This window comes from Diospyros lotus, chromosome 10, assembly GCF_014633365.1.
Source record: "Diospyros lotus cultivar Yz01 chromosome 10, ASM1463336v1, whole genome shotgun sequence".
Taxonomy (NCBI): Eukaryota; Viridiplantae; Streptophyta; class Magnoliopsida; order Ericales; family Ebenaceae; genus Diospyros; species Diospyros lotus.
The window spans coordinates 28,463,276-28,596,859 of NC_068347.1; the positions used below are offsets into that span (position 1 = coordinate 28,463,276).

The window sequence follows — 133,584 nt, forward strand, 5'->3', positions numbered from 1 at the left end:
TACAATTATAACATTTCAATTTGGACAAGTCTTTCTTTTCACGTGCCCCTCTTTTGGCCTTCTTGCTCTTGCCAATATTAGGTGTAGGCCCTGATGCCTTCGATTCTTGTCTCTTGTGTTTGGGCACAAAGCCCTCACGTTTGTCGACCTTGGCTACAAAAGCTACCACACGGTTCGCTTCAACGCGCTCCGCCTCAAGCTCCAAGTGACGTGAAATATCATCAAAAGTTTTGATATTTTCGCTGTGTGTCATAAGGAGCTTCACCCCTAGGAGTTGCTGCTCATCAGTAAGCGCTACTCCCGCACTCTGAAGATCTCTATTAAGTGAACCCATTACTCTCAAATGCTTAGCCATGCGATCGGCCCGCATGCTAACAAGCATCGCAAGACGAGCATAACAGTCCCTCTCAAGCCATTTGTCATAGGCCTGTTGTGTCGCCAAGGAAACATTTTCCCCTTGCGGCATGGGATGTGAAGTCTCTAAAACGTCCCATACTTTCTCCATCTGAAGTAGATACTGAATCTACTTCTCCCATGTGGAGTAGTTGGACCCATCCAACTTATCTATTTTGGTCATGCTTCCAGTAATTGAACTAGTGGCCTTTGATCACTGAATCAGGGACAACAAAAGACATTCAATGCACATGTTTAAAGTAAACAATTAAATCAAATATTTAGCTATGCACTTCGGGATCAACAGATCGCCAGGCTTCAAAGTCATCACCCTTAATGCTCAACTAAAATATTATGACTTAATTGTTTATGTGGAACTAATCCACAATATCCAACAATATATTAGGAACCCACACAAGGCCCAAGATCGGTACTAAACCGAAGTTAATTATCAATAAGCAAATAAAACTAAATATTTGCAAGCAATGGATAATTAATTAAGTTAACAAAAAATGCCACATCACATCTATTTATAATTTTAGACTCAAAATTAAACTTATTAATTTATGGTCTAAAAGAATAAATCAAACAAATATCATGACAATATTAAAACACATAATAAAAGTCATGAAAACAATCTTACTAATTACAAAAATTAATAATCCAGAATTAAATATTTCTAAAAGAAATAATTCTGTTTTTTTTAATTCAAACTTGAATTTATTATTTAATTTAAAACTTTAGGCACAAAATTAAACTAATTAATTAATAGCCCAAAGCACAATCCAAATGATTAAATAAAAAACCCAATAGAATGGCCCAAAACAAAATTGAGGTCTAAAAGATTTTTAAAAAAACAAACTGATCCATTTGTTAATAAAATCATTGGCCCAAGCCCAAAGCCCAAGCCCAGTTGGAATTAAAACAAATTCAGAACTCATCTGGATCTTTAAATAAAGCAGGTCAATAGATCAGCTCTGACCCAATGGGTCAACCCAGCACTCAACTGGGTCTTATTCTTCTCCAAACCCATAGGGTTTTCTGGGCAACCATGCACCGCCGCTGCCTTCTTCCTCCACCGCTACTGATCGCCCCTTCATCTTCTCCGTCTGACGCTGCCGACTGTGAAGATCGACGATCGACCGGTGGCTAGCAACGGCCACCATCGGTCATCGGGCATTCCCAAAAATAGAAGAAACCGCGGCCACGGTGAACAGATCAAGCCATGGCCGCCGTCTTCCATTCATTAATAGCGGCTATGGAGGCAGCCGTTCGACAACCCACGTCGAACCCATGACAGAGAACAGAAGATAGAGACATCGGCCATGACAGAGCATTCATAGCGACGTGCCATGACCCATTAAAAGTTGGCCAGCAACCTGCTACTAGCAACGCCCATGGCGGTGGCCCACTACGGGTATAAACAACCAACCATTGGCCATGGCAGAAGGCAAAGGGTCTCGGCCATGGCTGATTTCCAGCCTCCAGCAACGGATCTCCCACTAACCGCGACATACGCAACCGCTGTAGATGGTCTCAGCCACCGGTCGTGACGAACACAATCGCCGTCGATAACGCCTCAGCCAATGCGAGGATGGCCGAGGAGCATCATGCCCAGCAGCCATGACAAACATGGTCGCTGGCAACTGCCTCAGTCCTGTCTATAATATAACGGACAGAAAATGATTTTCACACAAAAAATACCATGAGCTACAAATATCGAGACTGATCGTAGCAAACAGAGAGACCAAAATTATTTCACTTAGAAAGATACTAGGCGTTACTGATTTCACACGAAAAATAATCTTACACGTGAAATATCACAAGTTACATAAAAAAAAAACTCGCGAATACAATTGGTTAATCCTAACGGTGTAGACAAATCAACAAAAGCTTTGATACCATTGTAGAACTTTTAAATAAATAGCAAAACGGTATGTAAAATACCTAGATCGCAGCGGAATACTCGAATCTAATTTACCTAACAACCTCCGTGGAAGAAAACTATAAAAACTTTCTTATCCGTCCATCCCTTGTCTGCTCAAGGCTCGAGTGGTGATGCCAAAGACAGTATATGAGCAATCAAAAACTGATTATGATTGTCATTGTTTTTTCATTAGATTCTATATCTATTTATAGGTATCACAAAAATACAGATAGACATATTTTTATAGGAATTTGAATTTAATTCAAATTCCAATTACTTATCCCATTATATTGTTAAAATCCAAATGTTAATGAATTTGAAACAAATTCAAATTTATAACATTTATCTTATCATTAGAAACGTATTCCAATGTAACCGTAATTCTAACATTAACCTTAGTAGGCTTGGCGCTTGCCTATATGCTAGTTGTGGCCCCATTTCACCCTTTTTTAAGATGCAAAAACTAATTCATATAAATCCTTTACTATACGATAGTTTTATGTCTTTAATATTAAACCCAAATATATTCTTAGGTCATGTTCACTCTTTTTTTATCTGTCTAACTTATTTTTATTTAGAGACTTGTGGTTGCGTTTTCTTTTGTTGGTTTGGCGGCATTTCCTTCAGTCTTGCTAACTTTGATTGTTCTATACTTCCTATTTTTATAGTGGCTTTAATGTTACTTCTAACAAAAATATATCACACAATCTATTGGTATCTAAAATAACTCATATTGTTTATTAAATAGCATTTGTTAAAATAAACAAAATAAAATTATATCAAAATAAGGTTAGAATACATTTCAAAACAAGATATGGAATAATCAAAATAAAGTCAAGAAGCATTTCTTTTTTTTTTTTTTTATCAAATTGTTTATTAAATTTTTTTGAATGCATTGAAAGATATATAAGTTATTTTTTTTATCTGTAAGATTCAAGATAAATTTATTTAAAAGGGAAATATATAAATTTATCTGAATAATTTAAAATAACAAGTTACGAGACTTTTTTTTCAAGTGTTATCAAATAAATTTAATAAATATAATAAAACACACTTTTGTTTGCTTTTCATATCCAATATTTTTCAATTGATCATATTTTATTTAACAAACACTATTTAAAAGGATTGTCTATAATACGACATCCACATGATTAATATGGCTTTATGGGGACTTACCAGATATAACTTTACTTGTTTAAGTTAATCTTTTGTCATAGTAAATTAAACATAAACTTCAAGAGTAATTATATATAATCATCTTGTCAAAGATGCTTGAACTTGTCCAAGATTTGGTGTGGATACCCCACTACGAATACATTCGATATTCACTGTTATTAATTACTGCAATACACTACGGGGAATAGACTTCTAAAATAAAAAATTCACCATTCTTAACATTTTTTGGGGGGCATAACTGGGCCAAAAATATGACATATATAGCAAGACTTCTAGCCTCAACTACTAATTAATTTATTCCAAAATAACATTGCTTATACTATTCGTCCCAAAATTCTGTGTTTTTCTTTCTTGTGACGTTAATGCTTGTTTCATATAATCACACACCACACACACATCCCATTAAAACAGCTTCTAATTAATTTTCAATTAAGCAAACAAGGAAGAAAGTTTATGTGAATATTTCATCATCACATCTGGGTAGTGGATATTTTAAGTATCATCAAGTTTCAATGGTAAAGCTTAAATGATCTAAAAAAAAAAAAAAGTGTTCCTTTAATAAAGATAAAGATTTTGAGCTTTAGCAAACTCAAAGCCTAATTACATGATTTGGGACATGGTTCACCAGTAAAGGTGCCCCTATATGGTCCCATGCCAAAAAGGGCACTGCCTTCTGATCAAGCCCCTTTCATGATCATCTCTCTTGAGGCCTTTATTTATGATGGGGCCCCAATATCCGAACTCTCTGAAAGGCCCTTTCTGGGCTAAGTGGATAGATATAGATAGTCTTTGTAAATGCAATATAATGATCAGAGCAAACTATAAATCTTGGAGTTTGATGAGGGTGCGTACCAACTTTGAAAATAGGGCCACATACAGCATCTGCTTTTGGTTGTAACCCTATCTATATATATTTACGTTTGTATGTATATATTTATTTAATGTGTGAACAGCATTTATAGCTAGCAAGTAGGAACAGGCCTCCAGCAAATTGGTCATGTCATGTTCTTTTGTTGTTAATGTATCCAATTCTTCAGGCTTCTTTCATGCAACCCTAGTGGATGACACACTTTTTCTCCATGATATTTGATTGTTAACTAATTAAGAGTTGGGGTGCTAGCAAGATGAATTGGATATATATATATATATATATAATGGAAAGCTAGCTAGTGTAACGGTGATGATTCAGTTAGATTCCCCAGTGCTCATCCGGGTAGTGGTATGCCTGGGAGAAAATCACATTTATCCACAACTTCCGCACTTTCTTGCTCATAATTAAAGAATTTAGTTCTACAATTTGATCAGCAAACTGATGAGGAGAAGAAGAAAATGGTCATGTGTACTCACAGTTCTTTTTATTTCTTTGGCTAGATAAAAGGGTTGAGTCCAGATTCAAGAGGACAACAATATGCATGTGTGCACACGCGAAAGCGTAGAAAGAGTAACATAATTATTTGCCCCCACGTATTAGGTTAGGTTTAGCAGGGCCAAGTCTATGTTGATTTTTTCTCACCGCCTCTAGATTTCCTTTATGGAACTAATAATTCGCTCAGTTACATTTTAGTAATAACATTATTAGCTCATTTATCTATAAATCTAGGATAATCTCACGACAAACAAACAACTTAGTCTTGAGTGTAGATAGAGATTGCTCGCTATGAAAAAAAAATTTATATAGAAAATTTTCTCTTGAACATTAATAATAATAATCAATTAGTATTCATGAACTAAAAAGGAAAAACAATATCAAAATGGTTTGTAATTATAAAATTGTTAGCACTAGTGTCACATCATTCCATATATATAATAAATTGTGTATAAGTTATTCATAAATGTCACCATTTTCGTTATGGGATTAACATTAATGCGACGGCTACTGAATTTGAATGGCCACAACACGGCTGTGCTTTATCCTGAAGTCACGGTGGCGGTGAGCATTTTAGATCATCAACTGCACCTGAAGACTAAATATACAAGTCTTGTTTGATTGTGAAGTATAGATATGTGTTTATCAGTTAGCTTAAGTAGTGGAATTACTGTTGCAGAGGAAAAGATAGATTTTGGGTTCAAAGATGTAATCCTTTTTCTTTCCTTTAATTTGGATTTCTCTCTGTGTGACAGAAGAAGTATCTACTTTTGACTAAGCTGCACACAAAAGCTGTATATATCGCCACCACAATTACAACCTTTTTTTCTTTTCTCAAGGATTCTTATCCTTCACTTAGCAAAAAGCCTTAAAATACACCTTAAAAAGTTGGAAAATATATGGTTGTATGCTTCCAGGTATATGAGTAGTAGTGAACATAATAACTTCAGCTGTATTCCTTGAGAATATTTAAATACATACACGTATCAAATTTCTCTCCCCTTTCCAGCTAGCTTCAAGAATAAGAGAATACACACAAAGCCCACCCCACCCATTAATATTGTGGATTCTTCCAATAAATCTCCTTCCAGCTACAGTACTGACGAGATTTAACGATTCAATCCAAGAAAACTAGGGACTGAAATTTCTATCAAGCGGTCATTTAACGATTCAAACGAGCTAAATTTAATATGAAACGTGGATTTAGAGTACGCAAGGAATACAGACTTTTTTGTTCTTCTTTTCCTTGTTATTGTGTGAAGTGATGAAATGGCGCGATTGGAAGATAAACGGCAGAGAATACGAACTTTTGAGTTCTTGATGGCTGGAAAGCTTAAGATGCAAGAATTATTCTCTGAGGAGTTCCAGCAAATACAAGGGACTTTCTTCCCCCAGCTTTTTTCTTCTCATTTGTGCTTAAAGGACTGGACTCAATACTGCATCTAGTTCACGGTAGAATATGCATCTTTTCTGGGGAGAAACATGTGAGCTATATGTGCACAAAAAGTTGATTTTCTCTCTCCTCTCCTTTGTTAATTTCTTTCCTATTAATCAGTGTGTTCATACTAGCTAGCAAGCGAAAAAATAGTAGTAGATATTACTTAAAGCTCATACAAGCAGAAAAGTGGCATTTCACAATAGTATTATTTTGAAAATTTTCCAGTTGAATATATATGTACTCGTACTCCAGGCTGGTTTGTGAATATGCTTCATGTACCCGGAGCCATAATTGGGGACCCCAAATTTCAAACTAATATGTCGGAAAAATGCTTGATAAAAAGATATTAAATTTCTTCAGGATCTATCGAGTAACTCATCATCTGTTGGGGTTCACAAGGCGCACACACGCGCACAGATAAGCTGGTGTCTAATTATTATGTAGCTAGTACATAATCATGGCTGCTTTAGTGTGATTCTCCCAAGGATGGGATAAAGCTATAGAATTGTACAAGTTATGCGAAGGCTTTTCATCAAAAGCTCTTTTCTTCATAGTTTTGGGTAGAAATGATGGATGGCCATATGTAGCCTTGAGTTCTATTGAATTGAACATTCCTAGTAAAGACACTGTCATATAGACAAGGACCCTTCCAGCTCCAATATAGGCTATGAAAACTATGTATCCTCATGAGCTAATCTTAAAGCAACCATATCTCTCTTCCAAGATCTCAGCCATCCTGCAGCCAATCAACAACCTCTCTCCAATGGAGCCAAGTGACTCAAAGCTCAATGAGGAATAGCTTGCAGAGAAAGCAATATAAATTACAATGGCAATGCTCATTATCAATTATACCTTACCCTAAAAAATAAGTTAGGGCGAGTGGTATGGTATTTTATAGCATCATATTTTATAGGATGAGCACCTGATTGAAAATTTTGCAATAATAACGTTTTTTTTGCATGGATTTTTATTGTCAAAGTAATTTTTCTAAAAGGCTTATTGATAATACAAATCCAACCATATACAAAAGAATAGTTTTGTAAAATTTATGATAGGACGTCCTTCTTGACGAAACATTCTAGCGAAGAATGATGAAATAGAGTTGGAAAATCAATTTTGATATTATGAATAAAAATAATTAATATGGTAATATTTTATCATATATTTAATATTGTAAAACTGTACTCATATGATTTTCCTATGACCATGCATTTGACAGAAAAAGTCTGTTCCAAGTGTACAACTCTGAATAAAAAAATGCCATTGTCCTATCATCTTACATGAGCTTTCTGCATATAATTGGATTTTTAGGGTTTCTTTAGCTTCCCCGAATGAATAGAGTGTCAAATTCTCAAGCTCAATCTCGTCTTCATATCCTGTAAACACCTGAAAAACCGAAAAAGGGGCTGTCTCCAGCATTCTCAGGGGAGAAACGTTAACCCTAAATCTTCTGAGCATTATACTCACCGACAAATATGAATGCAGTTGCAGTCAACCAAAGGAGAGATCGCAAGAAGACGAAGAAGAAGAAAAAGAATATATCTACAAGAACAAGATCTAACACAAAGTGAAAAGCAGAAAAGGAAGGAAAAAGGGAAGTCACAAAATCCAAAACCCCCATAGTCATAAAGAGATCTCTAAGTACAATGAATAACAGAAGAAAGAAGGCAAGTAAATTAGGAAACTAGCTAGTCTTCCATATATAGCTAAAGGGCCTGCATTTTACAAGGATAATCAGAGAAGTGGGGTTCTCATCTAAAGATCATAACCCTCAACCTCAAGATCAGTCAGTAAAGAGATTCCCATCAATTCAATTACAAACCACCACGTACAGCTTCCTCCTACTCCTCTTTGGGCTCCTTTTGCGCCATTGAAGGCACTATGTCCTGAAGAAGCCCGTGATCTCTGAGCAAAGAAGACGGCGAGGGGCAAAATCTTCTCTCTTGAAGAAAGTTTGCGTATCGGGAGTTAGTAGTGGTGGTGGCGAAGCTCAAAGAAGGAGTCGGGTTGTGAAAATAGGGCTGTTGCTGTTGCTGGTAGTGAGGCTGTGGAATGGCGAAAGAGGAAGCGCCGCCACCGCCAAAACCGGCTGCTTCCGGCAAGATTCCGATGCTTCCCCTAGGCGTCACCGGGCATGGATGGATGTGAGTGCCTTCGTAGGTCGTGACGACGATCGATGGATCGTCGTTTGATCTCTCCACCCGCTTCTTCACCCCACAATCGGCAGTGGTGCAACGGTAGTAGCTTCTGTGGAAACAATGCATGACCCACAAATTATTAACAAAATTGAATTATAGTCACAATCATTGCACTGTTTCTATTAGGATACCAGTTGTTAGCTTCGTTCTGAGCCGTCTAACAAGGTTAACGATGTCAATTGAATCGGAAAGAGGGGAGAGGGATTGGGAATTTTGATGAATATACCTTGGAAAAGGGCTGTTCTTCACGGCTTTCTGGCCGTACTTCCTCCATCTATACCCATCATCCAAGTGATCAATCTCGCTCTTTGTCATGAACGCAAATCTCGGCTCTCTTTGCCTTTTCGGGTTCTTCTTTTTGGGCTTCAACCTAAACCCACAAACCAAAAAAATATAATCTTTACTTTTAGGGACAAGAAAAAGAAAACCTATCTATAGTACTATATATTATGGAAATCAAATCCACATGCTCAGATTCTGCAAACAGATAATCCACTAGCCAAATCTTCTTATCTCTTCTACGGGTTTCTGTTAATTACTACTTTCTTTCGTGTTTCATCTCAAACTCCCATTCTTAACGCAAATGACAAAGAAAGAAGGTCACATAAGCGCCACAGTTAACTAATCTGAGAGATGATGATGTAACCAAGTTACTGTGTGTGTGTGTGTGTGTGTTTAGAGAAAGAAAAGTAAGGCCTACTGTTTTTTAGTTTTATCTTGATCGTGCTCTTCTTCTTCCTGCACCGCAGTCGTTTTGGTCTGATCGTCGTTTACGGCTTCGGTCGAGGACGAAGAGATCGAGGAAGAATTCGGGGTCGCTGGAGTGTTCAAGACTTCGGACGTGGACTCGGGGACGGTGGAAGCCGGCGATGGAAGCGGCTGCGGAGGCATTATTACCGGCGTTGGCTGGAGCAGATCGAATAAAGAGGGACTGTAATCTTGGATTCCCAACATGTCAATGAAGCCTAAGGAACTCTTTTCTCCGTCACATGGCATGTCAAAGATGCTCCCCGACAGAGCGAAGCTCGTCGGAATCTGGTCTGAAAACCCCGAATTCGCCATCGAATTTTCCCTCTTCAGCTCCTCCTCCTTCTCCATAGATTGCTGCTCACGAGCTCATCAGATTGTTCATTTCAAGCTGCAGAGAGAGAGAGAGAGAGAGTGTTTTAGGTTTTTGGATTTTAAAGTGTGAAGAGAGGGAGGGGGGTATGGGCGTTTTTGGAGAACAGGTTGGCTGGGGCGGAGGGTGACCGGCAGCTGGCGGTTGGGGGGGTGTGGTAGGGAGCTGGGGGCCTGAATGGGAGTGGAAGTGGAAGCAATAAATGGAGGGGGGTTTGGGGGACACCGCGCGCGGAGCAGAGTGGTCCGGCAGAATAGTCGACGCTTTCTTACGCGGCTTGTTGACCGGTTACCGGTTGTGTGTGGACGGGGTTCCCGTTACACGGGGACGAAAAGAGTTTTTGGCTCGTGTCGTGCGTGTGCGTGTGCGTGTGTGCATGCCAATGTGAAAGCCCTTTTTCTTCTTTTTCTTTTTCTCTTTTTTTGCGTATTGTTTTGTTTTCTTACCCCCCACACAGTTAACTTTTTCATGGAAAATTCTTGCTTACATTACAAGGATACTCTCAATCTCGATCTCCCCTTTTCTTTCGGCTAATTCCTTTCTATTTCCCCCAGACCTGCAGACCCCTTTTTTCCATTTCTTTCTTCTTCTTCTTCTTCTGTTTTTTTCCTATCATGATCTTCTACTAAGCACACAATATGTATGTACGTAGTCTTCTCATCACTAATTAATTCCCTTTTTATCATCCATCTTCCCTCCCTTCTATATATATATATATATATATATATTAGTAGTTGCTCAAGTCCTACAACGTACGTACGTGACAATAATTAAGATGATGTAAAAGAAACCCGACATTTCAAATGAAGATTTATATATAATATGCATGGTTATTAGAGTAATATTTAAAAAGTTACAAATTAATTAAGAATCAAATGATCAGTTGATGTACGTAAGCCATCTAGAGGTAGATGCTATATATATATATATATATGGGTGGAGTAATGATGTGGCAATGAAATATAGATATAGATGTAGTAGTAGTAGTAGCAGCAGCAGCAGCAGCAGTAGTCGTCCAAATCCAATTTAGCCTTGTTTCATAAAGGCTGTGCCTGTTTCCCTTTACTTGTATATATGTATGTATGTATGTATGTATGTTGAGTGGGGGGTCTATATATTGGTCTGGTCCCTCACCTTTTAAATGGCAGTTGCCTGGTCCAAACCCCTTCCTTCACTTAATTATACCTACTTATTTAATTATATTATTATATTTATATGTATATTAAATATTTAAATGATTAATTAACATGACTTAAGATGTGTGATAGTAACATTAATTTTTAATGACAAGCTACCATATTATATTGATTAATTATGAGTTTATGTGTTTTAATAGGTGAATGAAATTAAAACACGTTATTATTGGTTTAAAGTTTTTTTTTTTTTTTTTTTATGTAGCCTAACTATACTTCCTTGTCATGTCGGTTAAGAGAATAGTAATTTATTATATTATATTATTTTATTAATATTAAACATCCCCCTCCAAATGAGGATGATGAAGACAAAACGCAGCTTCTTTTTACTTTTCCAATTCCAAACCCGAAAAAAAAAAGAAAAGAAAAGAAAAGAAATAAAGCAAATTATTAATACATACGGAAGCGTGTGAGGGGGTTGGCACGTGTGGTGCGGTGCGAGTTTTATTATGACGGAGTTGTGGACGCATGCTGACACAATTCACGCGTCACGGACTCAGCCCCATCCATCATCATCACCTCACCTCTGCCCCGACAAACCCCAACACCTTTCATTTCATTTCAATGCACAGACAAAGCAGCCTGCGTCAACCCTTCCCTTCACACGTATTTTTTATTTATATAATATTATTATTATGAAAAATAATATTCGATCCAAATTCTCTTACTCCCTCTCGTACATTCAGTTTCATAATTCAATTCGGATATATATTTATTATTAACGTCCCTGCAGTTATTATTAATTAATGGGATTATTATTAAAATTATATATTAAGCTCTCGAAACCCAAATAAAAACATTAATTAATTATATATATATCTATATCTAAGAGTTGATCTTCCTTTCAGTAAAAATCTAGGGCTACATTTGGAACTACCTAGGATTATTACCCATATATATATATTGTTCTATATATGCGTACATATAATAATAATATAATAAGAGTATCTATATTTCTTTTTATTTTCATTTAAAAATCATATTTACATGTATGCATGGTGGGCACTATATATGGCCATATCTATGGACGTGGGCTAAAGATAGATACATTCAAGTTCCTGAACTTTGTCCGTTCAATCAATTGTATCCCCGAACTTGAAAGGGGCTTATTGTGTCTCTTAATTTTAAATTTTATACATACACTTATGTTTTCTCTAAAAATTAATGGGATGTTGTCACTTAAAAGATGCTAATTGTGTAATGAAAATCAATGGGATATTGCTATATGTTAGTACAACTAAACCCATTTCTCTACTTTCTTTTTGCACTACCGTTGTCGTTGCCTCTATCGTTGTTCACCTCCAACACAATTGTCGTTGATGCCATCAAAGTCTCCATCACCATTTGTTGCCCTTGCAGTCGATGTCATCGTCACCATCAACACCTTATCATTCTCTCATCTGCCTTTCCTCTTCTTCTCCTTCTCTTATATCTTTCTTCTTTTTTCACCGTTTTCTCCTGTTCATACATCGCCGGTGGCTGATGTGATGGTCCAATCGATCACGACCTTTTGGGTTTCTGCTGTTGTCAATCGGTTGGTCTTCCTTGCCATGGCCATTCCGCTTGCCTCTTCATTGCCACGAGTGGTCAATTTGCTTCTTCTCGACCATGGCGATTGGCCTTTTTCTTCTTTCTTCCTTTTGATCGGCAACCTTAATGGCTATCATTAAGGAAAATGGTCATCGCCACTAGCACAAGGAAGGCTAAAGGTTGTCGATGACGAGAAAGGCGAGAGGTCGTCGGCACTAGTTGTGATGGTGCTGCCTTTACGCACCTTAAGGTGTGTAATTCAAGTGTAGTATTAATTGAATAAGGGAAATTCTATTGGCAGCCCAATAAATTGTTCTTCACAATCCGAAATCCTATCAAATCTTACAATATTTTTAAAATATCTATTTTACCCTCAGTTAACAGCCCACTCTTTCTTTCTCTCCCGCACACACTCTCTCTCTTTGTGCGATGCCCGCGAGGTGGGTCAGCAATGGCAGCAGAGCCACATTCTCTCTTTCCCCCGAATACACATACACACAAACACACACAAATATATATATATATATTTACACATACACACAATGCATGGTTGTGGCCATGGCAACCGACGCATGGTTGTGGCCATGGCAACCGCAACACACAACGCATGGTTGTGGCCATGGCAACCGACGCATGGTTGTGGCCATGGCAACCGCAACACACAACGCATGGTTGTGGCCATGGCAACCGCAACCTATATATATATATATATATTTACACACACCGCAGCCATGGCGTTCCCCGACTACCAACAGTCGGGGACTCTTGAGTTCCCCAAATGCCAACAATTGGGGAACTCTGGGTTCCCCTATTACTGGTAGTAGGGGAAAGTTTATTTATTTTTATTTTTTTAAATTTTAATTAAGTTTTTTTATTATAATAAATAAAAAATTAAAAAATAATATAAATGAATATATTTTTTAAATATATACATTTTAAGTAATTATAAATTAACTAATTTTAAATTTTAAATCGTGGTATCGAATTAGTTAATGCTTAAGAAAATTTAAAATTAGTATTAATTATATACACACAAACACACCTATATATATATAAAATTAGTTAATTTATATACACACCTAATTTTTTATTTTAAAAAATTAAAATATAAATTAAGTAATTTTATATAAGTGTGTTTTTTGTGTATATAATTAGGTGTGTATATAAATTAATTAATTTATATATATATGTGTGTGTGTATATAATTAATACTAATTTTAAATTTTTTAAGCATAACTAATTTAATACCATGATTTAAAATTTAAAATTTAAAATTAGTTAATTTATAATTACTTAAAATGTAGATATTTAAAAAATATATATATTTATTATAATAAATTTTTTTAATTAAAATTAAAAAAAATAAAATGTTCCCCGACTGCCAGTAGTAGGGGAAGCCAGCGCTCCCTGACTGTTGGTAGTTGGGGAATGCAGCGACTGCCAGCAGTCGGGGAATGCCCATGGCTGCGGCCATGCGGTGTGTGTGTAAATATATATACATATATATATATGTGTGTATATATATATATATAGGCTGCAGCTGCCATGGCTGCGGCCATGCATTGTGTGTGTGTAAATATGTGTGTGTGTGTGTTTGTGTATCTGTGTATTCAGGAGAGAGAGAGAGTGTGTGAGTCGGCTGCCATTGCCGACCCACCTCGCAGGCATCGCGCAAAGAGAGAGAATGTGCGGGAGAGAAAGAAAGAGTGAGTTGTTAGTTGAGAGGAAAAATAGATATTTTAATAATATGGTAAGATTTGATGGAATTTCGGGTTGTGAAGAGTAATTTATTGGGTTATCGATAAAATTTTCCATTGAATAATAAGATGCATCATAAGTCCAAAATTCACACTTGAGGTGTGTACTAAGTTTCAAAATTCAAGGACATAAATGATTAAAAGTCCCAAATGGAGGGGCACAAATGTGTCATGGGCCATGGATGTGCGTATATTTTGGTGAGCGCTCAAGCTCAGATGGCAGTCGCTGGCTGCAGCCTGGAGATGTGGTTGTAATTATTCAAGGAGCGATGAAAACCATGAGTGATGGATGATGGCATGGTATGATGATGAAATCACAACCGTCCAAGTGGTCAACATCCATCACCATCGCCTTCGCCATCATGTTATAATTGTACCCCCAAAACTTGTAGCGCTTGACTCTAACAAGGTACCGAAAAAAAAAAACCTTCAGCAGTACATGCGTTACGGATGCACGGTCGTCCAAGCCTTCTTTATATATATAATAATATTATTAAAAAATATATATATGAGGAACCCTGTAAATATGAGTCATCTAGTAATGTCTGTCTTTTAGTTGTTATTGAAGGGTAAATTCAAAAGGTGTGTTTGTATATTTGTTTATATAAAAATTTAATATCAATATCTAATCAATCGTCTATTATTCTTAAACAAATTAAATCTCTTATTACAACCTTGTTAACAATATTATAAGTCGCTACTTAATTATTAGAGCAATGGACATCATGTAGGAAGGGACAACCAAGCCATATATAAGTTTTCTTTTTCTTTTTTATTTTTTTATATTAAAAAAATTAAATTAGTATCAAGGTATATACTCTCATCTATTAACATTCAAGGTTAACTTCCACTAAATGAGCACTTGGGGGGGGTCCCAAATTGAGATGCCACCCTTCTTAATTTGCTCTTTCAATCAATAAAAAATATTTTAGCACATAAAAATTTAAAAAAAAAAAAATCAAATGTTGCCATACAACACAATATATATATATATGTGTGTGTGTGTGTGTGTGGTGTGAACGAAAAATATGAATGCATTTAATTGATTTTTTGATAGGATATGCCTTTAGTCAGCTACCCAAAGCCCATCAACTTAATATTAGTTTTAATTGTTTTTGTAATTAAGTTTCTAAGAGCTAAAATGTGAATTGAGTATATATCGATGGATCCTCTTCAACGTGTGATCCAGTTAGTATTAATTGGAATTATATATAATTTAATTCTAGACTATGCTGAAATATCTTAGTATTAATTATTTAACTTGGGGATATAAATCATATATAGTAGTCAAACTTACATTCTAGCTACCACCTAATTAATACAAGGCATGCATTTAGTTTTAATCTCTCTCTTTCTTTTGATTCATTCAAACACCATTAATTAAACAAATCCTCTACAACCCATAAAATAAAGAGTTGCCAAAATCAATGCGATTTTGTATATCTAAATTAATTATATATTGTTTTACTACCTAATGGTTGACTATGATTTACTTCCTTGTTAAGTTTGAGATCCATAAGAATAAGACCAAAATACTCACAATATTATTAGTCCAAACAAATTAAGACTGGTTATTCCCCAAGCATGTCCTCTCTCTCACTCACTTTCCGATGCAAATTTGACAAACAAAATTAAAAAAGAAAAGAAAAAGATAAACAGGGTTTGATTATATATATATATATAATATGTATATATTCATGATTTTGTGTGTATGTGTATTAAATTAATTTATTCTTGCATGTTGTTTTATATATTATATTCTCAGCTGAAGTCTCCACAATGCCTCACCTCACCTAGTTAAAATTTGTGTCTAATTAAATTGACCTCGATCGCATCCCCATTATATAAATGTAGAAACAAGAAACCCAATAGTCAAAAGTCAAAACTTTGAATATTATGTTGTTTGTTTAGCAAGAAAATGGAGAGAAAAATATATATATATATATATATGTGAGAAGAGAAGAAAATTTCATGTACGTACAAGTGTATACGTGGCAAATATATATGTAAACACGAAGATAAGGAAGGATGTGGGTGGTGTGTATAAAAAAATGTTGGTAACTGGTCAATTATTTATTGGGATAGGATGGTCCTTTATCTATATATATAATATTTTGTGTATGGTCTCATTTGGTTAAAATCTTGCACAAGATGGTACAACTGCACATGCAAGGAAACACCATTTGAAAGCGCCACTCGCTCTCACTTAGGCTCTTAATTAGCCACTACTAGCCAGCCAGCCAGCCAGCCAGCCATCCATATACTTTTTCAAAATAATTAATAATTCTTTCTCCCTGTATATATATATATATATGTTTTACAATGAACTCATCATTCGTCTATCAAAAAATTATATGTCTGTCTATTTTACAGAAGATAAAAACACAAAATCAAACAAAACACAGTACAGTACAGTAACACTATTTTTAACTTTCATTTTCAAAACAAATTAATAAACCCTGCTGGTGGCCTAACTTACATATATATATATAATCATCATCAGGTTCAAGCGTTGATGAATAGATCATAGATTAATTTCATTTTGTTCTTTTGTACTCTTTCATATCATATCATATGATTCCACACCTTTTCAATAATTAATCGCTAAACGTTCACTGATCTGAATATACGTGCGTGCTAGCTAGCTCTTCGTCTTCAGATTCTTTCTTTTCTTTTCTTTTCTTTTCCCATTATATTTTATATATGGGGTGCTTTGAAGCTGCAGCAGCGACCTCCAGACATATATATATAAAGAGAGAGAGAGAGAGAGAGAGAGAGAGAGAGGGAATAGATTAATTTAACGTCAAAATTACGTTAATTATTATCAACTGGATTTCGTACGAAGGAAGTCATAAGCCAAAGGCATTAAAACAAGTACTGTTTTTCCTCGTTAGCATCAAACTTAATAATAAGCAAGTGTTAGGTACGTAACTAGCCGTCATAATTTAATCTTAACTCATATACTAATTAATTAATTAATTAATCCTTCTTCTCGTTATTTATTTATTTATTTTATTTAACAAAAATCTCGTAACTGAACTGAACACTGCGTAATCTTCATTTCTTAAAAAAATAAAATAAAATTCATAAAACTGACACCAAGCAAGCACTAGAAGCAGGATGCACCTAATTAATTAAGATTCTCCGATCTTAATTTACAATGAAAGAGTCTTCAAAGATCAAACTAACGTATGTACGTAGCTTTCCTATAAATTAATTATGTACGTATCATGATCAGCACCGCTAATTTAATTATTCATTAATTTTAATTAATATAATCAAGCCTATAACTGCCACCCTTTAGGCTTTGCAACCACTTGCGCCCCAAATTAAGATGCCCTGAACCTGAAGCTGAAGCAGCAGCTATATATATATATATATATATATATTAATCTATTATACTGTTACTATATTATATTTACATATAACCCACCATAGCTTAGGCATTAGCCATAATAATAGTTTTTGTTTATTAATTCTGTTATGATCAATGAGGAATTCTAATTTTGAATTAATAAATTTTTTTATCCAGATTTATTTGATGGAGGGAATGGAATTAATTCCGAGTCTATATATATATATATAATTAAGAAAATTTTAAATTGTTTGTGGATGGACGTCGACCATGGTGGTAAGGTGCGTTGAACAATATTATTTATTTAGTTTTATATATATATATATGATTGTTAGATTCTAGAGGGACAGTAGACAACCACCATTTATTTGGTTACAATTAATTAATTATTAAATCAACCATTTAGGATCCTCCATCCATCGGTACTTCTATATATATATATATATAGCTAGGATTTCAAATCCACTAATTAAACTATATATATATATATATATGGATCATATGTATGTATGTATGTATTATATGGTCCGGTCAAGGAAGGTGATAATGCAGTCAACATGAACGTCTAGATAATTATATCTATTTAGATCAGACTTATAATTCAATCCCAATTGGTAATTCAATTAAAGGACTTGAAAATAAAATTACAAGGGTTAATTTATTTAGTGAAAAAAGAGCTCTGAATATAATAAAATAAATATTAATTTCAAGGCATATTTATTTAATATATTCTTAGCTAGATAAGAAAAACTCTTTCCTACTATATATATATATATAAATTAAATATATATCTACTACTAAGACATTCAAATCATGGTCAATAAAATATATATGCAATAAATAAATATGCCTTGAAATGAATAAATATTATATAAGAAGACACCAATTGCTATAAAAAAAAAAAAAACACTTGAATATATAATGAATGAAAATTAAGGTGCAGCCACATTGAAATGGGAAATTGAGAGAGAGAGAGAGAGAGAGAGAGAGAGAGAGAGGGCAATTTCAATTTGGGTGTGGAATTTGCAATGAATGAATGAAAGAAAGAAAGGGAGGGAGGGAGGGAGGGAGGGGGATGATGATGCATATGAAATCATTGAAATGAGAAGCCCCTACGAGTCGTTGACTCTGTCTTTCCTTTTCTAGAAGTTTGAAGCATATGAGAACACTAAGCGGCAATTGCGGCCATTATGTTTGAATCTAATTTAATATATTTATTATTATTATTATTATTATTTGTCTGAATCAGGGACGCTCGCACATCAGATCACATGAGATAGATTGATTACTCAGGTCAAAGTCAAAATCAGATGGATGTGCGTACATACGTGGATTATATCTCTTTATACACATATAAAAGACGTCAACACGGAAGCAGACAATAAAAGCTCTCTCTCTCTCTCAAAAAATTTAAAAGAAAAAAGAAAAAAAAGCAAAAGGCTGTGGGTGGATGGGTTGTTGTCCATGTATTATGTAATGACAAAAATCGCCCTCGTTTTGCGTGCACGTCTCCGCAAAAACTCTCTTGCGTGCGTCTCATGTGTACGGTCTGCCCCATTCTTTCAAGTTATCTCCCACGCCTCTTCCCCCTCCCCTCCCCTCCCTTTTGTTTTTTCAGAGAATTCTTTTATGTTTTTTTTTATTAAGTGTTTTCACTATTCAACCTTACGATATCAACAAATCTTACGATATCAACAAGAGATATAAATCAAAAGACTTAGAGCCCAATTCAATCTCTAACCACCCCTATGTTTCTTCATCGTTGTCACATGAATGATTATGATCAATAATACCAAATTCATAAGGATAATTTTTTGGACATTTTTAAAAGTTATATTTACAGGTATATATAAATATATGTAAAAAAATATGATATAATAATAAAATTACTTAACAACAAAATACCCCACTACTAATACCAATTATAAGAGTCTTTCACAAGATTTAAGAATTAGAATTCCATTAGATAACCACTGATAATAATTAAATAAAAACTTAAAATAATAATAATAATAATAACTATTTGTTCTCTATTTATATTTGAGACTGACCATGCAATAAAATTTGCCAGAGAGAGTACCTGTTGATTAATTATTATTCTGGTATTATTATTATTGAAGGGTTAGGATGATGAGTTGAACCCAAGATTTGGTCATTTCGAGATGTCACTTATTGCTGAATTAATGATTGGGACTAGTACTAATAATTAAGAGTTGATTTGAGTCGGGTCAAGCAAAACAGCCAGTCAATTAAAATTTGGTTTAATCCCCCAAATATAAACTCAAAAGGAAGGGAGTGTTCTCGATTGGAAGGGAATGCTTTTCGTACAAACAAGCATCCAATTTATTCACTCTCGGATAATAATAATTTCCGGTTTGGATGGGAGCGGGCAAGAAGGGAAGTGAAATTACCATCTCCTCTCTCCTTGTTTGGTATTGATCACAAGGTGGGGACACATTTCACCTCTCTCTCTCTCTCTCTCTCAAACAGTACTTATCTAACGCCTCAACTCGAAACACACGTATATCATTGTCCATAAAATTTTTAGTTTAATAATTGAAGGGTGGTTACTTTTTTTTTTTTTTTAAAGTAATTACCAAATATTTCAAATTAAATTTTGTTTTTTTTTTTTAAAAAAGAAAAGAAAAGAAAAGAAAAGGCTAGTGCCAAACCGAGCCAATGATGTTGACTAATACATAGGGATCGAGGGGTTGGTGGTGGTGGGGGGGGGGATGCTATATAGCAGTTAAAAGATCTAAGGCTATATAAATGTTGTTAATGTTGACCAGTTGTAGGGGTCAAACCTTTGGTTAGCTGGGGTTGGGACCATTGTTGTAGAATTGGGTTCCACCTGAAAGCTCAGTGTAAGATAAACAAACCCTCCATGTGTTTCAAGGCCAAACAAGCAAAGAGATGGTAATGCCATGCATTGGTGGCCACCCACACTGCACAACTTCTCGTTTTCGTACGAGTGTCATTTTAAATGTAATTTTTTTTTTTTTTTTAACTTTTACTTTTATAGCGCAGTTGTTTTTATAATTCGAACTCGACACCCCAACAGTAATGTAGGGAGGGCACTTTTTGAGGGGTCTAAAGTGATGGATTTATATATAATTGGGTTAGAACTTAGACTAGACATCATCTTCAAGCTGTTTTGACTTTGAGTGAGAAAGCACTTTCCATTTCCGAGGAAGCGGCGGTTTAAGCACTTCTCCCCAACATTTGTAACAGGCAAACGAGGCCTTAGTGCTCGAGAGGTTCACTAAAGGCGTGTTGGGCCATCCAACGCTGAGATGAGATGTGAACAGGGCCAGCTCCTGGACCTCTTTTTCTACGGTGGACAGGCAGTCTTGAAGCGACACAAGACAGATCCTAGTTGACAGAGACAAATCTAAAAGTCAAATTGCCAACAGTGGCTTTCTCCCCAACCCAAAAATACCCTTCTTTTTTTCAGGCAACAAAGTCGGCCATAAAATTTGTTGAATCAATCACATGAATTCTAAACAAGATGCCAATTATAATAATAATCTTAATAAAATAAAGTCAGATAAAAATAACTAAAATTTATATCAGAGTGCCTCATAAGACTTGATATGTTATTGTTATGACATTTGCCTTGAAACAAGTCGGGAAGTCAGTGCGAGATCCAAGCAGTTTATGAAACTGGAAGCAACATTATATGGAATTAGGAAATGAACTGTGTGAAACTAGATGGCACGGTGAAGGTACTTTTTGGCACTAGCCACTTGAACATGTTCATCAATGAGGAAGGAAGGAAGCAAGCAATTCTCATCTAAATTGAACAGAAAATTATCAACAGTAGAACCCAGCCAAAAGGAAAAGCTAACAACAGAGACTCTGGGAGAGCTAGGCAATCATCGAGTGTTTAAGCTTAAGTGGCATACGTGCTCAATGGCTAAAAAAAGACCAAACACATTCCAGAATCCAAATGAAATCAGAAAGATAATGTGAAAAATTGTAAATAAATGCGAAACTTCTTGTGCAAAACCCCAGCGCGGGAGGGGCCAAAAGGCGCCAAAACTATATTCAAATTGAGGTCAATTACCTGATCAGAGGACAAGAATACAAGTAGTGTCCCACCAATATGCGGAGTCAGACAAATCAAAGCAAAGAAAACCAAATTGATGTAACAGGCAAATTCAATTGTTAATTCTCAAGTAAATGGAGGATACCTTATTCAAATGCAACCAACGGGTCAAGAATGTTGCTCATAATTCAACTTGCAATATATTAATCTAAAAGAGCCAGCTTTTACAACTCTCTTTCAGGACTGATAGAGATGGCATGGCAATCACATCCATTGAACATGAAAAATCATGTGTTACCGCGTCCCTTAATTAGACAGCACTTTGGACAACTAGTTTTAGCTCTAAATGAAGCTTCTGTAGGCCCCATTATATCTTGCAGTGATTAAAGTTTTTAAATTTGAAATATGCTTGCCAGTTAACACCTAGCATCAGCTATCGGTGGAGGCAAGACACTAAATCCAAAATAGGCATCTTTCCAAGGGAAAAACAGGGGATGGAATAAAAGGAAAATATATCATGAACCCAGATTATAGTACTGAATTTTGAAAGTCATGTTCCAGCTGAGGTCTGAGAAGTCTCATCAGAAAACAAAGCTAGAGTGAATGATACAACACTAATCATACACAACTGCACTATCCCTAACGGTCAAAATTCAGAACAAGACACTCAAATAAGATAGAACATATCAAATAATATTAGGATGGCAAAAAAAGCAAGCAAGAAAGGGCATCCAATTGCTTAAAACAATGGATACGAGAAACCGGTAACCATACTCTTGACTAGCAAAGTTCAACCACCTCACATCTTGGTGTAGGGAATTCTTTATCAAGTCTCTTTGGCTGCAGCAGCTTGACGAATTCTGCGTTGATGTACATCCCAGTTGTATATGCGAGCAATTGTGACCTGAAGCATAGCAGTGTCATATTAAAATATCCTTCCAATTTATTTGGACTTCGCAAGTACAAGAGTAAAAGGCTATCAACATTATGGTGAGCTGAATAGCTATGCGTTGCCTCTACCGTCTCAAGGTACCATATGCATTAAACATCTTGGCCCTTGAGGCTTGGACGGTTTAACTGTTCCCAAAATGATCAACAGAAATAAAAATAGCAAACTTGTGAATTTGTTAAAAAAAAATTAGCCTATTCTAGCCACAACTCCTACAAGGAGTAAAACGCTAACTATACCTGTGTAATGGTCACTTGATCCCTCAAGAATTGTAGATCTGCAACAAGAACTTCTAAACTTGCTCTTGCATTTTCCAAGTTGCTCTGGAGAAGAGCAGTAGCCTGCACTTAAAACTTAAAGAACATCAAAGATCTTGCATCCTTTGTGTAAGAATCTAACATCTCTTAAGATTACAAATAGACTACCTCTTCACATGAGTATTCCAGCATGACGTTTGCTCCCAACCATAAACATACTGAATCAGAATCCTCAATGCATGCTCGAGAGTAGATTCCTTCTGACACTTCAAAATCAGCTATCAGTGCCTGCAACCACATAATGATAATTATATCATAACCTGCAACACAACATGAGCTGCAGACACAATCAGTTTGATAAAACTTATATATTTTTATTCAGTAGGTTTTATATGCAAACAAATTTGTAGATTTTTGAGTTATTTATTTCTGCAAAAAAGAAACGCATAAATTACCCAATTTGTAGCAAGCCAATTCAAAATTTGTCAATTCACAATTTTTAGAACAAGCAAATGGTTAACTCAAAACACATTTGGAGAAGAAAATAGGCACATCCATGCACACGAGCTTGTATGTGCAGCCTTGCCAGTACATAGGATTGTAACATGCACAAACCACTAAGGTCAAATTGAGAGGGAGGAGGGTAGGAAGAGAGAAGTGGGGGGGGAGAGAGGATTGATTTGACAGGAGGAACGATTTCCATAATTCTGTCTCAGTTTGGAAAAGAAAAAAGTAAAAAAAAGGATTATTTACTTTTAAAAGAACACAGGATAAATAGCAAAAAAATAAGAACATTGGATAAAGTGAAGGATTGGCTTAAGAGGAAAATTTCACGAGATGATAAAAGACCCACAAACTTCATACCATGCCTCTTGGCAAATAATATGAAATGCTTTGTAATAGGGGGGCACGAAGATAGATATATCAGCACTAGCACAAGACATCGTAAGGTTCAGATTTAACATATTTGTGGAAACTCAGTGGTTGAACAAGTGATGGAAGATGTGGAAAACCAACTTGTTCATTTTGCACAGAATGACATGGAGCACATAAAAGAGCAGCGCAAATTGCAGATTTTGCTATATCAAAAGAGCATAAAAAAGGGTGTCAGCAAGAAAAGATGCAGCAGAAATAAAAGCTTTAGGCAGAATATAAACCAGGAAAACAGAAGCCCAAACAGACAGCATATAAAAACAATTTAGTTTAAGCATAATTTCGATTTAACATATAAGATTGAGGGTGCCACTTCAATGGCATGATGTTACAAGAAAATGCCTAAATTAGAGACTCGGGAGTACAGCAAAAGCAACACACAATGAAAGAAACACATATTGTTCGGCAGCTTGCAATTGGCGGCATGTAAGGTCCAGTAGAAACTGTAAAGCAGAATGCCTAAGCTATATCCACTATTGTCGGAGATCATATAGCCAGATTGATTGAAGCAAATTTATGAGAGTTATCTTGGAAAGTTGTGAAGGGCTGTCAATCAAGCTGTTTTTGAATTATTTCCTAACGTAGAAATAGAAGATTAGGTGTACAGAATTGGTAGGTTCTGTAAATCACTTAGAGATTATCTCCATTAGAGGAATTCCTAATTAAGACTTTCCTATTGTAGATTGGCTAGTTTCCTGTATATATATAGATCTGGACAGAATGAATAAGATATGCATTCAGTTTTCTTCCCAATGCGTAACATGGTATCAGAGCCTTAGGAAACTTTCCATAGGCAACCTTTTTTCCAGCCTTCATTTCCATTACCCTCCTAGCCTCCAGCCTTCATTGCTGTTAGCTTTCCAGCTTCATTGTCTTTGCTGTTTGACCGGCTTTCATTGCCCTCGAAGCCATCAGGTTTCCTAAATATTTTAGCAGCCTGAAAGGATGTCAACTGTCTCTACCTCTGCCGAAGTTGTCTCCCACAGCACCGGAGAAGTACCAGCAAATCCAGTATCCGGTGAACTGCAGCAAATCAGTGCTGCATACTGGCTCAATGGGAAGAACTGTCTAAAATGGTCACAGCTGATTAAGACTATTTTAAAGGAAAAAGGCAAGCTCAACGACATCATCGGAACTGGACCTAAGGAAGGAGATCCTAGTTTTGCCTCATGGGATAAGCAGAATTCGATGATTATGGCTTAGCTCTAGAGTTCTAAGTCACCAAAGATCGTGGCATGTGCATGTTCCTAACAACTGCAAGGGAGGTCTGGGAGTCAATTCAACAAACTTATTCCAAAGTCAAGGATGCGGCCCAGATCTATGAGCTGCAGATCAAAACTATGTCGACAAAACAAAGAGATAAAACTGTCACAGATTATGTAAGCTTGTTGAAGGGTCGGTGGCAGAAAATGGATCAATATCAGGTAATAAAGATGGAGGAGAGTAAAGATGCTGCATTGCTGAAGGCATTCTTTGAGAAGGACCGTAAATACGATTTTCTAGCAGGACTGAATGCATAATTTGATCCTGTGAGAATCTAGATCTTAGGTAAGGATGATCTACCCACTCTTAATGAAGTAGTTTCAATTATTTTGGCAGAAGAAAGTAGAAGAGGAGTGATGTTGGAGACGAAATCACTGGAAGCCTCGGCCATGCTGACAAAAACTGCAAACCGTGGTCCAAAAGAAAATTGGAAGGCTGAATCCAAGACAACAAGTGGCAAAGATACAGACTCTCTATGGTGCACCTATTGTAACAAACCAAGGCACACTCAGGAGAAGTGCTGGAAATTGATTGGGAAACCATCCAGCAAGGAGTGGGGAACCAAAGGAGGACAGAATAAGCTGTGCAAAGGGCAGGCATACCAAGTGACTGCACAGCAAGGAGAGGAGAAAGGCCCAGAATCAACAAATCTCAATAAAGAGGAGATTGTGAAGCTGAGGAATTTTTTGGCTGCTCTTGAGATACCATCAGGTACCTGTACATTGGTACATTCAGGTAAGTTTCCAATCTCTCATGGTTTAACTGCCTCAGTAAAGTCGTGTAAAAATTCATGGATTTTTTATTTGGGAGACATAGATCATATGACCCATGGCTCTACTTTTAGCACTTATACTCCTTGCCATAGTAATAGAAAAATAGCCACTGCAGATAGTTCACCAACCACAGTAGCCAGAATAGGAGATATAAGAATCAATCCAAAATTCAACCTTGAAAATGTCCTTCATGTTCCTAAAATGTCCACAAATTTGGTATCTATCACCAAGATTTCTCAAGACCTAAATTGCAAAGTTATATTTTTCCCAACTCATTGTTTATTTCAGGACCAAGATTCAAGAATGATGATTGGACGTGCTGAGGAAAGAGACGAATTGTACTATCTTGATGTGCCTAAGACACCAGACATTAACAAGCAAAATCATTCCCTAACTCTCCTATCCGAACACCATCAATCCATTGTTGAAGACCTGATTTGGCTCCACCATTATAGACTGGGTCATCTCTCCTTTAAAACTCTTGCAGTTATCTTTCCTTTCTTGTTCAAAGGATTAGAAACTAAACCTTTTGCTTGTGAGGTATGTGAGTTAGCCAAACACAAACGTTCAGCCTTCCCTATTATCAATAAAAGGAGTTCAATTCCCTTTGAGTTGATTCATTGACAATTGTACTCGAGTTACTAGGATTTTTTTGCTGAAATCCATAAGTGAAGTCAGTAATATACTGCCAAACTTTCTATCCATGGTAAAAAACCAATTTGGCATCCAAGTTAAAAACAGTTCCGTTCAAACAATGCCAAGGATTACTTTAATCAAACTCTGTTGGCTTATTTCCAGGGAGAAGGGATCATTCATGAATCTTTTTGTGTCTATACTCCTCAACGAAATGGGGTAACTAAAAGGAAAAAATGGTCACCTCCTCTCCACAACCCGAGTGTTACCATTCCAAAGAAATGTGCCAAAACATTATTGGGGGGAAACAGTTCTCACAACCACTCACATTATTAATCAACTTCCTACTCCAATATTGAATCTCCAAAGCCCTATGGGAGTACTGTCACACTTTTACCTACATCTTACCATCACAAACCATCTTGCTCCTAGAATATTTGGGTTTGTCTCATATGTTCACATTCATGGTCAAAGTCGAGGGAAATTGGACCCAAGAGCTCTCAAAACTATCTTTGGAATATTCTTCAACCCAAAAGGGATATAAATGCTATCGTTCATCAACCAGAAAATTCTTCATGTCGGCTAATGTTACATTTGATGAGACTAGGGGTGAGCAATCGGTTATAACCAAACCGAACCGGACAAAAATTGTGAACCAAACCGAGCCGACCAAAAGCAATAACCGAACCGAACCGACCGACTAACCTCAACAAACCGAACTAACCGAAATCCAAACCGTGCTACCCGAACCGAACCGAATAACCGAACTGAAACACAAAATAACCAAGAAAACAACTTTGTTGTTGCTACCAGCCACCTAGCCGACCGGCGATTCTGATGATCAGAACCGATCATCGGATTCCCCCAACCACGGTGACCCACATACCCAAAAATTAAAAGCATCTAATGGTTGGATTTTAGTAGATCTAAGTTTCAAAGTTTCAATGTAAAAGAGAAGTAGCCGGAAAACTTACCGAAAAATCATTGGCGTCGTCTTCGTCTCCGGCCTTCATCTTCTTCTTCGCCATCGGTGACGGCGACGGATGGTGGAGGGAGAGAGAAGAGATGAAGACGAAGAGCCTTCGGCCAGTGCTGATCTACGAAGCAACGAAAAGTCTTCGTCTTCGTCTTCGCCATCGCAAGATTTGTGGGCGGACAGTGTTGATCTATGAAGCATCGAAGAGGCAAGAGCCTTCGTCTTTGCCATCGCCATCAAAGAGCCTTCCTCTTCGTCTTCGCCATCGCCAGATCTGTGAAAACTCGAACTCGAAGAGAGTCTTCGTCTTCGCCATCGCCAGAACTCGAAGAGAGTCTTACATCTTCACCAATCGCCATCGCCAGAACTCGACGAGAAGAGAAGACGCGAGAGAGAGACACACAGAGAGAGAAGAACGAAGAGAACACGAAATGGGGTGTCGTGCCCGCGTGCGTGAGGGGGGGGGGGGGCGGTTCGGTTCGCCTATTTGCTACATATATAGTTCGGTTCGGTTTTTGAGTATTTTTATCAAAATAACTGAACCGAACTGAATAACCGATTTTTAAAAGAAAATATAACCGAACCGAACCGTTTTTTATGAAAAACCAAACCGAACCGACCGAATTTTTCGATTCGGTTCGATTAGTTCAGTTTAACCGAACTTTTGCTCACCCCTAGATGAGACAACATCCTATTTTACTCAACCGTATCTTCAGAGGGAGACAACACTTGTCAAAGATAAGGATTTTTTCTACTAGACCTACCTAGAACTAGGAACACCTTCTCCCGAGTCAACTTCTGCTCCCAACCTCAAACCTCAACAACCCCAAGCTTTTTGAACCTTGTGATCCTTAATGATGCCCAACTTGAATCTGAACTAGAAAACGTATCGTTAGTTGGGGGAATGAGGATGCTTCTAATAACAGATTTCCTTAGGTTTACTCAAGAAAAAAGAACCTAGCTCCTGGATCGAGGCCAATTCAGGCATCAAAACCAAATCCTGAGAATAAGGTAATACCTTCTGATCCCTCTCAATCTACACCTGAATTGGACTTGTCTATTGCCATAAGGAAGGGAACTAGGGAATGTACAAAACAACCAAGGTACCCACTTATAGAATTTGTGTCATTTGCAAGATTTTCTCTGTCATAAATGCTTCCTCACAAATTTAAACACTATGTCAATTCCTAATACCTTTTTTGAGGCTTTAACCTGTGAGAATTGGAAAAACGCTATGAATGTTAAAATGTAGGCCTTAAGAAAAACAAAACATGTGAAGTTATAGAACTACTAAAAGGGAAGAAACCAGTAGGGTGCAAATGAGTATACACGGTGAAGTACAAAGCAGATGGGATATTAGGAATGTACAAAGTAAGGTTGGTAGCAAAAGGATACACACAGACATATGGAATAAACTACCAAGAAACATTTGCTCCAGTAGTAAAGATGAACACGGTGAGAATTCTATTGTCCTTAGCTACAAACTTTGATTGGCCACTCCAACAGTTTGATGTAAAAAATACCTTTTTACATGGAGACCTTGATGAAGAAATATATATGGAGATTCCACCTAGGTACACTAGAAACATAGCTCCTAATAACGTGTGCAAGCTTAAGAAAGCATTGTATGGTTTGAAACAGTCGCCTAGGGCTACAAACAAAGTCAAGAAGAACACACTTTGTTTATAAGACATTCGGGCTTACAAGGAGTCACAACACTCATTATATACGTGGATGACATAATAGTGTTATAAATTGGGAGCATTGGCAGCCTTAAAACCCTCCAAGAAACTAATCAAACACCCATCCAAACGCTCTTAACTCACCGCCCAACACACCACAACACAAATAGTCAATAAAGAACATAATTTAAGTAAGAACAAAACAAGAAAGAAAACATTCAAACCATATAAGAAGACAAACTTTTATCCTGGTTCATGCCAATTGAATTGGCACTACATCCAGCCTCTAAGATCCTCTCGAAAGCAGTCTTTATTTCCAGAAATCAATCAGTACAGTAGTGACCCTTCTCTCCCTTCTATTCCCGAGCGCCCCAATTGTTTTCCCTCAAGATTACAAAGCTAACAGCCCTAGCCTTTCTCTCAGAAACAATCAGCCCTTGTTACAAACAGAAAAATGAGAACTCTCTCACCATTTGCTACCCCTTGCCCTCTATTTATAATAGTGGGTGAATATCCTAATGAATATTATTAGATATTTACAGTTTATCCCCCAAAATATAACTAATTACAGTTTGGGTTACAACTTCTATCTAAAATCTTCAAAAGGAACTCTAGCGAACTGCCATCATGTTCTTCTTATACCATATACTCGAGACAACCTTTAACAAATAGTAATCAAGAATGATTAGCAAGAGAAGCTGAGTTTAGGACATCACTTAAAGAAGGAATTTGGAATCAAAGAGCTCGAAAATCTTAAGTACTTCCTAGGAATTGAGGTGGCATGTTCCAAGATGGGGATTTTTATTTCTCAGCAAAAGTACATTACTGATCTCTTAAGGGAAACAAGGAAGTTGGCATGTGTCACGACCCTAGGGACAATAGAGGGGTAATATTGTAATTAAGCTACATATATTGTTGCATTTCCATTAGGCGCACATGGTTGTGCACATGCCTGCTACCATTTTTGTTTGTGCTTTCAGTTACAATAACTAAAGAGCAACCACCTATGCCTATAAAAGGCCGATTGTAAGAGGATAGGGATTCATCGTGAATGAAAATTGACTCTTTTCCCTCTACTATTTTTTTCTCTCCTTCTCTCTCAAACCCTCTGTTCTTCCCCAATTCTTGTTGTCTCCCTTGTCAATCTGATTCTCCCTCCAAATTTCTCTTTGATTCTCAAGTTCTTCCCTAAACTAGTACTGTCAAATCTTAGTACTTAACAATTGGAATTAAGCTACATATATTGTTATATTCCTGTTAGGCGCACATGGTTGTGCACATGGTTGCTGCTATTTTTGTTTGTGCTTTTAGTTATAATAACTAAAGACCAGTCGCCTATGCTTATAAAAGGCCAATTGTAAGAGGACGGGGATTCATCATAAATGAGAATTGACTCTTTTCCCTCTATTATTTTGTTCTCTCCCTCTCTCTCTCCCTCTCTATTCCTCCCTAATTCTTGTTGTCTCCCTCGTCAATTTGATTCTCCCTCCAACTTTCTCTCTAATTCTCAAGTTCTTCCCTAAACCACTACTGTCATATCTTAGTACCTAACAATTGGTATCAGAGCTAATGGTCTTTAGACTATTGGACGGTGATTGGGTGAGAAGAAGGCGTCGACTGGGAAGCAATCGTTGAATTACAGCAATTGCAACTTGATTCCAGCAAAGTAAGGAAGGCGCAAAGTAAAAGTAGGTCAGGGGGCGATCACTGAATCACAACGATTGCAACAAAGACCGAGAGATTTTGAACTCGCAATGATCATGAGAAAATAATGATTGGTTGCAAGGGTTCCATCGGTCGAATTGTATTGAGGTGTGGGTCGCAACCATTGTCAGTCTTGATCGGCATTGAGTACAAATTGGAGGTGGCGAATTAGCTATAGAACAAAGTAGTTGATTGGGTTGTAGACTAGAGAAGGAATCCGTGTAGAACAAGTTGTCACGAAATGACTGGTCATTTCCGCATTTAATTCCTTTGCACTTTTTAAATTCCAGCACTACTGTTTGGTAGCAGCTGGTAGGGTGATACACTACCATTTTGGATGTTTAGGCATTAGCTAAATTAAGGTGGTGAACGGCTAGGTAGGAAGAAGACAAAAGGGAATATAGTTTGTTAGGAGTTGTACCAGGTGCAGGCCCACCTCTGACAGGAGAATATCCCCCAAACGGCCTATATATATCTGTACACCTCCATCGTGAGGAATCACCATTGAGAATTATCAAAATCTGTTTCCTTCCTATTTCTCTCTACTCTCTATTCTCCACTCTTACTTAGCCACTTTTCCTTCACGGAACTCTTACCGGAGAAGGACTAATTCCTTCCTCAAGAGTGGGGTTGTGACATTCTGGTATCAGAGCAAAGATTCTCGGCCAGAGCTCAGTGACTCAGAACAATGGCGGAAGGAACTCGCATGAAGGACATGGAGACGCGGCTCCAGCAGCTAGAAGCGGCAGTGACCGAAATCCAGAATAGAATGGATAGGACGGAGTTGGAAGCTAACAAAAACCATGAGGTAGTGATCGCCATGGACCGAAGGATGGAAGACTCCATGGAAGGGCTTGAAAGGAGATTAGAAGGGTCGATCGCACGGGTACGTGAAGAGCTGGGAGCTCAAATCCAGCAATTCATGGTGATGTTTACCCAGCAAAACCGGGTCAGGTTAGCTCCAGACTTTCCACCTAGAGGGGAGAATGAACCTCTCTTGCAAAGGGTTATGATTAACCCGGAAGAAAAAGGTCGGGAAGAGTTAGAAATAATAGGAGGAGAAGAGCAGAACCATCACCCTCTAGGATTTCCTATGCCTCGGATGGAAATCCCGGTATTCAAGGGGATACATCCTCGGTGGTGGCTAAGGAAGTGCAAGAGATTGTTCGAATGGTATAACGTACCCAGAATGCAGAGGGTGGGCCTAGCCGCTGCATACTTCAATGAGGTGGTAGACGCATGGTTCCAGGGGTGCTTGAGTCTAAGGAGAGAATACACCTGGGAGGAATTCTCTAAAAAGTTATGTGAACGCTTTGGAGAGAGAAGTGTGGCGGACACCATTGAAGAATTCAATAAGCTACGACAAACTGGGAGCGTGGGATCCTATCTCAAGAAGTTCGAGGAGCTTAGATCATATATGGTTAGTCATAACCATCACCTCTCAAAAGCTTATTTCATATCAAGCTTCATGAGTGGACTGAGCGAGGAACTCAGACCAATGGTTAAGATGATGAAGCCGTGGACAGTTGAACGAGCTTCAGAAAGTGCTTGTTTACAAGAAATGATGGTGGAGGCCTTGATCAAGAAGCAAAGGCAACTGCTCGGAGGAGCTAACACCGGGACAACTGGTATGGGGACAAAGGGGTACACCCGTGACGCTAACAGGGGAAAGCCAATTACAAGTACGAGTTCCACTCCCTATGGGGAGCAGCTACGTGAACAAAGAAGGATAGCTGGCTTGTGCTTTAGGTGCGGGGATAGATATCACCCGGGCCATCAGTGCAAGAGGCAGATCTTACTATTGGAAGGAGAGGAAGAAGGGGAGCAGGACGAAGCCAAAGAAGGAGTGGAAGGGGGTGATGAAGAGGATAATGAAGAGATCTCCCTACATGCCTTAAAGGGGGTGGCCGACAACAAGATCATCAAGGTGGGAGGTCAAGTTAAAGACTGCAATCTCATGATTTTAATTGATAGCGGAAGCACTCATAGCTAGGGGTGTTCATGGTGCGGTTTGGCCGGTCTAAACCATTTTCAGCAAGCCAAACCGCTAGTGCGGTTTTCTGATCAAACCAGACCACGGTCTGGTTTTGGTGCGGCCAAACCACACCAAACCAGACCGCATTTGCAGTCTGGTTTGGTGCGGTTTAGTGCGGTTTGAAAATAACTATTAACATATAATATAGTATAAAAATATTGAAAAGAATAATTATATATTATTATAAACTATTATAATCTGTTGAAAATTATAATAGTTATATATTATTATAAACTTGTTATATATTATTATAAAATTTTTATAATAATAGGGGTTGTTGGGGTGATTTTTATAATAATATATTTTTTATATTTTCTTGGGTGGTTTGGTTTTAAACCAAACCGCCAACCATACAAACCGCAGACCGTGCGGTTTGTATAACCACCAAACCGTTTTGGACCGCAAAAAAAAAATCAACCGATTCGGTTTGGTTTGGTTTGGTTTGGCCGGTTTCCGCGGTGCACCGATTTTTTTGAACACCCCTACTCATAGCTTCCTCGATGAAAGCATGGCTAAGAAGTTGAAATGCCCACACATGGGAACCATTCCACTGAGCGTGACAGTTGCCAACGGCCAAAGGGTGCTAAGTAATTTCACCTGCAAGGGCTTTTGCTGGGAGATGCAGGGGGAGAAGTTTGAGACAGACCTGAGGTTGCTTCAACTAGGAGGGTGTCATGTGGTTTTAGGAGTGGATTGGATGAAGGGGATGAGCCCCATCAACTTCGATTTCAATAGAATGGAGGTGTCATTTGAAAAAGATGGTAGAAGAATGACACTGACCGGGAAGAGCGAGGTGGGGGCCTATAAGATGATATCAGGAAGGAGGCTACAAAGAGTGTTGAAGAGTAAGTGGAGTCAGATAGCCCACCTCTTCTCAGTGGTAGTAGCCGAAGGGGATCACATAGAAGCCGCGACACAAAGGGAGATGGGGTTGATAATAAGCACACCCCAGGGAATGCAAAACCAGGTATGTCACTCGAATGCCCTTAATAAACTATTGGTGGATTACAAGGATCTCCTTAGGGAACCAAAAACTTTACCCCCTACCTGAATGTTTGACCATAACATTAATCTTAAACCTGGTGCCGAACCCATCAATATTAGAGCATACCGAGACCCTCCCAACCAAAAGAACGAAATTGAAAAAATGGTGAGAACCATGCTTGAACAATCCCTCATTAGACCAAGCCAAAGCCCATTTGCTTCTCCCGTCCTCCTAGTCAAAAAGAAGGATGAAACATGGAGATTTTGTGTTGATTATCGGCAACTAAATGCCATGACTATTAAAGATAAATTTCCCATACCCTTAGTGGAGGACCTATTAGACAAACTTAACCATGCCAAATTCTTTTCTAAGCTGGATCTAAGGGTCGGATACCATCAAATTAGGATGAAGATTGAAGATATCCCAAAAACAGCCTTCAAAACCCACCATGGCCACTTTGAGTTCCTAGTGATGCCCTTCGGGCTCACAAATGCCCCGGCGACCCTCCAATCCCTCATGAACAGAATTTTTGAACCCTACCTCCGCAAGTTTATATTGGTTTTCTTTGATGACATACTTGTTTACGGCCCTACATTCGACCAACACCTAGCCCACCTCGAAATCACCCTTGAAATCCTAAGAACCCACCATCTTTTTATTAAGGAATCCAAATGTGCTTTTGCCCAAAGACAGGTGGAATATCTCGGTCACCTCATATCAGATGGCGAGGTTAGTACCGATCCCAGGAAGGTGGAAGCAATGTTGTCTTGGCAAAGGCCCACATCCCTGAAGGCTTTGAGGGGATTCTTAGGGCTGACCGGGTATTATCAAAGGTTTGTGCAAAACTACGGAATTATCAGCAAGCCACTGACCAACTTACTGAAGAAGGGAGGATTCAATTGGGGGTAGGAGGCAGAGGAAGCATTCGAGAACCTGAAAGGGGCTATGAGCAGAGTACCGGTGTTGGGCCTCCCAAATTTTGACAAGCCTTTCACTCTAGAAACATATGCGAGTGGAACCGGGGTAGGGGCAATGCTGGCTCAAGAGGGAAGACCCCTAGCCTTCCTGAGCCAAGTGTTGAGTCCAAAACACTTAGGACTCAGCATCTATAAAAAGGAACTTCTGGCTGTGCTCATGACGGTAGACCGTTGGAGGCACTACTTGGAGGGCAACAAGTTCATCATAAAAACGGACCACGAGAGCTTAAAATTCCTACTGCAACAGAAGCTCCAAACGCAACTACAAAAGAAGGGAATGACCAAATTAATGGGTCTATATTACAGAATTCAATACCGGAAGGGAAAAGAAAACAAGGCAGTTGATGTACTGTCCAGACATCATGAGGAGGGAGACTTAGCAGCCATAACCACCCTGGTGCCTGAATGGTATCAAGAAGTGATTGACAGCTACGAAGGAGACAACAGAGTTAAGTCAATGGTGGAAAAGCTGGCATTGGGAGACCAGGAGGTAGAGGGCTACACCCTGAACCAAGGGTTACTGAGGTTTCGCGGAAGGATTGTGATTGGACAAAACCCGAGGATCAAGGAAAGGATCTTTCAAGCATTACACGAGTCTCCGCTGGGAGGGCATTCGGGAGAACAGAATACTTACCTCCGGGTTAAGCAGGCGTTCCAGTGGCCGAAAATGAAAACAGAGATTAAGGAGCTAGTCCAGAGATGCGATACATGTAGGAGGTGTAAGTCGGAGACAGTGGCCTACCCGGGGTTACTACAACCCCTACCCATCCCCGACTAGGCCTGGACTAGTGTCTCGATGGACTTTGTGGAAGGACTTCCTCGATCAGAAGGGAGGGACAGCATCCTGGTCGTAGTTGACCGGCTAACTAAATTTGCCCACTTCATCGGGCTGACCCATCCTTACACAACTCAAGATGTAGCTAGGGTCTTCTTGGATAGGGTGATCAAATTGCATGGGGCTCCTAAGACTGTAATCTCGGATAGGGACAAGATTTTCACCAGCTTGATGTGGCAGGAGTTAATGAAGTCCCTCGGAACAAAACTAAATTTGTCCACCGCGTATCACCCCCAATCCGACGGGCAGACCGAGAGAGTGAACCAGAGCCTTGAAACATACCTGAGGTGTGTCTGTTTGCTGCAACCCAAGGAGTGGCATAAGTGGTTGTCACTAGCGCAGTGGTGGTATAACACCAGCCACCACTCGTTAACCAAGATGTCCCCTTTCGAGGCCTTATTCGGGTACAAACCACCCCTTCTACCAGCAGTGGGAGGAAGCTCTAATGTGGCCTCAGTGGAGGAGTATTTGCAACAAAGGTGGGAGATGACACAACAGTTGAAGCAAGAGCTAGCCTTGGCCCAAAATCGCATGAAACAGAACGCGAACCGAAGGAGAAGCGAGAGGGAGTTCGAAATAGGGGATCAGGTGTATCTTCGACTAAGGTATAGCCACCTAAAGTCAATTTCTTGAGGGAAGGTCACTAAACTTAGCCCCAAATATTATAGACCGTTCCCTATTGAGGCTAGAATCGGGAAGGTAGCCTATCGATTGAAGCTTCCCCCAAGGTCACAAATTCATCCTGTTTTTCATGTTTCACTCTTAAAAAAGTCGGTGGGAGCTCAACCAACGAGTTCAATGCTACCAGCCCTTCCCAAGGAGGTCAGCGTAAGGACCGAACTAGAGGCTGTTGTCGATAGGCGGGTGATATACAAGGACGGGGCACCACTCATCTAGGTATTGGTCAAATGGCGAGGGCACACTTCAAAAGACAGTACGTGGGAATACCTTCCGGAATTCCTCAATCAGTTTCCACAAGCGGCCAGCCTCCTTAGCATTTCTCGAGGACTAGAAATGGCTAATGGAGGGGGAGTTGTCACGAAATGACTGGTCATTTCCGCATTTAATTCCTTTGCATTTTTTAAATTCCAACACTACTGTTCGGTAGCAGCTAGTAGGGTGATACACTGCCATTTGGAATGTTTAGGCGTTAGCTAAATTAAGGTGGTGAACGGCTGGGTAGGAAGAAGACAAAAGGGAATATAGTTTGTTAGGAGTTGTACCAGGTGCGGGCCCACCTCTGATAGGGGAATATCCCCCAAACGGCCTATATATATCTGTACACCTCTATCGTGAGGAATCACCATTGAGAATTATCAGAATTTGTTTCCTTCCTATTTCTCTCTACTCTCTATTCTCCACACTTACTCAGCCACTTTTCCTTCACGGAACTCTTATCGGAGAAGGATTAATTCCTTCCTCAAGAGTGGGGTTGTGACACAGGTGTGGCAAATTCGGTTGGAGAAATGGCCGAAGGGACTAGAATGAAGCAACTTGAAGTCAGACTTGATACGTTGGAAATGGGGTTGCACCAAACTCAGGAGGAGGTGGGTCTTGGTAGGGTTGAAAGCACTGCAGCTAGGGAGGCAGTGCAGGCATTGGATCAAGATATGAAGGTAGATCCCTCTTGACTTCACATGGAGATTACTAATGTCAACCAATGAATCAACGGAGTCCTAGAGATCATATCTAGGAGACCGTAGGCGAGTTTGCCAGCAAAGTTTCCCCCTAGAGCCACTGCATGAGCTGGGAACTTGTCGCATGCTCCTGATTTATCAATAACAAATGATCGGTCAAAATTTGACCAGGAGGTCCAGGTAAGGGGCAATTACATTCCTCAGCCTCATAACGTTATGCCTAGGTTAGAAATTCCAATCTTTGAAGGGATAAGCCACGATGGTGGATTCAACGGTGGCCGAGAATCAGGGGGAGAACTTGCAGCATCATATCTCAATGGTATAGTTGATGCCCGGTTTCAAGGGTGGAGTTGGATGAGGAATGTATATAGGTAGCAAGAATTTGCAAAGGAATTCTGTGAGCAGTTTGGATAAAGATCTATGGCAGATGTTATTGAAAAATTTAACAAGCTGAAATAGGAGGGTTCCGTAATGGAGTACCAAGTACAGTTTGAGGAATTGAAGTCACTCATGCATGCTAAATTCCCATCCAACACTAACTAAGGCTTATTTTGTATCAAGTTTCATTAGCAGGTTGAGTGAGGAATTACGTCCTATGGTGAAAATGATGAACCCTGTTACTATGAAGTAGGTTGCGCCCAAGCTACAAGAGCTGGCACTGAAGGCTATATTTAGGAAACACAAGCTGCAGCCGAAGGCATATCCTATGAGCGGCCAATCAATTGGAGGTGGTTTAAAAGCTGCCAGTTCTGTAGTTCAAAGAGGGACCTTAATTCGTAATGAGTTACCAAGCCCAGCCCAGGTTAAACATCTATGGAGCAGAAACGGCAGCTTGGGCTATGCTTTAGGTGTGGGGAAAAATACAGCCCTGGTCATCAATGTAAGAGGCAACTGTTGTAAATGGAGGGGTTAGAAGAAAAAGTGGAAGGAGAAGAAGAGAAGAAAAGGAGGTGGCGGGCAAAGTAGAAAATGAAAAGGATGGGGCAGCAGGGGAGGAAGATGGAGAAATCTCCCTGCATGCCTTGCAAGGCTGTCCATCTGGGAAGATAATTAAGGTAAAGGGAAATTACGGGAAGAGGAGATTGATGATTTTGATAGACAGTGGCAACACCCACAGCTTCTTGATGAAGCCACTGCCATGGAACTGCAATGTCCCACATTGGCCACATTTCCCTTATCAGTCACAGTGGCCAATGGAAGCAAGATGATTAGTAGATACAAGTGTCAAAACTTTCAATGGAAAATGCAAGGGCAGGAGTTCACAGCAGATCTCAGAATCCTGAAATTGGGAGGATGTGATAGTCCTTGGGGTGGATTGGATGAAAACTGTCAGCCCTCTAGTGCTCGATTTCAACAAACTAGAGGTAACATTAGAAATGGAGGGGAAGAAATTGACCTTGACAGGCAGCTTAGAGACAGGAGAATGTAAATCAATTACAGGTAAGAAGATGTAGAAAATGCTTCAGCAGAAGGGCACTTCAGGTGCTCAATTGTACTCTCTATATGCTGTTGAATTGGAGTGGAGCTTAGTGAACATCTTATACCTGCAGCTGGTTCTACCTTACACTCTCTTACAGAGGTACATTCTCAGGACCCTTTGCATTTACTTTTGATTGAATTTGAGGATATATTTGCTAAGCCCACTACCTTACCCCCTAACCGATATTTTGACCACTCACCTAAAGCCAAATTTCGAACCTGTCAACATTAGGTCTTATAGGTATCCACCAACTCAAAAAACTGAGATAGAAAGGTCGGCCAAAGAGATGTTAGCCAAATCAATCATCCAACCGAGCCAAAACCCCTTTGCTTCTCCTATCTTACTAGTTAAGAAAAAGGATGGAACTTGCGTTTTTGTGTGGATTACCATCAGTTGAATGCCATCACCATAAAGAACAAATTCTCAATTCCCATCACTGAGGACCTTCTTGATGAACTAACTTCAGCCATTGTGTTTTCAAAACTTAGACTTGAGGGCAGGGTATCACCAAATTAGGATGAACCTTGGTGATATTTCCAAAACCGCTTTTAGAATGCACCAAGGGCTTTATGAATTCACTGTCATGCCCTTGGGTTTGACCAACGCTCCTGCAACTTTCCAATCCCTAATGAACCATATATTCAGCCCCAACTTGAGGAAATTCATCCTTGTTTTTTTAAATGATATCCTCATTTACAGCCCTACAATTGAACAACACCTAGACCATTTGAGGACAGCATTTAAAATCCTTAGATCCAATCAATTGTATGTAAAGTTGTCCAAGTGTGCTTTTGATAAGAAACAGGTGGAATATCTGGGCCACATTATATCAGGGTAGGGAGTGCAAACTGATCCTAAAAAGATTGCTGCCATGGTTGATTGGCTAAGGCCAAGGACTTTTAAGGAGCTGTGGGGGTGGTTTCCGGGCCTTACAAGCTATTATAGAAGGTTAATCCAAAGTTTTGGAATAATTAGCAGGCCTCTAACCGAGTTGCTTAAAGGCAGCTTACAATGGAACTCGAGTGCTGAGAATGCATTCCAAGCATTGAAAGGATCCATGACTAGGACACCTGTACTGGCTTTACTTGATTTCTCAAAGCCATTACTCTAGAAATTGATGCATGTGACATGGGGATAGGGGTTGTGTTGATGCAGGATGGGAGGCCCCTGGCGTACATTAGTCAAGCTCTAGCCCTAAAGCATTTGGGACTAAGCATATACGATAAGGAGTTAATTGCAGTATTGTTTGCAATGGAGAAGTGGGGGCATTACTGTCATGTACCTAAGGGGGAACTACTGTAATAAACAGTAGATGGCTGTAGTAAGTGTAATTAGTGGAGAGTGGACATTTAAATTTGAAGGCAAGAAGTGGTAACCATTTTGCTGGGTCGCCTAGGAGCCGCCGCCGGCCAATTAATCGGGGTCAGTGCCTAGGGGGCCGACTAGGCCAAATTTGTGGCGGCCGCCTAGGCCGATTTTTAGAACACTGGGCGCACATGGCTACTGCTATTTTTGTTTGTGCTTTCAATTACAATAACTAAAGAGCAGTTGCCTATGCTTATAAAAGGCCAATTGTAAGAGGATGGAGATTCATCGTGAATGAGAATGGACTCTTTTCCCTCCACTATTCTGTTCTCTCCCTCTCTCTTGAACCCTCCGTTCTTCCCCAATTCTTGCTCTCTCCCTCATTAGTCTGATTCTCCCTCAAATTTCTCTCTAATTCTCAAGTTCTTCCCTAAACCACCACTATCAGATCTTAGGATCTAACAGAATGCAAACTAGCTAATTCACCTACATATCAGAACCACAAACTTGGGGAAGCTGAGGGTGACAAAACAACAGATAAGAGAGGCGTATTAGAGACTTGTTGGCCAACCGATATATCTATCTCACACACGCCTAGACATTGCCTATGCAGTGAGCATTGGGAGTTAGTTTATGAATAACCCAAAGGAAATACATCTGCAGGCAGTCTATAGATATTGCACTATTTAAAAGGGACTCCAGGGAAAAGAATATTGTTCAAGAAGCATGCCAAGATTGCACCTGAAGCTTATACTGATACTGACTATCCAAGTTCAGTGACAGATATAAGATCTATTTTTGGGTATTGCACCTTTGTTGGAGGGAATTTAGTCACATGGAGAAGCAAGAAGCAAAATGATGTGGCAACATTGAGTGTTGAATCTGAATTTCGAGCGCATAATCTCGTGCAACAAATTGACCATCAGTATAGTGATCGAACAAAACACATAGAAGTTGACAGACACTTAATAAAGGAAAAACTGGACAGCATGCTCATTTGTACTCTGTATGTGCCTTCATGGTCTCAACTAACAGATGTGTTTACAAAAGGAATCAACAATCCTCAACTTCAGACATTAATTTCCAAGCTAGGAATGGATAATATCTATTCACCAGCTTGAGAAAGAGTATCGAAGATCATATAACAAATTGATTGAAGATTGATTGAAGCAGATTTAGGGGGGTTATCTTGGAAAGTCGAAGGGCTGTCAATCAAGCTATTTTTGAAATATTTCCTAATATATAAATAGAAGATTAGGTGTACAGATTTGGTAGGTTATGTAAATCACTTAGGATTATCTCCATTAGAGGCAATTTCTAATTAAGAGTTTCCTATTGTAGATTGGCTAGTTTTCTATATATATATATAGATCTGGACAAGATGAATAAGATATACATTCAGTTTTCTTCCCAATGCGTGACAATAATGAATGATAAGCCTTTTTGAAAACTCAATTTTCCAGTAGATGAAACTTACACATTTTCAATTAACCATTTAAGGTTAGTTTTCTAATACTACTCATTCTAGTGCTAATCTCCACTCACATTAAACAAAAACTTTTCCACTTAAACACACGCATGTCATGAAGTGAGAATCAAAAGGCATTCAAGAACATAAAAGGTGGGCAATCTTTGTCAGACATGGAAAAAAAAAACAATTTTGATCTTGCAAATCTAAGTAGTTCAGAGGGAACTTTGACCACATGCTTAGAAAGACACCTTTTATTAGATGATCAGCTCAAGCTTTCAGTATACCACCGCCTAAGGCAGCTAGAAATGAAAAAAGAAAAAACACCTATCATAACATCAAGAAGAATCCATTGTTGGCTGAAAGTAGTTAACTTTTTTGTTCCAATTCATCTAATGGTTGCTCAATTGTCATCAAGTATGGGACCTCAATGCTAATAGCTGAAGTCATTTGCCCCTTTAGAGAGAGCCTGAGTCAGTTATCCCCTTCCAGTACATGAGGATATACATGCATAAATTTGTAAGAGGTAAGTCTTTAAAAGCCCAAAAAGACTACTAGATAAGGAAATCATAAAACAAGATGCAATATGCTTGCTCTCATACCAGTAAAACTTCATCCCAATTTCAAACATTGACAGCTCAGTCATACATAAATTTATCAACGTATAAAAACATTAAAGAAATCAGAACGCCATAAAACGAACCTCACCGGTACCCTTCTTAGCTTGTAAAGTAGCTATCACATCCAGGCACTTCTCAATGTCTGGGATCTTTGCCTGATAACCACATAAATCAAGAAGCAATGGTCAAAATTCTTCTAAACAGAAACAGAAAAGTAAACTTGTAGCAGAATACAAACTTATAGCATTTAAACATCCTCAAAAGTCATACTTCACAAGTAGTATTAAACAAAATTAATGATGCATACAAATTTACAAACATAAATCACAGTCACGAATGAAAAAGTTCATACATATGCTTAGGCTGCACTATTATAGTAATTTTTCAAACATCACGATTTTAGGAGGTTTACTCAGAAACCAGATTGGAAGGAGTACATCAAGTTAATCAGGTGTTATTACTGGTAACGCATTTTAAACTAAGTAGGTCACAAACTGAGTATGTAAAACATAAGTTCAGTAAAAACAGAAGTGCAGATGATGTTATTGTGAGACTTGGAAACTAAATTATACCCACAAAAAAAGGATTAATTCTGATATCTTTGATCAATTGATCAAAATGACAGGGAGATTATGGAAGATGTTACTCATAGAATCAAGAAATGATGATAAAAGTGAGCATATCCAACATTTTTTGTGGTCTCATACAAGAGAGTTATGATCCCCCAAAAAGCGCACAGTTCCTAGTGGCTACCATACCGGTGTCATCAGTGTGTCAAACACTTCTACACCCAAACATGCCCGCATGGAATGTCCCACACTTTCTTAAAAATTTTTAAAAGGATACGGGAACAGGACACAAGTAGGGCACACGCATCCACTATGGGAACACTTTGAAGACTAAAAAAATAACAGTTGTTTGGTTGTGGAAAACAACTCCAATTTTTTGGAAAATTACTTCACAGAAAACACAAAATTGAGATTGGTTTCCCAAAATTGAAAACTTGAACTAAACTTATTCAAATACCAAAATAAATAAATAATAGAGATTGGTTTCCCAAAATTGAACTAAACTTGGAAAAGACCACAAATGAATTTTCTAAGTTTTCCTTATTAATTTGGAGATTTGGAAAATACAATTATCCAAAAATTTTCCCCAAATCATCTCCATCTTCCTATAACACCAGTTACACAAAAAAAAAATCAAAACATCTCAATTTTTGAACATTTGTTCCAGTTTTCTAGATTGGAAATTAGTTTTCTATATTTCTTGCATTTGAATTTATTTTTCAAATTTTCTATGGAAACTGAAAACTAGAGATTTTATAGAAAATCGGAGATAGAAAACTGGTAATCATTTTCTACAACAGCCCCTAAGGTTATCTGTTTGACTTTAGTTTTCTGACTTGGCAATTGCATGAGCCTTTTGTTTTTCCATGTTCTGACTGCATGACTGTTCAGTTTTCAGACACTTCATGCTTCTATTCTCTCTTTAAACATCAACAGAATTGCAAGGGACGAAGACAACTGGGCTGTGAATTGATTTCTAATTAGATTAGAGCTATTCATTTGGAATTTTGGCTTGGGAATTTTAAATGCATGCATTTCCTAATTTGGAATATAGTTTGGAAACTTTATTATGCCATTAACAATATAAGAAATTATTTTATTAATTAACATATCTCAACCATGTCATGTAAAACTTTTTTGAAAAATCTTGTGTCCCCGTGCCTATGTCCATGCTTTCATTAGATGGTCCCTGGTTCTTGCGTGGCTCATAGTGCAGTCTGTTCCCCCCACCTCACCTAAGTGTAAGAGATCTCATAAAGTTGTGGACAGAAACAAACAACAACATATCAAGCCTTAATTCCAATATGTATGGAGAGGAGTAAAATAAGTAACAAAAAGAAAAAAACGTAAAAGGCATGGTTTTTGCTGTTGCATACTTTGGAATGGATTTTACACATTCAGGCAGCAGCAGCTCCTTTCCAGGCATTAAGCACACCCCCTGGTTAATCAGAGGTGTAGACTTCTTTCTTTTTTGTGGCATTTAATTGGGGTTGATCCATCCTTAGACCAAAATTTTCCAATTTTGACAAATTTTTTGAGCAATTCAGTATATAGAAGATAAGGGACCTTGTTTCAGTGTTCTACCCTTGCATGCTAATTACAATGCATTCTTATACCTTTTGCGTAATTTACACTTTCTTTATTAATAAGAGAATACCGAAAACTGTTTAATTCTAAAATCAATACGTAATGCACACAAGTTGCACACAAATAAAGACATTAACAATAAAGAAACCTGAAGATCCCTCTGTTGTGCAAGAAGCTTCATTTCAACCAGCCTATACTGCTGCAGCCTGTAAAACCCACATAAATAAATAAATAAGCAGGATTTACATCACTAAACTAATAGGTATACTATATTAAAAGGAAAGATTGTTTTTTGTGCAAATTAAAATGAGGATTCAAATTAAAATGCTTGAATTGTGTTGAATGCTTGTTAATAAGGAGCATACAATCATTCAGGTTGGCTATAGATTATCTTAAAACCATTGTGCCTTATCTAGGGCTACATGAGCATTGTAATAACCTAAATGAATAAGACAATTAGAATGTTTCTTGTCTTCTCAGTCATCAATTTCTTTAGTGACTAATGAATATCATCATCATCATCGTTGTCAGCACCTTTAGAATTATTCATTGTATTATGACATCAAATTACTTGCAGCTGTTGAGAGTAATCCAAATAGCAACAAAAATCACACAAGGATGATTGCGCCACATTCGTGTTACTTCTAATCTGGCAATATTTTACTCTCCTATATTAAAGCAACACAAAGCAGGCAAACTAATCAGAATCTCTCATTAATTCCATGCATATTCATAACCATGCTTGCTACTAATTGCCAAAACAAGATATTCTCATAATACTAGTGAGACTGGTATATGGACACTTTTGGCCATTGGGTGAAACAATTGAAAAATTTTAAAATCAAAGAGAGAAGAAAAGGCTACAGAAGTTGACATGACACTGTGAGCAGTGTTTTAGAAAAGCATTAAGTGCACTTAAGCACGAAAGTCATATGGAGCTTAACCACAAAGCACAAGTCAAAGTGAAGCACACATGAATGAAACAAAGAGTATAAATTTTTATAAGCATAAAAAATATAAACCATTAAAAAGCAATCAATAAAAAAAGCTAAGTAAGAATGAATGAGGGCTGCAAATTTAACAAAAGATGAGATACAATTTTTTATTTATATTTTATACCCGTTTACAAGTTCATACAATCATAGTAAAAAAGCATAGGGAGGAAAAAAAATCATCCCTAATTTACAACAATCTCCAATCAATCAACCCCTAATTTATAGCAATCCCCAATCAATCCCTGATTTACAACCAATCAACAATATCCCTAATTTATAGCAATCAGAAATCAACCATCAATTTCTAATTTACAGCAACCAAGAATAAATCTTCAATTCCTAATTTATAGCAATCAAGAATAAAGCAATCCTGCTTATTTAAGGATTCCATACAACCAGCCACACCATTGTAAAAATTTAAACAAATCCGACCATTCATATTATCTAATTAAAAAACAAAGCATATTTCTGAAGCGCAACTTTGAAGCTCAGGTAAAAGCACAACTTAAGTGCACTTTAATCACGCTCAACTAAAGTCGCTAAGGTTTACACACAAAAAGCCCTAAGCATGCTGCAGCCTTGCACTTTCTGCTTAAAGCATGTTTTTTTAAATACTGCTTATGAAACCTAAATATTCAAAGCAGTAATACCAGAAATCAAAGCTAAGGAAATGCTTAAATGTTTTTTTTTTTTTAATGAGTGCAAAAACTGACAGAGGAACCAAGCCCTTGCAGAAGGAAATTACAAGAGAATAATTCAGAGACTACTAGACTAGGTTGGAAGATTATTGACTGTGGACTAGAAAATGGAAAGGGTAATGACATTGGAATATCACATTGTGATAAAAATGTTACAAGTACAGCATGATTGAGATGGTTGCAGAAAGTGGTACAAACAGTGTAGTCAAAAGTGAACACCCAGTCCCAGCTCACCTAGGCACTCAGGTAAAGGAACCATGGAAGCGCCTCACTGACCTCCAGATGAGGTGGCTTTAATCAGGCGACGCCTAGTGAATGCCTCGGATGAGGGGCAGGGGGTTCAAGGTAAAATGAAAGGAAAAGAAGAATCAGCATTAAAAATCAAAAGATGCACACAAAAAGGCACTTACATGCTGAAAACAAAGAAGAACACATAAATAGCCTACTCAATTTCTTCCCCCTCTTTTCTTAATTGGTAGCTAGAAAAGGCCATCATGGCATAGATAACAGAAAGGTGAGACAGAGAAGAGTCACCACAGGTCAACCAAAAGTCTCAAACGCGGAGGGTTTCCAACAAGTGAGATCACTCACCAATGAACTCGTAGGGTGTGATGGCAAGTGGTTAACCTTTTCAATTATTGCTTTTTGCTGGTAGGCTCACCGGTGTTATGTGATCCCTCTTACAGCCATCCCTCTCTCTCATTCAATCATTCTCTCTGATCTCGTGTTTATGGATTAGTGATGTGGCTGCCCCAATCCCTATGTTCCTTCCCTTAAGAATTCGAGCATGCTGCTTTTTTTGGGCTTATAATTAGGCTATTGACGGTTATTCTTGTTGGGAGGCCGAGCTGACGAGCTGATGAGGCTGAGCTGATGAGCTAATGGAAGACCGATCTGGCGAGCTGATGGAAGGTCGATCTGCGAGCTGATGGAGGCCGAGCTAATGGCCGAGTTGCCGAGCTACTAAGCTCATTATCGGTTAATTTATCCTCTATGATTTATCTTGATTTATATTACTGTTATATCTTATCTTACTTTTATTATATTTGTTTGTATTTAAGGTTGTTGTAATCTAGTCCTATAAAGTAGGAATCTAATCTCTAAAGTTTAGTAGAATTTTTAGAAGAATTCTTAGGATCTATTATGTATACATTTGTGGCATTCTCAAGGGAATAATTGACGGAGTATTATTCTTCTCAAAAGGAAGATTTCTTCATGGTATCAGAGCCTGCTCTTCGATCCTAAAGCAGCCTCTATTCTATTTTTCCGTCCACACCTTGCTTCATCAATCTACACCCAGTTTCATCAATGGCTGATACTCAACCTAATCCCACTCTAACCGAGCCTTCTGCCACAAGTTCTCCGATCAATCTATCTCTTTCAAACAACTCAATTGATCGTTTTCCTATACAGATTACTCACCATAAGTTGAATGGGAATAACTTTAGGAAATGGTTTCAGTCAATTATGTTGGTTATCAAGGGAAAAGGCAAGGCTGATTACTTATCAGGCTCTACTCCTTATCCACCGAGCACAGCAACCACATATGGTACCTGGGAAGCCAAGAATTCCACCATAATGAACTAGCTGATCAATTCGATGGAGCCTAGAATAGGAAGAACTTCTCTATTCTATAAAACCGCAAAGGAGATATGAGAGTCAGTCCAAAATATGTACTCAAATTTGGAGAACTCATCTCAATGCTTTGAGATTAGATCTCCCATTAGGATCACACAACAAAGTAATCTAAATGTTACGAATTACTTTAATGTTTTGGTTGAACTTTGGCATGAGATGGATCTGTTTTACACCATTAATTGGGAATGTTCTACGGATTGTACAAAATATAGTAAAATGATCGAGAAGGATCGGGTGTTCGATTTTCTACATGGCCTTAACCATGATTTGGATGAAGTAAGAGGCAAAATCTTGGGTACAAAACCTCTGCGTTCACTTCGAGAAGTTTTTGCTGAGGTTCGAAGGGAGGAAAGCCAAAGAAAGGTAATGCTAAATCAGCAAGGTGAGTCCCCTTTAACTCACCAAAATTCTGCTTTAGCAAGTTTTAAACAAGAAGAGAGTCAACCAAAGAATCTAGGACGAGAAAAGCAATGGTGTGACCACTGTAAAAGGCCATATCATACCAAAGAAACACATTGGAAAATTCATGGGAAACCAGCTAACTGGAAGCCAAGAGGAAAAAAAGAGAGTGGAAGGACTACCTACATAGTTGATGCACCAAAGGAAGCAGGAAGTAGTACCAACCTTAACCTATCAGAGGAGCAGATCCAAACCTTGTATAAGCTGCTAAATCAAGGTATATTTTCTCCAAGTCCTCCCATGGCAGCTACTACTTTACAAGGTAATCCCCATTACTCTCCAAGTTCTAGCAAACTCTCTAAGAATACATGGATAGTAGATATGGGTGCTTCCGACCATATGGCATGTTCAGCCAATTCAATGACAGAATACACCCCGTGTGACAACTCTATAAACATTTTAATAGCTAATGGTACCACCTCTCCAGCCAAAGGACATGGAACAGTTTGTATTTTTGGTTTAAAACTTAAATCAGTTCTACATGTTCCTGGTTTAAGATGCAATTTATTGTCAATCCATAAGATTACTCAAGATATGAATTGTTGTGTGACCTTCTTTCCTTAATATTGCTTATTTCAGGACCAAGTATTAGAGAGGACGATTGGCAATGCTAAAGCTAAGGATGGGCTTTATTATTTGACAGAGGATAGGATTTTTTCTTTTATAAATAAGGTTGTTTTGACAGTCACAACCAATGCCAAGATTTTGTTGTGGCATAATCGTTTAGGTCACCCAAGTTTTCCTTATCTTAAATTCTTGTATCCACATTTTTTCATCAATAAAAATCAAACTTTCTCATGTGAACAGTGTACTATTGCCAAACAGTCTCGTTCTTCTCATCCAATTCAATCCTATAAGCCATCTAAACCATTCCATTTAATTCATAGTGATATTTGTGAACCATCTAAAACCCCTAATATTTCTGGTTCTAAGTCGGTTTATAACCTTTATTGATGATCATTCTAGAGCATGTTGGGCGTACCTTATGAGGGAAAAATTTGAAGCTTGCAACATTTTTAAGAAATTTCACAAACTCATCTTAAATATGTTTCAAACTTCCATTCAAATTCTCCGTACTAATAATGGTCGAGAATATTTCTCTCATGACCTTACCAATTATTTATCCAAACATGGCATTTTACATCAAAGCTCTTGTCCATACACACCACAACAAAATGGTGTAGCGGAAAGAAAAAACCGCCATCTTCTAGAAATGGCTCGCGCTATGATGTTCACCACCCATGTTCCACATTTCTATTGGGGGGAAGCAATCCTTACAGCTACATATTTGATCAATAGACTTCCCTCAAAGACCCTAAATTTTCAGACCCCTCTTGCTGTCCTTTGTTCTCTCTACCCAATTGTTAGCCATTTACATTCTCTTCCACCAAGAATTTTCGGTTGCCCGGTGTATGTTCACAATAATCAGCTTAACCGTATAAAGTTGGACCCCAAGGCCCTTAAATGTATCTTTATTGGATACTCTCCCTCCCAAAAAGGTTATAAATGCTATAACCCTCTCAAAAGACAAGTCTTGGTCTCCACCGATGTCAGAATGAAGACCAATCATTTTACTCCTCATTAGTTTCAGTTATTGCATCTCCATCCTTCCTGGATCCTAATCCTATTTCCTTTCCTTTCCTTGATGCTCCTCTACCCTTATGCTCTCAAGGGGGAGAATTTCTGGCCTCTCCGCATGTTAGGCCTTCAAGTTCCAATAGCATAAGGGAAGATCCTTTAAGCTCTTCTCCTATTTCTCCTAATCCATCTTCTCCACCATCCTCTCAACCAGAAACTATAGCTGAACCTCATGTTCCAACTCCATATTCAGCTACTAAAAATCCTCCGCAAATGTATTCTAGACGTTCTATTGCTCTAAGGAAAGGGGTAAGATCTTGTGTCAAGTATCCTATGTATAATCACTTGACTTATGCTAAGTTATCTCCTCAGTACAAGGGATTTGTTGCAAGTATTGACAGCATTGTCATTCCAAAGAATATTCAAGAGGCTATAAGTGATCCTAAGTGGAAAGTTGCAGCTATGGAAGAGATAAGTGCCTTGGTGAAAAATAACATATGGGAGATTGTTAAACTGCCTTCAAACAAAATGATGGATTTTCACAGTAAAGCATAATGCAGATGGAAGTGTTGAAAGATACAAGGCAAGATTGGTTGCACAATGGTTTACTCAAACATATGGGATTGACTATGAGGAGACTTTTGCTCCTGTGGCCAAACTCAACTCAATTCGGGTATTAATTTCTCTTGCTGTTAATCTTGATTGGCCTCTATTTCAATTTGATATTAAAAATGTTTTTTTGAATGGTGACTTGGATGAGGAGATATATATGAGAATACCCCCAAGATTTGAACAGGAAATTGGCAATGGAAATGTGTGCAAATTAAAGAAATCCCTATATGGATTAAAGCAATCTCCAAGGACTTGGTTTAAGAAATTTAGCATGATTCTCAATCGTTTGAGATATAAGCAAGGGCAAGTTGACCATACCCTGTTTATAAAGTTTACAGTAGAAGGTAAAAAGGTCATATTAATTGTTTATGTTGATGATATTATTGTGGCAAGTGATGACTTACAGGAAATTGAAAATTTGAAGAAGCAATTAAAAACTAAATTTGAAGTGAAAGACCTAGGAGTAATGAGATACTTTCTGGGAATGGAGGTAGCTCGGAGTAAAGAAGGAAGGGCTATTCATCTCTCAAAGGAAGTACACACTTGATTTGTTACAAGAAACTGGGATGTTAACATGCAGACTGGCTGGTACACCTCTAGAAAAGAGTTGGAATGTCGAAGAAAAAGAAGATACTCTTGTTGAAAAAGAAAGGTACCAAAGGTTGGTTGGTAGATTAATTTATTTGTCACTTACCAAGCCAGACATAGCCTATGCAGTAAGTGTCATAAGTCAATACATGCATTCTCCTACTCAAAAACATATGAATGTAATGTTCCATGTTCTAAGATACCCCAAGGGAATGGCTGGGAAAGGGCTGATGTTCAGGAAAACTAATGAAAGAAAAATTAAATGTTTTGTAGATGTTGATTGGGCTGGTTCACGTGAGGATAACATGTCAACTTCAGGTTATTGCACCAAGCTATGGGGTAAAGTGGTTACTTGGAGAAGCAAAAAGCAATTCGTAGTGGCTTGAAGCAGTGTCGAGGCTGAATTTCGTGCCATTGCTCAAGGGATATGTGTAGTTATTTGGCTAGAAAGGATAATGGAGGACTTGGGGATATCCTTATCACAACCGACAGAAGTTTATAGTGATAGCAAGTCTGCTATTAGTATTGTGAAGAATCCGGTTCAACATGACCGAATGAAACATGTAAGAATTGACAAGAGTTTTATAAAGAGGGAAATTGAAGAAGGAGGAATCAGCTTATCCTACATTCCAAGTACTAATCAAGTAGTTGATATTTGCACAAAAATTGTTGCAAGGCCAAGGTTCGAGTTACTAATTGGCAAGCTGGGAATGACTTGTATGACTTGTATCTATTCCTCAGCTCGAGGGGGAGTGTTGGGAGGCCGAGCTGATGGAAGACCGAGCTGTCGAGTTGATGAGGCCGAGCTATCGAGCTGATGGAAGGCCGAGCTACCGAGCTGATGGAAGGCTGAGCTACTAAGCTAATGAAAGGCCGAGCTAACGAGCTAATGGAGGCCGTGCTAATGGCCGAGTTGCCGAGCTACTAAGCTCATTATCGGCTAATTTATCCTCTATGATTTATCTTGATTTATATTACTGTTATATCTTATCTTGCTTTTATTAGATTTGTTTGTATTTAAAGTTGTTGTAATCTAGTCCTACAAAATAGGAATCTAATCTCTAAAGTTTAGGAGAATTCTTAGGATCCACTGTGTATATATTTGTGGCATTCTCAAGGGAATAATTGACGGAGTATTATTCTTCCCAAAAAGAAGATTTCCTCAATTATTATGTTACACAATTAGTTTAGTTTTTATTCATTCTTCATTTACTTAAAAATCGTATTTTTTTAGCACTGTTACTATTCTTACAACAAATAGATTTTGAATCTGTTTGATAAAGTGGAAGTGGAAAGAAATCCAACCTGGAAATATAATTTTTTCCAAGGTCCCAAAAACATTTTTCCAAACATTATCCCTTCATTTTTTTTTGGCAAGATTCTGAAGTTATTTGTTTGAACATTAAAAGAATTTATATTTCTGAGTATTCTATAAGTCTTATATACCTTATGTGATTATCTTTTAAATGTTAAATATATTTATGAATTGTTTTGTCGATTTAGTGACTTGATTCACTAAACGAGCATCTTTTTTGGTGCCTAGCACCAGGAAATATAATGTTGTGCCTTAGTGACACCTTTCACCTCTAAGTACCTTGACTACAACAAAAAATATATAAGAAACAAACCTACTATACCCTTCTGAAGGACCAAAAGCCTACACACTCTCCTTTTGCAAAACTAAAAGCCTAAATCAAGCACTATAATTTTTGAGATGGTGTTTTAGTTGTTTAACAGGATGGGATTGGAATTGAATTGTCTAAATGAAAGTGTTATTGTTTTGCCCGAAGTAATTGTATGCTGGAATTCTGGAAGAAATCAGGAAGGAATAGAGATGATCGGTGGCAGTTAGTTTGCAGGATCTAAATGTAACCAACTGTAATTAATAAGGGTAGTTTAGACTTTATGTAAGTTAGTTATTTCCCTTAGGAAGTTCCGCCTCTCTAGTTTATAAATAGAAGGGCGCGGAGGTCAGATATATCATCAATCAGTTTTCATTCCATCCCCTTGTGTTCGAGTGCAGTGAGAAGCAAGAAAGAGAGCTGTGATAATATAGTTCTTGTTGTCTTCGTCTAGAGGATTGTATTCGAGAGGCAAGTGGAGGCGAGTGAGGGATATTCTTGTACTGATTTCATACGTTCTTAGTGGATTGGTCTCTTCTTAGATTGCTGGACATAGTGCCATGTAAATGGCATGAACCAGGGTAGATCGCGTATTTTGCAATCTGGTTTGCATTTCTATTCTATTTTAATTCTGTATTTTAATTGTTTACTTTCTGTTTTAATAGTGATTGGTTTCAGTGAGGTTATTGAGTGATTCTTGGATCATTTTAGCACTCGGTTTTAACAGAAAGGAACTCAAAAGTTATAAGGATTTAAGTTAATGGATCTGCAATGTGGTTATCACAAAATAAACAAACGCAACAACAACAATTCCAAGCCTTAGTGCCACCAAGGGGCGTCAGTTACATGAATTTCAGCCTTCCAACCAAGTACATCCATAAACATGCCTTTTCTGAAGTTATTATCTCACATGTTATGTTGACATGTTGTAGAGTTCCCTAAAAAGCTTTATTGTTCGTTCGTGAAATCCTAAACCCTAAAGAAAATAAACAAATAAATGACCAAATTTTACACCTGGAATGCCATCTCAAGCTTCCCACCAGCATGTTAAAACATCCATTATCCTCAGATATATAAATGACTAAGCCAAATTCAAGAGCTGCTCACAAAGCCTTGTTCTCTCGTTGTCATACAAAGCATCCAGAACATGAGCAGATAAAACTTAGGCACGGATTGTTTGGGAACATACATATAAAATCCACTGCAACTCAAAGAAACAGACCAGGATCGCTCCAGATGAATACAAAGCGGAAGGTCGAGATTTGATCTTCAAGGGGATCAAACTGTACTACTAACTAAAGTAGAAAATGGATAACACAAGCTCGAACAAAATTAAGGCAGGCTTTGATCTGGTCCTCCAATAGCGAATGAGTAGAGTAAATTATTGGCAATGCAGAAATGGGATTGTGAGAGAGAGAGAGAGAGAGAGAGGAAAGACCTTTCTTGGAGGAAGGCGAGAGCAGAGTTGACATCGAGGGCGGATTGGGAGAGATAGGACTCTACATCTTCCACGAATGCAGCCGCCGGAATCCCCCTTCTCTCTGTAACGGTAGCCGATGACGATGATGAAGCCGACGCCGTGGCCATTTTTCCACAGAGAGAGAGAGAGAGAGGAGAGAGAAACAGAGAGGCTTCTGGAGGTTTTGGCTCGGAGAAAGAGAGAGAGGCTCAAGAGCTAGCTAGTAAACACAGGCGAGTTTCCTTCGAAGAATCCACAATACGACGTCGTGCTGCCTAGCCTTGATCCGCATTCTTCCATCGGCCGAAAACGTTGAAGATTCAAGATGGGCCTAAATTGGATCCGACCCAATATGTATGTGAGCGGTCGTTAGTGTGGGCCCCGTCACTGTCACAAAATTAAGTTGGCTTGGAGCCTGCAAGCCCAATACAAACATGGGTCAGGGGGTGGCTGGTAGACAAGGCTCCAAGCCCACTTAAATTTTCTACTTCTTCAAAAATACACAATTTTCTATGATCAAGTTTGGAGTATACTTGTACGCAATGGAGATGAATGATATGTTGGATTCATTATTGCGGTATAATATCAGTATTGAATGGTACCAAAGCATCATTTTAGATATACCAATATATTAACAATAGCAGTATAAAAAATAAACATTATGGCCTCGGGGGCTTGGCCTGATGGTTTTGAGAATTCTCGATTAGTGTCATGCTGTTACGTTTGCATATTGAATTAAAATTGAGAATCATTAAATTTCTTTGATTTACCTCCTTAACTATACTATGAGACTGGTAGGTAAGGGGATTCTTGATGAGGTGTTACCCAAAAAAAAAAAAAAATAACAACTTTTATTTTAACACATAAAAAAATAATTAAAAATATTCTATTAAGGGTATACCACCTCATACTTTGTCATTAATAACTAACTTCATTTATAACTCAGAATATTAATAAATAAGTTATATATAGGGCAAATGATTTGAGAATGGTAAGTCATATAAAAATAGTAACACTTATAAAATAATTTATCATTTTATATAATATCATTCAAAGTCTCCACAAAACTAACATAATTTAAACTAAAATATGTATTATATATGTATATACACACACACACAAGCCCATGTAACATGGATGGTTTTTTTTTTTTTTTTTTTTTCAAAATTGAAGGTTGTTTATGTTGCAGATAGAGCCCCCATACCAAACTTATTCTCAAACAAAATTGTTGGGGTCACAAAATATAAGCATTGGTCCCTATTACCAGTTCAAACAGAAATATAAGGATTTGTTTGGTTTTAGATTTTTATTTTATTTTAAGATTTTTTTAATTTTAATTATTTATTAAATGGTTGGATCTCTAATCAAAAAATAGAAAATTCATTTTTTTTTATTTTTAACTTTATACTATTGATGATGGTTGAGGACCGATCACCAATGACTAGGGGTGTGCAATTGATTATAATTGAATCAAATCGAACCATATGCAATAATCGAATCGAACTGACCGACTAACCCCAACAAACCAAACAAATCGAAACTTAAACCGTGATAATCAAACCAAACCAAACCAAAAACTGAATTGGAATACAAAATAACCAAGAAACCGAACATTAGTTTGGCTTTACTGTTGCCGTTGTTCACCTAGCCAGACAGTGATTCTAATGATCGATTCAGATCATCGAATTTCCCTAACCATGGTGACTCACATAGCCAAAAATCAAAAGTATATAATGGTTGAATTTTAGTAGATTTAAGTTTCAAACTTTCAATATAAAAGGGAAGTACTCGAAAAACTTACCTGAAAAATCATCGGCGTCTTCTTCATCTTTGTCTCTGGCCTTCGTCTTCGTCTTAGCCATCGATGACTGTGAGGAATGGTGGAGGAAAATAAAAAGGACAAAGAGATGAGGCAGTGCCTGATCTATGAAGACTCGAAAAAAATAAAGGACAAAATGGCGAGAAAGAGAGAGATAAAATGATGAAGAGAAGATAGTAAATAGACATCGTGGGGGTGCCACATCTATGTTGGGGGTGGGTGCAAGGTTCAGTTGGGGTGTTGCGCCCGCGTGGGGGGAATGAGTGCACGGTTCGATTTTTCAATTATTTATACTAAAATAATCAAACCGAATAGAATAATCAATTTTTAGAGAAAGAGATAACAGAACCGAACTGCTCCTTTTTAACCACCCCCCCCCCCCCCCCCCAATGACTAGTAAGTATGTGGCGACTAAGACTTGTATGTTTGGGATAAAGTGTTTTGCAAGATTTTTTATTATTATTATTTTTTAGGGTTAACAAGAAAACACACAAGTCAATTAAAAGTATTTTTTAGTCAACAAAAAATCAATCTTTTAAAACTAAGTAATTTGAGGAAAATATCCACAAAAGGAGAAGTCATTTTCCAAAATCCTAACTATATCATTATGCACCTACTATGCCTCGCTAGTGTCATTAACATCACTATTTTCCTCTCAATCGTTGTCTACATCCTTGTCTAGCTCTTTCTCTAACATTTTCTTTTTCTTTTTCTCTCTCTCTCTCCTTTTTTCTCTCAGTTTGGTCAAGCAAATGCCAAATATTGGAAATTATTTTCTCGCAAAATTTTCAAGTTATAGCAAAAAAAAAAAAAAGAAGAATAAAAAAAATCCTTTTTTGAAATTTATTTTATTTGAAAACTATTTTTCCTCATAAAAACACATTTTTTGCAAACTAATGGAGTCTAAGATGAAATAAGACAAGTAACTTGATTTTAATCTCCAAAATTCTTGAGCTTGACAGTTATAGGTTGACAAAGATTAGTCGAGTCAAATTAAGATAACAGACAGTCTCCCAAATCTATTTTGAATATTTCAAAATCAAGATCTGAGGTTATTGTTGACTTATATTTTGAATTTAAGTTGAAGAAAGAAACACATGTCCTACTTTTATTGCTTAACAAGAAAACATACAAGTTAATTAAAAATATTTTTTAGTCAACAAAAAATCAGTCTTTTAAAACTAAGTAATTTAGGAAAAATATTGACAAAAAGAGAAGTCATTTTTCAAAACCCTAAACATATCACTATGCACCTACTATGCCTCGGTAGTGCCATTTACATCACTATTTGCCTCCCAATCATTGTCTACATCCATGTCTAGCTATTTTTCCAACTCTCTCTCTCTCTTTCTCACTCATTCTCTCTCTGTTTGGTCAAGCAAATGCCAAATATTAGAAATTATTTTCTTGCAAATTTTTCAAGTTATAGCCAAACAACGAAAAAAAAAAAAGAAAAATTCTTTTTTGAAATTTATTTTATTTGAAAACTATTTTTCCTCATAAAAACATTTTTTTTTTGGCAAACTAATGGAGTTTAATATGAAATAAGACAAAGTAACATGATTTTAATCTCCAAAATTCTTGAGCTCAACAATTATAGGTTGATGAAGATTAATTGAGTCAAATTAAGATAACGGATAATCTCTTAAATCTATTTCAAATATTTCATAATTAAGTTCTAAGAGTTAGATCTATTGACTTATATCTTGAATCTAAATCAAAAAAAGAAATACACATCCCCATCTTATTGCTTATTAAAAAAGACACATGATAGGCTATGATTCATATATAGTCTTTGGACAATAATTTAGCAATCTCACTTTTTTTTGCTATTATCTTATCAACCATGAAATAGAAATTGTTAAAAAAAGATATTTTCTAAATTTCTTAAAAGTAAGTGTTATTATTTTAAAAATAAAATATTAAAAAATATTTAGTTATGAGATATCATCATTGAATCATCTCTTTATATATTTGAAAGATTGAGCTTTGGGAGGTACTTATTATATTTGATGTTGTGAGGGATTTTTTCTCCTTAATAATATCAATTAATCTTTGTCTTATTCATATGTATTACTTTTTTTAATAAGAGTTTTTATTTCTACCGTCACATGATAAATTATAGCGGATTGTCCATTAAATACATAAAATATATTATTTTTAATGTAAAATAATGTGACTAATGAATGATTATAAGTTAATAAAAACTTTTTCAACTAATAGTGATAGAATCTAGGTTTGCTTAGGGTTTTTGCCTTGAAATACGATCAAGTATCTAGGTTTGTCACGAGACTTAGTACACTAGATCTTCACAAGGAGTTTGGATTAGTCCAAGGGATTGGCGTCAGACTTCAACAAGGAATTCAAGTTAGTCTCGAGACATGGGACATGATATCAGATCACGACAGAGAATTTAAATTAGTCCAGAGACTTGACAGTAACAAGCTTTCGTCTCTGGTTTTCGAGCTCGGTCACTTTAGAGAATCTACGTTTGTCTAAAGGCTTTGCGTCGAATTACGATTGGGTGTCCAGATTTGTTAGGAAACTTGGCACTGAATCTTCACAAAGAGTTCAGGTTAATCTAAGGGTTTAGTGTCGAATTTTGACAAAGGATCCGAATTAGTCTCGTGACATAACATTGAATCACGATAATAAATTTAGGTTAATTCAAAGACTTGATACATTATGAGATTTTGACAAGGAATCCAGATTAATCTCGTGGCATAACAAGGATCACGACAAGAAATTCATATTAATTCAAAGACTTGATACATAATTTTAAAATATTGGAATAACATTATTATTATTAAAATACAGAAAAAATGACAGTACACTAGTGAGAGCCAACTTTATAGGTAGGACACCTATATGGGAGGGGTTAGGGTTGGGATTAACACTAATCAACACATCCTTTTGTTGGGACTAATCAGCTGTCTACACCCACTTTATCTTTTTCCCTCTTTTGCTTTCTTTCTGGAGAGCCTAAGGGACAAAGGAGTGGCCCCTCCATGTGGGTTTAAGATAAAGCTTGTTATGTTAGCTGCCCGCTTGTTCATGGAGTTCTTAATTGAAAGCTGTTTTTGTTGTTTACAGCACAAAATATTATTTATTAATTAAAATATAAGTTAAAAAAATAAAAATAATAATTCATATGCCTTTCAATACATTTCAAAAAAATCTTAATTTGGTATTATAATCTTATATTAATATAATTTTATATTGCTCTTCTTTTGCCTCATAAGCGAACCCTTTGCATTCCAAAGCTCACCATGAGAGATGGACTTGATCGTTTGATTAAAGAATTTTATATGTTTAGTAAATAAATTAAATGCCCACTTCGTCTTATGTTTTAAATAATTAACGACATAACGTATTATCTTTTAATTTAATAAGATAAGATAAGATTAACACATTAGTTATCCAAAATATCCGTTACAAATGATCTAAAACAACATTATTACTAGTAAATTATGAACGATTATTATTCACGATTTGCTAGCATGACATTAGGTGGTGTCCACTACCCATTACTCCATTCAGCGTCTTCTAAGGCTTAGTTTGGAGAGATTGAAAGGGGGGGGGGGGGGGGGGGGGGGCAGCTCCCCGCTTTGAGAGTGATACCCACATAATCGCAAATCTTCTCTTCTGCAAGCTTAAAAAGTGTCGCTCTTGTTCCTTGACATTATTGAAGAGTTAATGACATTACATTACCAAACAAAGCACAGTGATAATGTCTCTCCTCATATGCTTTCCATTAAGGATACGATGCCCTATGGGGACCCCACATTAATTCTTCAAATTTTTAGCTATAGTTTCTGGTTCTGGGATAACTGAACATGGGTTCTTCTGCTGAAACTGTCAGCTCAACTTTTTTGTTAGTTATTAATTAAATTTGGGTCCTAATCAAAAGGGTCTCAAGTCCATGTGGTTCCCCATGTGCAGATATCACCTTTTCAATTGTTTTTGTTGGTCCATTGGTCTCTCTCTTTCTCTCTCTCGCTCTCTCTGTCAATGTGGTAATGGGTTTAATCAGTCTTAGAGATTAAACTAATAATATGAATGTAATGTGAGATGGTGCCTTTCACATGAAACCTAATCTCCCAACTACAGGTTTGTTGATTTATTTGTTTTCTCCTTTTTATAAAGAATCTTGTCCACTAAACCAAATGATGAAAACTTGCCCCCTAAACCAATCCTGCTAGGGGCTCTATGGCTGTCATGGCAATAGCACTAACACAATAACATATATATAAACACATATCCACTAAATAATAGTTAATTAGCTATAATAATATATAGTTTGATAGCCAACATCAGTGATGTACTTCATCAACACCTTCCCTCATAAGCTAGACAAGCCACCAATTAAGAATGTGAGAGATGATCTGCAGTCGTCTCTAATGGATAAATCCAACTATTTGAGTTTATGTTCTAAAAGGTAAAGTTAATTATGGTTGAGTAGCGATTAAAGCAAAATTAATATATCTCATTTATTGGTATTTTTTTAAAAAAATATATATCATATTCATTTTTTAAAATAAAGATGCATTTATTACATTTCAGGTTTTAGTTTCCAAACACTTCAATTTTGTTGATGATAAATATATTTTATCAATCAACAAGAGTGCCTATAAAATAAAAATATAATATAATAAATATATTTTATTTAAAAATAAGATTTTTTTTTTTTTTTTTTGCACTTTACCCATTACCTATTACCCTTAAAAATAGTTGAGCTTAAAAAAAATAAATAATATATTTGAATTCAATATTTTACGATAAAATAGCAATTAGTAGTAAGTTATTAACCCACTTGAAGAAGGCCGGAGTTCTCTTGGTATAAGCAAGATGAGTATTATTCCGTTGTTGCGTTAATTATTGTGTATTAGGAAAGAACGTTCTTGTATGCGATTTTTGATACTTGTACTATCAATTATGTCAGAGGAGATAAATCGTAGATTAGACTTTTGACCCTTGTCTAAGGTGAGAATCGAACTCGCAACTCACTGAATTAATACCAGCATATTAGTCATTCGATCCCTCGACTTATAAAACATTGATTATAACAATTTAGTAGTGGTTACTTAAGACTACTTAGATATTCCTTGTCTTATTGTTTGTAAATAAAAGAAAAAAAAAAATAGGTGGATACGTTTAGATATTCCTTGTCACCCTTAAAGACAGAGAGAAGGGTGTTCAAGAAATTGTCGTCCCAGTTCGGAGTACCTATGTGTTTTGGGTCTTCTCTAACTCTAAGATGCCCCCACCCTGCCCTCTGAATGTAACATGTGGAGATAGACACATGGGTGCAGAAATGTTATTTAGATATATAATTTTGAACTTTTGTTAAGATTATTCATTAGGAGTATTTTTTCATTATCATTGTGTTGTTATATTAATTTTAATGCAAGCAATTTTTAAACTAATTATTTAAATATAACATAAGATATTAAAATTATATGTCTAAATAACATCTACATAACACTCAAAAGGGTAGCTATCGGCAAAACATTCAACTGGATGTTTGTCACTTACACATACCCCAATTGCTAAGCCCCCACCCAAGATGTGACACCATCAACAAGATGTCCCTTTTCCCTTTTGTCCACCACCCTCCCTCGCATTATCCGATTCCACTCTCCCTCTTTTATGGATTAAGAAATTACACAATTAATTTTCAGATAGTAGATTACATCCAAAGATACAAGTTCAAGTCATAACAGTTAGAGAATTTTACCTTTTTGTGAGAGTGACTCTTTGTGGGCATCATGCACTGTGCCTTCTACTTGGTGTGCTGTCGTGTATCGTGATTAACTCCTCTCACGTACGTGGAACAGTGTGTGAGGGATCCTTAAAGTAAGAAATTTTACTTGTTACACCCAGAAGTTACAAATAGTAGATATATATATATATATTTTTGGGAGGGGGGGGGGTGTTAAATTAGTTAAATATGTGTAGTAGTCTATAAATTGTGTACATTAAATAAATACATAAAACTCAAAATATATTTAAATCCTAATCGCACAAGAGACAATATGGTACTGTACGGGGATTGGGGCTGGGGGTGGGATGGCGTTGGCGTTAAAATAGGGCACATGGGTGCCTGTAATTGAGGCATCACTGTGGCTGACTTTAGGAAGCCACCACCCCACCCCCACAAATCGCCACTGCCTTACCTCACCAATTAGCTCCTGGCAGTTAGCAGCAACAAACGACCCCTCCACTCGGCCACTCCTTCCGATTGCTCGCCATCAAGATGATCTGATACGTGAGATGACAAGGTGGTCCTCGTGTGGGAAATGACAGTTCACACGTGTCAAGCGCCAGAGCTGATTGTGAATCCATTTGTATTCCAGAGTGATCACTAACATGGGGTTGCAAAATTTTTATTAATCAAATTATGATTACACATTTTGGAAACACTATTTTGAGGTCTAATATCTTTATAAATATACACAGAAAAGAGGGGGTGTTTTAATTTTGTAAGAATTGAGTTATATCGCTGTGCCTGTGCCCAAGTTTTGGAGATTCTTCAAGAAAAAAAAAAAAAAAAAACAGAAAGGAGAGGAAATGGAAAAAAGAAAATAATTGGGGGGGGGGGGGGGGGGGCATCCTTCATTTTATTTCACACGTTTTATTTTGGCATGATGGTCACATCGGATGTGAGACGAATTTACCATATGAAAAGAAAGTAAAATAGAAAGATATTGTATTTAACAGAGCAACGCTTGGGAAAGCGTGGGAGGCTGCTAATAACTAATAATTAAGAGAACAAATGAGAATTCGGAAATAAGTGCAGCAAAGTAAATCAACTCGGTGGAAGCCGAGTCGAGCCGGAGAACAGCTCGGCGAGGGCCGTCATGGCTTTAATCTGCATCTGCAGAGCAGCGATGTAATCGCTTGCTTCTTCTAGGATCACGGGTAAGGGTTCTTTCCGGCAACCGGGAACTAAGCGGCCGAGAACGCGAACCTTCCGCTGCACAGCCGGTAAGTTCTTCGACTTCAACCGCAGCACATTAACTCTCGGCTTCCTCGGCCGATGGTTGCCTGTGGCCGCCGCCGCCACCACCCTCCGCCGCTTGTTCTTCATGAACTTGAGCTTGAGCCGGTTGGTGAGGATGGCGCGGCTCCACCTGGTCCTTCCCTTGGCAGTAGCAGCCAGAACCCGGTCGGCGGCTTCACGTACGGCTCGGCCCCGCCGCGGAGACGACGATGAAGAAGAGCTCAGCGGTACCTGACGAAGGGCTTGGAGGAGCTTAGAAGAGTATACTTGCTGTTGCGCTTCGGACTTCCACTGAGTTCCGCCTCCGTTTGGACTCTGTGCTTGATCTCTGGTGGCTTGCAGTTGCTTCTTCTTCTTTCTTCTCTTCAACGACTCGCGTGCTCTGTCCGAGTTCGTCACAGGATTCGAGATCAGAGCCGACGCCATCCACTCAGTCGACTCGCTACGGTTCCAGGCACCAAATCAAATCGGATCGGATCACGTGTACACAAATATATACGTATATACACCTCGTGTCTGAGATGATGAAACTTAGATTCAGTCACATGGAAGAAAAAACGATTCGAATCACAAGAAGAGAGAGATTCGCAGATTGTATTGATGCCAAATTAGGAAATTCGTGCTGAAACGAATTAGAAGCATGCCTTAATCAAAATCAGATAAAGGTCAAATACAGATCAACAAAAACGCTAATCTTAAACTCTGCTTAGCTTTAATTCCGAAGATGAATCAATCAAAACCAAATAGGTGATCGATAAAGAAGAAAGGAAAAACAACGAAATATAATCCTAGAACAGAAAATCGAGGCCAAGGAAGATCACAGCTAGCTTACATATAGTAAGCAATAAAAGATCGATCTTACGATACCTCCAGAGCGTAGAACGAACTAATTATTCTTGAAACCGCGCTTTCCTGGTTAGCTTCTGAGAGAAAACAGAGATTCAACCAATCGATTTAGGAGATTCCCAAACGAAACCGGTATGTTGAAGCGAACATATATTCGAACATATTGAGAGAGAGAGAGAGAGAGAGGTAGGTGGTAGTTAAGAACTTAAGAAGGCTTTAGAGGAGCAGAGAGCACGCGTTTGGCTTAAATATCAGGGGGGTAGGGCTTACCATACATACAAAATACAAACGATACCCATTATTATCGTTGCTGTACTTCATGCGCCACTGCTAGCCCTCTCACTATTTGAGGGGTCCCGGCATCCCTTCCATTTTTGAAGTTAATATCATTTGTAGACTAAAAAACACTAGTAGAGAAAAAAGTTTTAGGCCAAATATATATTGTAACGTGATGCATGTATCCATAGGATAAAAAGTCCAATCACCAAATCGATTTTCATAGATCAGATTTCATCATCGATCATTAAGGCACCAAAGATGAGAGAAGTCTAGACTTCTTGAAGCCCTTTTGAGCTTACTTCATGAAGTTTGACAGAGCTTTTAGAGACGACATCAACAAATTAAGTGAAGGTATTTTTATCATTTAAAATCTTTGGTTATCATCTCGATAACCCAATTATTTGTACAAGTAACATTTTTCATATATATTTTATCTCTTATACTTATAAGTTTTTTTCTTATTTTAATTTTAATTACATTTTTAAACTATACAATTTCAAATTAATTCTACCATGAATTTTTTGTTATTTCAATTACATTCTTAAAATATACAATTTTGAGTCAATTACACACATCAACAGTTTTGTTGAAAACAATGAATTCAGGAGAATAATTGAAATAACAGAAAGTTTGGACGTGCAATTGATTCAAAATTATAAATTCAAGGGTGTTTTTAAAACAAAAAAAATTCGAGTGTCTAAATAAAAAAACGTATAAATTTAAGAATTAAAATATGTATTTTGTATAAATAAAAAAAAGTGCAAGTTGAAGATATGATTAAATTGTGATATCCATAATAATAACATTATATTATGATTGTCTCAAATTTAAAAAATTAAATGAGGTATTTTGCCCAAGAAAGAAGAGAATCAAAATCCGTTGGTCTGACTCTGATTTATAATCTTCATTTGATTTCTTGTAGCTATATGGAAAAAAAGGTTCGCCATCGTAAGTAGAGTTAATAGCTAACTTGAAATTATTCAATCCAGATACCATGCATTAATGGAAGCAAATAAAAGCAATTTGATTAGACTACTAGACTTTATAGAGCCATATTCGAATTTCGATCCATCTGTAGAAGGGCTTGAATTCCACTTGAACTACCGTGGCAAAAGGAGGCTGTTGGTGTGACAGTGGAGAATTATAAAATGTAACAATCAATTGGGAACTTAAATCCAATGGAAATTAATTTTTATTCTAGTAAAACCCTTCTACAAAAGAGAGACATTATAATAATAGATCATGCTATAGTTACATTATTATATACACATTGAGTTACATAATGCATCGCAAATGATAAAAATAATTCTCACGCCTCACTGTGCTTTAGCACCTCACCGCCTTGGGTGAGAGATACTTTAGTCATCCACCTCACCTCACTGCCTTAGGTGAGAGGCATTTTAGCATTATTGTATATAGGTGTGTGCATTCAATTATAACCAAACCGAACCAAACTTAGACATCAAATCAAATCGAACCGACCGAACCTATTCACTAACCGAAACCAAACTAACCAAATTTAAATTTTTTGTACCCGAACCGAAAACCAAACCAATATAATTACCCAAAAAATTGAACCGATTAGCATAATAATCTACCATAGTCGATATATCAAATTGAAAACAAGCTACCTATCTGAATTCAAATACAATAAACTGAACACACAACATTCAAACACATAGCATCAATCAATCTAAACACATATATAAATATAAACACACAACATCCATCCACAACCATCCAAAACATCAATCTAAACATCAACGCCTTTGCATCCAAATCTAAAATTAAAGGAAAATTGGATAAATTTCATTCATGATTAATAAAATGGCATCAGTTGATTTCTACGATCATTCACTCAAAAGTTACAAAAACCTATCTTGCAATACATATCATTCACCTGTATATGCATTGTACAACTATATATATACACATATATGTACATGTTAACCTTTAACTTTGAATCGATCAAGGAATTGAAGTTGACGAAAGCTTCGACACTATCTCTCTTCTTTCCCTCTGTGCTCTGAATATGATTGCTCCAGAAAGAAGGGATGAATGGGTGACGACGATAGTGTTAGGTCTATGGATCTCAGCTGTTGGTGTCGGTGGGGTGGGTGACTATTCAAAAGCCAATGGTAACAACGATTGGTTTTGAGGGCGAGGGCGAAGGTAAGGGACTTAGGGTTTCGATTTGCTTTCTCGCGTGGGATTCGGGATTCGGGTGCAGAGGGGCTGGGTGTTGGGTGGAAGGCAACAGCCATTGGTTTCGAGTCTTCCGATGGACGACTACGACGAGAATTAGGGTTATTCCCTCATGGGTGGGATTGGGAATTCGAGTGTAGGGGGCCGGGAGGCTAGGCTAGGTGTTGGGAGAGGATGGGGGTCGAGCAGTTCGATTCGGTTCGGTCCGGGGGGGTGGGGTAGGGGACTGAATAGCTCGGTTCGATTTTTGTGGTTATTTATATCGCAAAATAACCGAACCGAACAGACTACCCAATTTTTTGAAAAATTAGTAATTGAACCAAACCGTCTATCAAGAATAACCAAACCGAGCCAACCGAATCGATCGATTCGATTCGGTTAATTTGGGTTACTCGAATTTTTATATACCCCTAATTATGTAGTTCAAGTTATACACAATGATATACCAATAACATTTCCTATGTAAAATATATATGGGTATGGCATGGTAAATTATACTTTTTCTACAATGAGATCGGGTGTAACGCCCCACTTTTCTTTTCTCCAAGGTACATATACAAAAATGCATGATGACGTTAGCAACCACATGATAATCAAATAGTGTTTATGGAAGCCTTTGCCAACGGAAGCAAATGATCGAACCTGAAAGCTTTTTAAAAAACCATAAGCTAGACATTTAAGACTTCTATTATATGCTTTTAACACAAAACCACCTGAAAAGCCATAATACAACCTGAAAATCTAGAGATTATTAAGGCTCCCTTTTTACAACATTTAAAACTCACACTAAAGCCACAGTACAACGCTTTTACAATTAAAACGTAAAAAAGCTAGCTATCCGAGAATCACTTCATTTCCTTTCCTCTAACTTGATTCCGGGGCACCTGTCACGACTAACCTACCTGGAACGTTGAATGTTCCAGGGGTATGAGACACCCAAGTTAGACAATTAAATCTAAGTGAGTGCAACAAGAAGAGAAAGTATGTATGTAAATGAGTTATGCAAAATGACATAAAACCCCCTATGTGATAGTGACGCCGAGGTGTTGCAATCACCCTTGTTGATCAATCATGTTCTCACATCTCCATGACTTTTCACCAGTCTAACATGAGATCCTGACTTCAACTAGCCACACACATCAAGTGATGCATGATAAATAAAGAAAAAATGCTTGGTTTAAAAGAAAGTCATGCTTATACAAGTAATCACCCTTACCCGTGTGAAGATAAAATGTTCGGTATGTAATATAAGGATGCAAGAAGCACCCACCTTGCTGGTTTGGAAGCGTTAAGGTACTGTTCACAGGGTTCGGGAATGTTTTTTTACAAAAATAGCATACTTTTGAAACTCAAACCTAAAATATTTTTACATGGGGTCCTAAGAATAAATTTAAGGACCAACACTACAAAATTTTGGGCTAAGGAGGCCCTTCAGGCGCCCACACGGGCTGGGGGAAGGACCCTCACGCACTGTACTCGCAACAGGCAGGTGGCGCCTTCTGTTTTGACCTCTTGATGATTTTTTAACCCGTTCTCCCTCGTCCAGACTCCGATTCGACCCCTGTTTGAACCCACTCGACGCTTATTCAATTATCTATCAAACCATGGAAAGAAATTGGACTTACCTTTCTGTTTTGATGTTGTTTCACTTCTTTTACAGTGGCTGTCCAAATTTTTCGACGAAGTATTTTTCTACCTCCTTCTTTGACAAAGTTTCTCCTCTCAAACTCACTTCCTTTTTCCTCTTGATTAATGATGAGATTTCTCCTTCTAAAGGCTTGGTATTTATAGGCATCCATGGCTAATCTGAGTGTGCCATGTGTCGCTTGGTTAAGGTAAGTAATAATTGTTTTCGTAGGATCGCGCCACGTGTCCCTAGTGATTTGTGTCATTTCATCCCCTTGTGACATGTGTCCATTGAGATATGTGCCACCACATGTTAATTAGGTTTTTTAAGATTTCTCATCATTGCTCGTGATTATGTTTCCTAACTATAAGTTAGCCCATTTGGTTCTCTTAAGTGTTTAGTTACAAGATATTTTAAACTTGTTACAAATAACTCCTTAACCCAAAACTTCTTTGCACTTAATTAACTTAAACCCTAGAACTCCTTAAACCTCTCCAAAATACCTTAAGATAATGCCCCCTCGCGGTAGCTTCCATGATCTTTCAGAAAATCCTTCATTTGTTCCTCGACAATTACTCAGGAACTTCACATGTATCAACCGTATCCTTCGATTTCCAAAAAAACGTTTTACTTCTTGAACAACAATACCTAAAAAAAACTTCGGGTATTACATCGGGAGATTATTTTCTTTTTATCTTTTAAATAAAGGAGAGCATACAATTCCTAAAATTTGACCAAATAAAGATTCGTCCAGTGGTAAATAAGTTGGATTTTTTATACAATTATGATTCAAATCTTCTTAAAAAGTAAAGTCTCATATAAATTTATGTGTGTATATTTAGTGGTGCACCAAACAGAAGAAAAAAAAAAATACAATTTGATTGCGAACTAACATTAATCTAGTGTTCCTTGTCCCATAATATAGCAGGTAATGACGTTGAAGGGGAGTTGGCTGGGTAGCCTAAAATGCCAAATGCATGTTCCTAAAATTGGCATGAATGCTTAACTTGAGGGATGTATACTTGTTCAATTAGGTGCTCCATAAACCTAAACTGGGGATACCACAGGATACAAAACCAGGAAATTAATTAATAAAAATGGCCATAATTCAGATTAGTGGGGATGCCATTTTGATGCATTCCTGAATCTGGACAGACAAAAAATGGATGGGTCAAAAAGAAACTTGCATTAACGAGAGATTTTGACTTCAAAATCTCTCACCTTTAAGATTATTTTTATCCTTCGATCCGGAAATAAGAAAAGACAAATAGTTCATATATATATGTATATATATATAGGATTATATTTTTTATTTTTGGTTTTTTCACAAATTCTAATTAATGTTAAGGGGCTTGTGCTGCTAATAAGCAATACTATAGATACAATCAAGTTTCCAGCATAAAAATCTCAGAAAAAGATTTGGGTTTTACTCAAAAGTTTCAATGTCACATTCACCTTTATCATTACATGTCTTTTGAACAACATGCACAAAAAAAAGGTGGGGAAATTGTCACAAGGAAAACTTCAAATCCATTGGAAAAAGATGAAGAAAACTTCAAATCCAACGGAAAATGATGGAGGAAATTAATGATGACATGGATAAGTTTAATAGGTTAATTTGGAGGTGTTGGCATCCACTAATTGTCCGCACTGGGACACTAAGAATATTTTCTTTTCCATGCAATGATTATTGGGGGAGGGGAAGGGGGTGATAATGCACAAAAGAAATAATAAACAAAAGGAAGGCATGTGTTTGTTTATCTGGCACCTTCTATCTTCTGCTTTGTTTTCTCTCTAATTTTTGAAGGGATTCGGGCATTTCTCTGCTGTGCAAGGTGTTGACAGCTCTGCTCCACGTTTATTAGAATAGACTCCCCTCCATCTCCCTAAAGACACATAGATGTCCCTTTATAATATTTGTATTATCATCACCAGATACATAATAATACTCAAGAGTCAGTGAACCATTAAGCTCAACGTTATAATTAGTGCAATGTTAAATATAAGGATGCTTTTGGATTACTTAGACAGGTTAGAAAGTCTTACTACTACTAGATAAATCCTCAAATTTAAATTAGATAAAAATATAGACGAATTCGTGTAAGTAACCTAATATGATTTCTAATAGAGATGGGAAAGACAATCTCGCTGAGTTAGTTGCCCATAATTACACATTTTACTCTCTGATGTGTAGTGAGAATGATAACAAGAGTCGTTTAATCAGTTTTATAAAATTGTAAGGATTGAAGATGTTTGTAATTTTTTCATTCAAAAGATACATTATCATTATCACTATCATTCAAAAAGTGAATTTATCCCATTATCATAAAATCGTGAATATATGTTTGCTAAGAGTGAATCACTTCAAATTTTTATGTTTCAATAACAATTACAATCACAAAGTTACTAGATGTTTTCCAATCACAAACTAGGCTCATCCAAGTCTTACTTGGGGCTGGAATCAAATAAAGGCTCAAGAGAAGTGGATTATTAAGGGGATTTCCACTCTCCATAGTGGAGATAGACTCCTCCGGAGTTACTTAATTATTGAGAGACTCTTGTGCAATAAACTTTCCTAGTCTAAAGCATGTGTGACTGCCAAATTTTGTCCAGAGTTGATTAATAAAATAAAAAAGAACTATCAACTTAGGAAAGGACAACCAACTGACCCAGGGTGATAAAAAATTAACTGAATGCATTATATGATTCTGGTTTGTTCAATCTATGCTATATTTCAAATAATGATGAACCTAATCCACATTCTCCTCAAAATCATGGTACCATGTGCATTCAATAAAAGAAATTTTAAAGGGCTTCATGTACAACTTGGAACAACCACAAGGCATTATGATGTGCCAGAGCAGTTGCTCCCTTCCATGAGACACCATTACACACTAAAAAGCACCTAGAGGCTAGAGAGAGATAGCGCACTGAGGGCAGTGGTGGATCTGACTCCTTGGGTGCAAATCAGATGGATCCTTCCTATGGTTCTGTACCTTTAGAAAAACCCTTTGTCTAGGGATTTTTAACGAAAAAAAATGAAATTTGTTACATAAGTATACTTTTATAACATAAGAATATTTTTTTAATTTTATTTCTCTGGTCCTAGTTCAAAAAATATCATTAATCTATGTTCACAATTAAGAACAGAAAGAAGACTGAAAAAATTACTAATTTGCATGTATTCTTACATACACAAAGTGCCCAAGCCACATTTCTAAAAGTTACTCCCTAGATAAACTACTTCTTAGTAATTAAGTCTTTCATTCACAAGTAAATGAGAGTCATTAAATAATTCATTTATGATACAAACATGAACAATCATTCAAGTTCTTTGTGCCTATAATATTGATTTGACTGCCTAAACCAGCTGACAGCATGATCCAGCAAAGGTCAAAGGACTGCTAAGTGCTAATGGATGCATTCAACACCAATGGATTGCTTTGGATCTAGAGGTTTTCATGTTCTTATTTATATAATAAAATGAACTTTAGCTGGGTTTTGGTGAGACTAATTTGACCACTTGCTAAGGGAAGATGGGGACTCTAAAAATTTCAAAATCTCACTGTAGGTCATTCATCACAAACAAGATCTAAATCATCTACAAGCAGGAGTCAGCAGAAAAATATTACCAACTTCGGTCATTTTGCTTCAATAGGAACACAAGACAAGGGAATCAGATGTGGTTTTATCAAGCCACCAATTAAGAGCAGCATATTTCTAAGATCAGTAGCATTTAATACATTTAAGCTTCTAACAATCTTCCACTACGTACAAGATTATCAAGTAAAATCCAAACTAAAGCACTCGGATTGGCTAACGAAAGACTCATCCGTCAACATCTTAATAATGAACGTGGACCGCGTTATGCACGCGGGAGTATGTCATATTCCATCAAGGGATAAGTAATCCTAGAATGCATTAATCTGTTTGTGTTCATACATGCATGTACTGCCCAAACACGTATATGTTAAGTAAAACATCAAACCAGTTTTTGTGTGACCGCCAAATTGTCTATTACTTGGAGACGATGATTAAAAATGGATTTGCATAAAAAAAAAAAGAAAAAAAGAAAGCGCTGTGTATTCAGCTTAAGGACAAATAAGGCCCATATTTTATTAGTTCGCATACCTTTTTCAATAGTTGAAAGGTTAGATCTCTCAACTTAAGAGGGTAAATTTGTGTCATCTATGCTACAGATTTCAGATAGAACTATCTCATTTCATGAATTAGCAAATTATCCGCGTGCCTACATGAAAGATTCTTTTATAGTGTAGCGCGTTAATGGAAGTGCCAGATAGAACAATAGAAAATGCCAGAAGGCCTTAAGTCACTTCCAAACAATGCTTACTTTTAAAAATTTGGTGGATTACACCAAATCATTGCTTTAAGTACTGTTCCATGAAGGTTTTTGTGGATTACACCAAATCATCATCTTCAAGTTCACTTACCCAAAAGGAATCATCTTTTTAGTTCTCACTCTATTTTGGAGTTTCTAATTCTTGGTGCTTCAAAGCATATTGGTCAGAAGAAAAAGATTTACAAGGATTTAGAGTAGCCACAGGGAAAGTCGGTTACTAGCTACATATTGACCTATCTAATAATCATTTTTGAAGTACCACCCCAATTCTTACCTGCTCTCCGATAACAGCTTCAGAAAAATAAGAGCATTTGGAATTTTCTTCAGCTTTCAACTTCTTTACATTCTTATGAATCCTTTCCCAATATCTTCCATGGAAGAGGATCCTATATATCAGACTTTATTTGATGTTCTTTGGTTGTATTTAAAGCTAATAGGTGATAAAAATGATCCAGCCAATGGATAGGACAGCTAATATGCTCTTCAAGGCATGTGAATTAAACAATTGAAACTAAGTCTCAGGACTGTATTGCTACAGTGTTCCCTAACATGATGTAGATTAGCAAGTCAATCTCTTTAATGATAAAGGATCTTTTGACTGCTTGACTTTTTGACTAGTCATAACCCACTTGTTAATGGGTAATAGACAAGAAGTTTTGCTTGTGGTGGTTAAAATTTTCTAATTTATAAATCACCGTGCTGATCAGCAATTCATATTTTAGTCTCCTCTCCTTGGAAGAATTCTGCTTATCTCTTTCCCTAGAAGCCAGCCACCCAGCTGACATGGGACTAAAGACGTCAAATTAAAGAAACTTAATATTTGATTGCAAGGTCACAGGATCATTTCTATGGAAGTATTAATCATGTCTTCTAGACTGCGCAAATCTTATCTCAATGTGTCAATTCTTTTGGCTAGTAAAGACATATCAAATGCTTCAATTTTGCTTACAGGACCCTCCTACATATTTTTCAGGATCCTGAACCCCTCATCATTCAGTGCTCCTTCTTAACCTATGACGTACATGAGACTCGCTCTACAGGGCCCGACGGGCCTACAGAGCGGCTCACAGAGAGGGGGCAAAATGATGATTTTGCCCCCGCCTGCTTTGCAAAGCAGGCTACTGCCCCCCCCCCCTCGCTCTGCGCCTCCCCTGCCTGCCATGGCTACCGCTCGCCTCTCCGCTTGGCCTCGCCTCCGTCGCCTTGTCAGCGAGGCGAGAACAGGGCGTGGGGGCAAAATGGTCTTTTTGCCCCTTTCGGTAAGCCCGTCGATAAACCCGTCGGGCTCTCTAACATTATCCCGTACATGAATACTACTCTTTGTCTACATGGATACAAAGATCTTGATAAAAAAAGCATGGATATAAAGTTTGGTACCTGAGAATTTATGGAATTCTTATATTTAGTAATTTCATAACACCCTAAAGCAGAAGGTAATACTATTTCACTGTGCCAATTGCAAAATCCACATATGACAATAGTCTAGATTACAATGAACTTTATGACAATAATTTTCTTTATATTTTTATTATTGTTGTTGTTTTGCTTGATATGATAAATCATTTTCATCCAAGAAATTCTTTTATTTTTGGCATCTTAGGCATCTCAGGATCATCAAACAACATTACTTGATGTTGAACCACTGAATGGACTAAGATCATCAATTCATATACGGATTAGTGAAAGTGGCTGTTATGGCTTTGTTATAACCTCCCTAACTTAAAACCGAAGAAAAAAAAGTTGGAACCAGTTACAGACCTTGTATGACATATGGTTTCTAAGAAAGAAGAATTGCTTATCAAGCTGCTCTATATCAGAAGATCGCACACTGGTCTGCAGTAATTACAGGTAAATGTCCACAGACAGATAATTGTCTTATGAGAAGGCAGGAAGCAGTTGCCAACAATGGCAGACACTCTTCATAAAAAAAAAAATGGCAGACCCTCACCAGCTAATTATGGATGATATGATGCTCCCATCAGAAGTGGACAGACACCAACTGGTTGGTGCACTTGGAACTTGGGATGTCTGACCTACCTACTACTTTTGATATTAATTGGAAAAGGAAATAAGTTTGATAAATTGTATGAGTAGAAGAATGAATTTTCTTGTTACTATGAAAGCAATAGCAAGTAACAACTTCCAGTGTAACCAAGACATTTGCATTGGTTCTGTGTTCTTCCTGCTAATCCCATTGTGAAGCAGTTCAACAGTCTTTAGTTCTCACCAACGGTTTATCAGTTTCAATATGAAGAAAGGTAACACTCTGATTCATTTCATTGAATATTTGAGCTCCAACATCACACTACAAAAAATTTGTGTAGATGTATTAGCACACCTCAAGGCAGGGAAATGAAGGCATCAGATGGGATATTTGAGATTGTTAAGAACATTGTAGCAGCAAGAACCAAGAAGAAACATTTGCAAGGATGTTTTTTACTCAAGGAAGCAACATTGGTTATCTTCAAAGAAAAGGAAACTCAACATGGTGGCTAAAGACGAAGAACCTTTCTTATTGAAGTTTATGAAGTATCATGAAAAAACATCCATCAAAATTGTTTAAGCTAAAACAGTACCAATCTAGGCTGCTTAAGTGATACAACATGCGGGAACCTAATGCCGCAAAACAATTACAATGCCCTTCAGGACAGATATTAAGTATTTTCTAGATGTGAGGTCCAAATAGATCCTTGGGCTTTCCTTATCTAGACGGGAATGCAAAACTTCTATATGTTGCACCAGTTACAAAGGTGAAGTACAGAGGTTAAGAAGAAAGGAATTCTGCATATGTACTTGCAACACCAACATGGATTACTCACATTTTGTGAACGTTTGCCACATGCTCCCTTGATTAACATTCAAATTTGTCACAATGATCTATAAATGGACCATATGTACGTAAGAGGCACAAATAAAGGTTAACTTGAAATTAAAATGAAAGAGAAAAGAAAAAAGACAGCCATAGGTTTCTCGTGGATTATGTTTTCAGCAGATCAGTGGCTTTAGTTCAAAGCCTTGGACAATCAACAATATGGTCATTCTAGCTAAGCCTCCTTGTTCTGCCTGTTTGGCATTAACCCTTTTGCTTGTACGAGATTGGTGAAAAAAGAAAACAAAAAAAAGTATTCCCTACCCTTGGCTAATGGGGTCAAATTTTCAGGCCCTAGACTAAGTGTTGTTGGTTAAACTGTTCATCCTGAGTGGTTGAATTGGTCTCTATTTCATTCCCATCCAAGCTTTGTGGACTCATGTTCCGCTATGCAGCCAATATTTGCTCCAGCTCTGCCTGTGCTCAGCTTCGGATGTATGTCTATAATATATTAAGTGCTGGATTTGCCAATACCAAATACTATTTCAAGCAGGTATCTTTCTGCCTCTTCCAATATTTATGCTATAATATTAGTTTAAGACAACTTGCATAACAGACTTGACAGTATAATCTCAAGAGTAAACTAGAATTATGTCAGGTCCTCGGATCTGAAAGGTAAATTCTCTGATAATTGAGAGAATTTAGGCAGAAATTAGGAGGAAATTGGAGAGAGAATCTGGGGAGAGAGAGCAGGAGGATCGAGAGAGAGAATCAAGAGAGAAAGACAGAATGTTCTCTGAAAATGTACTTCGATCCCCCTTCATTCCGTTGGATTAGTTTTTATACTAATCCATTATAGGCAGTTAAGTTGGCGCTAATGAGGCTGCCAATTCAAATGTACAACTTCTAATAGCTTGGTATAGTACAACTTGTAGAACTACCAAGCATACAAGTATTACGTTCCTGACAAATTATTAGTCATGACCAATGTGAGGAAGACGTCACAACTAGGAACACATGCTTGACACAGATCACTGAGTACATTGAGGAAGGGGCTAGTATAGCTCATGCCTGTGGTGGATGCTAGTGTTCATGATTGCTGCTACTAGTCTACTAGTGCTGACTTCTGAGTTTATGAAGCTAGCGAGAAACCATGATTCAGAACAATTGAAGCATTTTTTATATTAGAAACAAATTGAGAGTCAAAAAGTTGTGACGGTTTATTTACTTTAGATGTTTAATTCAGCTATTACCAATGCAAAAATGAACTGCAGAAGTTTAATTATATATGTAAATATATTTTATTATTTTCAGATAGTTCTCACATAGAAAGGATATGGAATAGGAAGTGGAACTTCTCTCAATTTATTTTCTATACATCACTATATTTCTTCAATAAGTAAATTTGTATCAATGTTTTTCAGTAAGAAACGTGACATAAATGATTTTATTTGATGCTCCAATATTCATTTTTTATCATCCTAAAAGATGGATAAAACAAAACAAAATGAAAATATTCAGAATATCAATGACATTTTTTGCACATTCATAATGTTTGATTGAACTCCATAAGATGAACAACATACAAAGCCTTTATCCCATTATGTGGAGAAAAAACCTTGCATAAAAATAAGATGAATTGGAGTTAAATATTGCATCATTTCATGGTGGATTCTTACTTTTTTAAATAAGAGGTGTAAAATATTGAGCAAAAAGTTGCTTAAAAATAACACCAAATTATTACAAAAACTTGATTGTATTTTAAAAGACTCCTTAATTAAAGATCTTGCTTTATTTATTTTGGTTATATATTAATTTAGTCTATGATAAAGTTGTTATAACTACATGATTGATGATAAAACTAGATTTGAATATATTACAACAGTTTTCGGTCAGTTCACAGTTAAGTTCACAAGTCGCAGTTTCCTTGAAGCCGCAACTCTACCCTCATCAACAATGTTCAGATTGTTTAAATCTGCAATTGCTGATTGAGGCATCTTTTCCATCATCTTCATCAATATTAATTATGAAGGTGAAATTACACGGTTCGGTAATGAGATCAAGCTATAGAACAGATACATATTCAAATTCTAGGCAAATCATTTTACACAACTGATGAGGTGTAAAAGCAACCTAAATTACTCCAGTTAAATTGTTATTCAAATTTTGCCAACATTGAATTGCGAATAGCTTCGTGAAAGCAACCTAAATTACTCCAGTTAGACTCATGCTTGAGTTTTTAGAAACCCTAGCTGTGCTTGTGTTATGCTTGTTATCTAACAAGTTGAGGTTGACACAATTTAAATCTAAAAACTTGTCTTGCTCTTAAGTAGTAAAAGTAAATATAATCTAACCATTGTACTCAAGTGCAGCTGATGATCAACTCAAATTGTACACAAATCAAGCTTGAACAACCGGACTGGCGCGAAACAGAAAACGCAGTAATTGACAAGGTAACAAATCGAGGCAAAACATATCGAATCAATCGCTCAAACTGGAGGGACATTCAATTGACAAGTGCAAGTCGAATTTACCTATTTGATTATCCCCCAAAATCTCCGAATATGGAAGAGAACCCAAATCAAAAATCTCCGAATATGAACATTCCAGTAAGACGCCTTGCTAAAACCAACGGAAAATTGGGAATTCAACCATCCAAATCCAAGCTTTGCAAATCGCAGGCTTCGGCGGCGGGAAAATGTTTTAATCAATGTTTAACTTTGGCGGGAGGGCTTCCGATTCGTCAGTTGGGCCAGTTAGGTGGAAGCCCACAGGGCAGGGCCCTTTCTTCGATAGGGCCTCATACATAACTGGGATGGGCCGGATGGCTGAGATTGAGGTGCGGTTCACTCGGTAATATGACGAGGTGATGGAGGTGTTTTCAGTAATTTGCTGCACACCGCCTATTTCTCCGCAAAACCCTAAATTCCTGATTTTGCAGTATTTAGCAGATGCGAATAACGAGCAAGCAAGCTATTTCTATGGCTATCTTTCCTCTCTATTCCCTATAGAGGTAATATTACGTAACTGATTTTCTCTTCTTTTTGTGGTTTTCTGATTTTGATATTTTTTCCTTTATTTAGTGATTACTTTTTTAAGTTCATTTACCTGCTTTCTCTTGATTGATTTTGTTTCTTCAATGCTTTCGATCCATTTCGATGAAGAAATGTGGATTGGCTGTGAGCAGTGTTTCTTGCAAATTTCTGATTTAATATGAGCATGCGGGGGTTCCTATGATGGCATGGAATCATCAGACCTGATTGTCTAATTTGATGAGAGTTCAACATTTGTTCTACTGAGGATCCCCTTGAACTTTTCTTTTCTTTTTTTACATATTGATTTATACATCAGATCAAAACTTGTTGGATATTCATCTTCCGAAGGAAGGAAATTGAGAGATTACGAATATATGTTTTCTTTTTCCCTAGCGGGGGACGCAGAAAATAGAATTATTTTAAAGTTTTACGTAGATTAGGTCCATCCTCATTCTCTTTCGCGTTTTTGTTTGTATTGCGATCGGATTGACGCGATTCAAAGTGCAGTTCTTGAAATGTGTAGCCAAGTTGCTTTTCTTTTTCAAGAAATAAGAATTGAAGTTTGAGCGGACATGGGAGCTCTTGGAATTGCCTTTTACTGTAGCTTTGAGCTCAATGTCCAGATGGTATTATTTCCGTCTGTTCGAAACGTTTCTTACTTTGAACAGACGAGAGACAGAGACGGGGGTATGTTAGAGATGAAGATGGAGATGGTTTTAAAAGAATTACATGGATTTTTTTTTTCTTTTTTAGCTGATAAGGAGATTTTAAAATTTTAAAATAGTAATAAAATTATGAAAAACTCGTTTAAGAAATTTTTTATGTTTGGATCAATTTTGAAAATTTCATTTTTTTTATTTATAATTTTTTATATTTGAGCAAAATTTTTAATTTTTTTGGCCATTCTATGAAGTAATTTTTTAATGTTTTTACATCTTAACAGAGTTTTTCAAGTTTGATATGAGAAAAAAAAATATGATATTAATGGTAAAATTTTTATAAAAAATAAAATTAAAAATTATAATTAATAAAGTAAAAGTTTATTGAGTCAATCTCGTAAAATAGGATAAAGGTTGAGTTAACTTGTATTAAAAGGGCTAATAGCATTAAAAAATCAAATTTTTTTACATTTTTTGTGATTTTATTCAAATGTTTTAATTTTGGCTATATGCCTCATTTAGTCAATTGATTGTAATTTTACTCACAATCTGGATTTGTTTTGAGAAGCATGTGTGCTCGTTGATGTGCTACATTATTTGACATTTTAAAACATTTTAAGTGGGTTCATATTGATACATATGAAAAAAATAAAAAAATAATAATATATGTGTTATATATATATAAATACAAAGAGATAAGGAATAGACAAAAAACGAAGATTGCGATGGTGTTTGGCCGGAGGCAACGATAGATTTAGAAGTTAGAGGCGGTGATGGAGCTTGATCTAGAATTTGAAAGTTTGATGCCGATTGTTGACGTTGATGGGGCTGGCAAAGGATGTCATCGACCGACAAGAGTAGAGGGTCGTTGGTCACTTTATGTGAAGTGGTCGTGAGTAGGAAGAAGTCAGATCGATCATTGGTCTAGCTTTCAAATCGGTCATTATCACCGTAAACCGGAGGAAGTCTAGATCGATCGCCGCCTCTAGCCCCTAAATCGACCATTTTCGTTGCTATCCTCCTTCGTCTTCATCCTTGTCCTCCACTTATTTCGTTTTATCCTTTGCTTGCTACTTTTTTTTATGTGTATATATATATATTTAATATTTTTTTTCTTTTTTTTTCATGTTTATCAACGTGGAGCTCACTCAAAATGTTTTAAAACTTAGGTGATGTGCCACATTAGCGGACACACATGCCTCTCGAATTGAATTCGAGTCGTGAATAAAATTATAACTAATCGATCAAATCAGACGTATATTATCAAAATTAAAACGTTTAAATAAAATTACAAAAATATAAAAAAAATTAATTTTTTCATGCTAATAGCCCATATTAAAAATGTCAACTGTTTTCTCTTTTCGAACTTTTTCAATTTCTATAACCATGTTTTTAAGTTATAACAAATCAATAACGCTGTTAACTTCTATTATCTCTTATCATTAGTTAAAGAGTACAACATGTTTCACTCCCCCCTGTTGGAAATATTATTTAAAATCTCTTAAGTCAACTTATTCCAATTACGTACCAACTTCTCAAACATTACAATAGGTAATGCCTATGAATAAGTCTGTCAGATTATTACTTTAAACAAATTTGTTGAACTTCAATATCACCATCCTTTTCAAGATCGTGTGAAAAAAAAAAAAAAAAAAACTTTAGTGATATATGTTTTGTTCTGTCCCTTTTTATATATTATCGTTTGGTTGAGTTATGCATGTAGCGGGTAAATCACACCAAATATCATTAAATTTTAGTGTATTTTTTATTTTGATCACTAAATTTTAATTCTTTTCAATGTGATTACAAAAGTTTTATAATATGGTCATATATAAGATTTTTCAGTTACTTTATAACCAGAGTAGAGGACGTGACACTGATGTGGTAAATAATAAAAATATTATACAATAATATTTTAATATAATATTATTATATATTGACACGTGGCACAATCTAATTGGTTGTAATTGTACAATAATTTTTATAATTTGTCACATTAACTAAAAAATCTTATATGTGACCACATTGTAAAATTTTTAAAATTTTTGTGATCACATTATAAAGAATTAAAATTTAATTACTAAAATAAAAAATACATCAAAATTTAATGATTTTTAGTGTGATTTACCCGACATATAGCATTGTCTTCATATAATGTCGTTGGAGTATTTTTTTGAAATGTGGGCCACATGTCTTCTGTATGTGTTGGCTTATTAATTTTAATCAAACACATTCTTGACTTGCCTCATGAATTGCTAGTATTTCTGCATGATTTGAGGAAATAGCAATTGTTTGTTTTGTAGATTGTCAATAACTAATATATTTGTGATAGAGTTTTATGTGGATCAAATAAATATTGTACATTTGCATAACCAATTAATTGAAATCTAGATTTATTTGAATAAAACAAACGCATATCTAATTGTGATTCGAAGATATCTAAATATATACTTAATTTCGTTCCAATATTTTCATGTTGGTGAAGAATTGTACCTTGCTAAGAAATTCACAAAAAATGTTATATCAGAACTTGTATTATTAGCGAGACACATTAATGTGCTTGTTAAACTTAGATATGGTACTTCAAGACAAGTAATTTTTCGTGTTTTCTTGAGGCTAAAAATGATCCTTATTCATATCAAGTGACCAAAAAATCCTTAGGGTACTCAATAAATGAGCTTTATCATGTAGAATGGAATGGACATTGGTCGAGTACTTGTACATCAAGGCATCTTGTTGACCTTTATATCAAGTGTAATTGAAGAAGAAAGGGGAAAATGTGGAGACAAATCTTGCCAATCAAAATGATGATTTCACCCAAAATCCTGTTGATATAATACATCTGGATGTGGCAAATTTCTCCCAGCATCCAGAAGGAAAAATTGACTATTTGATTAGCGACGAGCAGGTCCAAAATAACTAGTTATTTCTACTATCTTATTTGTGTGCTTATTTAGATTTCCTTTTTTTTTTTTTATGTGATTTCAATATAATTTTTTTTATATGTTATCTGTTATTCCTTATAATATATTTATTTCATGTCAATGAAAAAATGCATGGATGTTCTTATAACGCTCAAAATAGGCGCCCCTATCCCAACGGCCCCGTACCATGGGATGGGGGTAAAGTTTCGAACCCAAGAGCATCCGCACTTGCGGTACCTCCACAAGAGCGTCAGAGCCACTCGGGCTGAGCCCTGGGGGCAGAAATGCATGGATGTTCATCCAATTTTCGGTGAATTCAATATTATAAATGAAGTCACGTGTCTTGTAGACAGTGGTACAACACACGTCATATTTAAAGATAAAAAATATTTTATTTTTCATTTTATAATGGGTGAAGCTAATGTTAATATAATATTTGACAGTGTAAAACTTATTAAAGATTTTGGAAGACCTAATCTATTATTACCTAGAGGAACAAATTTTGTTTTAGAAAATGCATTATTTTTTCCCAAGTCTCCAATAAATTTATTAAGTTTAAAAAACATTCATCCAAATGGATATCATATTGAGATTATTAATGAAAGGAACATTGAATATCTCTTTATTACCAATATCGGATCGAGTAAGAATCATGTATTGAAAAAAAAAAAATATTCATCTATTCTTCTGACTTGAATTACACTAATATTAGTGCAAATGAAGTATACATTTCATGTTATAATGCGAAAATCAAAATAAGGTTGGTGCACATTTTAATTACTTCACCACATCACATTAAAATAGATTCTCAAATGAGGTTGGAATATATGTCATATATGACTCCTCTTGAATCAATGAGAGGAGATGTCTTCACAACGCGATTCATTAATTATCATTTTGATGAGATAATTTTTCTCGTATTAAGGGGGAGCAAATAAGCAATTTGGAAAAAGCAATTATTTGAAACGCATCATCCTTATCTTATTTTGATTTTCGCATAAAATAATATGAATAAGAAGTTCAAAAGATAATTCATTTATAAAGTATAGCAAATCAATTGTCAAATTCATTTACTAAACTAAAAAAAAAAGTAACTAAATCTCATATACCAATTGCAAATGCTCCAATTCATATTGATTTCCTTGTACGACTATTTGTTAATATTATTGTAAATGAGTCTAAGGCACGAATGAATAATGGTAGACCACAATTTTAGGGATAAAAATCCTCAATAAAAGAAAAGGAGCAAATAATCAAAGTGCTCAAGTTAAGGGGACAGGTACTCATGAAGAGGCCATTGACATAATTGGTCATAAAACCATAGAAGAGGTACATGCACCCAAAAATAATGAAGAGATCTCAATAAATTATGTTATATGGAACTAAAAATAAATAGTTGTCGACAATAATTTTGCATATAATATGGCACTTAATATTATGAAAGAAAGCAAAAATCTCAAACATAAAATTGTTAAAGAGTGACAAAATAAAAATGATTGATCAAAAATGAAAAGACACAATCAATCTATAAGTAAATTTTTACTTGAGATTTTTGGATTTATAGTCTAAAAGATACACGCAGATATTTGTACAGAAATAAAATGAGAACAATAAATCATACAATATAAATTATGACTTGTAGCATAAGTTTTTTGACAAAGACTCAATATTGAATATAGCAAAACATATTTTTTTTGACGGATGTAATTACATTTTGATATTTTATTATCTTAGTAGTACAAGAAAAATTTGAATTTATTTTATTAGATGTAATTACAGCCTATTTATATGAATTGCTTGATAATAATATCTATATAAAAATTTGTGATTGAATTAAGCAGCATCTAATTCAAGTTTCTTATTTAATAAAATTACAAAATCCTTTTATGGATTAAAGCACTATGTACGGTATAATTGTCTCCATAAATATTTGTTAAAAAAAAAAGGTATAAGAATAATCCGATTTGATCGTGTGTTTTTATAAAGAAATCAGGATCTAAGTTTATTATAATTACTATATATGTTGATGATTTGAACACTATTAAGAAATCAGGTTATTTTATTTAGCCATAAGAAAACATGAAATAAACTTAGAATATTTTTTAAAGCCTCTCTCGATATTGTTGTTGCAGTAGTAGCACATTCGAGAAATTAATTTACACCATTCAACTTCCCCATTTACTCATCTTTTCAATCCCCATCCATCATTACATATTTTACAAAATATAGATATATAATTAATAAATAAAATAGATATTAAATATTAATTTCATTTATGCATGAGTTACATATATAGGTTAGGTTAATTTTTATATCAATTATTATGAATTAGATGACATATAAACAAACCACATCTATGTATACATGTGTTATATGAGAAAATAATTACATATACCTTACGAAAATGTTTTATTGTGATAAACGCATTATATTAAACAAGATTACCAATGTAATAAACATATAAGAACTATGAAATAATTTGATAAGTTTGATAATAACAATATTTTTTTTACTTCTCAACTCTAATATGATGACAATATGCTAAATTAATTTTTTGAACTTAAAGGTAAATCAAGGGAAACTAAAACTAAATTGATTTAGTAGGGATATAAAGATTATTACCTAAGAAAGAATTCAATTGAAAGAAAAGAAGAATGTGAGTTTACAGCAAAAGGTGGAACGGTTTGTGTTGTGCTGATAACGTTTTATAAACTTAAGCAAAAATAAGGAAAACAATAACTAGGATAAGTAGAAAAGAATACGAAAGGTAAGAGTTTTTTCTAAATTTTTAATAGGTAAGAGTCTAATTTTGTTTGACAGGTAGAGGTCAAAAGGTAAGCCATCTTCAATCAGAATAGGATTCTTTCAGGTAACATCATAAGTGAAGTGACTCAAAGATAAACTGAACATGGGGAAAAGCAGATTACTGTGACTTTGGCAACCGCAACACAATTTATTGCTTCTTTCGACATTTTTGTTTAACCAACAAGTTTACTTACAGTAAAGTTAGTTTTGTAAGCTACTGCAGCTACAACTTGGCTGCAGGTCTCCTTGCACTTCGACCAGCTATGAATTCTTGCATTTTCTTGAACTGTTCCTTGGTCATTCCATTGTAATATTCATGAGCCCTAGCCTGAAAAAGGTAACAAGGGAAGCTAGTAAGCCAACATCACTATAAAGCCTTACATCAAGTTAGGTAAGATAGAAGTATCAAGTAATGATAAATGACAAGGAAGCATAAAAAACAAGGGTTCCTGTTAACAAGAACTATGCAATCCGATAAAAAACATTATGATTTATTTAACCTTCCTCTTCCACAATTTTAACACTCCTCCCAGTCTGCATCAAATTGGCAATCCAGATTGGTGGACCGTAACTCCAAAAGCAGCTACAAATTTATGAACAGCGCCACTGCTTACTTAGACCTCTAGTATCTGTTTTGCAATAGATAAGAGATTCTGAAAGTAACTGGGACTTCTAGTCTAACTGAACTCGGTAGCCATTATAAATGGCCTAGCTGTAACATGGATCCACTGTTGCTAGTAATTTTATGTTGACCACCTTATCAAATCAAGCGTTAAGTGTTCCATGAAATTTAGGTATTACTTGCTCTCCATTTAGGATCATGAATTTGCAAAGGTCATATTGATGTTTACATTTGGACTTGCATTGTCGTTCATGAGAAGCTTTTAGATATTATTTTCAAACAAAAATAGTTCAAAAGGAGACAACAGCAACAACAATCGCCAGATTTACTCTCACTAAGGTCAGCTATATGAATTCTAAATCTCTAGTCATCTCTATTTGTAGCCATATCCTCCTCTGTAAGGTTATTATATCTTATATTATGTTTAAGAACAATAATCACAAGTCTTAATCAAATAGTTCAAAACAGAGAAGCACACAAAAGTAGTGTCCTTGTTTTGTGTTTTTCTATAATAGCAAATGAGAGAAGATAATATATTTCACATTTCAATGAAAAGACAACAATTTAGGTGTTTTTCATAATATAAAATCTTCTCTCACCCAGCCTGGCTCAGAGGGGTCATGCCTTGACAAAATCATTAATTACCACATCAATGCTGCCAAAAGACAAACCTTGAGGAGACATCAATATATGAGGTAACGTGACCTGACTCTTTACAATCATGTCAATCAAACCATGCTAGGTGAGGAAATTTGGTCGTAATTAATACTCAAAACAACATAAAAAGAGAAACTACCTTTTCTAGAGCAAGAGCATGACCCAAATCCAGCTTGAGACCTTCATTTATAACTGATTTGTACCTCAACACAAGATCCTGGTTATTTTTAATAATGGCCTCCGCAACTGCTCGGGCTTTCTTCAGCAATTCACTCTCTTCAACAAGGTGATTTACCAAACCCCACTTCTCAGCTTGTTCTGCAGTTAGGGGAGTGGCTGACAAAGAAACTTCACGGGCCCTATTGGGTCCTATAATTCGTGAAAGCTTCTGAGAGAGACCCCATGAAGGAAATATCCCAAACCTGCAGACCATGAGTTCAGTTAAATGTGCAATAGAAAATACAAACAAAGCACACAGATAAATATCAAGAAAGAGGATTCCAACTACAATCTCAATAAGCCACCGACTCAATGAGACTGAGAACAAAGTGGTGGAACGAGCAATTTAAAGAGTCTCATTCTAACAATGAGAGGAATGATAAGTTAAGGGTAAATTTACAGTTTGACTTATAAACTACTACAAAGTTTTCAATGTTGTCAAAAACATAAAAAGTAATTTTTCACCCATTTCCATTTTATCCATTCTCCCCAAATTTAGGAGACAAAAGTAGGCCTTCGAAAGAAAACAGATGGAATTCCATTACTAATGTCTCCCAAACAAAAAGTAGGGCGCTAACGTAGTTTAGCAAGCAAACAGAAAGTCCAATCGATTACGAGGGAGATCAGATCCAAAACCTAGCATGAGTATCGATGAACTTAGCGCCCTTAGCGGCGACCACCACATCGCAAGCGAGGGCGATCTCGAACCCGGCGGTCACCGCGAAGCCAGCGATAGCGCCGATTATCGGCTTCCGGCACCGCTCCATCTGGAGCACCGCGTCGGAGTCCGGATCCTTCACGTCTCCCTTGAACACATCTTCCGCCGACGTCAGGTCCACGCCGGCGCAGAACGCTCGGCCCGACCCCGACAGTATCACAACCCGAACCGAATCGTCGGCGTCGAGCGACTTGAACGCCCGAGCCAGATCGGCGATCATCGGCCTGGTCAGTGAGTTCAGCAGCTTCGGACGGTTGATAGTCACGTGCGCTATACCGTCTGGTTCGCGCGTTAAGAGAATTAGCTCCTCTGGCGCCGCTCTGTCCATTGCGTCCGGCTCTCCCTCTCTCTCTCCCCCTCCCATAAGAGCTCCCCATATAAAGACAGACAGGGGCGCTGTTGCCATCTCCTGACGTGGACGTTATCTTGCTGCGTGAGACAAGGGAGCCGAGATCTGCTGTCTGTCCCATTAGCTGCCCCTCCAATTAGAAATTGCCACGTCATCAAATAATTAAACCCAATCAAATTTGCTGCATCTTCAACTTAACGGCAACAATTAACGCCATCTTCCAAAACTGCTTTCCAGACCTTCACATGGCTCTCTTCTCTCCTCTTGTCCTTCACATAGCTCTCTTCTCGATCCCCCTTCCGCCACACCCTCCACTCTTACTGCGCCATGGCCTCCTTCCTCTCCGCTCATCAAATGCACTCCCAGGCTCAGGACCTCATCCGATTCGTTGTCTCTCGAAAGGGGAAGGACTCCGCTGCTTCCGCTTTCGCATCGTTTCTCCAAGCCAGAGCCGCCCACCAATCCAATTTCGTGTTCGATGCTCTCATGAACGCTTATGTTGATTCTGGCTTTGTCTCTGACGTGATTCAGTCCTTCCGTTTGGTCCGCAAGCATCGAATTGGCGTCCCGTTTCAAGCCTGTGGCCGTCTTCTTGACTTGTTGATGAAGTCGAATTCGCCTGCAGCAGCTTAGGCGTTCTACTCGGATATTTTGGATTGTGGGTACCCTCCTAAAGTGTGCAACTTTAACATTTTGATGCACAGCTTGTGCAAAGAAGGTAAAATGAAAGAAGTCCAGTTGATTTTTTATCAAATTGGGAAGTGGGATTTGAGGCCTAGTGCTGTTAGTTTTAATACGATGGTTACTGTAAATTGGGAAATTTGAAGGGTTTAGGTTAAAAAGGGTTATGCCTACACTTACAGTGTCTTGATTAATGGATTTTGCAAGGATAGTAGGTTAGATGATGTTTGATGAAATGTGTGACAGAGGATTGGTGCCAAATGATGTTATTTTTACTAATTTAATTGATGGGAACATGGAAGGGTTGGCTTTGCTGTGGAAATGTATCATGAGATGTTAAGGAAAGGTGTGAAACCTAATTTAATTATGTACAACACCCTCCTCAATGGCCTATGCAAGAATGGACAGTAGAGTGATGCGGCCCAACGATGCTACATTTACCATGGTCATCGATGTGTTCTGTGTGATATAAAAATGGGTTTCAAGTTGCTAAAGGAGATGCTGAGTGATGGATGCATCCCTGATGTTGCAACCTATAATGTGCTTATGAACGGGCTATGCAAGCAGGGCCAGATGAAAAATGCTAATATGCTCTTAGATGTAATGCTTAATCTCGGAGTGGCTCCAGACAATATTACATACAACATTTTACTAGAAGTGCATAGCAAGCATGGAAAATCGGAGGACTTTGATGAACTACGCAATGAGAAAGGGCTAGTTCTTGATTATGCTGCTTGTGAGATTGTGATTATGGGTTGGAGCAGCAAAAGAACCCACACTTGTACATGTATAGATTAGGAGCAGACAAAAGAACCCACACAAATGTAAATATGTAACCAGTAAATGATGTTGCTGGTTACTCACAAATGATTATGTTTTTATACAACTAGCAAACAATGGAAAATGAGCCCTTAATGTACTACTTAATAACAAGTATTTGTTTAAAAACTTGCAACCAGCAACTACAACCAGCAACATCAACTGCAACCAGCAACCTCAAGTCTTCTTCATGCTTCTGTGAATTTCTATGCTCCAAATCTTTGAAATGATGAAGTTGACTGATGTGTCTCTGCCAATAAAAATGCATAAACAATATGAATCCAAACCTTTAACATCCAAAGTATATAAAAAACACTAAACATTTACAGTAAAGAGCAACAAACCTGTGGTGTCAAAAATCCAACTTTCTACGAGATTGATGTTCCATAAAATTATTGGCCTCCACAACCTGCAAAAACCAATACAAAATAAAAAAGATTATTGATTTGGTCCTATTTTAGTTTCTATATCATAAATTAGTTGAACCATGACATAAAATCCATAAATACAAGCATAAGCACAAAGACAAATTTGTAAAAGACAATTTTTGCTGCCATTTAAAATGGGAAAACAAGATTAATTAAGAAATTTTATACCTTGTTCATACCTCAAACACCTGGTGTGCATTACTTCCCCATCTCTCATCTCCTCCCCAAAGCACCCCAGCAATATGCCCACAACTCCTTCAAATGAATTCCGATATTTGGAACAATCATTCGAACGTGGCCGAGATGTCTTCGTTGCGGGCTCTGGTAGAGAATCCCAACCAGATCTGGGTTGACGACAGCGATGGCAGTGCTGATCGTCTTTTGGTGCTGGTGTGCCAGCGATCGTGAAGCTGGACCTTGAGGTGGAAGAAGATGACGACTAGAAGAAGGTCAAACAAGGTACAAAGATGGCAAGAAGAAAGTCTAGAGAGCAGTTTTGGAAGATGGAGTTTTGGAAGATGGCGTTAATTGCTGCCGTTACGTTGAAGACGCAGCAAATTTTATTGGGTTTAATTATTTGATGACGTGGCAATTTTTGATTGGAGAGACAACCAATGGGACAGCATTTTAAGACGGAAAATGCTACACGAACCGAAGCTTCGTGTAGCATTTTCTCACTATTTTATTTATTTATTTTAATAAATTTTAATTTTATTTATAATTTTCACACATACACAAAATTAATAAATAAATATACACATACACAAAATCAATAATTAAATATACAAATCAATAACTAAAGACATAATATCAACAATCTAATATAAAAATAAATAAAAAAATTCCTCAAAATCTCATCAACCCACTTCTGTTTAAAAATTTTCTCATCGAATAATAGGCCACCTCCATTCTGTTTGTCGTCATCACTGTTGCTCATTGTCGTTGCTACCGTCTGATTTGGTATCTGCAACTTATCTGCTACAATTGCAACTCGTCTTCGCTGGATCTATTGTCTCTACCTCTTCAATATCTCTTCTTGGATCGATTTCACCTTTGTCTTCATCTGCAATGACCCTTTCTCTTCCAGAGTTGATGGCCATTGAGGGAATAGGGGAGAGATGGCATGGATTTTCAAGGTTGCTAAATTTTTGGTGAGAAAAATTGGCAATGGGTAACGTCGTTGGAGGTCCAAATCTTGATTTTGCTCCTCAATTTTTGGGCCGATGACCAGATTTTGCCAACAGTGGAGATGGCCTAATTACATTGAGTGTCTTCCTATTTGCATAATTGCCTTATAAGATTTAGATTATTTAAAAACTTGTTACTACTATAACTATAACCCTATAATGGTACCTATCACAAGAAAAAAGAAAGAATCAGACTTTTTCAACATTGATTATTTTAAATACAAGTTAATTATTTCATTAATTTTAGTCATTTTGGCTAATAAGGATAAATCTGTTTTTCTTAAATTCGAGTTTGGTTACCAAATCTAAATTCATCTATAACCTATTCAAATGTCATTTATTTAACGGCCATCCCTAATTAAATCAACTGAGCTAATAGGCCACACAACAGAACTGAATATGTTGTCCGTTTTAAACGTGATCATTGCGTGTACATTACTTTGTTAGGATAATAGAGTTGAGATTTCAAACAAGAAAGAGTTAATGAAACGATCTCACTTCCTTTGGTTTTGTTGATAAATAATTGATTCATTTTCTCTAATTAGATGCTACCAACTTTGGCATTAGTCTTAAAGTAAAAGTAATGATAAAAATAAGTGGAAAGGCCAAACGAAAGAACAAGGAAACAAAAGTAGCTGTACCAAATCATTCAGCAACAGAAATTCTCGTGAGGAGCTGCAACGTATGGCTGGCATTCAATATTAGACAACGCGTACAAGTTTTGTTTGTGATTTGTTAATTCAATGCAACTGTACGTCGGGGAAAGATAACATGGAATAAGGATGATGTTGATGCCTTGCCTTAATGCATCCACCAAACACACCCTAGAAGTACCCACTAGAGGTCCAGTTTTGTAGTTTAGCTTCTGTTTGCTGAGCAAAAGGTTGCTCCCTTGTGCTAAAAGACTAAGATTATAGGTAGGAGTCGCGAAAAGAGTCTTTTTTTGACAGTAAGGAAAGAGGCAACTTTGAAAATGTTGTATTCACCATGTTGGGTATGATAAATGGGAGGGGAAAAGGACAACTTCCATTTGGAGTTTCACAAGAATCATCTTCTGGGTCTATCTCAGTCTGGTCTGTAGTTCAAGATTGCAGAAGGTGTTTGATATTCATCGGCCAAATGTCGTCAGAGCCACCGTCCATTAGCCGCCTTGCTATTATCGCATTGGTGGCTTCGGTTGGATGATAAGGATCCCAGAAAACATACTTGGCTCTGTTTGGACAAACTTTGGATGTAGGACCACATGGAAATAAACCTCCAAAGCGCCCAGCCAGATAACAACACGAGGAATTTGCATTCTCAAAGCCTGTACCAAAAACAAACAAACCTCTTCAAATACGTCACCAATATTCAAGTAAATTTGAAACAGCAGCTAAAAAAGATGTGCAAATTCACAGTATTGAGTCTATTGACATACCATATGATGCGTAGTTTTGGATGATATCATCTACAATGTGGTACACATTGGCATAGACGAATCTTGATCCCTTGAGGCATGTGTTAAGCTCTCCGATGAGATCCTTCAACCGGGCATTGAACATCTGAGCCAGCTGATTTGGAAATGCAGCACAGCCCTCTCCAGCAGAAGGATTTATCTCTCTTTGATATGGGATGCAGCCAATAGGACCGACATTCGCCACAATGATCTTCCTCGCTCCCATGTTATAGACTCTCTGAGGAAACGTGTGAAACTAGTAACAAGAACGAACTTCGCTAAAATGGTTGACTTTTGATTGTGTTCTACAAGGAATATCAGTGCAGCAAGAAGGAAATTGTACCGTGAGCTGTGAACAAAACCTCGAGATCATAGCTTCCACAAATTCTTCTGGAGGGACCAACCTTTGCTCGAGAGATGAGATGACAGGGGTAAGGTAATTGTTGATGAAATCGTTGGAGCCTATTGTAAAGGAGAAGAGAGCCCTGTTGAGCAGCTTTGTTGCTGCTGGAGCACCTATGCTTGAAATAATGTATTGTCTGGTATTTGCAAAGTTGTCCATCTGTGCATCCAAGTTGATCCTACCACCCTACGAATTTGACAAATATTGATATTTCAGATGGCAATAGGCACTTAAAAACTTCAAATTCTCCACTTTCTGAGATTCATAAGTCGTTCGAGAACATAACTAACATGTATGCATGAAAGGAGAAACTTCAACCAGCAACGTTCTAGGGAAATTCACAAATTCTTTTGAAAAAGAAAACTTGGCAGAAAAAGGAGAAGAAACCTCACAAAGATATTTCCGGTTTGATTCAGAATTCCACCTCCACCAGAGGCATAATTGACACCCTGCAAAACCACCGATCCAGTGGTTGTTGGAGCCAAGTATGGAGGAGTGTAATCTTTAAGGCCGGCTTCTTGGCCTGGTGAGACACAAACGAGGAGGCAAAGTTACAATACAAAAACAATCAAAACTAAAAGTAACAAAGGACAATCACTTGCCTATGATGTCAACTATAGTTCTCCCATTTGTGTATCTTCCTGTTGGCTTCCCCATATCAATCCCATTGGGCATGTAGTTAGCTTTGGAGAGAGATGCGATGTAGTTATTGTTCCCTACCTCAACCAAAGAATCTCCAAAAACAAAATTAGCAGGAATAGCATTTCCTGCTGAGCATATCCCTGACAAGACAAGGACTATACAAAATCCAAAGGCAATCCCAACAATTGGAACACCCATTTTCATCGAATACAGAGAAGGCGATCACAAGAACCAAAACCAGCTCTATTGATTGCAACAGTGAAAAATACACAATTCTCCTGTCTGTTGAATCAAATAACTTAAATATAAACAGAAGCTAAAATGATGAATAAGAATACCAATTGAAGGAAACAACAGTTAAGTCCAGCCAAAACAATGGTTAAATGCAGAGCATAAAAAATAGTTTCAACCAAAAGAGGACAAAAAGCCTACAGTTGATGGAATAAAAGCAGAGTTTGTATGAAAAAGTGAAGAAACATACCTTTTTATAGATCACCTTCCGTGAGAAACTCATTGGGCAGAGTGAGAAACGCATTAAATTCGCTGCAGATTCATCACCAACCCCGTGAGGAAGACGCCCTTTTGAAATCTGTGATCAGCATGGAATTATCCAAAAGGAGAAGCCACTGGCGCAGTCCCAGAATTTACTGAATTTCCTGCGAATCACTGCGGAGCCGCTGAAAAAGCTTGAAGATTTGGAAAAGGAAGTTAGTACTTCAGCTGCCAACGAACCCAACGAACCTAAAATTTGAAAAACTTCAATGCAGTCAGTTGAGAACGGGAAGCCGCCATTTATTATCCAGAGAGGAATCGAGAGCCTACAGAAAAATATAACAATTATTATTTTACAGCAGAGGTCTACGGTCTTGCTTGAAGAAGCATGTTTAATTTGACTCCTCACAGATTCGCTTAATTTCATTAATTGGTTCAACTAATTTGATTGGATTTTAAATCTTTTAGATCCTCTTAATATCAACTCTAATTTGAATTATACATCACATTTAATCATAAAAAAATTACAATAATTTGTAACTCGATTTCAATAGAGATTTGTTTCAAACATCTCGAACTTCAAAACATCTGTTTGTTCTATTTTATCATTTAATTTGACCAGAAATCATCCCAAGATATGGTAGCCACATTTTTAAAATACAAGTCCATTTATAGTTCTATTTTGAAGCAATAAAGTTCCTCCAAGTAGTAGCCTATTTATAGACCTTATAGCTTCCAGTTGTAACTCTAATTAAAAGGTATAAGTTGTGACAGACGCACAAATATTACGGCAAGATACAAATACAGTAATTATAATAAACTGTAATTACTGTTATAACCCTATAACAGTGGCACAAATGTTCTTCTAGGAACAAGTACATAGAAAATAATATCTTAAATAAGATGCCAAATACAAAAATAATTTACGTGATTTGACTTTTTAGCCCACTTGAATGAAGGCTAAAAAGTTATAAAAAAAAAAAAAATTTGAGATTCCATGTTCTAAGACTTTTAAAATAGTCCTTTCAAGGCCAAGGATTAAAGTAAAAAGCTAATAACGTAGACATTGTTTAAACGGGTGTGTTTGATGGTATATATTTATCATAAAAAAATATTTAATTATATATAATTATTATATATTTTTTTTATGGAAGTAATTAAATATTTTTAATTTTTTTATAAAAAATATGTACATGGTACAAATATTTAAAGTTTATTTTTATAAAATTTATTTTCAAAGAGGTGGGATGAAAAATATTTAATTTAAAGTTTATTTGATTATAAGGACCTTTTTCATTTAAAAATATTTAATTTAAGTTACAACTAGTGTCAAGAAGGTGAATCCGTTACCTTGACTGTAGCATAATATACACAATGTTAGATTCTTATCTATTATTATTATTATTTTTTTTTAACTTTATAGGACTAGATCATCCTACAAGTAGAATAGACTTAAGATTTAAATATTAAAATTAAGGGATACAAAATAATTCTTAAATCACTGAATTACCACAACAATGATATGTCTAGATGATTTAAGATATCTTGCTATTTTAAAACTAGTTTGGCAAAAGTTTGGAATGAACTCTTTTAAAAAGAAAAAATCAAATAATTTCATTATATCATGTAGTTATTGAATATATGTACCACTTACATATTATTAAGTCGTCTATTCAAGGAGATTCAATAATTGTGCCTATTTTTGTATGAACCACCATTATATGCTCAATTGTATCTAGAGATTGAATGATCAAATCACACCCCTAGAATCATTTTTAATCCAAAACTTTAAAATAATATAACTTTTGTACTAAAATGGTACAACTTTCGCATTATCCTAACAAGTCATCTTCAACCCATTACACCAAATGAATAGTATTATTTTTATTTTCTTATTTTTTTAATTCATAACAATGAATTTATTTTAAAAAATTATTTAATTATTTAGATAATTGTAGCTTAAATATGTAAAAAAAAATTACATGTATTTACAGATCTAAAAATAAACACTTATTTAAAAAACAATTGTTCCAAAAATAAGATCCTACTAAAATATTTGAGCTCCATTTGAGATTCGAAACTACATGAGTTTATGCAAAAAGAATAGAGAAGAATCATGAAAAAAATAGGTGAACAACAGAATAAATGACTCAAAAGTTCTTTAACTCTGTTTGATCATTATTTTGATATTCTTGGAGGATCCAAAAATGATCTATCGAAATATTAAATAGTTATCTTTCATTTAGTGTATGTTGCATTTTAATTTTTAATATCTATGTCATCGTACTACTCATATTATTCTTAACTTTCTAAATATTATGGAGTAATTAATTTTATCTTATTAAATAATTATAATCTTCTTGCTTAATTTTAATTTTTATGTTGTTAAAAATAATTGTCAAATTAAATTCACAAATTAAGACCAAAATCAATAATTATACCTGCTAAAACAAAATTAAGAAGGGACATAGGGATAATATTTTTCCACATTAGAGGGGGTAATTTGGGGATAAATTTTTCACAACAAAAATACTGTGGGTGAACAGTGGAATGCCATTTTAGTTCACGTTACGAGTTGCTCGAACAATGCCTAAGAGAGCTTCACAAATACAAAGGAGAACGTCCGAAAGAACCCATCTTGATTGGGTGTGAAGTGTTCCATAAATGGAGAAATTTTTAGATTCAATGGTAGTTCTAAATAGGGCTGACTCAAGGAGTAGGCTGGTGAGACATATGCTTAGGGCCCTAACCCCTTTAGTCTAATAAATTATTATTTTAATTTTATTAATAAAATAAAATTAATATATTTTTTATTTTTTATTAAGGGGTTAAGGGCTCTAATCTCTTGAGTCGATTCTAGTTCTAAATTAATCTTCAGACTGTCGTGGCCTCTTATCGCGTTTCCATAATACTACTTGTCGAATATGAAGCTAGTAAGGTCATTTAAGATGACGTCGGAGTTGGTGTTTGGGGATAAAAGAGATCCCATCGACGATTTTATTACTAGTTTTAGGTCTAGTTGTGGTTTTCTCCAGGTGAGTTAATTCCTAGTTTTGGTGTGGATCCTCTCAATTAGGCTTTATCAACTGCATTTTATTTAAACTTAGCCCCTTAAATGACAAGGGAGTTATTTGTGGTATTTAGTGAAAATTAGAAAAAATATATATACTTTTATTAATACTTTTCTACTCTAAAACAAAATGAAAAATAGGAATTTGAAGTTTTCTTTTGCCATGAAGCAACTTCAGATTTTTTAATTCTAGTAATTTTATTATTAAAAATATTTGTTTAATCATATGCCAAACACAAATAATAATATTAAAAATGTTTCTCAAAAATTTATTTTATGTAACAATCAACGTATTGTACATTCAGTTATACAATGAATAATCACAGATTGAGTGTTATTTCTATCAAAATTGAGTGTCGTGTGAAATGAAACGTAATAATTCTATATTTAAATAGTAAAATCATTTTTTTAAACGTGTTAAAAATGTAAAGAATATTTGGGATTTATCTCCCCTCGCAGGCGTCTCACACCCCCAAGCTCCAACGGATGGTGCAGAAGCAAATCAGGGAATCTGGTAGACCTCAATTTCGATATCAGAATAACACTCTAATCATGACAGAATAGACTTTAAAGAGAGTCGTCAAAATTATCAGACTAGGGGTGTACACGGTTCGATTTGGCTGATTTTTGGCCAATTTATTGCTCCGAATCGAACATGCGGTTTTCACATGTAATCAAACCGACCAGTTTGATTTGGCATGAAAAAACCACACCAAACCGCACCACGTAACGCGGTGCGGTTTGGTGCGATTTTCACGGTTTGCAACAATCCCAATCGACATACAAATAAATCCAAATCCAAATATATTGATCAGACAATGTCCACCAAAGATCTCAAGCTTCCGCACCAAACCAAAACCATCTTAATAACAAAACATTCAGGATTGGAAGTGCAAATGGAAGAGATACCTTGTTAGAAATGGAGTTGATATCGTTGGATCTGCTAATCTAGGATGGGGGGAAAAACAGATCTGAGTTGTCCATGGACTGGTGCGATCGACGACGAGGGATGGGTCGTCGCAGAGGGGGTTGTCACAAGTCTTCATCACTCGTGCGTGGACTGGTGCGGCCAGCAGCGGGGGTTGTCGCAAGTCTTCATCGCTCGTGCCTTGTGGTCTGGTGTGGCGGCCGATGGGGGATGGGTTAGGTGGTCTGGTGTGGTAGCCAACGGACGATGGGTGGGTGCAAGACTAGTGCGGCAGTCGGTGAGGATGGGTGCGTGTGAAGCTTTGAGAGACGAAGAGGAAGAGATGAGAGAAATGCTTAAATGATTTAGGGTTTCCCCCACCCCTTTTATATTTTACATTTTATTTTTTATATTTTTAATTATTATAATATATATTGGGCGGTTCGATTTGAAACCGAACCACAAAACCCCCAAACCGTGCAGTTTGGGGGTTTCTCAAACCGTGTTGGACCGCCATTCTAAAAAAATTGCATGGTCTGGTGCGGTCTGGTTCGGTGCAACCGATTTCTACGGTGTGTCAGTTTTTTTGAACACCCCTATTTCAGACTATGCCCTAGAGGCAAAATGTGAAGAATACTTGATCCTACACTAATAAAAAAAAAAAGGACAGATTGGTTATGTAGTGGTTGATGAGCTAATTTAATTTAATTTGTTAAAGCCCTCTTCTCTCCGCATACTGCAAATCATGCCAGTCCGGGACTGTCTATATATATATATATATATATATATATATGTTGCAAAAACTAAAATTATTGGAGACAGATATAATCATAATATATATATATGTGTACATATAGCCGCAAAAACAAAGCCAAATTAAGACGTGATCTGAGCAAGAATCCAAAGAAAAGAATATAATACGAAACGGGCTCGAGCTTAATTTAGTTTTACCACACACAAATTATGGATGCCCTGTGAAATTGAGGTTCGTCTTTAAGCTAAATTTGCTCCACAAATATGTGATCTAGAAGCGAAGCATGTAATTTTAGCACCCCAAAGAACCAAGACATCCACCAACCTTAAAAATTCTTAAATTCGGTTAAAATTTCACCAACACTTGATTCCTCTGTCATCTTCCATCCAAATCCAACAAAGATCAAGAAAAATGCCTTCCCCATCTTCACATTCTCTGCCATTCTTTGCCTTCCTTTCTGTTGCGTCCTTGTGCATCTTGGATGCTGCTTCCCATGGCTCTTCCTCAACAACAGTGATAGACGCCCCCTTGCTGACACAGAAAATCGGCACCAACCGATCGATAATCGTCGATATTAATGGCAATGGACACTTCAAATCTGTTCAAGCTGCCATTGATTCTGTTCCTGAGGGGAATTCTGACTGGATTATCATCCATATTAGGAAAGGAGTCTACAGGTTATCTCCATCTCCTTCCATGGCTGTCTGACAAAATTGCCGCACTTAAAAACTATTGTACATTTGCACGTCCCTGTAGAGTAGTGGTTACGGGTTCTTATAGAAACTATTGTAGATTGTGAAACTTCAATTACACGCGACCGAAGTTTTTATCTCATGAAAGGAAGATGAATTTTGACTTGCAGAGAAAAGGTGCATGTACCGAAGAGCAAGCCCTTCATCTTCATGAGAGGGAATGGAAAGGGCAAGACCGCCATTGTCTTCTCCGAAAGCTCTGCGGACAACTATGAGTCTGCAACATTCAAAGTTGAAGCTGAAAACTTTGTGGCTTTCGGGATCAGATTCAAAGTAAAAAAAAATTATACCGAACGATGTAGTTCATTAAAGAAGAAAAACAGCGGTCAAATTAATTCGTAGTTGTTGTTGTTGGTGGTTATGCAGAATGACGCTCCAACTGGGATTGCTTTCACCCCACAGAACCAATCAGTGGCAGCACTTGTTGGTGCAGACAAGGCTGCATTTTACCACTGTGCATTCTTGGGCACTCATAACACTCTGTTTGATTACAAGGGCAGGCATTACTATGATCACTGCTACATCCAGGGATCCGTCGACTTCATCTTTGGTCGCGGCCAGTCCATCTTCGAGGTGAGTTATTCTTCTCAATCTCACATCAAAACGATCAAGTTCGCATTGATTTGGATGAATTCTAAAGAAGATTGTAAGAGTTACAAGAGATTAGCGCAATAAAGAGTTGAAGGCAACAGAATATCCTGAATCGAGATAAACCCGATTCAAATTTGATCGAATACTCTTGTGTCTGTGGTTGCAGAGCTGTGAGGTGTTCGTGATAACAGACACAAGGTTGAAGCTTCAAGGGTCGATAACCGCCCATAACCGGGCAGATTCGGTTGAGAACGGTGGATTTGTGTTCAACAAAGGGAAGGTTTATGGGATTGGAGAAGTATTCTTGGGCAGAGCCAAAGGTGCCTATTCCAGGGTGATCTTTGCAAACACATACATCTCCAAGACTATAATCCCCCAAGGCTGGACTAATTGGAGCTACCCTGGCAGCACCCAGTACATCTTCTTTCTCAACTTTCTAGGCTAGTTTCTCACCACATCTTAGCATTTTCTTTCTCAACTTGTGGGCTCTCTTTGAATCAGGAATCTGTACCAGGCAGAGTACAAGTGCCATGGACCAGGAGCCGAGACGCACGGCCGGGCTCCATGGACCAGGCTGCTGAGCGACGAGGAAGCGGCGCCATTCCTGACTGTGGATTTCATCAATGGCAAGGAGTGGCTGCCTGCCTGGCTTTGAGGCTCAAATTGCTGCAACCTTGCAATCACTTGAGGCTTTCTTCAAGTTTGTCTTGTGAAGCTTGAAGGCATTCTTGTACAAGTTTCGTTGGAAAGAAACGTCTGCACCTGCAAGAAAGGCAGAGTTCATTTGCATGTATCAGTAGGGTAGAAGATGGTGAGGATGTGCCTTCAACTCTCATGGCCATCTTCAGTGTTTGTATGCTTCTTGGCGTTTTATAAGAATTACTGCTAACAAGCGAGATATCGACATTGATTGCACAACACTCCTCGTTTTGTAAAGTTCAGGAAGGATAGAAATATAAAGGGAACCATTTTTTGAATTGGGTGCAAGATTCAACATAATTAAATGTTACTTGTTACAATTGTACTTTATTGTTTATCAAGAGTTTGACATTTGGGCAGGGCAATGTAAATAGTTTGGTATTTGTTAGTTGAGATATTATTGGTCGTGAATATATATATATATATTAGAGTACGTGTTAAAATTATAATTATAATCTTAAATAGTAAAAAAAAAAAATTAAAACAAGTATAAACAACATATAAGATTTATAGGTATTCACTCTTAATGTGAAAGATAAGTCCATTTATTGTCATTGCAAATTTTTTTACTATAACCAAATTAAAAATTATAAAAGATTTATAATTTATAATAATTTTTTACATACGAGATTTATATTTATTTTTTACGCTCTTTGAAAATCACCTTAATATAAACAAAAATTAGAACAACAACAAAATATGTGTGAAAATCTAAAATTATTTTCACTATAAAATTACATATAAAATTCTGTATATTGACTCTGTGTAAGGTCAATATTCGTCAATGTGATAATTAGACTCCACATACTAATAGTACAAATTTGATGTACGCTTATTCAATAAAAAAAAAATTATGTTTAATTTTGCGTATAATTTACAAAAAAAAAATTATGTATAATATATTTAATAAAATGACCAAATAATATTCAATGCAGTATTTTTATTGTGTTGTTTACAAATTAAGTGAAATTAGAGAATTTTTATGTTTTTCAAATATCAAGGGTGGTGTTAATTTTTTATTAAACTTAAAAAAAGAGGGATTTGGGAGAAACTAAATGGACCTTTATTTATCGAGCGAGGGAGGAGAGAATCCTAGCCAACCGAGAGTCAACCCAGCGAAAGACCAATCCAACCGGGTTAAATTAGGGGATTATTCAACCCGGTTTGTGCTATCGGGTCACTCAGGGACAATTTCGCAAAGCCCTAGCCCCTGTCACTTCCCCGGAAGAAAGAAAGCTTGAAGCTCTGTGGTTTGGAAGACAGCGAAGCAACAATGGAAGGTGGAGGTGCCGGTGCCGTTGGAGACGAAGGAGCGATCGACAGAGTGGTGGACTCGAAGGACATGCAGCAGCAGAGCAAAGCCCTCGACAAGCTCACCGACCATGTAGAAGATCGCCAGCTCAATTCCACCCGCGTTCAAGAGGTCATCTCCTTCTCTTTCTTCGTCTTTTTCTTTTCCCCAAATATGGCGTGTTTGTTCACTGAAAAGAATTATTTCTGGTTCGAAATTGTTGTGATTTTGGGTGATGGGCTTGTGTGGTTAGGCTATGGCATCGATTGCCGCTGCTAAGGAAGCCGATTTGAATGCTATGCGAATGAGGTTCGTATTTATGTCTCATACTTTGTTTTTTTTTTTAATTTTATAGCTGTATATGATTAAAGAGAATTAAAAGATTTTTTTTTTAAACGATACGAGTGGATTCATCCTATTGCAAGACATTTGTCTCAAAATATGTGGTGAATTTGGTTTGATGAGTATATGAATTGAATTGAAAGCAACTGAGATAGGTGAAAAAAACCACTTTGACTTGTCCTGAGCTACGGTACACTGAAATGGGTTGCTGAGGTCTGGTGGTCCTTCTTTTTCTTTTTCTTTTTCGTATCAGGTGATATATTGCCATTGTGTATTTGCATAATGTTTGAAGATAAACTCCATCATTATGCCTAAGTTCATTGAAGAATGATGGTAGATAAACAATTACTGGTTCGCTAACCGTGCTTCTCTTTTTTTTTTTTTTTTGTTGGCAAATAACAGTATATAACCAAAAATAGGGAATTGCCTTAAAGGGTATATTCTGTAGAAAAGAACCCTGCTTGGCAGAGCCAATCCCAAAAGGCAAAAGCCTATTTAAATGTGGGTGCTATTATAGATCAGCCAAAAATCTGACTAAACACTGGAAAGTAAAGGAGCATTCCTCTCTCAACCAACGGAAAAGGAAATGAGATGGTTCCCTTCAAAATATTGACAGGATGCTCAAGTTCTAAAAACCTCAAAAACTTACTATTATGCTCCTTTCAAGTAGATCACAACGCACAGAGGGGAATGACTTCCCAGATCCTGTGGCTGTGAGGAAGCAAAGAGAGTACCTTGGATTTTCCTAATAGCAATTTAATTTTTTATCATCATTTTTGGCAAACTGCCAATTAAGTCATCACATCTATGACTTCTTACATTTGATGTGGTGTGGATTACATTGGAGCTGTTCAGACCCTAAGAGAAGTCACCTTGTACTCTGACTGATTAATCATAAGAGATGTTGGGACAAGATTATGTAGTTAATTTCATGTTAAGACAATCGAGAAACTTGCTCTACATCAAAATGTTGGTGTTGTGGCTTATGCTTGCTCATATATTTTAAGAGTTGTTCTCGCATGTGTTGTTCTCACTAACGAACTTTAAAATGGACGTGCACAAATTGTAGTTGAGAAAACAGCCAACTATAACTGCAATTCATACATTGAATTAGTAAAATTTACATTTTAAGAGTTGTTACGAGATTGTTCTTTGTGAAATTATGTTGTGTATGTATTTGTTCTCGGCTATGATTTGATAAATGATACTTCAGGTTTTTGGCAAAGTTGAGGTGTATTTGTCACTCAAGTCCATACTTCGGATTATGGGTTCTATTTAGTTCTTTTTCTAGATGAACTATTTGCAATGATGTTCTGATTCTTACAGTGGCATCACGTACCTACGAGCTTTAGTACCATGCTAGCTGTTGTAATGTAGCATACTAGATCTAACAAGATAGTCAATCGACTTGGTGATTGATGGTTGGTTATCTTAAAGTGGATTGCAAAATAAAATTTCAATAAAGAATATGTTATTCTCGCTTGGCTAGTTGCAAGTTTGCCAGTGTCCTGCCTAGTGCAAGGCGATCCATCTTAATTTAAAATGTTCCTTGCAGGGAGAAAGAACTAGCTGCGGTTAAGATCAATGCTGCTGATGTTGACATTATAGCAAGTGAACTAGAGGTTAGATCCGTTACGTTACATACATGGAGCTTTACGTAGTCACAATTTTATTTTTTGCCCAATATTTTTACGATGTTCTGCTTTCAACGTTGGAAACAGTTGGATAAGAAGGTGGCCGAAAGAACTCTGCGAGAGCACAAAGGTGATGCTGTAGCTGCCATCCGACACTTGCTTCGCTAGAAAGCATTTCAGCTCCAAAAGTCTGAGGAGTTTTTGAAGTTCCATGTCAGATTCTCATCGTGTTGGCTTACCCATTTTCATTTACAAAGTGCAGCATGCTTTCCAGATATTAGCTCTTAAGTCTGCATACATAGTGCAATTGCAACTTCTTCGGCCCATGCGAATGGACTCATGAAAGGACGTTATTTGTATTTCGTTTGTGAAATATTTTATGTTCCCCAGATATGGGAATTGAATTGGATTAACATCTAACCTAGTGTTCCTTGAAAGATTGGAAAATATTCAGATTAAACATCTGAGTGGAAGGCTAATGTTACTTAAAAAGTTATCAGGATTGTGCTATAAGGGCTAATGCTTTGTGTGTTCTAATATTCAGTATCGAACTCCATGATATTTGATGGATATAACGGTAATGGCCATCAAGATAACCAATTGGTAATGGTTAAATATTAAAATATTATGATTTTACGCTTACTCAGCCAGTGAGGTGGGTTTACTCGGTGCGCGCCTGCAGTGCTTGCAGGTTTTCATTGGTAACGGGAAAAAAATGCTATGATTTTGAAAGCTTATTTGTAACTCAGAACAATGGCAGATTCAATATCAACACTTGTTTGTACCTTTGCTTTAGCCATCATTACCGCAATAGAACTATCAGCGGCTTTCAATGAAGCCTCAGAACAAGACTGGCTCGTTTATTTTTGTTTTAGATTAGGAGATTTCCACCGGAAAGTCACATAAAGCTTTTCCCTTTCAGCTTTCTCTGGATCATCACTCTCTAAACATATAAGCAATATAATAAGAGATCAGGGGCTCCACATATTCACTCCTGCAAAGCCCTAAAACCTTAAACCCATATCAGATGCCCTAATTGGCAAAAAGTTTAAAGAACAAAGCCAAATATGACACAATGATGCATTGGTACTCACTGATGAGTGTTAAGACCTGTTTTGTAAACAGAAGTTCTTGTTGTGGTTCTAACACTCTTCTCTTAAAGATCACGCAAACTAGAGTAACCGCCACTCTGTTTCATTCGTTCACCGGGCTAGGTGTTGTGGAACAACCAATTTTTTGCAGCCATTGGCAATCACAAACACTGGATCAGTAGGTTCAAACTTTCAACACAAACTGTGGGGTGCTTTGACTGTTCCACGAGTAACGATTCCACTCAAGGACTAGCATCTTGCACTTCCTTTTGTCCATCTCCCGCCCCAAAGCGAGATGCCTGAAACTGAATGGCATGGTGCTTCTGCAGACCCTTAAGTCTCTCCAGCAATTCTAGGAATGTCGGCCGGCACTGTGGGTCCCTGTTTTATCATTAAGTTTCTTAGCACTAGTTCATGATTAGCAAAATGTTTCTACACAACATATTAATGATGATAAAGACTATCTGAAAAAATGAAGTCTTGATTAACGCATTACTGGCATGTATATATAACACATGATTTTGGTCATGACCAGAACAAGCATGCTGCAAAATTCTTATAGGATACCTTAGCACTAGAACCAAGAAATATACAATGATGCCCCCAGGGCATAGGTCGAGTGGTTGAACCACGATAAGTTGGGATTCGCACTAATAAGTCGTGAGTTCGATTACTTGCCCTGCGCAGTGAGGCAAACTCTCCATTTATGATTTACCTTCTCGGCTAAAATCGAGAGCACGAGCAGAGGGGGATCACGCAAGGGCGATAATCTCAAGAAATATATAATGTTAAATCTTTTTTTTTTTTTTTTTTCCTATAAGCTCTTGGCGGATGAGACAGACGAAGGGGTGAACATGGAACCTTTTAAATCAAGTACAGCAAGCAAAAAAGTCGTGTAGTCCAAATCATCTAACAGAAGTTATATGAACCTTTTAATCATACGAGACAAAAGCCCCCTCCCCACAGCTATAGCAAGTGGGACACAAATTCTCCATTAATTCTGTTGCTCATATTATTATATACACGATCAGTTTGCACATATCTTTCAGATGACTGGAAACCCATCAAAATATATATATATTTCTTGAACAAAAGTGTCATAATGAGGCACCTATTGAAGATAACATGCAAGAGATGCGATTAAGTTGGTTTGAACATGTAAAAAGAAGACTAATAGATGCGGATGTAAGGTGAGTTGATGAAATGGAGGCAATTGCAGCAAAACGAAGAAAGAAAAACTGGAGAAATCTTGGTGAGAAATCTTTAAACATGACATAAGATATAACATTCTTACAAAGAATATGACTATGCATAGAGATAGTTGGAGTCTAGAATTCATGTAGCTGACCCTATTTAGAGAGATTAAGGCTTGTGACTAGCATTGGAAAAAAGAATCACACTGTTGTCAAGAACTCAGGAATTTGGACATCTATGTATTTAGCAGGGCACTTATGTAGCACGTAATGAACGTTTTTATAGAAAAAGCTCATGATATCCATGAAGAGGAAAGAATTGAAGGGTGCCAGAACGAACCTGTGCCAGCAGTTCTCAATTATGGCAGCCCATAGTGGATCCACATCTTTGGGGATATCCAGTTGTTGGTTCAAGAACCCCACAGCTCCAATCACCTGAAGATATCCTAAACAAATTGTTGTTAGATGTTGAGAGCTAAAAGAATGCAACTTACTTTTTCCTTTAAAAATGGCAGATTAGATGGATTCAAGTCGAAGGAGGAGCAACCCCACCTCTTCAGACATGATAAGTTTTAATAAGGTCTATATAGATATTTAAAAGGGAGGAATCAGGACTAGAAATTTACAAGTAGAAGAGTACCTGCATTGAGTTGAGAGTATTCCATGGAATCTTCTCGGTGGCCAGCTCCCATAAAATCACTCCATAGCTGTAGACATCAGACCTGCGAGATATTCAGACAATGGAATGGGTGAAAAGAGATGCAAATTGTGTGCTTGTACATGTGTGCGTGTGTTGAATGAAAACAACAAGAACAAGCCCTTCAAATTAAAAATACTTTTCATTGGAGGGTTCATTACGGAGAACCTCTGGTGCCATCCATTGAGGCTACAAAAGCAGGATTAAAGATAGATGACACAGCATAATGCATAAACAAGAAACAAGAACCAATGCAATTAAAGAGCGCCATCAAGCATACCGTTCCTTTCCCTGTTCTTGTGGTAAGATATGTTTCATGCTTGAGACGAGACAGACCAAAATCACCAACCTATTGAGTTGATGATGGCAAGACATTTACTATCAGACCAAGAATGTTTGGTAACAATAAGAGAAAATTCCAAAGGGATAGAGGTTAGAAGTAGAGGTCTACCTTTACAGTCCAGTTCCTATCAACTAGAAGGTTTGAAGACTTCAAATCACGATGAACAATAGGCGGGTTGCAATGATGAAGATAATTCATGCCTCGTGCCTGTACAAGTGTTTGCAGCAAACATTGGTGAGCTCCATGTAGTTAATCCCACCTAGTGGGATTAAGGTTTGGTGTTGTTAGTGTGACCAAAGCATTGAAAAGTCTTATGTACAAAGGGAATTAGTTGTCCCTTTCTAGGGCAAGCATATTCCATGTGGAAACTGGATCTCACGATACTAACTATATCCAAAGCCATGTGAACACGTCGTCTCCAATCTAATCTGCTTGTATTCCTTTGTAGTAACCGGAACAAGCTTCCACTGCAAAAGTCAAAAACAGTAATAGATAATAAATCAGTACTAGCCAGGCAAAAAAAAAGTACATACTTCTGCAAGGTTTCTATATTACCAAAATCAATTTCATGAATACAGCAATGCGCAAGACCTATGGTGCAAAAAGGTAAGTAGAGAACAAACCGTGGTAAGAACTCTGTAACAATGCAGAGATGCTGAGGAGAAGTTACTGCACCCATAAAGAGTAGAACATTAGGATGTCTGAGCCTTTTCATGAGGGATACCTTCATAAGAAAAGACAAACATTGATGTCAGCAATTTAGTAAAGCCTGATTAGTAATAGAAAAAATCAGATTTGCATACAAGTTGTCTAACTCAATCACAGACGAACAGAAGTAAAATGGCTCTCCCACCAACTCAACATTCTTGAGCAATGTTTTCCAGACATTATCAAGTACAAGCAGAACTTATACTAAAGACCGAGTTACATCCACAATTCTTCTCTCCAAGAGAGAATCATTCTTAAATAATTCTCCAAATTCCACTAATGTGCGGACAATGAGAATGGCCACAGCCCATGGCCACCTATAGTTCAGGTCATGTGCAGATGGTGAAGAGTAACTGCTGTTCTATATGCCTAGGGCTCAAGTAAATTCAAGACAGTATTAAGTAAAAATCAAGGTGGTCAGCATGCAGGAATGATTTCATATCAATTCATGTAGTGATTCAATTCTTCAGTTGACGGTAATTGATAACTGCAGGCATGTTGTAGCCTTACCGTGTATCATTTAAGAGGGTTCATGTATAAATGGATAAGCACTTTATAGAATCTAGAGGTTTTAAGTTTAAGAAGATTGAAAACTGAATATATGAAACATAAGTTCAGCAAAAATACAAACGTGAATGATGTCATGGTAAAACTTGAAAATCAAGTCATCCTAAGAAATGACCATTTCAGATATCTTGGATTAATCAACCAAAAAGATGGAGAGATTAAAGGATGTTACCTGAATAACTAACACAAAATGGTTAAAATGGAAAAGTGCAACCATCATTTTATGTGATATTAAGATTCTGCTATTAAAACTAAAGGCTTATAAGACAATTATAAGACCAATTTTCTTGTATTGTTCAAAATGTCAAGCACTAAAGCACCAACATGTGCAAAAAAATGAGTGTAAAGAAAATTAAGAAATTATGATGGATGTGTGATCATACAACAAAAGGTAAAACTAGAATGAAGTTATTCATCATAAGATCAAAAAGGCTCCTCTTGAAGATAAAAGGCATGACACAACTAAGATGGTTTAGTTATATGAGAAGAAGACCAATAGAGGCTCCTACAAGAAAGAGGATGGAATGACAAAAGTTTTTAGCAAAATAAAGAGAGGAAGCCAAGAAAAACATGGTGATAGACTTTATGGTATAATATGAGTTATAAGGGTCTTACGAAAACTAGGGACATACATAAAATATCAACACACTAGACTTTATACAACCAACCTCACATGGTAGGATTAAGGCTTGATATGTTGTTTTATTCTTCTCTTCATGTCAACTAACAAGTACAAGGGCTGATTTGACCTAACAGCTTCAAATGGTCCCAATTTCATGATTATGAGCTTTATTTGTTTTCCTTGAAATTTTTTGGAAGTAATGATGGTTGCTTTTTCATTATAAATTAGGGTGTGTTTGATAGCATTTAGTTGAAAAAGAAAACATTTTCCAACTTGCATGGAAAACAAAAACCACCTCCCTCCTAGATGGAATTTTCCATGGAAAAAATGCCAAATGATGCTTTAATGGTTGTAAATTCCATGGAAAATGTAGTGTGTCAAACAACAAACATGAAATTTAATTCCTTGGATGGGACATTTTCTATGTATTTTTCATGCTATCAATCACACCCTTAGTCTATGGACCAGTAAGAAAATGCATAGCAACACAGCATTGGAGCTTGAACAGCATTCCACGCATGTAGCAATGGGTCCAACTTGAAGAAGACAATGGGTGACTGGGGGAAGATGCTATCTAAATAACACATCACCATTAACTAAACTAAAATTCACGAAAAGTCTACCAAATTCAATTACATAAAAGAGTTGTGGGCGTTGCATTAACCAGGTAAACACACACCTCTTTTCTGAAGGAAAGCATTGCATCATCTGAATACTGTAGCTTTGAGAAAACCTTAACAGCAACATCCTGCAAAAAGTGGACTTAATTCAAAGAGTAAAAAGGTCATTTTGAGGATGCATCCCTCCTCAATATGACAGAGTGAATGACTGAAGCCAAATACCCTATGATATTAATCATATCGACACATTGCATAGTTTGTGTATTTTGTTTTCTTTCTGTGAGTATGAACTTTCTCAACAGGTTGCATCACATGTAAATTAAACTGTAGATTTTGCATGACAAAATCCTTAATATTTATTGAAAAAACAACTTATCAAACCCGAGATTGGGAAAGAAACCAAAGAACATACCGATCCATACCACAAAGCATGATATACGGTTCCACAAGAACCTGCACAAACGTTTGAAAAGAGAACATCATAAAAATGGACTATGTACAACAAAAAGGACAGAAATCTTGGTTACATAGGGAGGGGAAAAAAACTTGGAAGAAATGGTGAAAGGATCATAAGACATGCATTTAGGTTTTCATGCATGTTAATTCATCCACGAAACAAAAAATAACACCCAGCAACAACAAAGATGAAAGTAATAGATTCATTATTTATTTAACAAAAGTACTTATAAGTTGCATGAATTACAGCAACAACAACAACAATCACAGGGTGGGGTTGGCAACGTGAATTCTAACTCTCCAACCATCTCTATATATGGCTTATAAGTCATATGAATACAGGCATTAATAGTTGTGCAATTGGACAAGGATAAGAGAGAAAATAAAGGTAACGATGAAGTATTCCTCGCAATTTTTTACAATCATATATGGTTAAGGTGTTAGAGGATGAGGGTGAAGGTGGTATGAAAAATTAAATACAATCAACAATCAATGATTATTACCCTTTGAAATCAAAAGGGAATTACCTTGTCCAATTTGCTCCCCAATTGTCAAGTCCTCCCACGAGATTTCGTAATCCAAGGAGTCAGTGTCCATGTTCAATTTATTAACAGCACTACTGCTGCTACTCCCATGGCTACTTGCACTACTTGTGCTGTTAACATTAAACGAAGAGGACCACAACTCTGAGGCCTCATTATTGGTTTCTCTGTTACTCTCACCGACTTGACAGTCTGGTTTGATAGCAGAAAATGTACTGTCCTGACAACATGTGTCATTATCATTATCATTGCTCGACCAGGAGCAGGAAAACCGGCTGGTCTTTGCCTCAAGCCCTTCACGCTCAGCTTTCCATGGCCACGTTATTCCTTTCTTACTAATCCAGGCCTCTGCTTTTGAGGTTATGATATTGTGAACTCCAGATTTTGCTTGCCCCTCATCACCAGAATCCCTTGAAGATACATCCCCCCTCTGATCAGAAACAGCTCCATGACCAGAAAGATGACTATCTCCACTCCTGCCTTCACAATCCATGCCATTCTCCCCAGTCCTTATTTTTGACTTAACCTTGTTGCTCACCCTGGAGGCCTGTTTTGACATTTTTACAAATCAATATAGGCTAAAGTACTACCATCAACCATTGAAACATAACAACTGTGACACTAACCAGATTTGATATTTTTGATGCAATTGCAACTTGGAGAGGTTGTTGAGGATCAAGACCGAGTTTGGCTGAAACAGTGGTTTTAGGCTTGCTAAAGCTCAAATCAGACTCTGACTGCTTGCTGTCCAAAGCAGCGCTCATGCCTTGAAAGGGGCGTGGATCACATGATACACAAATAATTCCAACCAAAGTGCCATCATCATCGTAAAAGGGGGTATTGGTTGCAACAGCTACAAATCTATCCCCCCTCTTATTCTTAACAGGAAATTGACCTGTCCAACTCTCCCCCACTGTTAGATGATGCACTATCTCATTAGCCACGGCATAGTCTCGGGGATCAGTTAGGAGTGCAATGGCATCCTGACCAAGAGCTTCTGCGGCAGAATAACCATAAAGGCTTTCTGCTGTCCTATTCCTGCACAATTGAACATGCACCAAATGCTCACATATTGAAACTTTCATAACCAATATTTCAATCTAATTTATCAACGCAAAGCCTATCAAATAGTAGGCAATACTGAAGAACCAAAAAAGTTGCAGCAATTCAAAATGTCTATGGTTTTATGTTTGTCAGTTGTCAGAATTGCAAGAACATCAAGTGCTATACATGGAAAGTTGGAAACGCCTTGAACCACAATTCATGTTAAGATTAGGGCAATTTGAATTCAACTCTTGATTATACTTTAGGATATTTTGAGATTACTAGTACAACTCGACAATCACATAACACATTTAACTCAATTTTAAAGAAATGAGCCTCGCGTTTCTTATATCTTACAACAATTTTAAAGAAATGAGAATCACAAAATACTCAGAAATCCCAAGAAAATGAATCAAAGGACTAGAAATTAACAAGATTATCACCAAGATTTGCCAAAATTTGGGAATTCAATTGAATTGACTCACTCACCAGTAGATTATCCGATAGTTGAGATCAAATATATGAACTGACCGACCCATTGACTGCAATATATTCAAATACTGCCTATCAGAAAACTCAACGGCCGCTGGGCCGCAGCCGCTGCTAGCGGCAGTAAACGTTTTACTACTCCGGCTCTCCCTCCCCGGCCGCGGCGGTGACACCGAGTGAGACCTCGTGTGGCCGCCACCTCTGCCTCGGCCAACGTCGTCTTGCAGCCGTTGTGGGCCCAAGTTGGGGTCGCCGGCGATCAGCAGCTTGGACATCTGGTGTTTGAGGTAGGCGTGACTGGCCTCGAGTTCTTGGATTTTCTTCAGAAGCTCACTGACTGGCGGCGGTTCCTCCATTGATGGACAAACGAAACCCAGAAATTATATATAGGTGAAGGACAAAATCATGGATTCATAACTGCATAACTCTCTCTCTCTCTCTCTCTCTCTCTCTCTAAAAGGAACTCTCTTTAATGTGCATGTGCAAAGTATAACCAATTGCTGTGTGATTTGGAGCTCAATTCGGAAAAATCCACAATTCTTCAACTTTATTTTGAACAAAAAATGGTTTGGTGAAGAAGATTCTGAAAAAGTGCGAGTACAAAATCATGGATCCATTACTGAATGACTCTTCTGCTCTCTAAGAGGAAACTCTCTCTCTCTCTCTCCCCCCCTCTGTAAATGGATTCATCTTTGTTGAGTGGTCAATGGCTGGTGACGAAGGAAGGCCCCTTGAGTCGCAAGAAAACTCTCTCTACTTGTTTAATTTTTTTCCTTCTTTTTCTCATATATTGGGTAGCCGTTGCTGCAACTTTTTACTTTCTTTTTAATTTTCCTTGGAAAGTTGAGTTCTTTGTCTGCTGCTCGCTCCCACTCCCATATGAATGGCCAAGTCCCAAGAACGATCCATGGCCTAACAAGTTAATTAATTTTTTTTATTCTAGATATATATTTGAGCTAATATTGAAGGTTATCTGCCACGTCCTATAATACGGTCACACTTCCAAGTTTATTCATCATAATAAATAATAATAGTAGTCTTATGATGTAATTTTATTTCATTTTTAATTATCTAAATAAGAATCCGTTCCTAATTCCTTTTATTTTATAAATAAATAAGTTGATTTCATTTATTATAATACAAATATTTTAAGTAGAATGAATCAACCTCAGCCATTATGTTGGTCATGTTATAAATTTCATTAGATAACTCAACAATCAATATTAAATTTTACTTGAAATTTTGAATTAAAACTAAATAAGCTTTTTTTTTCTTCAAATAATAGTGTCATAGATATTGAATAAAGATAATTAGCGAGATATAATTTATGAATTTAATATAATTTAATAAAATCAAAGTTAATATGTCATTGTCTTGATATGTATCTAAGGAGTAATTTAATAAAATTAAAGTTTACATGTCGTCGTCTTAATATTTTATGTTTTTCTTTTTGAGGGTTCAATAAAAACAAGGATGAGCCCCTTTTGCTTTTACTAATGGGTTAAGTTAATGTCGCCTAATAATCCATTTTATTAATACCACTTGCACTTATTTTAATTGTAACATTATAAATATAATATAAGTGAATGTGATGTATTTATATTATTTTTGATAATATAAAAAAATTAGACTACAACTGTTCTATTACGATTGGAATGTCATAAATTCATGCCAATGGAATAAATAATTTTTTTATAAAAAAATTCCATACAAATATGATACTTACAAAACCAAGAAAGCCTTTTTAATAATATAAAAATATTATTATCACATTATTTCAGTAACATTTTTAGACGAAAATCCTTGACATGTTATATTTTTAAGTAAATTAACTAGAAACCCTTTGAAGATTAGTTTAAAATTTGTCAAATTAATCCTTGAACTTTTTAATATTAGCAATAACATCCCTAAACTTTGACCATTTAAAATTAAGAGATAAGAATAAGTATTGGAGATATAATTCAGTAAAGAGTTCTCACCTTTATAGATAAACAACTCTTAGTTTAATTATTAATTAGTGAATAATTCTTTATAACGAGATTGTTGACCAAATCATATTAAATTTTTTAATGTAGCGTTTTTTTTTTTTTTTTAATTTTTATAGTAACATCAGGCCAAAACTGGTTGATCAGGGTACTTGCGCGAGCATACTGACAGGTTTAGAGAGAGCAGTGCTCGTGCCTGCAGACTGAGCTACGGCTTGGTTGGCGGTGGGACTCTGTCGCTTTGCATCCTGAAGCCATTTTCTTGCGGCTCTAGTTTCCAGGAAACTTCTGGGAATCTGTAAAGGTTTAGCACGTACACCACCAACAGGCGGATCACAGAACCCAAAGATATCTAAGGAGACTCAGAATTGAAGTTTGGTTCAATTACGAAAATATTATTGATAATCTTATCAAGGCACAAGACAGGCTCAAGCAAAGAAATATTATTAAACTCAGCTAAATTTATTTTGCAGGAATCCTTACATGTCCATCAGTCCATCCATGAATGAGCTTCAATTTGGTTGTAATGTCAACGTGATGAAGAAGCAGGATTAAAACAATTAATGGTATATGTTATTTCTCCATAACAGCAAAAACAAAAGGACATTTTTCTCATGGTGACCACTTCTTACAGCTACTTGTTTTAAATAATAATAACGATGATGATGATGATAAATGGAGAGTTGTCCCCCCATACAACATTTTAACCGCAGCAACTAACAAATTAAACCGTGTTCAACCACCACCAACTTTAACTACTCAACAATCACCACGTCAAAATGGAAAGTTAAACTTGATAGAACAAGCACCATTCTGCCAGCCGGAAACAGAAACGGAAACTCCTCACTTGGTGTACAGAACATCCTCCCATGGGTGGCGGTATAGCGGCTGCTTCAATCTCTTCTGATCGAAGGTGTGCCTGACATATCATCAGAAACAACGAATCAATCAATCGTGGAATAAATGAAAGATAAAGAGTGCCAGATACGAGTTCTCTAGTTTTCTGGGTTATTTTGGAGAGCGGGAAACTCACCCGATCAAACCAATGGATCGAGCCAACACAAAGAGGCCGTTCAGGTAACCAATCCCCACAATCTCATCGATTTCTTGCTTGGTGAACATGCCACTGCCGGCTAGGAGATCCAAGAAGAGGGAGCCGATTGCACCATCTACGTTAAGGACCAGGTTGTTTGACTTGGAGAGGGTGTAGTCTTCAACTTGAACAGCATATTCCATATACTTCACAGAGGGGAAATTGGTGCGTGCAAACAGTTGTAGCAGCTCTACTCTCTTGTCTCTGTTGTCACCTCTCTTGATCCTTTTTCATAAGAAGCAAATATAGTTTCTCAAGTTCCCATTTAACAAGCAGTGCTTCATATTGAAACATAAATAATGCCCCCAAGTATGGACTTTCAGTTGTAGGATAAAGGTTTCTGTGGTGTGGTTGCAGAATCTAAAAACTAGAGTGAAGGCGAAGAAGTTCTATACCTGTGCCCAATTCCTGGCACACGAATGCCCTTCTTTTTCATGCTCTCCACAAACTCGTAAGGTGTAAGACCCTACAAGAACAAGATGATGAATGCATTGTACTCATAGAAATCATCAGAGTGGGCAGACACCAACTATTCTCTGATTTGCCCAGGTGACACCGATGAAAACTCACCTTATCATAAGCATCCTTGAAGTATCGGGCAGCATCATCAATAGCACCACCAAATCGGGGACCTATTGTTAGCAAACCTGTTTTCAAAGAATAATTTACTTCAGCAACTGATTACAAAATCAGCCAGGGCTTGGGGGAAAAAGCACTCAATAAGTCTCTAGAGTTTACCTGAAACAAGACTGGATACCAGATCTTTTCCAGCCCTCGCGGTTACTATGGTGTTGTGGGCACCAGAGACACAAGGACCGTGGTCAGCACATAACATGATGCAAATCTGAAAAAGTCAAGTAGAGTAGTTAGGGCAGAGATTGGCAAAATTGCTTTGCTTTCTAAATGACTAACAAGAAATCAAATTAAATGATAAATTTCCCTTGAACAATAAATACATATAAACTTGTTACAACTAGAACACAAGGGAATCATACCTCAATAAACTTTGTACAGTAACGGGGAAGGCTGCGTTTGAACCACAACAGGGAGATGACATCACCCACACCGTAGCCCTGTTCAACAATGGAAGACATTGGGACACCAGCATAGCATGGCTCTTCACCTGAAAATAGAGGCAAAGGACAAAATCAGTTTTCTGTTAGGGCTGCAGTAATCCCATCTCCCAGCATTCCACATTAAAAATGTATTAATGTTATACCTCTGTCATCAGATATGGTGGAAATAATATGAGTTGGAGCTCGGACTTTGCCACTTTTAATGGCCGTGCTAAGATCTTCAGGGATCTGTGGAGGCTTAACTTCCTTTACTGGAGAAATCTTTCCTGCTTCAACCTAATTGAAACACAAAGTACACAATCAATAAACTTTAGTAATTAGTCGTGGTAGCGAAAGGAATGCACGGAGAACTGTCTAAAGGGGTGATAAAAGTAAAATTACCAGGTTCTCAAATGTCTCTTTAATTGCAGCTTCAAATGCTTCATATGAAGTCGGAACAATAGCTCCAGCTTCCTGAAGTGCTTGATTCTTTGCTTGTGCAGACTCCAATTCACCACCACTCTTAGCTCCCTGTTTTACCCAAAATATCAAGCAAAATTAGTGTTCTTCCTCCTTTTAAGTCAAAAAAGAAAAGGAAAAAAGTTGAGTCCAAGAAAATCCAGGCAGTAGCTCACCGCATGACCAAATTGCACTTCTGACTTAAATAGGCGTGCACAAGTTCCACTGACCCAAGCAACAACAGGCTTGTTGATTTTCCCCTGCTTCAGGGCCTCCACAAGGGAATACTCATCGCGCCCACCAAGTTCCCCGAGTACAACCATCATTTTGACCTGGGTTAGCCATAGAATTGATAAGAAAAAGAAAAGAATAGGGGTGTAAAGCTAATAACCATATGCTACTCATAACAAGTAGGTACAGTCTAAAGCTAATTCAAATAGCAGGAGACACCACTACACACCCCAAAATTGAAACAAGCTCGAAATCAGACACTGCGTCTTGTTTCTTTATGAACTCCAAAAGTGTTATGACTAAATAATTGGAAAATAAAATTTGGTACAATGAAAACATTTGCATATATCTTGATCAGCTGAAATGTAATGCTTAGTACAGCCAACAAACAAAAATAAAAACATTACATGAAACAAAAGGACTTCTACTAGTCAAAAGTTTTAACTCTCATGCTTATATAGGACCTTAGTATGGTCAAGAATCTGCATAGTTCACATCATAGAAATTTGGACATTTTACAACAAAATGCAACGGGCAAGATGAAATTTCCCCGTTGAAACCATTTAAGTTACTTGTAGACTCACGCAGTGAATTTGGAAACAGAGGCAACTGGAATAGATTGACATAGAGAGATGCATACATGTGGGATGTTGTTAAACCGCAAAACATGATCAGACAATGTAGAGCCTGGGAACACATCTCCTCCAATTGCAATACCTAAAAATTGTTGGAAAAAAAATAAGATAAATTAATTCCAACCTAAATATGGCATAATGTCATTTGTGTGTGTGTGTGTGTGTGTGTGTGTGTCTGTGTGTGAGAGAGAGAGAGAGAGAGAAGCCAGCACATATAAATACCTTCATAAATTCCATCTGTTACACGGGCAATTGTATTGTACATTTCATTAGACATACCACCCTGAAATTGAACAAAAAAATGTAATTGATGCAACCATAAACAAGCAGGTAGGATCGCTAGTCTTCCTCATGTATTTCATATGCAAAAGATTGACAAATTTAGACAGAGTACTCAACATAACCCTTTTATGACATCTGGAATGATTTTATTTATAATGCAGTACTGCAGCACACAATTTAAAAAATATACAAATGTAAATCTAAGTTTATCGCATTCCTTTCTTTTTGTTGTATTTGAGTAGTAATGAGCATGATGAAGATAACACAGCACAATTTGGCATGTCAATTAAAAAGTTTAGCATTAATTCTTTTTTTTATTGTTGTACAGTTTGGAAGTGGAGTAAAAAAATTATTTTATATACTAAATATGAGGGATGTTTTATAGATAATGTGTATGCTTAGAAGAGGAAGAGGGGCAAGTTAAGGAATGGCTACGCACGGATTTGGAGACGAAACCAACAGATCCAGGCCTGTAAAGCTTGCATTGAATGATATTGTCAATTGTTCCAGCAGTGTCACCAATCTTGAAGGCCCCAGCTTGAACGCCTCCAACGGTAGCTGGGCCAATGACAACCTGGAAACAATACCAGGAACTACGTTAGATAAGCAGCTGCACTAGGCACATTGAAAGATCCTGAAGAAATATTAAATGCTATAAAACAATCCATACATAGATTAGAGAATGACCATTCCCATGTCCTAATGAATCTGCTTTGCATTAACTTGCATAGTTTCACTTCACCAAAAATTAATACAGAAAGCCCAAAAGACTTGCATCAATTATTTTACCTTATTGTTTGCCCTTGCATAACCAATCAACTGCTTGGTGTCTGATTCGGGAACACCTTCAGCTATTATAGCCACAACTCTAATGGTTGGCTGTTTGAGAGCTCCCATAGATGAAGCAGCAGCACTGGGAACATGCTTCTAATATAAGCGTGGAATACAATTAAGTGTTTTTACAAATATGTACTAATAATAGATTAGAACTGACCTTCTGAATGATGCAAAGTTTATAAAAACATCAGCAGTAGGATGCGCTGCACAAGCAGCTTCAATCCTGCAGGAGAAATCCACAGGAAGCAAAAAATAGATTAACCTCAGGAATATGACAATTCATATCCTATTTAGCAAATATCAAAACATTGCATAAATGTTAGCTGCAGTGACCACCTAGGAGTCACATTTAGCAGTTTCTATTTTCTCTTTCTTTTTCTTTGGCAAGCCAGCTTCATATGCAAGATTCCTGTGATAAATTCTTCCACATACAATTTAGCTTATACAGCAGATATCTATTGGATTAATTTTACAGAATGTCCCGGTACATTATATATTTCTATTTACATAATGAGATTTTCTTGGAAAGAGAAAAAAGACCAAAAATTTTATTACTTTAACAAAAAAAAGGAACAAAATTAATTTTTGAATAAGGATCTGTAATTTGTTTGTTCATGTAATTTGACATCAAACTGTCTCAATGGTTAACCAGTTTAGCTCTAAACTATTCAATCCAATTTATCTTTGGATTGAAAGGATATGATAAAAGTAAAATGTTTAAGAAAGCAATTTTATCAGCAAATCTTATTGGAAGCATCTTCTCTTTGTCATATGTAAGTACCCTTAAGATTCAAATAAAATGCAAGGTGAATACAAATTAAAAAAACACAGGAATAAAAAAAAAAAAAATACGCACGTAGAATGTACAGGGATGGCAATTTCCTCCTGACCGAAAAAGAGCTTCTGGAATCCCTCAGAACCAGGGTTGATAATTCCAGCAACTGATGGAGTTTCTCTCCCTGGAAATACAAAAGGCATAGAGTAAATTAACTGCAAAAACCAATTGAGCAACGTTTAAACTATATTTGACTGCTTGTAACAAGATGCATTCACTATTCTAATAGAAGAGCATAGGAAGTGGGACATACCGCAAAGGAAGTCAAAATCAAGCATCCGCTGGATGGGAAGTTGTTTGTAGTTGTAGAATAATGCTTGAGTAGTCGGGGAGAAAAGTTGTCCAGAAGCCATTGTGTAGCCTAAAGAGCCCTGCAAAAGGAGTAAACCTTAAATACAAATTTCTCATACTGCATATATCAGCATAGGGTACAGAAACAGTAAACCAAATAGAACTAACAAGAAGGATTTTCAGAGAAAAAGCATCCATCGTGAAACAGAATAAACCCAAGAGGTGTGGTAGTGCACCATGTGTTTGATACATAGACCAAGTGTAAAACAGAATAATCCAGAATTCATAGTCATTACCCTGATCGGATCAGTAAACAAATTTTGACATTTTTTTCCCTATACCACAAAGTTGATAATTTGGTTGTACCAAAGAAGTCATTTGCAATAAATTTCAAACAAGCTAGCGGATATACGATAAGATCCCAACACTGATATGCATGAATAAGTAAACAAAGGCTATTATCTTCGGTGATTTGCTTTCAGAATCTTCTGAGAGTGCTTCAAAAGTAAGTTTGGTTTTTCAAAACAGACCCTTTCCCTCTTCTTGCTGTAGTGAGTGTAAATTCCCAAAAGAACTGATCCAAAATTAGACAAAAGAAAAACTGAATCATCATAAATCCGACAAAGTTGATCCATAGCATTACCAGACCCCACTCCCAATCAACACAATGAAGATTGATGAAAAGCAGCAAAACAGTTGTTCAATTACAAGTGACTCCCACCAGATCTTGTGTGTCGATAAAGCCAAGAATGCACGTCACAGAAAGTCCAATTTCGGGCACCCAAATTAACCGACAACAAAGGGTAGATCCGAACCAAACGTAACTGAAATTCAGAAAGGTAACTGCTCCAAAACAACAAACCGAAGCATATCGTATAGCTTCGAGAATATCGAAACACTCAAAAAAAACAAACAGAGACCCAAATCTGCACGAAGCTTGAGATGCAAACAAGAGCCACCTAAGTGGAAAACAAAAACCCAAATCCCGGATTCAAGAATCACGAAAAACCCACATCGCATATTCAGGAATTGGGAAATACCCAGATCTCAGATTCAAAAATTGACCAGTATAGATCGGCGTTGTGTATTAATTAATGAATGAATCAGCCTACCTTGTGTCCACTGTGTGGTAGTGAAGTCCGACGAGCCCGGCGAGAGGAATCGAATCGGAATTGAGAAATGCGGCCCAAAGGAAGAGGGTCAGAAAAGTGTTTATATAGAAAGAGAGAGAGGAGCACGTGAAGCAGGTAGTTGGATCATGGCTTGGTTTTTCAATATTAAAATTCAGCCATCAGCCATCACAGCCATCAACCATGGTTAGAGAGAGAAGGAGAAAGGTAAAGAGGGGTAGGTGGCTCGGAAGGTTGGCTCGCTTCACTTGGAAAAATTGGATTTGGTACGATCCATAATTGCCACTTAATTTGATCTCCCTTTTGGAATTTCTTTAATTAGCTGAACGTTACACCACCAGCAGACCATAAAAGGATCCAAATAACGTGAGTAGCTGCGACATGAATTCAATTAGTATGTCTAAAGAAAGTGACTAGAAAAATTGTATCGTTCTATACTAACTCACTCAAGTAAGTAATGTGAGACACCTAATATCACTTTAATTTTCTTTGAAATTCTTCTCATTACCCTTAAAAAGAAGGGGTGCAAAAATTAATTGATTTTCTCCTCTAATTGAATTCAATCCATTAATGGGGGCCAGACTATGACCTATAATTTACGTGGCCCTCTTTGATTGGGGCAACGACAACTGAGTGTTGCCAGCTTTAGGAAGAAACGTGAAACCTCACCACCAACGAGCGCCAAGCCCCCCATCTGATGTGACCACTCACACAAAAACATTATGTATATAAATCAATTTTTTTTATATATTTGTTGAATTAATCGTGCATATTTAATAAATATAAAAAAGTTATCACAATAATAATATAATTCTATTTTTAAGCCCTTTTGAATATAAGCTCATATTTGTGGTTAATGAATATTGAATGGACCCTCAGCAGTAGTAATAATAATAATAAATTGGAGATTAGATTAGAGTGGAAGGCCAGCCAGGTCCAAACAAGAGGCTCGTGGACCTCGTGCATAACATATTCTTCACTTCGATTTCTTATTAAAAGATAGGGGGAAAATATATTAATTTTGATAGCCATAGGCACGCCAACACATATAATAATTTTATAAAGGGAGACCTGCCATTGTTGAATGCTTCCACTTCACGTGGCTCCATTCAGATTCAGTCGCACTAAACGTTCAATGAATTGAATTGAAGGTCTGCTTACTGCTTCCTCCTCCTCCTCCTTTCACTTTATTAATTTAATAATAATAATGTAAGCTTGCTTAAACGACCACTCTCCCTCCGTCGCCGTGCGCCTTTCTTTAATTACTCTTCTGATTTGTCAAGGAACCGGTAAAACTCTAATTAATTAACTAATTAATTATTATTATTATTATTATTATTATTATTATTGCGTCTATCGTTGGTGAAAGAAAAATGGCTGATTTTGACTAAGTTACCGTAAGTGTACGTCCCAATGTCGATAGGGTTGACTTTTATTTGCAATGAACAAGTTATTACTCAATTTTCTCTTTGCCCTTCAAGTTATAGGGTTACTGAATTTACCATTTTGGATATTGTTAGCTCAGTATTTTTAAAGTATTTGTTAAGTTATATCTAATATATTTTGTTTGTAATACTTAAAAATTTTTATTAGTTGGTAATAAATATAAAATTTTACTTTTTTTAAAAAAAAAATACTATACTTATTTTAGGAAATTGCTACTTTACTCGACTGTACGACCGAATGCAATATTTTGATAATTAAATTACTAAAATGTCTCTCATCTCTTTTCTTAGCCGCCTAATTAATCTCTCTTTCTTTTTTTTATGGCTGTCACTAAGGATACAGTGACGGTTGGTGAAGACATTGAGAGGTAAGTGACGAGTGGCGGTCATGGGAAGGGAAAAAATAACAGAGAAAGACAATCAAAGGCGAGGGATAATTTTGTTATTGTAAATTTACAAACAAAAATTTGACACATATAGATAGTGAAGTCCATAAGTTTAAGAAACAAATTTGACACATGTAAATTTACAATAGTTTTACTTAAATTATTATGATTTTATATATGTATCAGGTCAATTTATAAAAATTATTTATAAAAAATCATTGAAATCGAGTTGCAAATAGAAAATATTCATATCATGTTATTTTAATTATAAAAAGATATAAACAAATATTATTTTCTTAAATAAATTTAGTTAAGGCTTAGATTATTATATGTTTCTTAAAAGGAAAGATTAGTTGGACAATGGACAAGCAGTTGGTACGCCAAACACCAAACACCAAACACCGTTGCCCCCAATTGAAGAAGGTCTACAATAGGACGGGTTCCAATCACTTTGCTACGTCTTAAAAATTTCTTTTAAAAAAAATGCATATAACAGGACAACTCGGCAAAATATATATTTTAATTTTGTATTTGTGCGTTTAATACATTTAAAGATATTATGGAACTTACAATTTTAAGTTAATTACATTCTTAAATTTTTTTTGTTATTTTAATTACATCTCAAAATTATATAATTTTAAGTCAATTGCACAGTTAGACAAATTTATTGAGAATAATAAATTTTGGAATATAATTAAAATAACAAAAAAATTAATTATATAATTAACTCAAAATTATATAATTTAAAAATGTCATTCAAATAACAAAATATTCAAATGTGTTAAATAAAATAGATGTGAACTAAAATATGTATTTAGCCAGACAACTCTGTCGGCTATTAGGGTCTCAGCTCTGCCATAAACAAAAGTTTCATAAACATCATCCAATATATGTGTTACACGTAAAAAATTTATATATTTTCTTAGATAATGTTCGTTAATAAAGATATAAGTTGAAAAAAAAGTGAGATATTAAAAGTATTATAAATAAAAGTATTTTCTATTATATTTGTTAAATTTATTTAATAATTATTAAAAAATCACTTGATTTTCTTATTTAAAATTATTTAAATAAATTTATCCCTTTCCTTTCAGATAAATTAATCTTGAACTTTATATATAAGAAAAAATAATACATATATCTCCTAATGCATTTTAAAAAATTTAACAAACAGTCTAATCAAAAATTTAAAATGATTCTCAAATTTATTTTGATCATTCTATATTTTAATTCGAAAATGATTTCAACCTTATCTTAATACAATATTATCTTACTCATTTTAACAAACATTGCCTTATTATATAATAGAGTAAGGCTAATGTCGAAAGATCCTTCATATAAAAATATTTTTATCTAGAATGCTTTTATATCTCACTTTTTTTCATCTCATATATCAATTGACAAACATTATCTTAGATAGCATTTGTTAAAACCAATAAGTTAAGGTTAGAGGTGTCAACGGTTTGGATTGATTTGGTTCTATTAGAATCCAGTTACCGAATCATTTTTAACGGTTTTGAAAAAATAAAAATCGTAACCGAACCATTACATATATAAAACTAAACCATAACCAATCCGTCGCATCAGACCGGTTTTGGTTCTATCCAATCAACATTTAGCTTCTAAACATTTTTGCAACATATGAAATTACAAAAAAAATTGTTAATTAAAATAAACTCATAACTCCATTAATGCTTCAAATCTTGAAGTAAAAGTAGAACAAAATAATTCTTAGACTAGCTCATCAAATGAGATTACATCGACTATCTAGTATAGCAATAGCGCATAAAAGTCTAGAAATAAAAGAGTTTATAAATAACAATAGCCAACAACAAAAAAGAAATAAATAAAAACTAGCAAATTAAAATTGCAAGTAATAATATATTTATGCGTATGTATATATATATACCCAAAAAATTATAATATATATACAAGTATAATATCGGTTCCAGTTCGGTTCAAATCACGGTTTGAAAAGGAAAACCAGTAACCTAACCAAATATATCGGTTCTTAATTTTTTAGAACCAGAACCTAACTGTTGAACCATAGAACTAATCCAAAAGGCATGGTTCGGTTCGGTTTGGTCCGGTTCACCGGTTTTCGGATATTTTTTGACACCCCTAGTTAAGGTTGAAATATTTTTCGAACCAATATATGAAATAGTGAAGATAACGTTGTATTAATATAATGTTGGAATGTCTTCTAGATCAAGATATGGAATTGTCAAGATAAAATTGAAAAGCATTTTAAGATTTTTATGAAATTGTTTGTTAAATTTTTTGAAATGCACTGGAGGACATATTTATTTATTTTTTTTATTTGTAAGGTCCAAAATATACTTATCTTGAAGTAAGATAACGTTGTATCAAGATACAATTTAAATGCTTTACGAACCAAAATATTGAATGATCAAGATAAGATCGAGAAACATTCTAAATTTTTTATCAAACTATTTGTTAAATTTTTTAAAATACACTGGAGGATATATGCATCATTTTTTCTTATTTGTAAGATCCAATATATATTTATCTTGAAAGGGAAAGATGAACATATTTGAAAAATGACATATAAGAAATGACGTGACTTCTTTTCCAAGAGTTACTAGATAATTTTAACAAACACATTAAAATTAACAAAAACTTAAAATACTTTACATATCCTATTTTTTCTAGTTTATATCTTAATTAACAAACAATACCTAAAACAAATGATCCATATGACCCCCAATGCATTCCAAAAAAATTAACAAATATAAAAATTTTAAAATACTTCTCATCCTTACACTGACTATTTTATATCATTGTTAGAAAATTATTTTAATCCTATCTCGATACAACCTTATTTTATTTATTTTAACAAACATTATCTTAACAAATATTAACTTTAACTTCTGCACCAAATTAAGGCACGATTCAAAAATTGTCTAAAAGTTTGATCACACGTTCATACTCTTTGCTGTCATTCTAATAACGCGTCAAAAATTCTTTTCATCCCTTAGATTAAACTAATAATAATGAAAGTGGATCACACATATCCTAAGTCCATAATGATTCCCAACCTTCAACTTGTGTCACCTAACCAATAACCTACATTCCAAGTGTCTCAAAACTATATAAGAATGCAATAATAAAAGAATAAAAACATAAACCCTCCTGTTGCTATATATGGAGAAAGCTTGGGAAGGGAGTTGACATTCAGCAATCATGGCCACCACTATTAATTTTTGTTCGACATATAACAACTTCTGCAAACTTTGAAAAGGGCTACCTAACATTTGATTGATAAAAATCGGTCACTAATAAATACTCCAAATTGTCATGTCCTATCCATAGATGTCACAAATTTAAGAATTTCATTTCTTTATGGTACCAACTAATATATTTTAATCAAAAAATAATGTTGTTACAAAAACAATGCGAAGTTCTCTTCTCAATGTAAATTTGCAACTGTTATTGTTTGGGTAGGGCGATGTTATATTTATTTTAAAAATTATTATTTACACTTAATTATATTAAAATTTTCTGGTATTGTAGTGTAGTAGTTTATGGTTAACATTTTTGGAGTGAAAATAATATTTCCTATACCAAAATATATTGGATAAATTCATTAATTAGCTAGACACATTTAATAATGTGCAAACCAACTAATATTTGTAAATTCAATCCACATATATTAGTTGATAAGAAACATACCTAACTATTAAGGATTTTATAAAATAATAGTTTATCACGTATTTTTATATTTTTGAGTGTATGTGTTCAACTTTGATAACTAGTGATTTTATATATACGAGAGAATGAGTACGTAAAGTCTTGGTTAGTTTACTTGATATGTATGTTTTATGAAATATTGTGTATACTTGAAATGTATTTAATACACACTTAAAAACGATGACAACATTAAATTTTTAGTCATAGGAGCAATTATCAATGAATTTTGTTATTTTGTATAAAAATGTTGTTGGCAAGTCACACTACCCGACTAAATGAGTGTTGAGTAAACGGATTGGAGTTGGTCAAAATGGAAAGAAGAGAGCTTGCCAGGATTGACAATCGAAAGTGAGCAACAGCAACAAGCTGTCTGAGGTAGACTTTGGCAGCATTGGTCCAAGGTTTTATATGTAAATCAAATTTATTATGCGGGGCCAGTTGAACCCATCAATTTCATTTACACCCTAACTAAGCTTTCATATTAGAAGGAGGATGCAGCAGCAGCAGCAGCCTTGATTGACGACTAGGCCCGTCAAGTGCCATGTTGTGTTTTGTGTGTGTTAAAAGCAGTCCAACACTATAAATTTTGAAAGAGATGGAGTGATTGCCCTTCTTGAGATTTTTATTTTTGTTAAGAAAATTCTATTCACAGAGGGTTTTACTCTTCACAAGCTTTTCCGTCAAAAATTTTCATCACTTTTCAAAAATCCTATTTTACTTTTTTGTCACCCCATCATATCATATTCCTTCCCCTTTGACTCTGCAGAGTCACTCCATCTCTCTTTCTCTCTCATTATATCCATTTTTTTCTCTCTCACACCCATCTCTCCATCTCTCTCTCCCAATGAGCATACACACAAATATGTATATATATATATATACAAACACACACACAGATAATTTATTATAATAAAATAAAATTAAAAAATATAAATAAATAAATTATTTTTAAATATCTGTATTTTAAATAATTAAAAATTAACTAATTATAAATTTTTTTACTAATTTTAAATTATTGTGAATTAAATTTTTGATACTCAAAAAAATTTAAAATTAGTTAATTTATTTTATTAAATTACTTAAAGATACATATACTTAAAATTAGTTATTCAATCAACTAATTTAATAAGATATATATCTTTAAAAATTAGTTGAATTTATTTAAAGATATACGTATCTTTCTAAAAATAATTTATTAAATAAATTCAACTAATAAAATATATGTATCTTTTTAAAAAGAATTTATTTATTTATATTTTTTATTTTATTTTATTTTATTATAATAAAAAATTAATTAAAATAAAAAAAATTCCCCAAAAGCCAACTTTTGGGCAACATTGGATTCTAGCTTTCGGGAACAATTTGACAGTAAAAAAAATTAAAATTAGTTATTTTATTTTATTAAATTACTTAAAAATACATATGTTTAAAATTAATTATTCAATCAACTAATTTAATAAGATATATATCTTTAAAAATTAATTGAATTTATTTAAAGATATATGTATCTTTTTAAAAATAATTTATTAAATAAATTCAACTAATTTAGTTTTTAAAAAAATTAACTAATTTAATTTATTTAAAGATGGATGTATCTTTTTAAAAGAATTAATTAATTTATTTATTAAATAAATTCATTTAAAAAGAATTTATTTATTTGTATTTTTTAGTTAACTTTTTTAAAAAGAATTTATTTATTTGTATTTATTTATTTATTTTATTTATTATAATAAAAAAATAATTAAAATAAAAATAAAAAAACTTTCCCGAAAGCTGGCTTTCGGGGAACCCAACGTGCCCCGACCTCCAGCTCTAGGTTTCCCGAAATCTAAGGGTCAAGAACGCCCCCGAAAGCTGGCTTTCGGGGAATCTAGCGTTCCCCGACCTCTAGCTTTCGGGGAACTCAGCATTCCCCGAAAGCTGGGGGTCGGGAACGCTAGCGTTCCCCGAGTGCTGGCTTTCGGGGAACTCAGCGTGCCCCAACCTCCAACTTTTGGGGAACCCAGCGTTTCTCGAAATTTGGGCGTCGGGAGGAACGCTGGGTTCCCCGAAAGTTGGAGGTCGGGGCACGCTGGGAAGTTTTTTTTTTATTTTAATTACTTTTTTTATTATAATAAAATAAAATAAATAAATACAAATAAATAAATTCTTTTTAAAAAAATACATATATCTTATTAGTTGGATTTATTTAATAAATAAATTAGTTAATTCTTTTAAAAAGATACATCCATCTTTAAATAAATTAAATTAGTTAATTTTTTTAAAAATAAATTAGTTGAATTTATTTAATAAATTATTTTTAAAAAGAAACATATATCTTTAAATAAATTCAATTAATTTTTAAAGATATATATCTTATTAAATTAGTTGATTGAATAACTAATTTTAAATATATGTATTTTTAAGTAATTTAATAAAATAAAATAACTAATTTTAATTTTTTTTTTATTATCAAAATGTTCCCAAAAGCTAACTTTTTGGGAACCCAATGTTTTCCAAAAGTTGGCTTTTGGGGAATTTTTTTTATTTTAATTATTTTTTTATTATAATAAAATAAAATAAAATAAAATAAAAATAAATAAATTATTTTTAAAAAGATACATGTATCTTATTAGTTAAATTTATTTAATAAATAAATTAGTTAATTCTTTTAAAAAGATACATCTATCTTTAAATAAATTAAATTAGTTAATTCTTTTTAAAAATAAATTAGTTGAATTTATTTAATAAATTATTTTTAAAAAGATACATATATCTTTAAATAAATTCAACTAATTTTTGAAGATATATATATCTTATTAAATTAGTTGATTGAATAACTAATTTTAAATATATGTATTTTTAAGTAATTTAATAAAATAAAATAACTAATTTTAAATTTTTTTTTACTATCAAATTGTTCCCCTGAAAACTAGCTTTCGGGGGAACCCAATGTTTTCTGAAAGTTGGCTTTTGGGGAATTGTTTTTTATTTTAATTAATTTTTTGTTATAATAAAATAAAATAAAAAATATAAATAAATAAATTCTTTTTAAAAAAATACATGTATCTTATTAGTTGAATTTATTTAATAAATAAATTAGTTAATTCTTTTAAAAAGATGCATCTATCTTTAAATAAATTAAATTAGTTAATTCTTTTTAAAAATAAATTAGTTGAATTTATTTAATAAATTATTTTTAAAAAGATACATATATCTTTAAATAAATTTAACTAATTTTTAAAGATATATATCTTATTAAATTAGTTGATTGAATAACTAATTTTAAGTATATTTATCTTTAAGTAATTTAATAAGATAAATTAACTAATTTTAAATTTTTTTGAGTATCAAAAATTTAACTCACGATGATTTAAAATTTAAAATTAGTTAAAAAATTTATAATTAGTTAATTTATAATTATTTAAAATGCAAATATTTAAAAATAATTTATTTATTTATATTTTTTAATTTTATTTTATTATAATAAATTATCTGTGTGTGTGTTTGTATATATATATATACATATTTGTGTGTGTGCTCATTGGGAGAGAGAGAGATGGAGAGATGGGTGTGAAAGAAAAAAAAATGGGTATAATGATAGAGAAAGAGAGATGGAGTGACTGTACAGAGTAAAAAGGAAAGGAAGATGATATGATGGGGTGACAGAAGGGTAAAATAGGATTTTTGAAAAATGATGAAAAATTTTGGCGAGGAAAGGCTGCAAAGAGTAAAACCCTCGCTGTGAATAGAATTTCCCTTTTCGTTATGTTCGGCTTCTCATGCTATGATAATGAATGGCTAAACATATTCTCGTTTGGACGATTTTTTTTGGAGTTGAGTAGTCACAATCATATATATGTTACTATTTTGATAGTAAATATATGACAATTGATAAAATTAAGCTAACATAATATCATGATGTTATTGATATTTTATCTTGCGAATCAAAAGGGGTTAAATATTAAAAGACAAAATTACCCTTTTCTTTCAAATTCACATTTGTTTACTCTATATATATATATGCAGGATCATGACCTATTTAGTCAGCTATTGAATGATGTCCCTAATCGCCTTCAATGTACACTCCAATTGCTGACAGCCTACCAAACTCCCAAATCCACTCTGCCAACTTCATCACTGCCTGCTGCCTCCAGACGTCAATGTTCTTAAAAACATTTTAATCGGCAAAATGAATATCTTCACTCATATATATATATATATATTAATAATGCTAGTCATTTATGAACTAAATACATCCTATTTTTAGATAAAATATATCTATTACACCTTATTTTTAATATAAAAACATTCATATTAATTGATAATATATACATCAAATTTTATAATATTTTACTGAACAATAAATTTTGTTTGAGTCCACCTTAACTATTAGTTGGCATTACATTTTTCTTTTAATGAAACGTAACAACAGACCAAGGGGAAGTAGCATTTTTATACCATTTGTGAATCAACAGATTGCCAAATCACGATGTTTTGTTCCGGTTTCCCACATGGGCCATTCGCCAATAGGAGAACAGAAGATCAAGTGTAGTATCTGTTCTTTATCAGTTTAATATCTGATACCTGGGGCATTGGCCTGCGTGGTATTAAATTAATATTTCAAGGGAAGGTCAAGCCCATGGCAGCTTGCTGCCCGGGTCTCCAGCGCCGCCTTGTCTTGCAAAACCGCCTGGGCCTGGCACGCCCCTCCCAAACTATGCTGAAAACTTATGTTAAAATGTCTGTATCATCGGCGGCTCCAAGCAGAAGCTATATTTATATGTCATACATGACTCTTCAGGTAAATTAACCAAAGGCAATAATTACACAAAAGAAGCCAGCTATAACCAAGTGCAGATAAACCAACGATACTAATAGGCATAATCACACCGACTAGTGTAGAGGTGGTGATCGATAATAGATCAAAGGTCTAAATAGTTGTTTTACACATTGGGTTTACTGCAGATTTCAAGACTTTGACCTGTTGATCAGAGTTGAGGTTTCGAGGCAAGGCGATTGGCTTGACATAGACCCCGATGGATCCCAAAAGATAGGACCTAGTAGTGCCGTGAAATCCACCAAATGCCTGGTGGTTGCCCAATTGGAAATCAAAATATTTGTCACCCTCGTACGCCTGTCCAAACGGTCCATGTCTGCCTACATTGGTACCGAACTCGATGGAAGTCAATTTCTCATTGCCACGATTATCAGAGCAACAAGTTCCCTTCAATGATGTTAGAAACTCGTCTGGATATTGGAGCGTAACCTGGTTTTGTTCATCAGAAACAGTTACACAATTCACAGATGAAGGGGGGTTACCAAATTAACAATTAAGATAGAAAAAGCTAATTCCAGGTAGTTCTTTACATGATATAACAAATTTTCTATCTCTACCAATATAGACACATAATCTGGAAGACAGATTTACAATTACCAAGCCAAAAAACAAAAAAGATAAATCTACATATTAATAACAATGCTTTTCATTCTAGTTCAACGCCTCATCCTATGTATTATATGGTTTTTTTTTTTTTTTTTGAAATGCTCAGTATGAACTGTCAATATTCGGGTCAAGTAAATATCAAATTTATTTCAATGTCTATGGCCTTATATGTTAAATAATATTGATACGGTTGTAGCCGCTTAATTATATTTATGTGACATGAGGACATGGCCCACAAACGACCTTAAATTACACCCATGCGGCCACCCTGAGGCCACAACATCACGCATAAAACTGTCCATGTGGGCACTATCCAAAGGGACGAGGGAAAGGCAATGGCCCAAAAAAGCAAGGGAGCATTCACCTCTCAAACAAAAAACTTACCCCCACAAGCGTTTTGGCAATTCAACATCTCTGTCAAAAGAAATGGATGACCATGCAGAGACCAAGGACTCCCAGGAGTTGAGTCCATAACTATTGGCCCAGTAATTAATTATCATCATCGCATACATTCATCTTCTCATCTTTTTATTGATATTATTTATCTTCTTTTTTATTATCTCTGTCATCAGCCTACATTATTCTCTCAAGACTCCCCTTGACTTGAGCGCCAGAGAGTCCTCCCAAGTTGGCCCTACGGTGATTCTCAATTGTGGTCCTAAATGCCAATAGAGGAGCATCACAGGGATTGAATCTTGAACGTGAAAATGCCTCACCATTGGTCCAAGCCAGTAATTATTTATTATTGGTTAAATTTTACATCATATAATATAATTATAATAGTCATTACCATCTTATTGAAGTACAGACAGTCATAAACATCATCTATACTTTTACAGGACAATTAAATGGATAGCGAGTAAATTATGTAGACAATAACCGAACGAATACAATTATTCGTGCTGTCAAGCAAGATGAACATGAAGGAAACGAAATAAAAAAGAATCAGGATAAACAATTCCTATTGGAACTGAAAATTTAATTAGGAAGTAAGATGCAAAAGGCTTCATTGGATTTTGAAAAGATGTCTTCCTAACAGGAGTTCTACAACCAAACTGACCATGTCTATAAGGGATCTTGCTGGAAAGAAAAAATTATATATAGATTAACCACACTATTTGCCAATAAAGATAGGTAAAATTTAATTGACAAAAAGGTTTCGGCAGTCATTAGTGCAAAGTTTGGGACATTCACTGTGCTGAATTTTTTTCCGGGATAGGTATCATCAGGGCGCTCAGACAAAACTAGCCTTCCATTCTCAGCATAAAGACATTGTAAGAATCTAATAGCACGATCATCGTACGAAACGAAAATCTGTACAAGCTCTGTTCTCCCCATGTGATCCCATGCTCGTCCACTTGGGAACGCTCCGGTACCAATCTTGATCATGATCTTTCACCTTTTGAAAACTTCCGTAAACTCTGTTTAAACCGAGAGAGAGGGAGAGACAGAAAGAGAGAGAGAGGGGGCGGGGGAAGTAAGCAGCAGTGACATATATAGGTTGAGGATTAATGGTAAAGAGTAACTGTTCAGCTAATCTCATAAATAAACGAGCAATTTAACAGAAAAAAATAATTTGCAATCAGAATTTATACAATTGACGTAAAAATTGGTTACTTCACAAAGCTAACCATTCTTTCCTTGTGAAAATACACAAGATTCCTTCCCAAAACATTCATTTGGGTTCGCAGAATCCATAGATTCACGACATTGGGTTTGTTTGTTGCAGCTTAAAAGCTGTAATTTTTAGCTTCTAATTTAAAAAACGTAGGTACATACTGTTTGTTTTAACTTATAGAATTCTAATTTATAACTTCTACTAGCTTTTAAAGGGGGTAGAAGTTGACTTTTTCAAATCTGGAGTACCCCAACTTTTACAACTTCTGATTAAATAGTTACATTTTTGTGACAATTTTGTCATTATTTTTAACAAATAATTACTCTTTTGTCCACGTAATCAAGAGTTTCTCTTCTCCACTGCCATCTCCATTTTCAAATCTCTTCTTCTCTCTCGCCATCTCCTTTTTCAAATCTCTTCTTCTCTCTCACCGTCTCCTTTTCTCTCTATACACTAATTAATTTTTTTATAACACTTGAAACTTATACATATACACTAATTAATTTTTAAATTATCATTCTATAACTATTAAGGGTATTATGGACAATTATACAAAAATAAATTATTTTACAGTTTATGGTATCAAACACCACAACTATTTAACTACAACTTCTGAGAAGTTGTAACAAACAAGTTCACAATTTATTCTAAATTTTAGAAGTTATAATTTAAAAAGTTAGAAGTTATAATTTCTTTAATTAAGCTGCAATAAATGGGATCATTGTTTAGCCACCACACCCAGTAAAAAAACACAATCCATATATAATATAATCCCAATTCTAGACCTCCAGTCACCTGTCTCCATGTAACGCATTAGATCTCATTTCATGTTTACCGATTCTCGCCGAGTTTTTCGGCCACTAAAAAAATGAATTAAAGATTGAACCAATAAAAACACAAAAGCAGGGGCGCT

At 36.0% G+C, this 133,584-nt stretch overlaps 10 protein-coding genes, 1 long non-coding RNA gene, 1 other non-coding gene and 1 pseudogene across 19 annotated transcripts; 5 read left to right on the forward strand and 8 right to left on the reverse strand.

Moving 5' to 3' along the window:
- Positions 1-7,899: 7,899 nt before the first annotated feature.
- Positions 7,900-9,782, reverse strand: LOC127810828 (probable WRKY transcription factor 48). The gene is made up of 3 exons (XM_052350391.1): positions 9,199-9,782; positions 8,725-8,868; positions 7,900-8,547 (listed from the first exon to the last, which is right to left on the reverse strand). The coding sequence occupies exons 1-3, from the start codon at positions 9,594-9,596 to the stop codon at positions 8,142-8,144; spliced, it is 948 nt and encodes a 315-aa protein (XP_052206351.1). The 5' UTR covers positions 9,597-9,782; the 3' UTR covers positions 7,900-8,141.
- A 12,214-nt stretch (positions 9,783-21,996) lies between these two features.
- Positions 21,997-54,031, reverse strand: LOC127811939 (prefoldin subunit 3). The gene is made up of 6 exons (XM_052352148.1): positions 53,798-54,031; positions 44,318-44,375; positions 42,097-42,168; positions 22,876-22,995; positions 22,690-22,791; positions 21,997-22,405 (listed from the first exon to the last, which is right to left on the reverse strand). Exons 1-6 carry the CDS (start codon positions 53,944-53,946, stop codon positions 22,328-22,330), a joined length of 579 nt encoding a protein of 192 aa, XP_052208108.1. The 5' UTR covers positions 53,947-54,031; the 3' UTR covers positions 21,997-22,327.
- Positions 54,032-62,309: 8,278 nt separating this feature from the next.
- LOC127810893 (transcription factor bHLH147) lies at positions 62,310-63,751 on the reverse strand. Of its 2 annotated transcripts, none has more exons than XM_052350483.1 (2): positions 63,508-63,751; positions 62,310-63,262 (listed from the first exon to the last, which is right to left on the reverse strand). In XM_052350483.1, the coding sequence occupies exon 2, from the start codon at positions 63,064-63,066 to the stop codon at positions 62,446-62,448; it is 621 nt and encodes a 206-aa protein (XP_052206443.1). In that variant the 5' UTR covers positions 63,067-63,262; positions 63,508-63,751; the 3' UTR covers positions 62,310-62,445. The 2 variants fall into 2 exon arrangements, with proteins under 2 accessions (XP_052206443.1, XP_052206442.1); XM_052350482.1 differs by having other exon boundaries at positions 62,310-63,156; positions 63,508-63,748.
- A 13,888-nt stretch (positions 63,752-77,639) lies between these two features.
- Positions 77,640-78,231, forward strand: LOC127811940 (uncharacterized). The gene is made up of 2 exons (XR_008025803.1): positions 77,640-77,779; positions 77,931-78,231. It is a non-coding gene; the product is annotated as an uncharacterized LOC127811940 (long non-coding RNA).
- A 6,053-nt stretch (positions 78,232-84,284) lies between these two features.
- LOC127812309 (probable enoyl-CoA hydratase 1, peroxisomal) lies at positions 84,285-87,045 on the reverse strand. Its single transcript, XM_052352731.1, has 3 exons — positions 86,324-87,045; positions 85,608-85,890; positions 84,285-84,517 (listed from the first exon to the last, which is right to left on the reverse strand). Exons 1-3 carry the CDS (start codon positions 86,809-86,811, stop codon positions 84,413-84,415), a joined length of 876 nt encoding a protein of 291 aa, XP_052208691.1. The 5' UTR covers positions 86,812-87,045; the 3' UTR covers positions 84,285-84,412.
- Positions 87,034-88,489, forward strand: LOC127811216 (putative pentatricopeptide repeat-containing protein At1g09680; annotated as a pseudogene).
- A 1,940-nt stretch (positions 88,490-90,429) lies between these two features.
- On the reverse strand, positions 90,430-93,146 carry LOC127811820 (GDSL esterase/lipase At4g16230-like). Of its 4 annotated transcripts, none has more exons than XM_052352002.1 (6): positions 92,831-93,146; positions 92,310-92,390; positions 92,100-92,230; positions 91,648-91,893; positions 91,287-91,560; positions 90,430-91,175 (listed from the first exon to the last, which is right to left on the reverse strand). In XM_052352002.1, exons 2-6 carry the CDS (start codon positions 92,380-92,382, stop codon positions 90,952-90,954), a joined length of 948 nt encoding a protein of 315 aa, XP_052207962.1. In that variant the 5' UTR covers positions 92,383-92,390; positions 92,831-93,146; the 3' UTR covers positions 90,430-90,951. The 4 variants fall into 4 exon arrangements, with proteins under 4 accessions (XP_052207962.1, XP_052207959.1, XP_052207961.1 ...); XM_052351999.1 differs by having other exon boundaries at positions 90,431-91,175; positions 92,310-92,631; positions 92,831-93,145; XM_052352001.1 differs by having other exon boundaries at positions 90,431-91,175; positions 92,310-92,489; positions 92,831-93,141.
- A 4,837-nt stretch (positions 93,147-97,983) lies between these two features.
- Positions 97,984-99,570, forward strand: LOC127811217 (probable pectinesterase 67). Its single transcript, XM_052350924.1, has 5 exons — positions 97,984-98,249; positions 98,435-98,597; positions 98,691-98,897; positions 99,082-99,329; positions 99,417-99,570. Exons 1-5 carry the CDS (start codon positions 97,984-97,986, stop codon positions 99,568-99,570), a joined length of 1,038 nt encoding a protein of 345 aa, XP_052206884.1.
- Positions 99,571-100,756: 1,186 nt separating this feature from the next.
- Positions 100,757-103,394, forward strand: LOC127811355 (uncharacterized). The gene is made up of 4 exons (XM_052351124.1): positions 100,757-101,037; positions 101,159-101,214; positions 102,803-102,869; positions 102,969-103,394. Exons 1-4 carry the CDS (start codon positions 100,888-100,890, stop codon positions 103,047-103,049), a joined length of 354 nt encoding a protein of 117 aa, XP_052207084.1. The 5' UTR covers positions 100,757-100,887; the 3' UTR covers positions 103,050-103,394.
- Positions 103,395-103,875: 481 nt separating this feature from the next.
- On the reverse strand, positions 103,876-112,073 carry LOC127811356 (probable serine/threonine-protein kinase SIS8). Of its 4 annotated transcripts, none has more exons than XM_052351125.1 (13): positions 111,254-112,070; positions 110,347-110,758; positions 109,706-110,267; positions 109,135-109,175; positions 108,782-108,850; positions 106,829-106,929; positions 106,594-106,672; positions 106,314-106,412; positions 106,143-106,211; positions 106,002-106,051; positions 105,806-105,887; positions 105,506-105,600; positions 103,876-104,353 (listed from the first exon to the last, which is right to left on the reverse strand). In XM_052351125.1, exons 1-13 carry the CDS (start codon positions 111,607-111,609, stop codon positions 104,215-104,217), a joined length of 2,154 nt encoding a protein of 717 aa, XP_052207085.1. In that variant the 5' UTR covers positions 111,610-112,070; the 3' UTR covers positions 103,876-104,214. The 4 variants fall into 4 exon arrangements, 1 of the variants encoding a protein (XP_052207085.1); XR_008025654.1 differs by having other exon boundaries at positions 104,312-104,353; positions 105,506-105,611; positions 111,254-112,073; XR_008025655.1 differs by lacking the exons at positions 103,876-104,353; positions 106,002-106,051 and having other exon boundaries at positions 105,535-105,600; positions 111,254-112,071.
- Positions 112,074-113,789: 1,716 nt separating this feature from the next.
- LOC127811357 (ATP-citrate synthase beta chain protein 2) lies at positions 113,790-120,264 on the reverse strand. The gene is made up of 17 exons (XM_052351127.1): positions 120,069-120,264; positions 118,919-119,036; positions 118,687-118,789; positions 117,988-118,053; positions 117,783-117,906; positions 117,433-117,567; positions 116,934-116,994; positions 116,717-116,793; positions 116,022-116,177; positions 115,789-115,917; positions 115,551-115,683; positions 115,327-115,454; positions 115,070-115,175; positions 114,902-114,978; positions 114,727-114,797; positions 114,272-114,556; positions 113,790-114,157 (listed from the first exon to the last, which is right to left on the reverse strand). The coding sequence occupies exons 2-17, from the start codon at positions 119,016-119,018 to the stop codon at positions 114,082-114,084; spliced, it is 1,827 nt and encodes a 608-aa protein (XP_052207087.1). The 5' UTR covers positions 119,019-119,036; positions 120,069-120,264; the 3' UTR covers positions 113,790-114,081.
- Positions 120,265-129,673: 9,409 nt separating this feature from the next.
- On the reverse strand, positions 129,674-132,442 carry LOC127811218 (inactive protein RESTRICTED TEV MOVEMENT 1-like). The gene is made up of 3 exons (XM_052350925.1): positions 132,248-132,442; positions 130,571-130,876; positions 129,674-129,775 (listed from the first exon to the last, which is right to left on the reverse strand). The coding sequence occupies exons 1-3, from the start codon at positions 132,440-132,442 to the stop codon at positions 129,674-129,676; spliced, it is 603 nt and encodes a 200-aa protein (XP_052206885.1).
- Positions 130,125-130,321, forward strand: LOC127812372 (U2 spliceosomal RNA). Its single transcript, XR_008025878.1, has one exon. It is a non-coding gene; the product is annotated as a U2 spliceosomal RNA (small nuclear RNA).
- Positions 132,443-133,584: the final 1,142 nt, after the last annotated feature.

What these genes read in the sequence shown, in the direction of transcription:
- LOC127810828 (XM_052350391.1), bottom strand. Translation starts at nt 9,596, where the DNA reads ATGGAGAAGGAGGAGGAGCTGAAGAGGGAAAATTCGATGGCGAATTCG. An exon ending in CAAGATAAAACTAAAAAACA is followed by an intron (nt 8,869 to 9,198) that starts GTAGGCCTTACT and finishes TTGTGGGTTTAG; the next exon opens with GTTGAAGCCCAAAAAGAAGA. An exon ending in AAGAACAGCCCTTTTCCAAG is followed by an intron (nt 8,548 to 8,724) that starts GTATATTCATCA and finishes TTGTTTCCACAG; the next exon opens with AAGCTACTACCGTTGCACCA.
- LOC127811939 (XM_052352148.1), bottom strand. Translation starts at nt 53,946, where the DNA reads ATGGCCACGGCGTCGGCTTCATCATCGTCATCGGCTACCGTTACAGAG. An exon ending in TGGAATACTCATGTGAAGAG is followed by an intron (nt 22,792 to 22,875) that starts GTAGTCTATTTG and finishes TTTTAAGTGCAG; the next exon opens with GCTACTGCTCTTCTCCAGAG. An exon ending in ATCAAGTGACCATTACACAG is followed by an intron (nt 22,406 to 22,689) that starts GTATAGTTAGCG and finishes GCTATGCTTCAG; the next exon opens with GTCACAATTGCTCGCATATA.
- LOC127810893 (XM_052350483.1), bottom strand. Translation starts at nt 63,066, where the DNA reads ATGGCGTCGGCTCTGATCTCGAATCCTGTGACGAACTCGGACAGAGCA.
- LOC127812309 (XM_052352731.1), bottom strand. Translation starts at nt 86,811, where the DNA reads ATGGCAACAGCGCCCCTGTCTGTCTTTATATGGGGAGCTCTTATGGGA. An exon ending in TTCATCGATACTCATGCTAG is followed by an intron (nt 85,891 to 86,323) that starts GTTTTGGATCTG and finishes CATGGTCTGCAG; the next exon opens with GTTTGGGATATTTCCTTCAT. An exon ending in ATGCTCTTGCTCTAGAAAAG is followed by an intron (nt 84,518 to 85,607) that starts GTAGTTTCTCTT and finishes TACCTTTTTCAG; the next exon opens with GCTAGGGCTCATGAATATTA.
- LOC127811820 (XM_052351999.1), bottom strand. Translation starts at nt 92,553, where the DNA reads ATGAAAATGGGTGTTCCAATTGTTGGGATTGCCTTTGGATTTTGTATA. An exon ending in ATCAAACCGGAAATATCTTT is followed by an intron (nt 91,894 to 92,099) that starts GTGAGGTTTCTT and finishes TCAAATTCGTAG; the next exon opens with GGTGGTAGGATCAACTTGGA. An exon ending in CCAAAACTACGCATCATATG is followed by an intron (nt 91,176 to 91,286) that starts GTATGTCAATAG and finishes TTTTTGGTACAG; the next exon opens with GCTTTGAGAATGCAAATTCC.
- LOC127811217 (XM_052350924.1), top strand. Translation starts at nt 97,984, where the DNA reads ATGCCTTCCCCATCTTCACATTCTCTGCCATTCTTTGCCTTCCTTTCT. An exon ending in ATTAGGAAAGGAGTCTACAG is followed by an intron (nt 98,250 to 98,434) that starts GTTATCTCCATC and finishes TTTGACTTGCAG; the next exon opens with AGAAAAGGTGCATGTACCGA. An exon ending in GCGGCCAGTCCATCTTCGAG is followed by an intron (nt 98,898 to 99,081) that starts GTGAGTTATTCT and finishes CTGTGGTTGCAG; the next exon opens with AGCTGTGAGGTGTTCGTGAT.
- LOC127811355 (XM_052351124.1), top strand. Translation starts at nt 100,888, where the DNA reads ATGGAAGGTGGAGGTGCCGGTGCCGTTGGAGACGAAGGAGCGATCGAC. An exon ending in ATTCCACCCGCGTTCAAGAG is followed by an intron (nt 101,038 to 101,158) that starts GTCATCTCCTTC and finishes TTGTGTGGTTAG; the next exon opens with GCTATGGCATCGATTGCCGC. An exon ending in TTATAGCAAGTGAACTAGAG is followed by an intron (nt 102,870 to 102,968) that starts GTTAGATCCGTT and finishes CGTTGGAAACAG; the next exon opens with TTGGATAAGAAGGTGGCCGA.
- LOC127811356 (XM_052351125.1), bottom strand. Translation starts at nt 111,609, where the DNA reads ATGGAGGAACCGCCGCCAGTCAGTGAGCTTCTGAAGAAAATCCAAGAA. An exon ending in ATGCTTTGTGGTATGGATCG is followed by an intron (nt 108,851 to 109,134) that starts GTATGTTCTTTG and finishes CACTTTTTGCAG; the next exon opens with GATGTTGCTGTTAAGGTTTT. An exon ending in ATAGGAACTGGACTGTAAAG is followed by an intron (nt 106,212 to 106,313) that starts GTAGACCTCTAC and finishes TCAACTCAATAG; the next exon opens with GTTGGTGATTTTGGTCTGTC.
- LOC127811357 (XM_052351127.1), bottom strand. Translation starts at nt 119,018, where the DNA reads ATGGCTTCTGGACAACTTTTCTCCCCGACTACTCAAGCATTATTCTAC. An exon ending in GGTTTAACAACATCCCACAT is followed by an intron (nt 116,178 to 116,716) that starts GTATGCATCTCT and finishes TGGCTAACCCAG; the next exon opens with GTCAAAATGATGGTTGTACT. An exon ending in CGATCCATTGGTTTGATCGG is followed by an intron (nt 114,158 to 114,271) that starts GTGAGTTTCCCG and finishes ATGATATGTCAG; the next exon opens with GCACACCTTCGATCAGAAGA.
- LOC127811218 (XM_052350925.1), bottom strand. Translation starts at nt 132,442, where the DNA reads ATGATCAAGATTGGTACCGGAGCGTTCCCAAGTGGACGAGCATGGGAT. An exon ending in CCGGAAAAAAATTCAGCACA is followed by an intron (nt 130,877 to 132,247) that starts GTGAATGTCCCA and finishes GAACAAAACCAG; the next exon opens with GTTACGCTCCAATATCCAGA. An exon ending in TCAAAGTCTTGAAATCTGCA is followed by an intron (nt 129,776 to 130,570) that starts GTAAACCCAATG and finishes AATGTTTTTAAG; the next exon opens with AACATTGACGTCTGGAGGCA.